Source organism: Notolepis coatsorum (assembly GCF_963971535.1).
Source record: "Notolepis coatsorum genome assembly, chromosome: 7".
NCBI lineage: Eukaryota > Metazoa > Chordata > Actinopteri > Aulopiformes > Paralepididae > Notolepis > Notolepis coatsorum.
The window spans coordinates 133,994,431-134,110,696 of NC_140171.1; the positions used below are offsets into that span (position 1 = coordinate 133,994,431).

Here is a 116,266-nt window from a genome sequence, read left to right on the forward strand (position 1 = left end):
GCCTTCAGTAGATTTTCTGATCTGCACGGTTTCAGCCAGCTAATCACCCAATCCACAAGGGTATGTGATTCGACACAAACCACCATTGACCTCATTTTGTCCTCTGACAAGTCCATGATCTCCAATAAAGGGGTGATAGCATGCGGGTTAAGTGATCATTATATGATTTTCTGTACCCGCAAAAAGCTAAAACAGAAGGCCGGCTGTCACATCTAGAGACCTCAAAACTTACTCTAGAGAGGCCTTTAACCTAGAACTGGGGAGCTTGGACTGGTCAGATGAACTCAGTGGTACACAGGTTGAAGAAACATGGCTTGGATTCAAAACAAAATTCACAGCAATACTCAACAACATGGCACCCATAAGAACCACCAGGGTTAAAAATCGCGCTGAGCCATGGATGCACACTGAAATACTGGCCGCTATGAAAACCAGAGACAAAAAATGCTCTGAACTTCATAAAAGTCAGACAAAGCTTTCCAAAAGCTCAAACAGTGAACTCCAAGCCCACGTGGTTGAACTAAAAATTCAAAGAAACAGACTAAGAAATGACGTAAACACCATGATCAAAACCGCAAAAAGAAATTTCATCAACGACAAAACTGAGGAAAACAAAAACAAACCCTGCAAACTTTGGAAATTACTCAATAATCAACTAGGCTGCAGTAAAAAACTTAAAACCAGATTCTCAAACATAAACATAAAGACGGACAACACGCTCATCACAGACAAGCTGGATGTAGCCAATTACTTAAACATCTTCTTCACAAACATAGCCACAACACTGGTAAACAAACTACCCTCCCACTCAGGGCATTATGGGGTAGAACACATAGTAGCATACTACAAAAACCTAGGGGTCCACAAAGACGACTTCAAACTTGAAATGGTAACAACCGATGAGGTACTCAAAAAATTGAGCGCCCTCCAACCTAACAAGGCCACTGGCCATGACAACATCCCCTCCAAATTCCTCAGAGACGCAGCAGCCGCCATCACCCCAGTCATCACTCACATAATAAACCTCTCTATAAAACAGGGACACGTCCCCAAGGACTTCAAAATTGCGAGAGTGACCCCTCTGCACAAAAAGGGCAGCAAATTAGACCCAGGCAACTACCGCCCTGTTTCTATTCTTACCTCCATCTCGAAAGTCATGGAGAAAATAGTCTTCGAACAGGTCGAAAAGTACCTGGCGAAAAAAAATCTAATCTATGAATTCCAATCTGGCTTCAGAACGTCCCACTCCACTGACACATGCCTCCTCTATTTGAACGACCACATCAAACAAGAGGTGGACGCGGGCAAATACTGCGGCATGGTCATGCTGGACCTACAAAAGGCCTTCGACACTGTCAATCACTCCATTCTGATTGACAAGCTAAAAGCAATTGGTTTTGATAGCTTATCAGTGAGCTGGATGCAATCCTACCTGGAGGGGAGAGAACAGATGGTAGAGGTAAACGGTACTCTATCCCCCCCCTCACAGTGAGCTGTGGTGTTCCACAAGGAAGCATACTAGGACCGCTACTCTTCCTAATTTATGCAAATGACATGTCGTCAGCCTGTGACTGCAACTTGTTCTTGTTTGCGGACGACTCAGCCCTGCTGGTCTCTGACAAGAACAAGTTGCAGGTTGAAAAAACCCTCAGCTCGGAACTAGGCAAAATCTGCATATGGCTTGCTGATAACAAACTATCATTACACATGGGCAAAACAGAGTCCATTCTCTTCGGTTCAAATAACAAACTCAGCAAGACCGACGGCTTCTCAGTTGCAGTGGGTGACAATATTGTCACAAGGAAAGACGAAATTACCTACCTGGGTTCCATCCTAGAGGAAAATCTTTCCTGTGACAAAATGGCATCCAATGTAATAAAAAAAAGTCAACCAACGTACTAGATTCTTGTACCGGATCTCCTCTCTGGTAAACAAGAATACCCTGAAGACTCTGGCAGGAGCACTCATTCAAGGGTACTACGACTATGCGTGCACCTCATGGTACCAAAGCACCTCAAAGGCGCTTAAAACAAAATTACAAACATCACAAAACAAACTGGTCAGACTACTACTTGACCTTACCCCCAGAACCCACCTCACCCCTGCCCACTTTGACAACCTAGGATGGCTTAGAGTAGACGACAGAGTACAGCAACTTGCAATGGGCCTGGTCTACAAGATACACTATACGACTAAGGTACCCATGTACATGTCAAAATACTTCCCAAAGGTCAGTGAATACCACAACCACTACACCAGAGGAAGCTCAACAAATCATGTTAAACCCAGATTCGGCTCAAACAAGGGACTAAATACGTTTCGCAATTATGCCACATCAATGTGGAACGCCCTACCCAAAGCTGTAAAGCAGTGGTCACCAACCTTTATAAGCCCAAGATCACGTTTTTTTTTTTTGGTGAAGGCAAGATCTACCTATTGAAGCGTTGAGAGAAAAAGACAGCCAAGATTGTACTTTAAACTAAATGACTTTTATTTGCCTGTATTCTAATTACATGCAATGCTTTGGTCCAACATTAAAACGTCAAAGTAGAACTGTAATATGTACTTTCTCAGTCAGTACTAAGTGCAGTCCTCTTATGCAGCATCACTTTTCACATCAAAACAAAAGTAGAACTATAATGTGGACTCTCATATTATTAACATTAGAAAATGCTAATTGTAAATATGTTTGTCAAAGTAGAACTGGTACTTTCTCAGTCAGTGCTAAGTGCAGTAATCTTATGCAGCATCACTTTTCACATCAAAACAAAAGTAGAACTGTAATGTGGACTCTCAAGGAAAGATTAAAAAAAAAAAAAAAAAAAATCAGGGAAAGATCTACAGGGAAGGTCTCAAAGATCGACCAGTCGATCAAGATCGACGGGTTGGTGACCACTGCGAGTGTAAAGGAATGTGAATCCCTACCCACATTCAAAACCGTTTTTTTTTTTTTTAACTTTATTTTTTAGCGTTTATCGCTTTTCTGGTCAAGCATGACCGACAGAAACAGGTTGAAATGGGATGTAGAGCAGGGGAAGACATTCTGAGAAATGGCGGCGGGTCCGGGAATCGAACTCGTGTCCCCCAGATCCGTGACGAGCACGGTTTTCCCCGACGCAGAAATAGCGCAGAGATATGCGGTGAGCTACGGGAGCTCCCCTCAAAACCGCTCTTAAAGAGCACCTACGGGAGGCTGCAATTCGAAACTGGCCACCGTAAATGCCCAAAACCCCCACCACCTCCGACCTAATAGACAGTCTCCTCCCCACCGCATGTATATATTCCCTCCCGCCCGTATGTATATTTCTCTCCCACCCACCCACCCCCTTCTAATGTACAGTCCCCTCCCCATCATATATACTCAGGATCTAGGGGTAACAGTACTGTATATTTGAATACCGTTTATGTCACAAATGTATCAGTACTAAATACCTATATGTCCCTATGCCATAAATGTCATGTATGTTGTGTATGTCATAAATGTCTATATGAATCGAAAATGGGGGACCCTGATGGAAACAAGACAAACGTCTTTCTCAGGTCTGCATCCCCTTAACAATTGTGTGTATTGAGCCGTACTGTATTGTACCCATTCTGCAATCTGTTAAATAAAGTTTTCATTTATTCATTCATTCATTCATTCATTCATTCATTCATTCATTCATTCATTCATTCATTCATTCATTCATTCATTCATTCATTCATTCATTCATTCATTCATTCATTCATTCATTCATTCATTCATTCATTCATGTATGTCATATATGTCCTGATTAATTGAAAATGGGGGACCCTGATGTAAACAAGACGAAAGTCTTTCTCTGGTCTGCATCCCCTTTAACAATTGTGTGTATTGAGCTGTACTGTATTGTACCCATTCTGCAATCTGTTAATAAAGTTTTCAATCAATCAATCAATCAATCAATCATGCAGCTGCAGAGCCGCAGAGCCAGCAGCGCTCTCAGGGCCGCACTGTGAGGGCCGCTCAGCAGCGCCACCCACCCAATGGCTGAATTGGAGTATTGCACTGTGCGGGCATAGCTGTGAGATCCGCCGAGGCCAGATATCTTGAATGAATGCGTTTTTTGAAAATTGAAAATAAATAATAATAAAAAACTAGACAATTCCGCACAGGGAAATTGTGAAAGTGTGGGTGATACCTGTGCACCGCCGGCCAATGGGAGAGGGTCTGTATTGTCTCTGTATTGTCTCTTTCCACAGTAAAACGGTAGGCAAGGCACCTTGGTTGAGAAATGCAGGCTTCAATCTATGTTGTTTAGTCTATCTGTTAAGTACGGTTAAGTACTGTTTCAAGATGCACAATGAGATCTTCTGAGAGAATTGTTGAATAGATACACAAATGTTCTAGAATGTTTGATTATGACATCATACTGTGACATCACAAATGTTCTAGAATGTTCTATTATGACATCATACTGTGCCATCACAAATGTTCTAGAATGTTCTATTATGACATCATACTGTGACATCATAAATGTTCTAGAATGTTCTATTATGACATCATACTGTGACATCACAACGGAACATGTTTGAGGTCCATTTGAATAATATAAATAATATGTTTGGTAAGGCTGTCCCCGAAGCCTGTTTTTGGGATTCAAACTTCGTCAGGGTTCTTCGAACGGACGTTCGAACCTTCGCTTTTAATAAAAAAAATTAAATAAAAAAAATAGACAATTGGACAAATAGACAAAAAATAGACAATTCCGCACGGGGAAATTGTGAAAGTGTGGGTGATGCCTGTGCACCGCCAGCCAACGGGAGAGGGTCTGTATTGTCTCTATGACAAACGTTCAAAAGATACAAAAAGGGGGCGCAGCCTAAGGACGTGGTCAATATAGACCAATGAAAGAGGATATCCCTACTGAGTACAATGGTTCCAAACGCAAGTCTCTACGACAAATGGTTCAATTTAGAGGAGAGTCTAACTTCAAGAAACAGGCTACCACAGATACCACAAATTCTTCTACGCAAGAGAGACATCGAGAGGTTTTGTTTCAGAATTTTATCATCAATTACTAACGTCCTCGTATGAAACCCTCCAACTTGACTCTGTCTGGAGGAGGGATATACCAGACCTGGAAAATTACTTTGATTGGCAAGGAGCCTGGGCAAATGTCCGACTTACATCAAGGAACCCGGATCATCAACAAATCAATCTTAACTATATTCACAGGACATACTTGACTCCTATAAGACTGTGCCGAATGGGGCTTAAACAAGATTCCAAATGCACCCAATGTGCAAATGGGGACGAAGGGACATTTATGCACATGTATTGGGACTGCTCACCAGTTAAGGCATTCTGGAAAGATGTGACCCAACAAATATCAAAACTCGTATCTTGGAATATACCTGTACACCCCTCGGTATTACTATTGAATGATGTTTTTGAGTTTGCAGTGAATCCACAGCTAAAGAGATTGGTTTTATCGGGTATCACAGTAGCCAAAAAGCTGATCGCATCACGCTGGTTTCAACCGGAAAAAATGTGCCGTAAAGTTTGGTTTCTTACATATCTCGATGTAATTTACCATGAAATATCTACAGCAAGAATTCTGGGTCTCAATGAATCCAAAATGTCAATGTGGTTAGAAGTGGTGGAGAGAATAAAAGCTAGCTTATAATGGTAGTGTCTGGTTAGGTGCGAGGGATAGTGGAGGTACTTCTCAAGGTGGGGTCCGGGAGGGGGGGGTTCGAGCTGAGCATATGTGTAGGGTTTTTTAGATAACAGGTATTAGGGGTATATCTTATATAAGACAACTAACTAAAATGTGATCTCATTGGATGTGCCCTGACAATTAATGCTTGTATATCTTATTGTGTGTTGTCATGTTTGTTTATATGTTTGTTTAAAAAATAATAAAAAAATAAAATACAAAGAAACAGGCTATGTTCATTCATGTATGAATGAATGAATGAATGAATGAATGAATGAAAACTTTATTTAACAGATTGCAGAATGGAATGGGTACAATACAGTACGGCTCAATACACACAATTGTTAACACATTGCCCGCCGGGGGTATTACCCATCTCATGCCCCTCTCTGCCAGGGCTGTAAGCCTATGGAGATGTTTACCTTCTTTGCAGGGCTATAACTTTTAAAATTGTATTGCTATATTGACATTACTATGGCCCATTCAACATCGATTATCTATCGTTCAGGATGTGGGAACGTTATACTTTTTCATTCATACATTGTTGTGTTAATACCTTCTAGAATATAAGTATGTTTTTAATCTTTTCTGCTGTAATTCCAAAAACGCTAGTTATAGGCCCAAACGCATTATATAGATTATCGATTCAAAAGATACCATACACGCTACATACACCCCCCATACACGCTACACCAAAAAACTCAAATGTGGGCGGCTACGTGGCGTAGTGGGCAAGGCGCTCGCCACGAAATGCTGGAGACGCTGGGCTCGTCAGTTCGAGCCCAGCTGTTGTGAAGGATCAGATTAAACCGAATATATATATTTATTTATGGATATATATTTAATAGTATTTGTATATCGTTTGATATCCCTTGTATATTCCTTGTACATATACACTGAATATCCCTTTAGTCTACTAACAGCCCATAATAGTTTCATTCTCTCATTGGACAAGAACTTGGCGCCAGCAGCCAAGCCCCTTGGTTCAAGTTCAATCGTGCCGACGAACATGTCGTTACTAGCCCGGTTCCGCGTAGGAATACGTCTGGCGAAATACGAATGGTACTATTTGTTCACAGCGCATATATATATGGCGCAAGTAAAGTAGAACTTTCTTTTAGTCCCTTAGCCCTTAGTTCTTTACCCTCCAACCTAGTGGCAAGACGTTAAGCCTCACCCACGATACACGTGTGGTGCAGTATGGTCAACTTGGCCTCAGAATGGCATTGAGACATCGTGTGGATTAATAGCTGAATTGTCATAGTTTGGCACTATACCGTCGAGTGGGACGTATTTCTATTAAGTTAATAATAGTCTATTATGTATGGTGCATCGTTCGGTTAGAGTTATACAGTGAGTAGTACCCCCATCGTTTCCTCGCGTTATCTAGAGTCTTAACCAGGCTGGGCAGACCACGTGTGGTGCTTTCATCCGAGGAGTTCTGGGCTAGGACGAGTGGACCTGCACATTGGATTACCTTACCCGGACGACGGCGAGCCCTACACGGCTTGGATTATCTACTTGCTTTGGGTGCTTTGATTTATGCCATGGATAACAGCCAACACTGGTGAGTGTTGGAACTACCCCCCGAGAGGAGTCCAGGTGAGAAGGCGCTCTACCCCGAGTGAGGTCGCCTCACGTCTCTTCGTTGTGGACCGGCAGCTACCGTCTACAAGAGGGCCCAACTGTATTCATCTGTGGACCAAGGTTCTGTGGGCACCGTGTTCAGCACTCTGAATTCTCCCAAGAAATCGTTGGCCAGATGGGATATCGCCAGCGGCTCTCCTAACCCCCCCCCCCTACTGACTTACAACCAGCAGGACCCCCCTTTAGTATATCCAGCTATAATCATTAAGTACCATCGCTATAGTTCCCTAAAGAACCAGGTTGTATACTTGCTTCCTGCATAACCAGAGATTGGACATTCAATGTTGATTTGCCTACGAATACTCATTTGCCTTACAAGTGCATTCAAATCATAAATGTCATTAAGTGAACGTTGTATATACCCTTTGCTATATATTAAATATTCGACTTATACATTTGTGTGGACTTGGTTTCATGGTGGGAAAGTGTTCATCATATCTATATCATGTACTGTGTGGCCAGTAGTTAAAGTACATAAAGCGGTAGTGGTTTAATGATACCATACTTATCAATACAGTCAGGGAATTGTACCCCTCAGTTACAATTGGTCCTTCGAGCCGGAGGGTAACTAGTGTAATATTAATATAGTGTTATTAATATTGAAATGGCCTATGATGAACACTCCACGAAACGGTCCTCCTAACGTAGAACGCCCGCGGCGCAGACGACAGACACCTCAGTACTTAGAGGATTACGCTGTCAGTCAACTACCTAGCCTTCGACAAGCGGTAAACGCGGTAAAAGTAGAAAGTAAAATTATGTCTGACCTTAACGACCAGGTTACCCCGACCACAGAGGCCCTAGTGGGTTCTAATGTAACTGACCAAGCTCACGGTGGGGACCAGGAGGGAGCTGACATGCCTTTACCCCCCGCCAATACCGAAGAAGTAGTCCCCGACCAGCCCCGGGAGGAAGACAATCCTACAGAGAGAGAACTCTGCACGGAACAAGATGAGGAGAGCGCCGAGGAGATAGAGCTCCAGGACTCCCCAACGAGTACAGCCAGGAGCGGCTCACCTCTACAACCGTCTTCCCCCAGCGAAGCGGAGAGGATGCTATCACAGGCGTTCCTCGTCAGCCTGACAACCTCTACCGAACGCGATCGACTCCAGGGTGAACGCGATCGACTTCAGGGTGAACGCGATCGACTCCAGACGCAGCAACGGAGCGAAGAAGAGCGCATACGCCTGGAGATGAGACGCCTTCAGACGGAAGAGAATATGGCAAGAGACCGAGCAGACACCCAGCGCGCCGCTGACGGTGCCCAAAGAGAGGCAGAGCGCGACCTCGCTCTCATCCAGCGCGAAACCAAGCGCGACAGACTACAGGGCGAGCGCGACAGACTACAAGCGCAGCTAATGGAGCAGCTGATCACCAAGGCAACACCCTCTCCCTCAGCCAGGGGTTCAAGGAACTCGTCGAGACAACAGTCAAGGGCAGCATCCCCTAACCGAGCAAGCGACCCTGAACTTGACCAACAGACCAAGCCTATACCCCCCGCAGACCCCCTTCCCCGACCGGTCCAAGCGAGACCCAGCTACAAGGAAGGAGCGGCATACACTGCGGAGAAGCTAAATAAACGACTACAGGATCTAGAGGACCTGATAGAAGAAGAAGAGGGAGAGGAGGAGAACCAAGCCCGACGACAGCACAGTACTCCACCGGACCAGGAGGTCCAGTACAGCCCAGGCTATACCCCCGCGGCACTGCGCTACAGACCCCCGACTCTATTCACGGGTGAGCATGACGCACGACCAGCCCCGAGGAATAGCACCTGGACCAGCGGGCCATGGTACCCTGCCGGTACCAGCCCACAGAGAGGCGCAAGAGGAGACTCGCCTAGGAGGCCTCTCCCCCAACGCTTGCCGATGTATCAGCCATCCACGGCGTCATACATTGGCACACCGACGTTTCCAGACTTCACCTATGAGAATCGAGCACAGTACACGGAGCTCCGGATGTGCTTAGAGACAATGATGGTGGATGTCGCTGATGAACGCCACAAGTATGCAATATTACTGAAGCACCTGAAAGTACCCCGAGCGCACAATATAGCGCTAGCCTATGCCACCTCTACGACCCCATACACCGCGGCTCTAGCAGCGCTGGACCAGAGATATGGACGTATATGGGATTACGTAATCCAAGAGATAAGGCATATTGACCGCCTACCCCCAGCAACAGACAATCGCTCATTAGACGACCTGTCTATAAAAGTGCAGTCCCTGGTAGGGATGCTGGGAGCGCAACGAGAAAAGGGTATGCACGAGCTATACGCCAACTCTAACGTCGAGAGGATTTTAGAGAAGCTGCCACCCGCCAGACAAGAGCGCTTCAGGCGGCAGAGAGACCACCGTGATCCTAACGGTCCCGAACCATCCCTCCTCGATCTAGCCGACTTCCTGGCGAGAGAAGTCAGCAGCCTACGACTGGATACGTTCGTGCGGAGCACACCAAGCTCCAGAGAGGGACCCAGGAGAATAAACGATGGAAGAAGATCGGTGACTGTCATGCACCAATCAGAATCAGTACCGAGCAGTAAGAACCACAGTACCCCCTCGAGAAAAGAGAAGTGGAAGATGGTGTGCCCGTACTGCGAGAAGGAACACTGGCTGTCACAATGTGACCTGTTCACAAAGATGAATGCAGAAGAAGTGAGTCAATGGATAAAGTCCAACAGGCGCTGTTACCGATGTGCGCGCAGTCACATGGCAGCCGAGTGCCGCCTAAAGAAGAGGTGCAGTCGGTGTGACGGAGCCCACCTAGATGTCCTACATGACAGTAACAGAAGAAAGCCTGCACCTGCACCATCGAGCAGCACAAAGGCAAGTGTCATGTACATTGACCCCGCCAGCAGCAGCGGCGCCCAAGTGCTCTTAAAGGTAGTCCGTGTAACATTGAGCTACCAAGATAAAGTCATGGACACTTACGCCGTCCTTGATGACGGGTCAGAGAAGACCCTTCTGCTCGCGTCCGCTGCGGCCCAGCTGGGACTGCGGGGGAGCGAGAACCAAATGACGATTCGGACAATAAGAAGAGATTTAAAGACGATAAAAGGCGAGAATGTCTCCTTCACTATCGCAGCAAGCGGGCAGCCAGAGCGACGGTATAGGATTACAAATGCTTTCACCAGCCAAGAAATAGGACTATCACAGTACACCTACCCCATCGCCAAACTGATGGATAAATATGTGCACCTGCGTCAACTACCTATCCCGCTCATAGACGGCGCCACCCCGACCCTGCTGATAGGCTCCGACCATGCAGACCTCATAGTCCCGATAGACCGGGTCCATACAGGACCCAGAGGCTGTCCTGCAGCAGTCGAGACCCGCCTAGGATGGACATTACAAGGCCCCCTCGCTAAATCTCTTAACCGAACAGCAGCCACTAGCTGCCTCCACTCCAGAGTGACAGAAGAAGACACCACTCTCCTGCAGCATGTCGAGAGGCTATGGACACTAGAGACAATGCCCTTTAAGAACGAAAAGAAAGACATTCGTTCTAAAGAAGACATTTACGCCATAAACCTCCTCGAGCAGGGGACAAAGAGAGTCACAGCCAGCGGAGTGATGAGATACGCAACTCCACTCCTGAGGCGAGAGGGAATGCCCACCTTTCACGCAAAGAAAGACGCTACGGAGCGGTATCTATTGAACACAGAGCGGCGCCTAGCCAAAGACCCCGCTCAAGAGAGTGTGTACCGCGCTGAGATTGAGAAGCTAATCACAGCGGGACACGTGACAAAGATTGACATTAAAGAGGCCGATCAGACGACCGAATCATGGTACGTGCCGCACCACAAGGTCCACCACAACGGCAAGGATCGCATTGTGTTTAACTGCAGCTACCAGATCGGATCCCAAAATCTGAATAAAGAGCTCTTGCCCGGCCCCACACTCGGCCCCTCTCTACTAGGCGTGCTACTACGCTTCCGCCAGGACAAGGTGGCTATCAGCGGGGATATCAAAGGGATGTTCCTGCAGGTGAGACTAGTGGAGGAGGACAAGCCCCTGCTGCGGTTCCTATGGAGAGAGAGGATCGGAGATGAGCACCCCGCCATCTATCAATGGGAAGTCCTCCCTTTCGGAACTACATGCAGCCCGTGCTGTGCTACATTTGCACTACAGAAACACGTCGCAGAGGACCCAGCAGCAGATGAAGAGGTCCGACACAGTGTGAAGAACAGTTTCTACGTGGACAACTGTTTACAAAGCGTTTCGACTCAAGAAGAAGCCGAGGCTCTCCTACTCAAGCTACGCGCCTCTCTGATCAAAGGCGGCTTTGATCTCAGGCAGTGGGCCAGCAGCGACCCGCACGTATTGCGCAGCCTCTCCCCCGCGGACAAGGCTGCCAGCAGCGAGACCTGGATGGCGACAATCCCAGGAGAAGCCCAAGAAATGACACTAGGACTAGTCTGGCGCTTCAAAACAGACTCGCTCCACTATAGACACAAACCCCTGACCACGGAGCAGGGAAGGTCGACGGCAATACCGACCACCAGACGGAGTGTGTACAGAACACTCGCCAGACAATATGACCCGTTGGGATGTATTCTACCTTACACCACCAGGGCAAAGATGATTGTACGAGCACTATGGGACAAGGACCAGGGCTGGGACGACCCAATACCCGCACCCCTTGCCTCCACATGGAGAGAGTGGGAGACGGAACTCCGCTCACTCCCAGGCGTCAATATACGCAGCAGCTACTTCCCACCCACAGTGAGGCCAGAGACATGCAAGATGGATCTACACGTCTTCAGCGACGCCTCCGAAGTAGCCTATGGATCAGTGGCCTACTTGCGTGCCCAAGAGAAGGGAGGAGAGATACACACCGCCTTCATCCTGGCTCGCTCAAGAATAGCCCCACGAAAGCAACAATCTATCCCGCGTCTAGAGCTCTGCGCAGCCCTAGCAGGAGCGCATCTAGCCACGTTAATCCAACGTGAACTCACCATTCCGGTGCACAGAACAATCTTGTGGTCAGATTCCACGACAGTACTCACATGGATCAAGTCTGATTCATGCAGATACAAGGTCTTCGTGGGAGTCAGAGTCACAGAGATTCAAGAGTTAACAGAAGCAGCGAGCTGGCGGTATGTGGACACCAAACACAACCCAGCTGACGTCATCACCCGGGGAATGTCCCTAGATGACCTCACCCGTCACAACATCTACAGTGACGGACCAGAGTTCCTCAAGCTCCCGGAAGGAGAGTGGCCTACGCCCACCCCACGGGAGGCGAGTAAAGAGGAGGCTGAGAACAAGAAACCTATGTTCTGTGGACTGAGCACAGTCGCCTCCACAGACCCCAACATAGATGATTGCCTCACCCTACAGAGTGCGCAACTAAAGACATTTCTGTGGCACCACCCAGAGATTCAGCCCACTGCCGACATTTCAGCAGCTGACTACGAAGAAGCAGAACTTCTTCTACTACAACGAGCCCAGAGAGACTCGTTCCCCGACGAGCTAGACTGTCTACAGGGAGGAAAGCCCGTCCCATCAGACAGCAGATTGCTCCACCTGGCACCCGAGAGCGACGCCCATAATCTCATCAGAGTGGGTGGTCGTCTGCGGAGGGCCCCCAATCTACCGGATGACGTTAAGTACCCGATAGTCTTGAACAGCCGACACAAGGTCACAGAGCTGATCATAAAGAAATACGACGAGGATGTACACCACGCAGGAGCAGAGAGAGTCTTCGCGGAGATCAGACGTCACTATTGGATACGTCAAGGAAGAGAAGCAGTGCGACGCTTCCAGCGAACCTGTCTAGACTGCCGAAAGTGGCGCGCGCAGCCCAGCATACCCCGGATGGCTGACCTACCTCCCTGTCGCCTCCGACTCGGCGACAAGCCATTCCACTCCACAGGCATGGACTGTTTTGGCCCGTTGTATATAAAGAAAGGAAGAGGAACCGAGAAGCGGTGGGGTATTGTATTCAAATGCATGACCACCAGAGCGATACATATCGAACTCCTTCCAACCATGAGCACAGACTCATTCCTTATGGCCTTCCGAAGATTCACATCACGGAAAGGAAAACCGTCTACATTGTTGTCTGATCACGGGACAAACTTCAAAGGCGGAGAAAGAGAGCTGAGAGAGAGCTTCCAAGCTATGGGCCCAGAACTTAAGACCCACCTCGCTCCATCCCAGATTGACTTCCAGTTTAATCCCCCGAACGCACCCCACTTCGGTGGAACCTGGGAACGAGAAGTACGTTCTATAAAGACAGCCCTGTACGCCGTGCTTGGGGCCCAGACTGTAGCGGAAGAAGTCCTAATGACAGTCCTCACGGAGATCGAGGGAGTATTGATCTCCAAGCCCCTCGGCTACGTCTCCAGTGATATAGCAGATGTCGACCCAGTCACCCCCAACACACTCTTGATGGGGCGGCTGGACCCCGCGCTACCCCAGACAATGTACAGGCCTGAAGAAGCGAACGGCCGAAGAATGTGGAGGTACAGTCAAGTACTAGCTGACAAGTTTTGGAACAGCTTTCTACTCCACTACCTACCGTCTCTACAGACCCGCCAGAAGTGGGTAAAAGAGAGAGACAATTTGACAGAAGGAACAGTCGTCATGATTATCGACCAGTCACTACCCAGAGCTAGGTGGCCGGCTGGCCGCGTAAGCAAAGTGATCACCGGTGCCGATGGCAAGGTCCGAGCAGCTGAGGTGCTCGTCCAAGGGCGAACTTACACACGACCCGTGGCGAGGCTAATAGAACTGCCCAGACTCCCAGACACTATCGATGACGACCATGACCCCACGACTTTGTGAGTTGACTGACCCTTACAGCGGACCTTGAGTGGTAGACAGTGCGGTTAATCTGTCTCTGCTTAGCTAATTAGGTGGGACTAATTAGGGGGCGGCTGTTGTGAAGGATCAGATTAAACCGAATATATATATTTATTTATGGATATATATTTAATAGTATTTGTATATCGTTTGATATCCCTTGTATATTCCTTGTACATATACACTGAATATCCCTTTAGTCTACTAACAGCCCATAATAGTTTCATTCTCTCATTAGACAAGAACTTGGCGCCAGCAGCCAAGCCCCTTGGTTCAAGTTCAATCGTGCCGACGAACATGTCGTTACTAGCCCGGTTCCGCGTAGGAATACGTCTGGCGAAATACGAATGGTACTATTTGTTCACAGCGCATATATATATGGCGCAAGTAAAGTAGAACTTTCTTTTAGTCCCTTAGCCCTTAGTTCTTTACCCTCCAACCTAGTGGCAAGACGTTAAGCCTCACCCACGATACACGTGTGGTGCAGTATGGTCAACTTGGCCTCAGAATGGCATTGAGACATTGTGTGGATTAATAGCTGAATTGTCATAGTTTGGCACTATACCGTCGAGTGGGACGTATTTCTATTAAGTTAATAATAGTCTATTATGTATGGTGCATCGTTCGGTTAGAGTTATACAGTGAGTAGTACCCCCATCGTTTCCTCGCGTTATCTAGAGTCTTAACCAGGCTGGGCAGACCACGTGTGGTGCTTTCATCCGAGGAGTTCTGGGCTAGGACGAGTGGACCTGCACATTGGATTACCTTACCCGGACGACGGCGAGCCCTACACGGCTTGGATTATCTACTTGCTTTGGGTGCTTTGATTTATGCCATGGATAACAGCCAACACTGGTGAGTGTTGGAACTACCCCCCGAGAGGAGTCCAGGTGAGACGGCGCTCTACCCCGAGTGAGGTCGCCTCACGTCTCTTCGTTGTGGACCGGCAGCTACCGTCTACAAGAGGGCCCAACTGTATTCATCTGTGGACCAAGGTTCTGTGGGCACCGTGTTCAGCACTCTGAATTCTCCCAAGAAATCGTTGGCCAGATGGGATATCGCCGGCGGCTCTCCTAACCCCCCCCCCTACTGACTTACAACCAGCAGGACCCCCCTTTAGTATATCCAGCTATAATCATTAAGTACCATCGCTATAGTTCCCTAAAGAACCAGGTTGTATACTTGCTTCCTGCGTAACCAGAGATTGGACATTCAATGTTGATTTGCCTACGAATACTCATTTGCCTTACAAGTGCATTCAAATCATAAATGTCATTAAGTGAACGTTGTATATACCCTTTGCTATATATTAAATATTCGACTTATACATTTGTGTGGACTTGGTTTCATGGTGGGAAAGTGTTCATCATATCTATATCATGTACTGTGTGGCCAGTAGTTAAAGTACATAAAGCGGTAGTGGTTTAATGATACCATACTTATCAATACAGTCAGGGAATTGTACCCCTCAGTTACACCAGCGCTCCACATTTGCTTTCAGTTTAGCTGGTCGTCCGTACTAATACACATTGGCCATATTAGGGGGTGGGAAACTGATGGGTGGGGATCGGGCGTTGTGGACAGCGACTCCTACAGGTCGGTTGGTGCGCCTGCGCAGTAGAATCAGGAAGTGTCGGGGGCAGCGTGAGCCTCCCACGCGTTACTCCTCGCCACTGAGAGATCGAGCTGGTATGGAAACAGCACGGCACAGGACAAGAAGGCCCTACAGAGAGTGGTGCGCTCAGCCGAGCGTACCACAGGTATTGCACTACCTCCCCTGCAGGTTCTATACAACAAGAGGTGCAAATCCAGAGCCTGCAGGATAATGAAAGACCCTCACCACCCCAATAACAGCCTGTTCCAGCTGCTGAGGTCAGGCAGACGCCTGCGAACCCCAGCTACTAGGACAGAGCGGCTTAGGCTCAGCTTCCCCCAGGCCATCAGAGCCCTGAACAATGAACATTGAGTGCCACAGAACACTGAACTATCCACACACAAGCACACATGAACACACACACGACACTAGCAGCCACTTAACACTTTAACATGAGCGGGCACACACTCATGCCGCACACACGCACACTTATGGCCAAAAGGAAAGGCCACTTTAAATTAGAATAACAGGAACAGTGTATTGCACTACCAAAGCTACCTAGCATGTCCTATATGCTCTGTAAATAACTATGTACAGATACCGAGATGTCACACCATGTTACCTGTTTATTGCACAATGTTGTTTTTTATTGGATTCTATTATATGTTGTACCACTGTATTGCACATCGTTGCGGGCAAGACCACCCGCATTTCATTGTATACTTGTATGCCGTGACAATTAAAACTCTTGACTTGACTTGACTTGAGCTGCGCAGGTGAAAAGATGCGACTGCTGTTACCTCAAGTACCGGAGGGGACTTGTGCTATGTATGACTTAGTCCACATTGCAGCCGGCTTGTGGGAGGCAAGAAACAGCGTCCGTGACAGGGGAGAGTTGAATTGGATGATACGAAATTGGGATGGGAGAAAATATAGAAAATGGGAGAAAAAGTGGATAAAAAAAAAAAAAACTCAAATGTATATGATCGGTATACATTATGCCTCATCATGCGCGGAGGAAAGGGGGGGGGGTCGTTTATAATTCCCCGATCATCAGTAAATGCTTTATGTAGGTTGGGTGGATATATTGATCAGATGGTTTGCAAACAAGGAAATGCAATCGGGTTGAAAATAACGTTATATTCCTCTTACCGTGGGCCTATGAGACTGGCGGTGAAAGATCCCAATTATACGACGCCGATCGCTTAGGTCTATTTCCGGTTTGTATGTCGCAATAAACGCCGAAATCATATCGATTATTAAGTTTAGAAAGCGATCCATTATGTACATAGTGTCTGTCGGGAGTCCCGTAACGAGAGTAACTCGCCCGACCATCCACCAGGCGGCGGTATTGAGCCGTCGTTGCAGTCACATCTAAGGTCCAGCTGCAGCACCGGGGGTGGGTATATGAATTATGAATGCCATGTCGAAAAAATGAAATATTGATCTCAAAAACGCTGTACAGCGATCCTGGCGGTCAACGCCTGGCGGCCAATAACGCTGGACAGCGTTTTTGGCGCTGGATGTGTTAAGGGGATGCAGACCAGAGAAAGACGTTTGTCTTGTTTACATCAGGGTCCCCCATTTTCAATTCATATTGACATTTATGACATACTCAACATACATGACATTTATGGCATAGGGACATACAGGTATTTAGTACTGATACATTTGTGACATATACGGTATTCAAATATACAGTACTGTTACCCATAGATCCTGACAGAGTATATACATATGATGGGGAGGGGACTGTACATTAGGAGGGGGTGGGTGGGTGGGAGAGAAATATACATACGGTGGTGAGGAGACTGTACATTTGGAGGGGGTGGGTGGGTGGGCGGGAGAGAAATATACATACGGCGGGGAGAGAATATATACATCCGGTGGGGAGGAGACTGTCTATTTGGAGGGGGTGGGGGGTTTGGACATTTACGGTGGCCAGTTTCGAATTGCAGCCTCCCGTAGGTGCTCTTTAAGAGCGGTTTTGAATGTGGGTAGGGATTCACATTCCTTTACAGCTTTGGGTAGGGCATTCCACATTGATGTGGCATAATTGCTAAACGTGTTTAGTCCCTTGTTTGAGCCGAATCTGGGTTTAACATGATTTGTTGAGCTTCCTCTGGTGTTGTGGTCGTGGTATTCACTGACCTTTGGGAAGTATTTTGACATGTACATGGGTACCTTAGTCGTATAGTGTATCTTGTAGACCAGGCCCATTGCAAGTTACTGTACTCTGTCGTCTACTCTAAGCCATCCTAGATTGTCAAAGTGGGCAGGAGTGAGGTGGGTTCTAGGGGTAAGGTCAAGTAGTAGTCTGACCAGTTTGTTTTGTGATGTTTGTAATCTTGTTTTTAGCACCTTTGAGGTGCTTTGGTACCATGAGGTGCAAGCATAGTCGTAGTACCCTTGAATGAGTGCTCCTGCCAGTCTTCAGGGTATTCTTGTTTACCAGAGAGGAGATCCGGTACAAGAATCGAGTTCGTTGGTTGACTTTTTTTTATTACATTGGATGCCATTTTGTCACAGGAAAGATTTGCCTCTAGGATGGAACCCAGGTAGGTAATTTCATCTTTCCTTGTGACAATATGTGTATATTTCAGTTTGTGGAGTGAATATGAGTTGCATAAGATAATAGAGTGTGAAGGTATACTGAATACTGTCTATCTGTATGTCATGTATGTCATTATATGTTATGATGAATTGAAAATAGGGGACCCTGATGGAAACAAGACGAAAGTCTTTCTCTGTGACAAAATGGCATCCAATGTAATAAAAAAAAGTCAACCAACGAACTCGATTCTTGTACCGGATCTCCTCTCTGGTAAACAAGAATACCCTGAAGACTCTGGCAGGAGCACTCATTCAAGGGTACTACTGTCGTGGATTTTGACTAGTCATCATTGGTTAATGAATGCAGAATAACACAGGACAGGCCTTATGAGCGCATCTAAATGTACAGACCACGATGGTTCTCGGCCGGCATTACAGCAAACAGTAACAAGGTCAGACAAGAATCAAGTAATCAAATGAAGCAAGGAGATAAGGCTCTGAATACTCACGATGGTTGGTTTATTTGAAAAAGAAGGTTTACAACTTACATCCATGGAGGGACGCTCAGTTTGGCAGAGCGTATGTTTTAGTTTTTAGTTTTAGTTTCTTTAATAGTTGTCATACAGAAGTACAGAATACTTTTATACAAAATGCTTCTTTCTGTTACGCTCCAGAGACTGTGCTAGACAAAAGATAAGTATAAAATAAAATAGTATAGCATGTAAAAATAGAAGTAAAAATAGAAGTCACGTACGTAGACACAGTGTTCAGTATATACATATGTACAATGTTCGATGCAGAATAGAGTAACTGAGTTACCGTACAATATACAATATACTATGCAATATACTAATATACAATACTATATAGTGCAAAGCAGAAATGGGATGAGATACAATTTACAGTAAGGTGTACTGAGGTATGGGTTGTAGTGCAATCCTTTACCAATAAATATAAAGTGTGTCTAGGTGTTCTAAAGTGTGGAGAGTGGGTGCTGCAGTGTGTTGTTTGTTTAAAGTGAGTGTGTGCGTATGGATGTGTGTGTTGTGTTGTGAGTGCATTTGATGGTTGTTGCATAGTGTTATTGTTCGTTGAGCAACCTGATGGCCTGGGGATAGAAGCTTCTTCTGAGTCTTTCTGTGCTTGCCATGAGACTCCGGTATCGCTTGCCTGACCGCAGCAGTTCAAAGAGGCAGTTGTTTGGGTGGCTGGAGTCCTTAATAATTCTCTTAGTGTAACTGAGGGGTACAATTCCCTGACTGTATTGAGAGTATGGTATTATTAAACCACTACTTAGTTATGTACTTTAATTACTGGCCATACAGTACATGAATATATCTGGTGAACACCCACACAAGAATACGGCAATGACACATAAAGTTCTAGTTAGAGGGATTTATTATTATTAGAGCAAGCAACGGTAGGTTACAGATTGAGAATTATACTTGCGCTTGTAAGGCGAAGAACACTTAAAGTAGGTCAAGAGCGTAAGTCCATGAGAATAGTAAGATGGGTATAACTAACGCCACCTATAGCATAGCAACTACATAAGGCACACTAGTAGTCAGCTGGAGACACTGGGGGGTTCCCTCCGGGTGTAAGCCGGCAGGGTAGAGGAATGTTCGGGTGCAAAGTCTGGGTCAACGAGGAATAAAGAAGCTCCAGCTACGGGAGTCGGTACATATACTCCCTTGATCGGCAGACAAAGCAACAGCTATAATCCAAGTATGCTCGACAGCATGGATGAAAGCTAGCCAGCCTCTGGTCCTAGAGGCGGGCTCGAGGGTGCTCCTCACAGGGGTAGATCCCACACGATAGTGGGGTAGACGGTTCTCTGCTCCAGCAGTCACGGTACCAAAGCAATATAATCCAGCCAGAAAAGGCTCTGCATTCGCCGGTGTAGGTTCTCTGGTGTACATATCCAACGGTTCTCGTCTAGGACTCCTCGGGTGGTGGCACGAGTTTAGGCCGCCCAGCCTGGATAAGTGCACTAGCTATAGGTACGACGAACCGGTGGTAATGCTGGTCACTGAAGAACGGTAGCCGCACGATACACTATAAATGATAGACTATTACTTCACATTAGAATAAGTCGAACTCAACGGTACTGCGTTAAACTCTGACACTTTAGCTATATATTCGCACGCGGTTCTCAAGGCTCTATTCAGGGGCAAAGCTGCCCACTTCACGGCACGTTGTCTCGTGGTGAAGGCTTCAACGTTTTAGGATAAGACTACTGCTGTATCCACCTGCGACGTATTTATACGTAAGGTGAATTATCTAGTGCCAACCTCAGTTCTGTCTCGTATTACTGCGCAAACCTGGACATGTTGAGACATGCCTTGGCGTTGCCTTTGAACTTGTCATTGGGGGTATGGTCGTTGGCGCCTAGGGGTCGCTGTCCAATAGGAGAACGAATATTATGGTCTGGTTTGTACCCAGGTAAAGGGATATTCCGTGTATATATACAAAGAATATACAAGGGATATCAAACGATATACAAATATTATACAAGGGATATCAAGCAATAAATATATATATTCGGTTTAATCTGACCCTTTGTAACAGCCGCCTCCTAATTAGTCCGCACCTAATTAGATAAAGCAAAGACAGATTAATAGTCCTGTCAACTACTCAATGTCTGTTGTGGGGAGTAGGGCAATTCACAAAGTCAGTGGGTCATGATCGTCATCAAGGGAGTCAGGGAGCCTTGGCAGTTCTATCAGCCTCGCCACGGGTCGGGTGTATGTCCGTCCCTGGACAATAACTTCTGCCGCTCTGACCTTTCCGTCGGCACCAGTGATCACTTTGCTTACGCGGCCGGCCGGCCACGCAGCTCGGGGTAGTGACTGGTCTATGATCATAACGACTGTGTCCACTTTTAAGTTGTCCCTGTCCTTGACCCGCTTCTGACGGGCTGGAAGGGATGGTAGGGAGCTTCGGAGGAAGCGGGCCTGAGACTGGTTGATCTGTGCTTGGCTGTGTCTCCACATCCTCCGTCTGTTCCTCTTGTTCGGTCTGTACCCCATCTGAGGAGGGGCCGGTTCCGGCCGCCCCATCAAGGAGTCGCTTGGGGTGCTGGGTTCGAGGTCAGCTACGTCGCTTGGAGCGCAGCTGAGGGGGGTGGAGTTCGGAACTCCCTCTTCTTGGGCCCACGGTTCTCTCACAGGCCTCTCGTCTAATGTCAATAGCCTCTCAACGGGCTGTACGGGAGAGTGGCCGGTGTCGCTCACCTTTGTGTGCAGGCAGCGTGTAGACGTGGGTTGACTGTCGAGTCCGTAGAGGGGGCCCTGGAGCGTCCACCCCAGTCGGGTCTGAACCACGACTGGGCATCCTTTGGGTCCGATGTGGGCCGCCTCAATTGGGAGAATGAGGTCCGCGTGGTCGGAGCCTATAAGCAGGGTCGGTGTGGCGCCGTCGATGAGCGGTATAGGTAATCTGCGTAGGTGCTCGTACTTCGCCATCAGCTGTGGGATGGGGTAGGTGTACTGTGACAGGCCTATGTCGTGGCTGGTGAAGACGTTGGTGATGCTATACTGCTTCTCGGGCTGGTCCACCGCTGCTATCTTGAAGGAGACATTTTCACCCTTTATGGTCTTCTGGTCTCTTCTAATGGTACGGATTGTCATTGTTCCTTTGGCACCCCGCAGACCCAGCCGGGCTGCGGCGGATGCGAGGAGGAGAGTCTTTTCAGACCCATCGTCTAGGACGGCGTAAGTGTCCAGGACCTTGTCCTCGTAACTCAGGAGCACTCTGACCACTTTGATGAGCACTCGGGGGGTCCCGCTATGCTGGTCTATGTGGAGCACTCCTGTTGGTGGGTTGCCTTGGATCTTCTGTAGTGGTGCCGACTCGCGGTAGTCCGAGTAGCACCGTGACTCCCAGTGTCTGCCGTAGCAGTCAGGACACCAGGGGGCGGTCTTCTGGATCTTCGGTAGTGGTGCCACCGCCTCGGCCTGATACATCACCGTGACGGGCCCACTTTGGTTTCCTGGCGGACGCTTGTTGATGTCGTGCAGGACCTCCAAGTGGGCGCCGTCGCACTTGCTGCATTTCGTCTTTAAACGGCACTCAGCTGCCATATGGCTGCGCGCGCAGCGGAAGCAGCGGCGGTTGGCTTTGATCCACTGACTCACCTCGTCCGTGGTCAGCTTCTTGAAAGTGTCACATTGATACAGCCGATGTTCCCCTTCACAGTACTGGCATTCAATCTTCCACTCCCCCTTGGTCGGGGGGTTGCTGTGATTCTCGTGCTGCGGCACTGACTCGGCCTGGTGCATAACAGTTACTGACCGGCGGTTATCATCAGATCTCCGAGGTCCATCCCTTGGGCTTGGTCCACTCCACACGAACGTGTCCAGTCGTAGGCTGCTGACCTCCCTGGCGAGGAAATCAGCTAGGTCTAGGAGGGATGCTTCTGGGCCGTTGGGGTCGCGGTGGTCTCTCTGCCGCCGAAAGCGCTCTTGGCGGGCTGGAGGGAGCTTCTCTAGTATTCGTTCTACATTAGAGTTAGCATATAGTTCATGTCTCCCTTTCTTCTTTTGGGATCCCAGCATCCCTACCAGGGATTGTACCTTGATAGAGAGGTCATCCAATGCTCTATTGTCTTTGGCTGGGGGGAGGCGGTCGATATCTCTTATTTCTTGTATCACGTAGTCCCATATGCGTCCATAACGCTGGTCGAGGGCCACTAGAGCCGTGGAGTATGGGGTGCTTGAGTTGGAATATGCCAGCGCTATATTATGCGCTCTGGGCACCTTGAGGTGCTTGAGGAGGATGGCATATTTGTACGACTCATCGGGGACGTCGGACATCATAGTCTCTTGTGCTTGTGCGGTGCTATTCCCAAACCAGGAGGTGATATTGCCAGTCAGGATGCTCTCTATTGTACATGAGTAGAAGTTCTTAAGGATCTTCTGACTGACTTGGAACTTCCTTAGGCGCCTGAGGAAGTAGAGGCGTTGTCGTGCCTTCTTCACAACACTGTCAATGTGTGTGGTCCATGTCAAGTCCTCGGATATGTGGGCTCCAAGGTACTTAAAACTGTTCACTCTCTCAACCAGTGCCCCGTCGATGCTGAGGGGGCTGTAGTCCCTGACCCCGACCTCCTGAAGTCCACAATCATCTCTTTTGTTTTGCTGACGTTCAGGGAGAGGCAGTTCTCCTGACACCACTGTGACAGATTCTCTACCTCTTCCAGGTAGGCCCTCTCGTCGTTGGCAGAGATCAGGCCCACCACTACTGTGTCATCAGCTAATTTGATGATTGTGTTGTTGTTCCGCTGTGCCACACAGTCATGTGTGTACAGGGAGTAGAGGAGGGGGCTCAGAACACAGCCCTGGGGGGCCCGTATGTTGAGCGTGATGGATGAGGAGGTGCAGTTGCCTGCTCTTACCACCTGGGGTCTGCCCGTCAGGAAGTCCAAGACCCACTGGCAGAGGTCATAGTTCAAGCCCAGGTCCCTGAGCTTGGCTATGAGTTTGGAGGGGCCTATGGTATTGAATGCTGAGCTGTAGTCGATGAACAGCATTCTCACATAGTTCCCCTGCCTCTTGTCCAGGTGTGATGCTGCTGTGTGCAGCACATGGGCTATGGCGTCCTCCGTGGACCTGTTAGGGCGGTATGCAAAATATCACGGTACATGAACACAGGTTTGCCAGAGCGAAAGCAAAGAAAAGCTAAGTGTATTAGCTTATAAACACGGAATAGAGATGTATCATTGGTTCGTTTAGTTTTTGGGAGGATCGTTCTGATTGGGTCAAGTTTTATATGGGCATCCGGAAGACAGAAGAGATATGCTTTTGAACAGGTGCAAACGGGGCCCCTCGCAGGAACATGCTGACCATCGACTGTATCAATCCTTATCAAGCCTGATGAATGGGTGCAGTGTTTTGCAGAAAGCCATAAGCCTGATTCACAACTGAGGAGAATGTGAAATTACACTCACACTACGACTATGCTTGCACCTCATGGTACCAAAGCACCTCAAAGGCGCTAAAAACAAAATTACAAACATCTCAAAACAAACTGGTCAGGCTACTACTTGACCTTACCCCTAGAACCCACCTCACCCCTGCCCACTTTGATAACCTAGGATGGCTTAGAGTAGACGACAGAGTACAGCAACTTGCAATGGGCCTGGTCTACAAGATACACTACACGACCAAGGTACCCATGTACATGTCAAAATACTTCCCAAAGGTCAGTGAATACCACGATCACAACACCAGAGGGAGCTCCACAAATCATGTTAAACCCAGATTCGGCTCAAACAAGGGACTAAACACATTTAGCAAAAAAATCTATCCAAAGCCGTTGTAGTGGCCGCTTGTCGCTCCCCAGTGAATCGACAAGCGTCCACAGTGCACCCGCTATTACTTATCCTACTCAGTCCCAAAGTTGTGATGTTGAATGAATTGAATGTCCAAAGTTGCTCCTCTTACGGTTTACAGGGTTTATTGTTGTCCAAAGGTAAATGATAGTGAGTGAAGGGTTTAAACAGAACAGTTGTCAATTGCTCAGATCCAACAGTGAAACAGCAGTGAAACAGGTAGAAAATTGTATCCTAACACAGGTGCACAAAGACTGCAGTGATCACCTTGGCTATTTATAGGAGTTGGCTGTAATGGGTGGTGAGCCCTCTAGTGTCCAAACATAATTAAGACAGTCTAAACAGTGCAATTCTAATATATAATATAATATATAGATAATAATAATACTAAATAATACTAATAATAATAATAATCTATAACAAGAAAACTCATTGGCCTTTACACCGGCCCCTAATTGTGCCTACACAATTACAAAACAAATGGTCGGGTGAGTGTTCATTATAGCTGGCAATCCTCAATAATAATCAATTTCAAATCATAGTTCTAAACACGAAGAAGCTTGACTGGGGCTCTGGTTTTCGCTTGTTGTCCCTGTGCATGGGAAGAACAAATTAATTGGTAATTCAAATAACAGTCAAGGTAACTCAATGATATTATTCAAAGTGTTTTTTTGTTTTAACAAACAGAGCCATATAGCTCTGATAGGCTTATAGCCAATGTATATTCAAAGTTCAACAGAGCCCTATGGCTCTGATAGGCATACAGCCAATGTCCACTGGTTGTGACTCTCCATCGGGGTCGTCAGGACTTTCTGCGGTAAGTCGGTCGGGAGGTTTCAGCCATTCTTCCCCAGGTTTCATTTACGCCGTCGTCTTTTGTAGTTTCTCCTCTTGGAAACTGGCATATACAAAAGTGTTTGGCCATTACCGGCCCCGGTAACACCATGGGCTTCCATGGGCTTCACTTGATAAGCTTGTTTAGGCAGTTGCTCCTCCACCGGCTCGTCATCTCCTCCAACACTCCCGTTCTCAGCAGGTCCTTGCAGAGCAGAGCCACGTCTCGGGAGATGCACCTCCATGCTGCCGTCCCTCTCCTCCTCAGGACGGTGCCGCCCGGTCAGCCCTCCTGGACTGGCTGCAACCACTGCTGTCCTGCTTCTGAGAGCTCTCGTTTTAAACACTGGAGGTTCAGTAATGGCCCTGTTGTGTGCATCTTCCTTATGTGCATCGTCCTCCTCCTCTGCCTCACTCTCTGAGGAGCTGCAGCCGCACACATCATCTGGTTTCCCAGTACATTCCTCATCTGTGGAGTCATCTGATTCCTCTCTCTCATCATCCTCCTCATCCTCGTCTTCATCAGGTGCACATGTAGCAGAGTCAATAGTTGGTTTTGCTGGTGCTGTTTCAGGTTCTTCCTGCATTTCCTCTGCAGCACTCTCCCCCACAGCTGCCACACTGTACCTCTCCCTCTCAGCGTCTGACAGTGATTTTCTCTGTCACTGCTTCTTCCTCTCTGCCTTCGTCATCGGCGTCCTCCTCCTCACCGTCCCCATCATAATCATCGCTGTCCTCTTCCTCACTGTCCTCCTCCTCATCATGTTGCCTATGCAGTTTTTTTCCGTCTGCTGCGTCCTCCTCATCATTGACGCCGTCCTCTTCTTCCTCATCGACGTCGCCCTCCTCACCACCATCATCATCGTCTAGTTCATTCTGAGGAACTGTCTGAGGAACAATCCACTCCTTGGAGGGAACGTGAGGCGCGCCCGCTTTGTCGTCATCTTCTTCTTCATCATCGACGTCATCATCGACGCCGTCCTCTTCATCACCATTGTCATCTGGTTCATTCGGAGGAAGTCTCTGAGTAGGACCCATCAGGTCGCCCTCCACCATCCACTCCTTGGAGGGAACATGAGGCGCGCTCGCTTCGTCGTCCTCTTCTTCCTCATCATCGACGTCATCATCGACGCCGTCTTCTTCCTCACCACCCACATCACCATTGTCATCTGGTTCATTCTGAGGAACCCTCTGGGAAGGATCCAGCAGGTGGTTCTTCATCATCCACTCGCTGGAGGGGACATAAATGGGGGTCGACTCTTCCTCCTCATCATCATCTTCCTCCTCAATCAGGCCATGTTTCATCAACCACTCCCTGGAGGGAACATGAAAGGGAATCGAATCGTCATCCTCTTCCTCATTGCCCTCCTCTTGATCGCTGTCCTTTCCTCTGGACTCCGACCATGGCTTGCGAAATTCAAGGGAGGGTTTATGTATTTTGTGCTCGCACACCTTTGAGCTGAAATCAACACAGTGATTAGTAAAAACATCAGCACCATTGTTGTGATATTCATTGGCCGGTTTGGCTTGTCTGTTTTCCAATGTTTCATATTTCAAATACATTAGTTGTTTCTCAAGCTCTTGTCTTTTCTTTAAATTGGCAAGGGCAGTCTCATATTCCAAATCTCTTTGTTGTTTCTCAAGCTCTTGCTTTTTATTTAAATTGGCAAGGCGTACCATTAAGCCTGCCTTTTCAGCTTTAGCCTTTCTAATCATAGAGGCTATTTTACTACCTCCATGACTGGTTGGCCTCATCTTGGCTTCAGACATGTTATTTATTCTTTTTATTTATCCTTTGTAGTTTGAATGTTGCAGCTTTAGTTTTGCAGCACATCTACATGTCCAAGAGAACCACTGCTGTATCGGAATTAAAATCAGTCCATTGCGCCATTTAGTTTCCACACGTCCAGACATTAATTGCAATGGTATACTTAATTCTAATACGGCACCTAGTCCGTTCCATAAGCCATTCCACAGTATCGCAATTCAATTAGTCTGCCGCTGTCTAGTTTTTCCACACGTCGAGTGTGACTGACAACATTAATTGCAATGGTTCTCCAAATATTACGGCGTCCAATACGTCCATAATCCACAGCATCACCATTAATCAATTTGTCAGTCTACGTTATAATACTCAACAGCGTTCGCACGGAAGCGTAACAAGTAGCAATGTCCCGAGTCACGTTTCATTCATAAATACAGCAGAGTCCAAACAATTCCACTTCACGGTAGGCCGTTACAGCTCCTTCAAATCCTTTATCCAGAACTTCATTAGGTAATCCACAGAGGTTTCCAATCTTCTTACCTCTCTTCCGTTCGTGAGGAAAGTTGTCCTATACTTTACTCACGTCCTTTTTTCGTGAGGAGTTTTCCAGCTTTGTACTCACTCAGCACACGTCCTTCTTCCATTAGGTAATTTTCTACTTTGCAGTGGCCGCTTGTCGCTCCCCAGTGAATCGACAAGCGTCCACGGTGCACCCGCTATTACTTATCCTACTCAGTCCCAAAGTTGTGATGTTGAATGAATTGAATGTCCAACGTTGCTCCTCTTACGGTTTATAGGGTTTATTGTTGTCCAAAGGTAAATGATAGTGAGTGAAGGATTTAAACAGAACAGTTGTCAATTGCTCAGATCCAACAGTGAAACAGCAGTGAAACAGGTAGAAAATTGTATCCTAACACAGGTGCACAAAGACTGCAGTGATCACCTTGGCTATTTATAGGAGTGGGCTGTAATGGGTGGTGAGCCCTCTAGTGTCCAAACATAATTAAGACAGTCTAAACAGTGCAATTCTAATATATAATATAATATATAGATAATAATAATACTAAATAATAATAATAATAATAATAATAATAATAATAATAATAATAATAATAATAATAATAATAATAATAATAATAATAATAATAATAATAATCTATAACAAGAACACTCATTGGCCTTTACAGCCATAAAGGAATGTGAATCACTACCCACTTTCAAAACCACTCTCAAAGAACACCTACGGGAGACTGCAATTCGAAACTGGACCCTGTAAATGTCCCAACCCAACCCCCTCAAATGTACAGTAAATGACGAAGTATGGTTTTGTCAATATCCAATGTACAGTTTTGCTTGTACAGTTGTACAGTGTCCCCCACCCACCCACCCCTCCTACCCAACCCCTCTCCCCCCCATCCACCCAACCACCTCCAATGTACAGTCCCCCCCCCCACCCACCCAACCCCACCCCACCTACCCAACCACCTCCAATGTACAGTTTCTACGTCAAATACTGTCTTTTCTGGACTCTTTTTGTATCACAAACGGTACTGTATTTGCAAATCTGGTATGTCATAAATGTATAGATGTAGCAGTACTGTTTATCTGTATGTCGTGTATGTCAATATATATATATATGTTATGATGAATTGAAAATGGGGGACCCTGATGCAGGGGTGTAAAGTACTTGAGTAATTGTACTTCGTTACAATACTTAAGTACTGTTTTGGGGGATTTGTACTTTACTCGAGTATTATTAGGTTTGTATACTTTGTACTTTTACTCCATTACATTTCAGAGAAAAAATACATACTTTTTACTCCTTACATTTAAAATGCAGACCTACAAAGTACAAAGTACAAATCTCACAGGTCCAACCCTTTATATTAGTATATTTTAATTGTTTATCTGGCCGAACTAACGTTAACGTTATTAATCCTGCGACCGCAGGTAAACAGCCAATCAAATCCCCATCAATGGAAAATGAACCCGCCCATACCCATGCTGATTGGTCCTTGTGCAACACTAGAAAGCAGGGATCTTTGATTAAACACCTGCTATCAGAAGAATAGACAGTCAGATCCGCATTATGCTGTGGTTAATATTGTGATATTATTCAGGGTACTCCAGTATTCTGTCTTCTGTCTGTCTTCAGCATTGTCTATCGCAGAACACATTCCATTGTGGGCAGAGTGTATGCTTGGTTTCATTCCAGCCTTGCCTAAACACCAGCTGATGATTTCACTATTTGGCTCACCTCTTCAACTAACTCACCTGGTGCAATGTATAGTTAAAATGAAAACTTGGCCCACGATGGAATGAATTTGAGACCCCTGGTCTATCCCTTTCAAAAGATTTTTTACTTTTACTTTTTAGTACTTAAGTACATTTAAAAGTAGGACTTTTTTACTTTTACTCAAGTGTGTTTTTAGCCAGATACTTTGACTTTTACTTGAGTCAGATTTTGAGACGGTACCCATACTTTCACTTAAGTATAATTTCTGGGTACTTTTTACACCCCTGAATTGTAAACAAGATGAAAGTCTTTCTCTGGTCTGCATCCCCTTAACAATTGTATGTATTGAGCTGTACTGTTACTGTACCCATTCTGCAATCTGTTAATAAAGTTTTCAATCAATCAATCAATCAATCAATCAATCAATCAATCAATCTGGTCTGCATTCCCTTAAAGGTGCAGGCCAACATTTTGGGAGTCCGAGTCAGTTTGTGCTCAGCCTAGCTTAGCACAATTGAATTGAAGCGGATACGGACCAGTTAGCCTAGCCGTTGGCCAAAAAACACCTCTCCCAGAGTGTTTAAGTTAGACTAGCGGTCCGTATCCGCTTCCATTAATTTGTCCTAAGCTAGGCTAGCTTGCAGCCGGTTAGCTTTCTACTGAACACACAGAGAGGAAATTAGTATCTATCTGCACACAAAATCCGCACGTTAGCCTAGCTTAGCACAATGAATGGAAGCGGATACGGACCAGTTAGCCTAGGCATTGTCCAACTAACACCTCTCCCGAAGGCTAACCGGTCATGTCCGCTTCCATTCATTGTGCTAAGCTAGGCTAACGTGCAGCCAGATAGCTTTCTACTGAACTTTTCTACTACTTTCTTCTTGTCTCTCTCTGGAGAAGACGGTAAGCTCATTTCCCAAAATGTTGGCGTGTTCCTTTAACAATTGTGTGTATTGAGCTGTACTGTACCCATTCTGCAATCTGTTAATAAAGTTTTCAATCAATCAAATCAATCAATCAATCAAGGGGGTAGGAATACATACGTTTACACTTCATCCTCCTACTCCTGCTTGTTTGTTTTTTAATCTGTTTATTACTTGTTTTTTATTATTATAAAATATAGCTCTGCGGCTCTGCAGCTGCATGCTTCTCACCCTTGTCGCTTTTTGGTGACGTAATCAATGCGACAGTCTAAGGTCGGTACTCGGTAGTCAAACCTCTGCACATGCAGCTAACTGGAATTCTTGGTGTAGTCAATATTTTGATCGAAATACGTGCATAACAGGTGGCAATGCTCCCGTTGAGAAGAACTATTCTTACAGCAGCGAGAGCAAAGCACTATAGATTATTTTCTGTCTCTCAAAACAACTGGAATGCCAGAAAAGTAAGTTGCATGGTTGACTACTAGCTGTAACTAGAGGGGTCATATATGTGCCACATATTTCTACATTCATAATTGAGACACGTTCGTGTGTGCGTGCGTTTCTGACTTATCGCATTTCAGACTATAATGCCAATTAATTGGAGACGGGGTGTCCTAATTGGGGACAAAAGCACCGTCCCACTTTCACTACCCACTTTCAAAAACTCTCTCAAAAAACACCTAAGGGAGACTGCAACTCGAAACTGGCCCCTGTAAATGTCCGAGCACAACCCCCGCCAATGTACAGTAAATTACCAAGTATGGTCTTGTCAATAATCCAATGTACAGTGTTGTTTGTACAGTTGTACAGTTTGTCTTGTTTACATCAGTGTCCCCCATTTTCATTTCATATTGAAATGGGACCCTGATGTAAACAAGACGAAAGTCTTTCTCTGGTCTGCATCCCCTTAACAATTGTGTGTATTGAGCCGTACTGTATTGTACCCATTCTGCAATCTGTTAAATAAAGTTTTCATTCATTCATTCCCCAAATTGGAAAATTGGGTCAGTGGTTAGGGTTAGGCATATAGTTATTATGGCTAAGGTTATGGTTTGAGCGGCTAGGGAATTATTCAATGCAATGTCCTCAAACGTGGCCTAAGTAAACATAATGTATGTGAGTGAGTGAGAGAGAACAGTTTGAGTGAAAGAGAGGATAACGACTGTTGAGTTGGCTTTGTATGTCCTTCAGCCATGTCCTCTCTGTATGAGCCCACCTCTGTCCTTGTCTCTCCCAGGGTCTTGTATTGGGAGTGTACATGTCCTCTCTGTATGAGCCCACCTCTGTCCTTGTCTCTCCCAGGGTCTTGTATTGGGAGTGTACATGTCCTCTCTGTATGAGCTCACCTCTGTCCTTGTCTCTCCCAGGGTCTTGTATTGGGAGTGTACATGTCCTCTCTGTATGAGCCCACCTCTGTCCTTGTCTCTCCCAGGGTCTTGTATTGGGAGTGTATGAGCCCACCTCTGTCCTTGTCTCTCCCAGGGTCTTGTATTGGGAGTGTATATGAGCTCACCTCTGTCCTTGTCTCTCCCAGGGTCTTGTATTGGGAGTGTATGAGAAGGATGGAGAGGATCTTCATCTGACGGAGGCAGCAGCAGGGTTTGACTCTGCTCTGTCGGGCAAACTCTCAGAGCTGCTGAAAATGTAGGCCTAATTCTGTCTGTTCACAGTCACACGAACCAATGCAATATGCTATCTTCCTGATATCCGTGTGTCTTGTGTATTCTTTTCCACCTGTTCTATGTCGGTATTTAAATGGTCTGTTTTTTGTTTTGCCTCTTGCAGCTCTGGCCCAGCTCTGAAGAAAGGCAACAGCAGACTATTTTATGGAATCCATGAGGTAACAGTCCATGATGGCATAACTGATGGAAACCTGATGGAGAGGGTCGGATGAAAAATGTTCTTGTCAGCAGCAAAATAATAATAATAATCATACATGTGTTCTGCAGGACTTCCCATGTGTAGCAATGGTAGGAGTGGGGAAGAACAATGCAGGTGTGTGTGGGGCAGAGTACTGGGACATCTGCAAAGAGAACGTCAGAACAGCTGTGTCAGGTACGAAACACACCGCTCCCTGTGTGTGTGTTCATTCAATCTCCACTGTAATGGGTAGCCAAGCAGTGATCGGGGACATTGTTTTCTGTACCCATGATACGTCCTATCTATCTTATTTAAGATTGATAATTTTTGCATCATTTTCATTTAATTGAAAAACATATTTAAATGAATATGGACAGAATTTTGATTTAATTATTTGGGCCCTACTCAAAAGCATGTGGAACCTCGGTTACTTTTTTAATCCCATGTGTATTCAAGTTTCTTTAATAGTTGTCATACAGAAGTACAGAATACTTTTGTATGTATGTGATATATATATAATATGTGTATTCAAAGACGATTATTTTTTTTGATCTACTTTTTCTCCAATTTTTTCTATTTTTCTCCCATCCCAATTTCGTATCGTCCAATTCTACCCTCCCCTGTCTCGAACGTTGTTAGGCCATGCCTCCCACAAGCCGGCTGCAATGTGGACGAAGCCTTACATCAAGTGTCCCCTCCGGTACTCGAGGAAGCAGCCGTCGCATCTTTTCACCTGCACAGCACGATCTCTCAGCGTCGGGGGTCAGCGTTTGGAGGGCACGCCGCCCCCGTCGCTTCCTGATTCTGCTGCGCAGGCGCACCAACCGACCTGTAGGAGTCGCTGTCCACAACGTCCGATCCCCACCCATCAGCTTCCCACCCCCTAATACTGCCAATTGTATTAGTATGAACGACCAGCCAAGCTGATGGCAATGCGGAGAGCTGGGCTCGAACCCAGCGTCTCCTGCATTGGTGGCGAGCGCCTTGCCCACTACACCACCTAGCCGCCTCAAAGACGATTTTCAATGTGTGTGTCTTTGTTTTGCGCAGCGGGCTGCAGGCGACTTCAGGACCTGGAGGTGAGCCATGTTGAGGTGGACGGTTGTGGTGATTCCCAATCTGCAGCAGAGGGTGCTGTGTTGGGTTTGTTCCAGTATGACCAACTCAAATCCAAGAAGAAGACCAAAGTAACAACACAACTATACGGAAGGTAGACTTGACACACAGGCCAGGGCTAAAAGCTATAGTATGCTTACAAAATGAGCACACCCAAAGTCATAATACTGATTGTTAGGCCCTGCGTTTAGCTTACTACTCGTGTGCAGAACATGACAATGGTTTATAACTTATTATTGAGGCATAAATGCTGACATGTACTGTATATACATTGTTGTTGTTCATTTCTTTGTCCATCAGTTCACTCACGTTGCATTATAAATGATCCATTATCATATCACTTCCTGACCTGAAAAGTATTTTCCCCAATAACTTGTTATTCAAACACAGAAATAGATATAACATCCATAACATAAGTTACATTACAGGCTGATCTGTGAGTACTAATGATGTAGGAAGAATCTGAACAACCCACCACATCACAGTTGAAAGGGAGTTAGACATGCATACACATACTTCACTGTAGGCAGGAGAGAGCCAATATTCCCCTATGAATATCTTAGACTATAGCTACTGTACATACTCGGGTCGAGATATTTTCCAAATAGCTGATATTGTTTGTAACTCTCCACCACTAGTAGTGTTGTAATGAATATCAACAAACATAAGTTTGTTATTTTGCCCACTTAACAAGCTCACCACTAAAACAGGGATGCAAAACACAAAGAAATGGCTTGCTTCTGTGACGGTGTACTATTCAACTTGCATATCCACGTAAACCCTGCCTATATTACTCCCTAGTGCTGACTTGGCGGGGTGGGAGAAAGGGATTCTGTATGGAGAAGGACAGAACCTGGCCCGCATGCTCATGGAAGCTCCAGCCAATTACATCACTCCTACCACGTTTGCAGACACTATTGAACAGAAGCTTGCACCATACGCTGACCGGGTCACTGTTCATAAGAGGTGAGTGTCTTTAGGATGATTTGAATTAAAATGACATCCATCCTTGTGTGTATTCCAAGATGCAAATGAATTGACCATAGTCGCATGGTGGCCATTTTGCACTTGTCATGCTCGGGTTGGGATTCCTTTCCACCCTGAAATGGCCGCTGTGTGAATATGGTCAATAGAAAGACAGTGTTGGAATACTCCTAGCCAACCTGAATTTTCCCAACGGGATCAATAAAGGGATATCTTATTTATTTGTGTAGGCCTCAGGCTTGGATAGAGGAGCAGGAAATGGGGGCATTCCTTAGTGTGTCTAAAGGCTCAGAGGAGCCCCCTGTCTTTCTGGAGCTACATTACAATGGCAGCCCGGACCACACACAAGCCCCACTGCTACTGGTCGGCAAGGGCATCACCTTTGACAGGTAAGCCATTAGACATACTCTTGAACATGCACAAACACACACTTTTGCCCTACTACACACACACACACACTCCAACCCTACGGGTGGTCAATAGAGAGGTGTAGTCTGACGTCACTTTGGACCGCCCGTGAGGTCTACCCGTATAGGGATTTATCATTGGGAAAATGGATTATCGGCTATTGTAACAATTCTGCCTCATGAACATTGGAAATATTGCATTTGCATAACTCATTGCGCTCATTGCGCTCTCCAGACTCCACGACGAGGTAAATAGAATACAAGTGGCGAATGTTAACGCCGCCATTTTAGTGCTGGGAGATTTCAATAGCGCCAATCTGAGAAAGGTATTGCCTGACTTCTATCAGCATGTGACTTGCAACACCAGAGGCGGTAACATCCTAGATCACTGTTACACGCAATTTAAAGGTGGCTACAAGGCTCATTCTGATAGTGGCTTTGGTAAATCAGATCACGCGTCCATCTTTCTTTCACCAAAGTACAAACAGAGAATTAAAAGTACTCCTGTAGTCTCGCGAGAGGTGCAGAAATGGGATTTGACGTCAGAGGAGACGCTCCGGTCAGTGTTTCACTACACAGACTGGAATGTGTTCCGCGACACAGATAACATTAATGTCTACACGGAAACAGTGCTGGACTATGTTTGTACTAGGGTGAAAGAAACAATCCCCACTACCAAAATGAAAGTTTACCCAAATCAAAAACCCTGGGTAGACAAATCCGTCCGTGAAGCTCTGAGAGAGCGCACCAAAGCATACAACGACGGCCTAGTGGCAGGCAACATGAATGACCACAAGGTGGCGCGATACAACGTAAGGAGGACAGTGACAGAGGCCAAACGGCGCTACAGGGATAAAATTGAACTCCAGTTTGAACAAGCTGACTCTAGAGCTATGTGGCAGGGGCTCAAAACGATGACAGACTACAAAGGCGCCTCCCTCAAACTGAACAGTGACATCTCCTTAGCAAATGACCTCAATACCTTCTATGCGAGGTGAGGTTTGATGCTGGTAATAACAACACCAGCTCACAAGCCTCGGCAATGGGGGGGGGGGGGGGTCGGCTGCTGATGGAGGCGCAGTGTTCAGGGTAACAGAGCATGAGGTGAGGCGGACCTTTAAAAAAGTGAATATCAGGAAGGCAGCAGGTCCGGACGGCATCCCCGGCCGCGTCCTAAAAGTCTGTGCCGACCAACTGGCCCCAGTATTCACTGACAATTTAACCTGTCCTTAGAACAGGCTGTCATCCCCACCTGCCTGAAGAAGTCCACTATTATCCCTGTACCCAAAAAATCCAAGCCTGCTTGCCTCAACGACTATCGCCCTGTAGCTCTCACCTCCATAGCCATGAAGTGCTTTGAGAAGCTAGTAAAGGGCTACATCTGCTCCTCCCTCCCCATCAACATGGACCCCCTGCAATTTGCATACCGCCCCAACAGGTCCACGGAGGACGCCATAGCCCATGTGCTGCACACAGCAGCATCACACCTGGACAAGAGGCAGGGGAACTATGTGAGAATGCTATTCATCGACTACAGCTCGGCATTCAATACCATAGTCCCCTCCATACTCATAGCCAAGCTCAGGGACCTGGGCTTGGGCTATGACCTCTGCCAGTGGGTCTTGGACTTCCTGACTGGCAGACCCCAGGTGGTGAGAGCAGGCAACTGCACCTCCTCATCCATCACCCTCAACATAGGGGCCCCCCAGGGCTGTGTTCTGAGTCCCCTCCTCTACTCCCTGTACACACACGACTGTGTGGCTCAGCGGAGTAGCAATACAATCATCAAATTTGCTGACGACACAGTGGTGGTGGGCCTGATCTCTGCCAACGACGAGAGGGCCTACCTGGAAGAGGTCAAGGTCCTGGCGGGATGGTGCCAGGAAAACAGCCTCTCCCTGAACGTCAGCAAAACAAAGGAGATGATTGTGGACTTCAGGAGGTCGGGGGTCAAGGACTACAGCCCCCTCAGCATCGACGGGGCACCGGTTGAGAGAGTCAACAGCTTTAAGTACCTCGGAGCCTACATATCCGAGGACTTGACATGGACCACACACATTGACAGTGTTGTGAAGAAGGCACGACAACGCCTCTACTTCCTCAGGCGCCTAAGGAAGTTCCAAGTCAGCCAGAAGATCCTTAAGAACTTCTACTCATGTACACTAGAGAGCATCTTGACCGGCAACATCACCTCCTGGTTTGGGAATAGCACTGCACAAGACCGAAGCAGACTACAAAGAGTGACACGTTCAGCCGAACGCACAATTGGAGGGGGGCTCCCCACCCTCCAGAACATTTACTACAAGCGTTGCAAGGGCAAGGCTAAGAGAATCATTAAAGACTCCAGTCACCCGAACAACTGCCTCTTTGAACTGCTGCGGTCAGGCAAGCGATAGCGGAGTCTCAAGGCGAGCACAGAAAGACTCAGAAGAAGCTTCTATCCCCAGGCCATCAGGCTGCTAAACGAACAATGAATGAACACTACACAACAACAACCACCAAACGCACATAGCACACACATCCACACGCACACACTCACTTTAAACAAACACACTGTAGCACCCACTCCACACACTTTATAGCACACACCCACTTTAAACAAACACACTGTAGCACCCACTCCCCACACTTTATATTTATGGATGAAGGATTGCACTACAACTCGTACACCTTACTGTAAATTGTACCTAAAATTGTACCTCATCCCATTTCTGCTTTGCACTAGATAGTACTGTACATTAGTACACTGCATAGTATTGTGTATTGTATATTATATGGTAACTCAGAACATTGTACATATGTCTATACCGAACACTGTGACCTCATTTTTCTTCTTCTAAATTCATGCTATATTATGTTATTATGTTATTTGATACTATCTTGTCTAGCACAGTCTCTGGAGCGTAACAGTAAGAAGCATTTTGTATGAAAGTATTCTGTACTTCTGTATGACAACTATTAAAGAACTTGAACTTGAACTCATTGCACAAATGAGTTACCTTCTATCACTAACATTATTGTTTAAGCAATTTTTGGTTGAAATAAAATTCAGCGATTTTCTTTTTAACGATTAATTGCGAATATTTTCATGTTGAGCTATAGATTGTGGATGAATACGTACAGAAAGGTACACCATGCAAATGTTCATGCTTTATTTGTTTTAAATGAGACTATTTAGAAATGGGCAATGGGGAAATACGTTGCAATTTTGCGAGGTGGAGCGGCCAGAAACAGCAATGACGTAGCCACTACACCTCTCTATAAGGCATCACCATACTTTCACATGATGCCATTCTCTTTTGAATTTTTTTATTAATAGTTTGAAACACAAAACGGCTCAACATAATACAGTACAATACAGACAAAACTAAACTCACAAACGGTACAATACAAATAAAACTAAATTCAAACGATACAATACAGTACAATACAGACAAAACAAAACTCACAAACGGTACAATACAGACCGAACACACTAACAAAATGGGGGGGGGGGGGTGCAGATCATACACTTCTACTTTCAGTCATAACTATTCTCCAAATATGTCCTTATATAGATCCAAGGACCGTCCTCTCCATGGTCATGTTCAGCGAGCGTTGAAGCTGCTCGTTCCATTGACAATAGTCCATGAAATCCCTCATCCAGGTGTCCATGCAGAAACAATTTGGCTTTTGGATCTTCCAGTTCATCATGATTGTACGCTTAACTGACATATGTGCTAGTGTAATGATGCATGGCGTAAGTGCTGATTGTATACCAACTACCCCTATGCCCATGATGCCATTCTCATTGCTTGCCCATCTCTGTCTTCTGTCTATATCCGACATTTATCCGTCCACAGTGGTGGTATTTCTCTGAAGCCGCCCTCTGGGATGGATGCAATGCGAGCCGATATGGGCGGCGCTGCCACCGTGTGTGCAGCCATCGTCACAGCAGCCGCACTCAAACTGCCAATCAACATTGTGGGTGAGTTAACCCTTTCACTACCACACCACCAAATGGTTAACCCTTTCACTGCGACAATACAGAAGGTTAACCCTTTCACTGCCACGCGACAAATGGGTTAACCCTTTCACACCCACGCTACAGAATGTTAACCCTTTCACTACCAAACTACAGACCTTCTTAGTATGGTAGTGAAAGGGTTAATTGAACACCCCACTGAAGAAGAATAAAGATTAATCTTAGCAGTGTACAATGTAGTGTTAGTCTGCAGCTTTCTTGAGAACTGCATTATCCAATCACACGCGACACTGCACTTTCTTGGGTCCTCAGCAATACGCCCACCAAGTGTGAAGTCACTCAGATGAATGGTTCTCGAGAAAATCAGACGGATATAATTTTTTCCTTATTTGAGTTCAATTTTAGTGGGTTTTTTCAGACTAGACCTGTCTGGAGTGAGAGTGGAGGGCAGAGAGAAAGAGCAGTCCAATACAGGACCATTTGCTTACCGTTTTACAAATACACAGCCCAAACTTCATATGGCAAACCATGAATATCCATTAGTCTGAAAATAAAGTCTAGTTTTTGTTTTTTAAATGTTTTGGCGTTAGTCTTGGTCTCTATCTAGTTTTAGATCGAATTTCTTTAAATAAAATTATTAGTTTAAAAAAAGTATTAATATTTTTCATAGTAATTTTCATTGAGGAAATGTATGTGGCGTATCTGTTTTAGGTCTGGCTCCCCTGTGTGAAAACATGCCCAGTGGGAAGGCCAATAAACCAGGTGATGTCGTCAGGGCCAAGAACGGCAAGACCATTCAGGTGCAGAGCTACTACTTTTTTTGTGTGTGTGTGTGTGTGTGTGTGTGTGTGAACGTGAACAGTGAGTGAGTGAGTGAGTGAGTGAGTGAGTGAGTGAGTGAGTGAGTGATTTGGGTCAATGTGTTATTGTTCTCCCATGTCCAGGTTGATAATACTGACGCAGAGGGCAGGTTGATCCTAGCGGATGCTCTCTGTTATGCTCACAGCTTCAAGCCCAGAGCCATCGTCAATGCAGCTACACTAACCGGTAGGGGATTACATGCATTTGAATAGTAAAGACTAATATATTGCTAGCTTTTGTTCTGAAATATTGAAAATATGATTGGTGGTATGAATGTAATAAAGACTAGACAATAAAGGTCACTTCCCTCTGTCTCCAAGGGGCAATGGATGTAGCACTTGGCTCAGCAGCAACTGGAGTGTTCACAAATTCTGATTGGCTTTGGGAGCAACTGCACAAGGTATACACACACGCACACACACACACACACACACACGATTTCTCAGTCTCTCAGCTCCTGTGCTAATGGGTGTTGTGGGTGTTGTGTGTCTCCAGGCCAGTGTAGTGACGGGGGACAGGGTATGGAGGATGCCTCTGTTTCACCACTATACCAAGCAGGTGACCGACTGCCAGTTGGCAGACCTCAACAACATTGGCAAGTACCGGTAAGTACTGTATTTATATGGCAGATAAGAGAGTCTGTAGTAGGGCTGGGCGATATGGCCAAAAATGATATCACGATAACGATATGATAATGTTATCATATCACTCGATATCGATAATTATCGATATTGTTATAAGTATAAAAAAAACTTTTTTTATTTTATTTTAAACAACAGATGTATGTTTATTTTTCAGCAATTCTTTGTCGTTGCCGCCATCTTTAGTGTTACAGCCCCTCACACTCCAGTTCTCAGGCTGCAGCTGGTTTGAAAGCAAAAGTAAACCGGCTTCTCTGCTGGCTGTGGCACCAGGGGAGTTGAACAGTTCTGGCTCTGCTAGTTTCTTTTCTATCTTTTGGTGCTTTTTTGGTGGACAAACCACCCATGCACTGTGACTCGTGACTGGAAACTAGCTCTGCTAGCACACATAGCCTACTGTGTACAAACTGTTTCAAACTGTATTTTAAATTAGAAAGCAAACAAAATAAATAGACAAGAGAGAAATACATTTAAAATCTCAATTTGGTGAGTATTGTCATTTGGACAAGCAAAGCCATTACTTTTAAGTTGCAGGCAAGAAAGACAAGTCTGTCCACTGTCTGGTTTTAAAACTGCCCTGTTGCAGGTCAAAAAAATAATCTTTTATCGCCCAGCCCTAGTCTGTAGTTGCTTTCTTGCGTCTTATATGACGTGTGTGTGTATGTCTTTTCCTAGATCTGGTGGTGCGTGCACAGCAGCTGCCTTCCTGAGGGAGTTTGTCACAGCTACACACTGGGCCCACCTGGACATTGCTGGGGTGATGACCAATAAAGATGAAATTCCCTACATGAGGAAAGGCATGTCTGGGAGACCCACACGCACTCTGGTAGAATTTGCTGCTGGACTGGCCAGCCAAGCCTGAAAGACGAGTACTTGGATTACTTAGAGAAGCCCGCACTTGACTCAACAAAAGCTCCCTCCCTCTCCGACATGTCGGGACAGAGGGGAAGGATAAAACGGTAGTCTCTCCACAAAGAGAGAGACCCTCCGTGATCTCCAAGGTCCATGGACGGCTCCAGATTAAAACATATTGCCAGATTGAACAGTACCATATTTTTATAAAAGTGCTTTGTTTAATTAATGGCACAAATTAATTTTCCTTTTCTGTAGACCGTTGCATGGATATTCACTCATAAAGTGCATATTTTATATACAAGGGGCCGTGGATGTAAACGTATAGCCATCATGTATTTTGCATTCATATAAAAGGAATCATCAGTATTTAGGGCTTTGTCAATGTCTACAGCTACATAATGTGACTTAATTATTTCCCAAAGGATCTGACCTGTTGGCTGTTTGGTTTTTTTCTTCACAAATGTCTATTTTGCCCATTCCATTATGGATTAATCTGGCAAATCAATTAATATTGAGCAGTTTTTATAATTGTAATATAATCGATAATGTATATTTCTTAAATAAATGATGTATGAATTAAGACATTGTGGTGTGCATAAACAAAGAACGTTGTGTTGTCATAGTAAGCTCAAAATGCGCATGTGCGAACGGGCAGCGGTAGACCAAGATGGCTTCATCCATGGGAGGCATGTTTCCTGGACAACAGCCGCCGGGTGGGCATCCAGTCGGGGGACCTGGTGGACCGGGACAGCCGGGTTTACTCCCCGGTGCCACCGGTAACAGGGGCCAGGGGAACAATACACTGGTGGACGACTTGGAAGCTTCCTTTGAGGTAGGAATCGGATGTTGCGATAAACGGCCAGCGAGCTAGCGCACGCTAGTTGGCAGTAACGCATTTGCTCACATCGAGTTGGCTAATAACATTGTGTATTGTTTACAACACCGTTAGCTAGCAGTAGAAATATTGAGCTCACGTTGACTGTTCATATAGATAGCTAATGATGTAATAGAAATCACGCCACGCATACCCTCCCCGCATACCCTCCCCAGTCCCGGTTGAACCATAGATATTATGGGTTGAACTGCCTGCACTACTTCAAAACCTGGATTGATTGATTGATTGAAAACTTTATTAGATTGCAGAATGGGTACAGTACAGCTCAATACATACAATTGTTAAGGGGATGCAGACCAGAGAAAGACTTTCGTCTTGTTTACATCAGGGTCCCCCATTTTCAATTCATCATTCATGTCATCAAACTCAACAGCAACTAAACAGATCATGGTTGTGGCTTCCATGGCACTGCTCAGGAAGGTTGGGGATCTAGTCCTCACCATCGATGATTGCTCCATTCTCCCCTCCTCAGAATTCCGCAACCTATACTAGGTGTCATCCTGGACTATCCACCATATCAAATCCCTCACTAAATCAGCCTTTTTTCCCACATCAAGAACACTTCCAGCCAGACTCTGTGGCTGAAACCCTCATCCACGCCTTCATCACCTCCAGTTTGGACTACTGTAATGGAGTCCTATCCGGGGTGACTCACAAAGCCCTGGATTATAGGCTCCAGTACGTTCAGAACTCTGCCGCCAGGGTTCTTCTCACCCACACCAAACCCTGGCAGCACATCACCCCCACCCTCATACACCTTCACTGGCTTCCCGTAAAATCTCGTGTCACCTTCAAGATCCTCCTGCTCACATATAAATCCCTACATAACACACCACTGCCCCTCAATACCTATCCAACCTTCTCCACACCTACACCCCCTCCTGGAATCTCCGCTCCTCTGACACAGGCTTACTCACCATACCACAAGCCAGGTTGCAGACCATCGGGGACAGGGCTTTTTAGTGTTGCTGCCCCCACCCTTTGGAACTCCCCCCATGGACATCCGAAATGCTAACTCTCTTGCCAAAACCTGCGGAAAACCCACCTCTTCACCCAGGCATATGGTCTCTGATGCTCCTTAGCATCCTATTCATTCTGTTTGTTCTATTTTTTTTTCTGTTCTGTTTGCTCTGTTCTGTTTTTTTTTTATCTACTTTTTCTCCCCAATTTCGTATTGTCCAATTCTACCCTCCCCTGTCTCGAACGCTGTTAGGCCATGCCTCCCACAGGCCGGCTGCAATGTGGACGAAGCCTTGCATCACGTGTCCCCTCCGGTACTCGAGGAAGCAGCCGTCGCATCTTTTCACCTGCACAGCGCGATCTCTCAGCGGCAAGGGTCTGCGTGGGAGGGATTCTACTGCGCAGGCGCACCAACCGACCTGTAGGAGTCGCTGTCCACAGCGTCCGATCCCCACCCACACCTTGCCCACTGCGCTACCTAGCCGCCCTTGCTCTGTTCTGTTTTTGTAATTTGTTTCTTAGTTTAGATCAGTTATCCTCTCCCCTCCCCCTTTTATTGTAAAGCGCCTTGGGTATGTGAAAGGCGCTATATAAACTTGAGCCATTATACGGTAAATAAATAAATACGAGCTAGAAAGCTTTTTTTTTCACAAGCTAGAGACGGCCCTACTGCCAGTGAGCGCACAGAGGTTCAGTGACAGGCGTGTGTGTTTTAAATGTATGCATAATGTTAGCAGTTTTACCAATCATGTTTTTATTGATCATTTAGGCTTGTTTTGCGTCCTTGGTGAGCCAAGACTATGTGAATGGAACAGACCAGGAAGAGATTCGAACTGGTGAGTGACTTGCCTCCTCTGTACAATTGGAACAAGTATCGTGCCATTGTGTTGTACAGCTGTTATATTGACAAACTGACTGTTTCTCTAAGGTGTGGACCAGTGCATCCAAAAATTCCTTGATGTTGCTCGACAGACGGAATGTTTCTTCTTACAGAAAAGGCTTCAGTTATCCGTACAGAAGCCAGAACAGGTTGTGAAAGAGGTAATGATATTGCATGTCATCTGTATTAACAGTCTCTCCAGCTGTCATCTATCTAGCCATTTGATTTGATCTCCCACCCTGCTGTTGTTAATGTAGTTGTAAGGTACAGCCTACCCCAGTCAAAGGAGTTATATATAAAATAATAAAGTGTATTCCCTATAATCAATTATTTTGCTTGGTTTGGGCTTAGTTGACCAAGACTTGTAGTGGATTTCTATGCTTTTTTCCATGCTGTTATTTTCCTGAGATTGATAAGCACATCTCTGGCAATCGCTAGATTTAAAGAGGCCCCTCTGCATTGTCTCATGCAGGAAACTAAAATTGTACAGATTTGTCTAAATCGATTTTATTAGTCAACAAATCCTATAGGCAGAAACATAGATATTGCATATCCTCGTTATTTCACAGCAAAGTAAGCATTTAAAGACATTTATTATTGCAACTTAAATCTATACATTTAGCTTTATTTCGTTTTTATATTCCTGAAATAATCTTGCAAACATTGTAGCCATCGTTCCCAAACCCCAGGTTGAGAACCAGCTGCTAACCCCACAGTATCCTCGGCTCATTGACATAGCCTTTTACCCTTAGCATGTACCATTGTTTTTGTTCATATTACCCTTTTTTTTTTAAATAATTATTTTTACTTCTTCTCTGCATTATGCCTTCCCCATCTCCCTCTTTCTCTCGGTTTCTCTTGCTCAAGGATGTATCGGAGTTACGCAATGAGCTACAAAGGAAAGAGATGCTGGTCCAGAAGCACTTATCCAAGCTGCACAATTGGCAACAGGTGCTGGAGGATGTGAGCGTTCAACATCGCAAACCAACAGACCTCCCTCCTCCTGGACCACTAGCCTTTCTGGAGCAGGCCTCCGCTAGCCTACCCCCTGCCCCCTTAAAGCCAATCTAAATCGGATGCAAACACACCCATATATTCACAGCACAGACTGTCACCATCAGGTTACGAAGAAACTGGAGGACAGTGCAGCTGCCATGCTCCAGCCAAGCTATTGGATCTTTTGGAATGTTGTTAGTTATTCACAACTGTTTTTCAGGATTCCTTTTACTCAAGTAAATGTTTCCATGTTACCTACTTTTTCTTTATTCTTTCTTATTTTTTTACTTAGAATAAATCAATCTTTAAGTCTATTGGATCTGAACTTGAGATGTGTTTCTACAAATGGTATTGGCTAATACAAATGGAACCCAAACAATACATGCATACATACAGTCGGGTCCATAAATATTTGTACATCAACACAATTCTCATAATTTTGGCTCTGTACACCACCACAATGGATTTGAAGTGAAACAAATTGTACATGTGCTTCCTCCTTTTATAAGGGACCAAAATAATTGGACAATTGGCTACAAGGAGCAGAGGCTACAAGGAGCAGATACAAGGTCTAGAGTTAATTTCAAGCGTGGTATTTGGAATCTGTTGCTGTCAAAGGTCCAAAGAGCTGTCACTATCAGTGAAGCAAGCCAGCGTTGAACTGAAAAACCAAAACAAACCCATTAGTTTGGTACGTTCTTAAAATGAAAGAACGTACTGCTGAGCTCTGCAACACCGGAAGAACAACTGTGGTGGATGACGGAAGAATTCTTTCCTTGGTAAAAAAATAAATAAAATAAAATGTCACAACAGTTGGCCAGATCAAAAACACGCTCTAGGAGGTAGGCATAATAATAATGTGTCAAAGTCAACAATCGAGACTTCACCAGAATTAATACAGAGGGATCACCACAAGATGTAAACCATTGCTGAGCCTCAAAAACAAGAAGACCAGATTTGAGTTTGCAAAAAAAACATCTATATATAAAATAAGAACTACAGTTCTGGAACAACATCCTATGGACCGGTGAGACAAAGATCAACTTGGAATTATGGTAAGAGAAGAGTATGGAGAAGGAAAGGAATTGCTCATGATCCAAAGCATACCACCTCATCAGTGAAGAGTGGTGGTGGTAGTGTTATGGTGTGGCCATGTATGGCTGCCAATGGAACTGATTCCCTTGTATTTATTGATGATGTGACCGCTGAGGAACGCAACAGGATGAATTCTCAAGTGTTTAGGGCAATATTATCTGCTCATTCAGCCAAATGCTTCAGAACTCATTGATTAATGCTTCACAGTGCAATGACGAGCAACCAAAGAGTTTTTTAAGGCAAAGAATGTTATGCAATGGCCAAGGTAATCACCTGCCCTGTATCCAATTGAGCATGCATTTCACTTGCTGAAGGAAAAATGTCCCCAAGAACAAGCAGGAACCGAAGACAATTGCAGGAGACGCCTGCCAGAGCATCACCAGGGACGAAACCCAGCTTCTGGTGATGTCTATGGGTTCCATATGTAACAGAGTTTATTGTGATTCCACTTGTCAAGGTAACTAAGACCCAATAGAATGGCGTTTAATTGTTCTATGGATTCTTATTGGTTGGTGGGCGTTTCCTTGTGAGCTACAATGCAAGTGTCTACGTTAGAGTGGCACCATTACATGAGGAATGAGCCCGTGGTAGGTTCACATACACCCAGAATGGAGAACATATTATTCCTAAATGTTTAACTCTCACTACTAGTTTGAATGATTAATGTAGGCATGTTGAAATTAAACTATAGAATGTAGTATGTATGGTAAAGGTTTTAAAATAATAATTTAGTGAGATTGTGTCGAAAATGTATATAACTAGCAGTAAGCGGGCTGCGAGTTAAACTCACTTCCCCATAACAGGGTTAATAGATATGGTACCCAGGAGTGAATTCACCTCTTAGTGCAGCGTGGGAGACCCGTGTTCGGAACTCCCTCGGGGCATCGACATTTAACACAACGCAGAAGGAGTAACATACGATCGGTCACACAGACATCAGTCATTGACTGCAAACTATTTGCAACCAAGTATTAAAAGTGACCATTTTATTTATGGATTGTTAGTTTAGCAATTATGCCACATCAATGTGGAACGCACTACCCAAAGCTGTAAAGGAATGTGAATCACTACCCACTTTCAAAAACACTCTCAAAAAACACCTACGGGAGACTGCTATTCGAAACTGGCCCCTGTAAATGTCCTAACACAACCCCCTCCAATGTACAGTAAAAATGACCAAGTATGGTCTTGTCAATATTCCAATGTACAGTGTTGCTTGTACAGTTGTACAGTGTCCCCCCCCCCCTCCTACCCCCCCACTCCTACCCAACCTCCCCCCCACCCACCCAACCACCTCCAATGTACAGTACCCCCCCACCTACCCAACCTCCTCCAATGTACAGTTTCTACGTCAAATGTATATACTTCTTTTCTGGACTCTTTTCGTATCACAAACAGTACTGTATTTGCAAATCTGGTATGTCATACATGTATAGATGTAGCAGTACTGTCTATCTGTATGTCATATATGTTACGATGAATTGAAAATGGGGGACCCTGATGTAAACAAGACAAACGTCTTTCTCTGGTCTGCATCCCCTTAACAATTGTATGTATTGAGCTGTACTGTACTGTACCCATTCTGGCTTTTTATTTTGTTTTATTTTAAAACTTTGAAGACATTAAACCAAACTGCATAAATCATGGCACCATAACAATCACATTATCTCTAATAACCTTCTCAATTATTGCATTTTACATTTTAGGCCTTTAGCAGGTGCAGAATAACCAAGCTGCACTTATAAGCAGGGTCAGTACTTACAAGTAGGGATGTCTGATATTATCGGCCTACCGATATTGGCATAAAAATGTGATATCGGAAAATATCGGTATCGGTTTTCAAAAAAAGATTTTTATATATCTTTTTACATTTATTTACCCAGGCAAGCAAGTAAGAACACATTATTATTTTATTTATTGTCAAAGTATGCATAATGTTGTGTTAATTACACGACAAGAGATATGTAATGTTAATTACCTGAAATTATTCCGTTTTTTTGGGGGGGAAACCCTGCATATATCGGTATCGGTATATCGGTATCGGTAAAAAAGCCAATATCGAGCATCCCTACAAGTAATGATTCAGATTTTTTGTATTTGTCTTGGATATGTACTTGGTTTAGCAGCAGACATAAAAGTGCAACAGTAGAAAACTATTTTAATTATAGTATCACCAACATAGCAACTGATCAAAACGAGTATTGAGGGAAAATCACAGAGCCAGGTCAATAACCATTGAATGACCAGCACAAATTAAAAGAGTCCAGTACAACATTACATTTATCTCTTGGGTAAAAAGCATTTCATGACAACTTTGAATGAATGAATGAAAACTTTATTTAACAGATTGCAGAATGGGTACAATACAGTACGGCTCAATACAGGGGATGCAGACCAGAGAAAGACGTTTGTCTTGTTTACATCAGGGTCCCCCATTTTCAATTCATAGTGACATTTATGACATACTCAACATACATGACATCATGACATTTATGGCATAGGGACATACATGACACAGCTATATAGTACTGTTACATTTGTGACATATACGATATGCAAATATACAGTACTGTTACCCATAGATCCTAACAGAGAATATGATGGGGAGGAGACTGTACATTGGGAGGGGGTGGGAGAAAAAATATACATACGGTGGGGAGAGATGATACAATAAACGAATGTTATTATTAATGTCCTGCTGCCCCCCATAACTTAACATTTACACGACCCCCCACGACGTCCCATTATCAGGTCAACCCAGCAGCGCTCTATCAGTCTTCCACAGCTAGAGGGAGACAGTGTTTTCTCGTCACACGCCTTGGTTACCCGGAGGAACGTCTTTGCAGACATGTCCTCCTTGTTTGTGCATTTTAATCAGCGAGAGGAGGAAAGAAGAAATAACAGGTCCAACAACGCCGCTCCCGTTTCGCCCCGTCTCTCTCTCGTAGCTAAACGGGAGTGAAGAATCCGTGACTCGACTGCGGCAGACAACAACACCCGGAGACAGAACCGCAACAACGTGTTTCTTATTGAAGTGTGTCACCGCAGTGAACCGAGCTTGTGTATAGAAACAAACACCGTAAAGGAGGCGGCTGTGTGTTACCATCATGGGCTGGATGATCCCGGTGTCCGTCGCTTGGAAATGTGTGATCTGGGTTTGGTGTATATAATAACTGAATAAAAAGAAGACATCCTTGTGGGATATGGAATGGTGCATTCAACGGCCCCAAGCTTTCAGCCTCTGAAGAGCCCAGACATCATGGACATGCATCCCCTGTGAGTGAGGAGGGAGTGTTGACGTTTCACATGGTAGCTGCTGCTGCTTGTTGAGTGATGATGCCGCATTGACAGCGCGGCTGCTGGGCTGCCCTGCATGGTGTTGCTGTTGCCACTGGATACTGATAATAACATTGTGGTTTGGGGGGGTTATACTGAAAATGTCGTGTTTATTATAATGGTACATGTCAGTGGTGTCACTGGTGTGTGAGGGCACACAGAAGGCGATGAGCCCCAAGAGCCTGTCATTGATTGATTGATTGAAAACTTTATTAACAGATTGCAGAATGGGTACAATACAGTATACGGCTCAACAATACACACAATTGTTAAGGGGATGCAGACCAGAGAAAGACTTTCGTCTTGTTTACATCAGGGTCCCCCGTTTTCAATTCATCATAACATGACATGACATACAGATAGACACAGTACCGTTACATCTAGACATTTATGACATACCAGATTTACAAATACAGCTGTCATTAACTATCAGCCATGTCATTAACTATCTGGCGCTGGCATTATTATGATCTACAAATCAGGATTGGAAATTAACACAAGCCACATGCTGGACAATTGTGACTTGACTCGACTGTAAGTTTGCCCTCTATCCTCCTAGACACTTGTTGATGGGTAAACAATCAGACAATTCTCTATTCCAAAATAAAATCTGGCAGCAGATAAAAAAAAAAAAAAAGCCCCCACCCACCCCTACATGTTCAATGTTAGTTATTCTGTCTTTCTCTGTGTGTGTGTGTGTGTGTTTTTTGCTGTCCCTAGTTGTACTAGACTGTGTCCACATCCTCTGGATAAGGAGGAGGCAGTGGAGAGACCGGGCCCGGTGACTCTCAACCCTCGGCACATGAGGAAGGCCTTCAAAGTGATGAACGAGCTGCGCAGGTGACTCACACACATCCTCCTCTCTTCTTGTGTCCTCCTGACCTCTCTGTGACCCTGGCTCCTCAGCTGTGCTTTTCCACCAACACTTTGATAATACATGGTACATTAGTACTAATCCATAGTAATAATAATAATATATTTATTTTATATAGTGTGCCTTACATTAGGCATCTCAAAGCGCTAGTCTCATACTCATTTCCCTGGGATGTTGGGAGTCTGACTCTTCAAGAATGTATTTTCTCTCTCCACTCTCTCTCTCTCTCTCTCTCTCTCTCTCTCTCTCTCTCTCTCTCTCTCTCTCTCTCTCTCTCTCTCTCTCTTCCCCCCCCCCCCCCTCCACACACCAGTCAGAACCTGTTGTGTGATGTGACTATAGTAGCAGAGGATGTGGAGATCGCAGCACACAGGGTGGTTCTGGCTGCTGGGAGCCCGTACTTCCATGCCATGTTTACAGGTAAGACCCCTGTTCTCACTGGAGCTACTAGGGTTTTACACAATAATTGGTGGGAAATGAACACCTGCCCGCCAGACAAATTCTGGTGAATGTTGTTCTGTGGCTGGGAAGTTTTTCTATTCCACGAGAGACCCGTTGACCACTTTGACCCTTTCACTACCACAACCGTCTGTCATACGACAGTGAACGGGTTAACCTTCTGTAGTGTCACAGTGAAAGGGTTAACCCTTTGGTAGAGTGGTAGTGAAAGAGTCAAAGGGTTAACCCTTTTACTGTGACACTACAGAAGGTTAACCCGTTCACTGTCGTATGACAGACGGTTGTGGTAGTGAAAGGTTAACCTTATGTAGTGTACTGTACTGTGGTGGTGAGAGGGTTAATCTTTAAAATTGGGCAGCTAGGTAGAATGATACACTTTGGGTCTGGTCAGTGGTTGAGACAGTTGGGCTCCTGCCCACAGAAGGTACAGCAACACCCACCAGATGTCCAGGATGACTAGAATCAGAATTACAAAAAACAGGGCGGTCAGGTGGCGTAACGGAGATTGCGTTCGTCACCAACCCCGGAGCGGCTGGATTCGCCTGTTCGAATCCAGCTCACAGCTCCGGGGTTGTCACCAGCTTGGCTGGCCGTTCACACTAATACAATTGGCAGTATTAGAGGGTGGGAGAAGCTGGCGGGGTGGGTCCGGGTCGTTGTAAACAGCGACTCCTACAGTTCGGTCGGGGCGCCTGCTAAGCGCGGATAGGATCTAAGTAGGATAGTATGATCCTTCCACACGCTACGCCCTCTCAGTGAGAGTCCGCGCTGCCAGGTGAAAAGAAGCGGTTGATTGGCTGGACGTGTGTCGGAGGAAGCACGTGGTAGCCTCCACTCTCCCAGACCGACTGTGGGGGGTAAGTGCGCAGCGACCAGGAAGGGGATTGGGAATTGGCATAACGACTAACATTGGGATGGGAGAAAATCGGAGGAAAAAGGAGGGGGAAAAAAATAAAAAAAAATAAGAATTACAAAAAACAAAGTGAAGAGGTTACCCTTTCACTGCCACACGACAAAGGGTTATCCCTTTCACAACCACACTACAGACAGTTACCTTCTGTAGTGTGGTAGTGAAAGGGTTAATAGTGTGACGGACACATGGTACAGCGACAACAGGACGACTACCACTCCTCATACAGTCAAGACTTTGTACATCCGTTTTTAGCAGTGGGTTGCAGCAGAGTAGTCATAGACCCAAGTACTGTGTGTGTGTGTGGGTGTTTTTACCGGTATGCATAGTTTGCGTACTGCACAGTAATTACAGCCTCCATGTTGCTCTCTTTTGCTGAAAGGCTAACGTGTGTGTATGTGTTCAGGGGAAATGGCAGAGAGCAGAGCAAAGCGCGTGAGGATAAAGGAAGTCGATGGCTGGACTCTTGGCCTCCTGATAGACTACATATACACAGCAGAGATACACGTCACAGAGGACAATGTACAGGTAAACACACACACACACACACACACACACACACACACACACACACAAGGACCACCTGCTCTTTTGAAGGAGGCCCCTGCTAGCTTACCCCCTATACCCCTAATACCAAATCAAACCAGACCCGACACAACCACACATACACAAACATAATACACAAAATAACGTCCTTTACGGTGCGTCTTCTTTACTATAGACCTGGCCCACACAACAATTTAACAATGTTACATATACGCACGTCAAACAAGTAATTTACCAGTCATTTTGTCCTTGATATTGCATGTGGGGTTAATGGGGAAAATTGTGTTCCACCGAACACAAATTGCTAACCCAAAATGACCGGATGTTGCAGAGAATGCACTGACACCGGTGACATCGGGGTGACCCCGATTTGCGATGCTAAGCTAGTTTTGGCTAGCAATTTCTTTCCTTTTTTTTTATTTTTTTTTAAACTGTCTCTTAAAATTCAAAATCCCCTGCCTTAGCAGAGAGAGAGAGAGAGAGAAATGTACATTAGAAAGCTTTGTTCACGGGGACCACAGCCTGCATGAACCACAGACGGAGCTAGGAGCCATCTATTAATAGTCCATTCATTATCCTATAGCTGCAGCAAAGACTGGAGGCTCGGGGGCAGCCGGAGAATACGTCACCTATGAGAGGTCTATGAAATTGTATTTCAGTGGGACCACTCTGGTTAAAGGGGACATGCATTGCTATTCCTTTCACTATTTGGGCAACTTTACACAATTCCTGTGAGTCTATGGAACACATCTGTAAAGAGGTAGAAAGATTGAGGGGGATACTAATTAATTTCGCCGCGGGGGGCATAATCCCACGGGACAATGCATTGGTAACTTGTTTCAAATGACAATATATACCGCTGTGAATATTATTGCACGGATCGGAATATGGGCGTGCGGGTGGGAGTCAAAGATATTTTGACAGTGATATCCCAGGGAGAAGCCCCACACCAGCCCAGCGTGCACACACATTTACACACTCCTGCCCGCGGTCCCTCTCCCTCTCTCTCTCTACCAGGGAGAAGACCCTCCACGCGCGCCGGTCAGGTTGTGTGTAAAATGCGTGTGTGTTTGTGTTTCCCCGCGCACCGGTCAGGTTGTGTGTGTGTGTGTAAATGCGTGTGTGTTTGTGTTTCCCCGCGGTCAGGTTGTGTGTGTGTAAATGTGTGTGTTTGTGTTACCCCGCGCGGCCGGTCAGGTTGTGTGTGTAAATGCGTGTGTGTTTGTTTCCCCGACAGAAGCTCCTGTCCCTCTCTATCTCTCTCTCGCTCTTTATCTCTCTCTTTCCCTCTCTCTCGCTCGCTCATTCTCTGCCGCACGCACTTGAGGAAGTGCAGGTATTTCCACTCGCATGGTTACGCTACAACCATAGAGGGGGCGTTAGTTATGCAGATCAGTGCCTTATTCATGTCAGCAAAACAGTCAAATCAGAATGACCTAATTCAATGGGGGAGGAGATTGTCTCAACTGAATTAGAGCAATCCGCCAAAATGGTAATTAGAGACACAGACCCAATTTGATACAAACCCCCATTGGTATAAAACAATGCTAAACACTGGAAAAGGCCATTTATAAGACACAGGACCTTTAAATAAAACCAGCTCCACATCAATGTGGTGCAGAAAGACGAGCAGGGTTCGCACAAGGTCCTTGAAGTGCTTAACTCTTCGTCTGCCACGCTGGCCATGCATCCGCGGTAATTCATGATCTTTGCGGCGCTATTTGTACATTCTATATTATAGCTATGGGGAAATGGTATGGCTCATTTGACAGACACTGTTTCCAGTACAACATGTAAAAAGGGGTAGTCTTACCCCGATAATCCGATCGTTAGAAAAAGCCTTGTCTATGACCGGTACAGTAAGCCACTGTGATCGTTACATAAACACGGTTCACGTTCGGTAAAATAGACATAGGGGGGGTCCTTACCTTAGCCAGAAGGTAATCCAAAAAGAATAATTCCAATGATTGGCGATCGCAATTACAAGTTTATATGTAATTACACGTGTCTACTGGACACTATATAGGTTCTGAGGCGAGCAGATCTGCTTTTGATTGCTTTGGAAGAGCTCCTCCCCGACAGAGCGAGCCTCGATGTCTCGTGCATTCATTGCCAATGAGACTTCCACCCCTCATAGCCTTCCTATCCGAGTTCAAATGGTAGATGATACTGCCATCCTGTGATATTTGATTGGCATTGCAGTTCCAGCGTATGTGGCTGTGCCAAAGTGATTCAGAGCGCTCCGGGCGAGTCTGTAGAGCGGGGATCAAAGGAAAAAGATCAAACGATCTAATAACGAGTATACTCGTTGTTGGCATTCAATGCATGGCGCCCAATAACGAGTATAATCGTTGTTGGCGCAGATTGAGTTAAAGTGTTCGATTTTTTTACAAAGAAAAGTTGAGGCCTGGAATTCCTTGAAAACGGCAAAAACATTTAACAAGGTGCTTAAAAAGTCCTTGAAATTCAAATCAACCATTCGCATTGAATGTTTGTTCATCCATGATCAAATTGTTCTGAATTAAGAAATCCTTTTTTTTTTTTCTGTTTTAATAAAATCTGACGAGTCGCTGTCTTGTGCGCTCCAACTGCTTTTCCTCATTTCTTCGCATGTGTTGCTCTAGCTGCCAAGCAGGCCAAGAAGATGCTTAAAAAAAAAAACAGCATTTAACACATTGAGTGCCAACAACGAGAAATCTCGTTATTTAATCGCTATTTCTTTTATTAGCGATATCCATTCATTTTTCATCAATCCAGCCTCACGTTATCATTGGGACTGTCTATGACAGGGCTATTCAACTAAATTGTTCAGGGGGCCACATTGTCAGAAACCCAAGGGGCCAGGGGCCGGACTGCCACGGCGCCTCCCCGTGCTATGAATATATGTACACTTGACACAACACGCAACCACATTTTCACAACTTTTATTTAACTACATTGCAAAAGTAGTATACTTTTAAAAAAAAGTGCTTCATTTATGTGCCACATCTGCAACATCTCCTGCAAAAACTGCTTCATTTATGACTGTGCAACAACTGCAATATCTCCTCTTCAACATTTCAATATAAAAATAAAATAAAAAACAAACAATTGCATGATGTGCATCTGAACATTCTAACATCAACACTTGAACAAAAAAACACATTTAAAGTGCAGCTGAGCTTATGAAAAAGTGCTTCATGTCTGTGCAACAACAGCAAATCACAGCATCTTATTAGCACTTATTGTCCACTCTTAACTCTCAAACATCAGGGGGGTGGGGGGCAGACAGGCCTAGCCTACATACACACATCTAATGAGAGCGATTGCACTTCTTTGACTGGGCAATGGCAGAGAAAGAGGGTTCATAGGAAGTGAGGGCTACCCGCAAACAGTGATGCAAATGCTCATTTGTCAAGGAGGCACGGTTGCTTGTTTTAATGGCATTCATGTGAGAGAAACTGGATTCACAGGTGTATGTTGAGCCAAACATTGTTAGCACAGATATTGCCAGCGTTTTTATTTTGGGGAATGTCTTGACATGAATACACTTTATCCAAAATGTTGTGGTGGATTCATTCTCAAGTGCCTGCTTCAGAGCAGATGATGCTTGCATGTCAATTATTTCAAGTTGCAGGAGACCTTCATCAATGTGAAGTGATGCAAGGAAGTTAAGGAACTCTTGTCCTTTTGTGGAAATAGCAGCTACATTGGCAAATGGGTTGCTCACAAAATGCATCAATTCTCTGGACATGTCAAATTCATCAAATCGACTTGCAAAGTTTTCCCTCAATTTATCAATTAAATCTGTCATTAATTGAGTGACTTTTGGCTCAATTGTGCGTGTTAACGTTGACATGAAAAGAAAAAAGTAAAAAAAAAAAATATTAAAATAAAATATTTTTTTGTATTTTTTTTATTATCATGTAATCTTTGGCGGGACGGTCAGAACCATCCCGCGGGCCGAGTCTGGCCCGCGGGCCGCCAGTTGAATAGCCCTGGTCTATGAGCTCGAAAAGGGCAAATACCGCCCCCTATCGTCACCCGGATGGTATTGCACCCATTGGAATGGACTCAATGAAAATACATGTGAAAAGAAACTCCGGATTCCACATTTTACTTCTCAGGCATGTAACCGGAGACTATTGCATTCATTGGGGCAACCGAAAGCAGCGTGGATGATCTGTTTCGAGGTCTAATGTTGGATCGATAAACGCGATCGATATTTGGAATGGCGATCAGGAATTGTTATAATCTTTTTGCAGAACATCTGATCTGAGGTAAGGAATCTATTTTACCAGTTTTGGGGCAATCGGATGTTTTTTTCACATATTTCACAACGTGTCTGTGTCTGTATGTGTGTGCGTGTATGACGTTAGCGCGGACCAGGTCATAGATAATCGATTTTTCGGCCCGCTTCTCTAGCGTGCATAAGTACACATTAGGGCTGTCCCAGACTAAGGATTTGGATGGTCGACTATGATTGGCCAAAATGTGCCGTTAGTCGACTATTGGTCGACAAAAAAAAAGAAAAAAGAAAGTATAATATTTTTTATATAGTTTTTAAATTTAATTTTTTTTAAAATTTGTATCATTCCATTTGGGCTGTGGGGGGTGCTTAATGTCTGAAGGCGTCGACTGAAGGCTTCTTGTCCTCTGCAAAAGCATGCAATTGGTCCACTGATGGATACATCTTGATATTTGTCTAGTCTAGTGTTCATTAGATGGGTGAAATCCTCTTTCAGTGCCTCTGTGCCTGTTTTCATAGGCAGTTAGCCTCTGGTATGCGTGCCATTAGCGTTAGCCACGCTTCTAGGCCTCTTTTCTTTTGGAAAGAATGATAAAAAATGAAATAATTTTTCTTTATAAATTAATTTATTTTTAATTTCTTTATATTCGACTAAGAGGTTGGCTAGTCGACTACGGCTCCTTTCGACCGATTAGTCGACTAATCGACTAATAGGGGTCAGCCCTAGTACACATATACTATCGATAATCTAGCGTTTATTTGAAAACGATTCATAAATCAGCCGGAAAATTACAACATGTTGTGTGTATTCCAGTAAAGGGCGATTCCTATGGAATCTTTTCTTTTTTCTAGAAATTTCCAAAACTATACTCGTATTCAAAACGGTATAAAACGGAAATGTACAGATGAAAAAACAATCAGTTTCGTACATGTTGACTGCAAGCAAGTCATTGATAAGCGACGGGCGTATTAGACACATAGCCATAATTTAAGATATAGTTTATGCGTTCGCAAATGTGCTCGCCCTCTCATTGACTAAAGCGCTGGCACTCAAGCGATAAATAGCCCACCCCATGCTGGCAATCAAAGTGTTAAAAGTGAATTGTATCCTCCGAGTGACATCCTTGAAAATGAAAAATAGTGATTGGAAAAGTACTTAAAGGTCCTTGAATTTCATTTTGCAATGTGGGACCACTCTGGTTATAAATATAAAAATAAAATCAGTTTCATATCAATGTGGTGCAGAAATGCACACGTTCTAGATACAGGATAGTTAAGTCAGTTAGTAGGATAGATAATATGAGCTTCACTGCAGTTACAACTCCAGTGAGTTCATTTTTATTATATTGCTGTGAGAGTTTGTCCATGGCATGATATATTTTGAACGTTTTTCTAATGAAGCAACTGGTAACATACACACAGTGTATTTAGCTTTTCCTATGCTGAAACGCATGCATGATATATAGAACTCCCACATACATAGTGCAAAGTGTGCATTTCTCCAAATAGGCAAGAGCCCAGGCACATAACCCCCCCCTGGAGAAAAACTGGTTCAGTGCCTTGCTCAAGGACACTTTGGCAGGGATGTACAGCGGCCATAACAGTGGGTCTAACCACAGAGCCACCTTGCTGCCCTTCAGATGGATTCAGCAGGAGTAAAATGGATAGCCACTAAACCAGGGGTTCTCAAACTTTTTTGTACCACGACCCCATTTTATTTAGGATTCTTTTTGGCGACCCCACACTTAATGTATCGCGTAATTTCAACGTGGAATTAAGGAATATCAAAATAAAAGCACACGTTGTTGAACTTGATCATGCATATTTATTAGAACATTTGATTACAGCACTATGTTATCAATACACATTTATAAAACAAGGCATATTTAGCCAAAATATGTTGCCAGAACATAAAAAAAATATATATATATTTTCTTTAATATATATATTTTTTTACTTGCCAATGCCCACTGCCACCTACCCGCGACCCCACTTTGGGCCGCAACCCGTAGTTTGAGAACCACTGCACTAAACGTAGGCTTCTTTCTGTGTGTGTGTCCCAGGCGTTGTTGCCCGCAGCAGGCCTGCTCCAGCTGACGGAGGTGAAGAAGACCTGCTGTGAGTTCCTGAGTTCTCAGCTTCATCCGTCCAACTGTCTGGGGATACGAGCCTTCGCTGACCTCCACGCCTGCACCCAGCTCCTCACACAGGCCAACACGTATGCAGGTGTGTGTGGGTGTGGCTGGGCGGGTGGGCGGCTTGACGAGCTTGAAAACAACAGACGGCAGTTAAAAACAGTGAAACCAAATAAAATAATAGAATAAAAGAATTTAAATAAAATCATCAGTCACTAATTAAAAAAACGATAGGAACAGTGAGGACAAAAAGGGTGCCTATATATGACCAAAGGCCTGTCTAAACATATGTGTTTTTAGCTGTTTTTTAAAAGAGTTTTCTGAGGGGGCAGGTCCAGGGGGAGAGCATTCCAGAGCCTTGGTGCCGGCGTCACCTCGAAGGCTCGATCACCCTTTGTTTTGAGCCTGGACCTGGGGACCACCAGGAGGTGCTGATCGGCAGATCTGAGTGAGCGGGTGTTGGTGTAGGGATGGATGAGTTCAGTGATGTAGATAGGGGCCTGACCGTGGAGTGCTCTGAAAGTGAAAGTGAGGACTTTGAAGTGAATTCTATAGTGTACCGGGAGCCAGTGCAGGGATGCCAGAATGGGAGTGATGTGACATGATTTTTTTGACCTTGTGAGTAGGTCTTCTGAAGGTGCTGATCTTATTGGCAACCAGTGGTGGCAGCACCGAGCGTTCGTCGCCTGCATTATCCACGTTATCCCGCTTTCACTTGATAAATATTAACACAAAAGCCTGGAAGGTTTCGTACTCGTTGATCATATCTTCCACAGAGAGGCTAACTTCACAAGCCCTTCCACATCTTTCAACCTCTCCTACACGGTAGTTGCTAGAGTGGTGTGTTTGTGTGCTTTTTTTTTAAATTGTGTGTAACTAAATTCAAATATATATCTTGAGAAAGAAATGGATGAGTACTGGAAGAGAGGGCTACGCCCAAAGATAATGGGAGTAAGAAAGAGAGGAAAACCTGTACCTCCCCTCCCCCTCCTCCATGCTGCTGTGACGCCAGAATTTCCCCCAAGGGGATCAATAAAGGAATATCTTATCTTATCTTAAAACAAACTAGAAGTCTTGGGTATTAGAAGAGGCTGTGGAACAAAGGAACAATAGAACACAGAACAGTCATCACTGGGTCAGCTCTTGAGTAGTGTTTGTTTGTGTTGGCAGAGCAACACTTTGCTGAGGTGGTGGGGAGTGAAGAGTTCCTCAACTTGGGCATGGAGCAGGTGGGCAGCCTCATCGCCAGTGACAAACTCACCATCCCCACGGAGGAGAAGGTACACACACACACACACACACACGCACGCACGCACGCACGCACGCACACACACACACACACACACACACATATTTGAAATGTTTATTTATGTCCACATAAACAGAAGTACAAGGAAGCCTCATACAAAGGACATAAACAATGCGAGTGCAATCAGAAAATCATGAAGAACAGTCAGGTACAAGGTGCATGGACGGCAGAATCATGGGAAAAGGAAACAGCGCCTCCTCCAAATTGAGCGGCTTCCTATAATAGCTGATACTGAGCAGTACCTGGCTAACTGCTTGGCCTTTCTTTTGGGGAGACCGGCTATTTGTAGGCCCCTCACAACCAACTTGTGCACATGCCCTAGGCTGCCAAAGATAAAAACTAGGAGTTTACATCTGTAGCCTAGCTGTGAGATGGTCTGCTGTAGCTGTTGGTATTTCAGCATTTTTGTGAGGAAGGCTTCTTCTAAGCTGTAATCAAAAGTGCAGCCAACCTCAAGAATGGACACCTCCCTAAGGTGTTCATTTACCACAAAAACATCAGGGGTGTTAGCTGTAATACTAGAGAACATGGAATCATCATTGCACAGGTTGAACATGCTTGGCTTCACAGTAGAATGCTTATACAGTGTGATGGAGGACCTAAAAATAAGAGAGATATCTTTCGCTATCAAATCTACTATTCTGTCATGCCTACTTATGTAGAGGCCCCTGTATACATGGCAACCATTTAAGATGTGGGACATGGTTTCAGCTATTTGGTTATTGTCATGATGAATACAGTGAGGAGTATGACTGCCTGGAAACCAGATGGAGAGATTCAGTTTAGATGGTAAGACCTGTAATCTCACTTTCAGAGTAAAGATAACAATGCACTCAATCTATGGCAACATTTTTGAACACTGAGTGAGAGACAGAATGGTCACACACACACACACACACACACACACACACACACACACACACACACACACACACACACACACACACACACACACACACACACACACACACACACACACACACACACACACACACACACACACACACACACACACACACACACACACACACACACACACACACACACACACACACACACACACACACACACACACACACACACACACACACACACACACACACACACACACACACACACACACACACACACACACACACACACACACACACACACACACACACACACACACACACACACACACACACACACACACACACACACACACACACACACACACACACACACACACACACACACACACACACACACACACATACTACATCTCCCGTGACCCTTAGCGGGGGATGACGTAGTTAACACTTTGAGTGCCACGCCGGGTTTTCCTTTTTACCCCCTTGATGCCACGGTCCACTTCAATGTTAACGTTAATATCGCCTAATCTATGTTTTAAATTATGGCTATGTGTCTAATCTGCCCGTCGCTTATCAAAGACTACTTTTCCAGTCAGTGCTGTCAAGGCAGATTGGTTTTTTATCGCTTCATTTCCATTTCAGAGCATTTAGAAAAGCACCCGTTTTGAGATAAAAAAACAGTTCATTCTGGACCATTCTATGATAATCGTCTTTTACTGGAATATTCCAGAACGTTGATATTCGTCGGCCTATTTATGAATCGTTTTCAAATAAACGCTAGATGATCAATATTATACGTGCACGCAAGCACATTCGGCCGCGCACGGATAATCGCTGTGTTCATTTCCTCTTGGACTTTTTCTGTAAAACCGAAAGAGCCCATTTCACATAACAGCCTATATCTTCATCAAAATTTGTCTGATTATCCTAACACTGATAACATAGATTCCTTACCTGACATCAGATGGTATCCAACTGGTATATTCCAATTCCTGATCACCATTTGAAAAAATCGATAAGTGTATGGATCCAACGTGATACAGTAGTACACATGATTCCGCGGGGCTGAGAGGCTCCAGAATGAACTGTGGTAACCCCGGCTGGATCAGTGGACTGGAAAATGTGGAGTACCGGATTTTTTCCCCCATCCATTTTCATTGAGTCCATTCCAAAATCCCTTATGTCATCTGGGAGACGATAGGGGGCGCTTTTTTCCACATATGATCGCCGGCGGCGCTCGGGTATACTCGGGTAGGCTCGCGTGATGCAATATGATTTCAGATCGCTAAAAAAAAAAAAATTCCGAGAAATCTCGTGAGTGGCTTTCAACATAACTATCGGAAACCCGAGATATCTCGTGTGTGGCAGTGAAAGTGTTAAAGAGAGACGAGTGAAAGATGAATGGAAGTGTTGTTGGTGCGACAGTAGAGTGTGTAATAAACTACGGTAGTGTTTTTGCATCGGAACACGACTCCGTCTACGCTATCATTACCAGTGATGGGAATAACGGCGCTATAAGTAACTTCGTTACTAACTGCGTTCGTTTTTTCAGTAACAAGTAATCTAACGGATTACTCTTCCAATCTTAATAACATTGTTACCGTTACTCCAAAAAAATGCGGCGCGTTACTATGAATGAACCTGTTTCTTTCATCAGACATATCTCTGCGCCGAGAGGCAATAATATGTTCTTCCTTGTTTAGTGGACAGTGCGTGAGCCAAGCATACATGCTGACGATTGGCTGAGGTTGAATACAATGTCATGGTAAGCCAATCAGAGGTGGAGGTGGGCGGGTGTCTAAAGCATCCAGAGTCTGACACACAGCGCGACAAGACAAGCGATCACAGTCAGCATGAGACCGCGGGTCCATGAGCGTTTTGTGTTCACTCTTTGCAGCGCAGGGCACTGAGTGGCCCTACTGCAGTGCTGACAGCCTTATCAACAGTGCTGCACTTCCTGGTTTAAAAGCACAGGCTTCAGGTGCTCTGTCATGCATGTCTTAAATGTCATGATTAGATTAGTTTAGATGATTCGATTAGATTCTTATATCTGTATGTTGTGTATGTCATTGATTGATTGATTGAAAAGTTTATTAACAGATTGCAGAATGGGTACAGTACAGCTCAATACATACAATTGTTAAGGGGATGCAGACCAGAGAAAGACTTTCGTCATAAATGTCATGAATTTAAAATGGGGGACCCTGATGTAAACAAGACGAAACTCTTTCTCTGGTCTGCATCCCCTTAACAATTGTGTGTATTGAGCCGTACTGTATTGTACCCATTCTGAAATCTGTTAATTAAAATGTTCAATCAATCAGTATATATTTGTTATTTATTTTTGGTATAGTGCTTAACAAGCATAATTTAATGTTGCCCAGTTGTGGCCTGTTGAGGGGCAATACATATCAAAAGTTCCAAAACATCTATTCTGTTTGTATTTGTATGATCCACTATATAAACATAGTAATTATAATATCTACATAGCCTACATGGCATTTGATTGGAGGCTAGTCTCACTTTGTCCCACAGCAACATTAAAATAGTTTAGATTTGTGTATGTTGTTTATGTAAAAAGAAATCTTGAAAGTAACGCAATAGTTACTTTCTGAAGTAACTAGTTACTTTTATAATTTGTAACTGAGTAAGTAATTTAGTTACTTTTTGGAAGAAGTAACTAGTAACTGTAACTAGTTACTTTTTTAAAGTAACTTGCCCAACACTGATCATTACTGCATCCTACAACAGATCCTTTAAATAAACAAACCACGCACGCACACATAATCAAGAATCAAGAGAATCAAGAGGTTTATTTGTCACATACATACCAGGGCATACAGTGAAATGCAGGTGGTCATGCCCGCATTTAAAAAAAATAGGCATAGAAAAATAAAATGGGTAAGACACAAGATATGCATGGTAAAAAAGACATGCTAAGTTCCTGAGAAACTGGTTCTTATACACTACTATACAATATACAATTTTCAATTTTAACTCTTAAAGTATCTAAACTATACTATACAGTACCTCTTTCCTTTTAAAGTGACTTTCTATTTTTTAAAGTGACATGACATCACAGCTTGATGTGTTCACCGGTTCTCCATGTGATCAGTGTGTGTGTGTGTGTGTGTGTGTGTGTGTGTGCGTGTGCGTGTGTGTGCGTGTGCGTGTGTGCGTGTGTCTCCCTCTGTGCGCCCCCTGCAGGTGTTTGAGGCGGTGGTGGCCTGGGTGAACCATGATAAGGACGTCCGGCAGCAGCACCTGGCTCACCTGATGGAGCACGTCCGCCTGCCCCTCCTCTCCAGAGAATACCTGGTGCAGGTAAACATGTCTCCTTTAAACTAGGGATGTTCCATATTGGCTTTTTTACCGATATCCCATATACCGATATGTTGCAACTTCACCACCAGAACCGCACCGAGTCCACCAAAACTATATGTGAAAGCACCCGTATCCAAGCTGTGGAACCTTCTAGTTTAACCTACAAGAATGAAAACGGTGACATTAACCCTTTCACTGCCACACGACAGCCGGTTAACCCTTTCACTGTGACAATACAGAAGGTTAGCCCTTTACTATCACACAACCGACGGCCATGCTCCATCATTAGCTCCGCGGATGGTGTTTAACCCTTTCACAGCCACACTACAGAAGGTTAACCCTTTCACATTTCTTTTTACATTTATTTAACCTTTATTTACCCAGGCAAGCAAGTAAGAACAAATTCTTATTTTATTTATTGTGAAAAGTATGCATAATGTTTTTTTTTTTTTTTTTTTATAAATGGAAATGTATGGTTGAAACATGCACACATTCAAACGCACACACACTAATAAGCATTGGAGGCTTTTAACCAGGGCCGGACTGGGGAAATCATTCAGGCCAGGAAATATAGTGCAAAATATAGCCCCAGTCAGGCCACTTTTTAAGCAGGGGGTCTGGGGGTCCCCCACCAGGACATTTCTTGTTACAAAGACTTCATTTCCTGCATTCTGGTGCAGGCATTTTTTTTATTTGTACCCTTTAAATGCCAGTGTTTGTGATGGCATCACAAATTATTGTTAAAAAACAGGCTAGCATATGTATGATTAGCAACAACACTGATTTTGATGGATTTTCAGTTTTTTTGTAATGTCAGATTGAAAATAAAACAATTTCTTATTCAACTTCAGCCCTGATCATAACACCACATATTAATTTTATAATTCTAACCCTTTAAATGCCAGTGTGTGTGATGGCATATATTTGCAATATATCAAATGCAAAGTAAATTTTTCTGGGGGGGGTTATTACAGGCTAGCATGTGTCAATGATTAGCAACAACAGTTTTTTGTAAGGGTCCCGCCTCCACACATCCTTTTGTGTGTGTGTGTGAGAGCAAGAGAGAGAGAGGGAGAGAGAGATAGTTCTCCAACTTGTGTGAGTTGCAGTGATCTCCTGGTTGTTCCCCACCTAGGTTATCTCTAACTATTGCGCTGCTGCCTGCAACTAGAAACACTGTCCTGGTCTGCTTCTAAGTTCAGTGGCCTGACTGCAAAAAATAAAAAATAAAAATCGTATTTTTTATTTTTTGGAAATCATCTGGCGACCCCCCCCCCGCGGCGGCTCGCGACCCTCCTATGGGTCGCGACCCCGACTTTGGGAACCCCTGTTTTAGAGGATACAAGTGACCCACAGTTATCTACATTTCAATTTATTTTAATTTGTATTTGAAGTCAAGGCAGCGAAGCTAGAAGTTTCACCCTTCTGGCATGTGACAGGAGTGAGTGATGGCAAGAATGCAGCATAATGTGCATCGCTAGGCTGTATGTTTACATTGCAAGGATAACAGGCATTTGTGAATTTAAATTATTTGGCTGCACTTTGGCCTGATTACAAAATGAAGTCTGCACGACACAGTGAGTCCTAATCAATCTTTGTCAACTAAATAGTTTCAGACAGATTAGGTTCAAGGTTGTGATTTGTAGCTTTAGCCAGGGTTTCCGTTATCCGGTAATTACTTTTTTTTTTTTTTACGAGAAAATCTGTTGAAGTCCGCCATAATGTCTGGTGAGAGTTTCAGTACACTGCCGAGCTGTGGTGCTGTCCGTGGTGCTGAACTGGGCAGCAGAGAGGTAACTGAAAAGTAAAATTTCTCTCTCTTATACAAATACTAGGGATGTTCGATATTGGCTTTTTTACCGATATCCGATATACCGATATTGTCCAACTCTTAATTTCTGATACCGATATCAACCGATACCGATATATGCAGGGTTTCCCCCCCAAAAAAACTGAATAATTTCAGGTAATTAACATTACATATCTCTTGTTGTGGAATTAACACAACATTATGCATACTTTTGACAATAAATAAAATAAGAATTTGTTCTTACTTGCTTGCCTGGGTAAATAAAGGTAAAATAAATGTAAAAAAAATATATATATATATATATATTTCTTTTGGATACCAATATTTTCCGATATTACATTTTAATGCCAATATCGGCCGATAATATCGGACATCCCTAACAAATACAAAGACTGAAACGAGGGATCTTTGGAGGGTCTCTCCAAACGACCACATCAAACTCTCCAACTCGACTCAACAACGCAGGCAACACAGTCTGAGTCCTCTGTCGGAAACATTATGGCTAAGCTAGACACTCTGACTTCGGGGACGTTCAACGGGACTTATTTCATTTGGAATAATAATGTACACGCAAAGGTAGCCTACTTTTCAATAAGAAAAAAGTTATGCATCTCCATGACTTGATGATTCTTTATATAGTCTTATCAATTGTGTCAATCAATGGTTAACCCTTTCACTGTGACAATACAGAAGGTTAACTCTTTCACTGCCACACGACAAAGGGTTAACCCTTTCACTACCACACTACAGAAGGTTAACCCTTTACTATCACACTATAGACGGGTTAACCGTCTGTAGTGTGATAGTAAAGGGTTAACCTTCTGTAGTGTGGTAGTGAAAGGGTTAAGCTCAATAAACACAGATAATATTTGACTGGAATGTCTCCCGTTAGTCCGGGACATTGACACCTTGTTGGTTTCTCAGAACATGTGCTAAGCTGGTTTAAAACATACATCAGAGGGAGGAAATTCTATGTTAAACTAGGAGGCCACATGTCTGAGATATATGACAACAACTATGGAGTTGCACAAGGGAGTTGCTTAGGACCTTTACTCTTCTCCCTTTACATGTTACCGCTGGGTGATATCATCAGAACATAATGTAGGTTTCCATAGCTATGCGGATGATACACAACTGTACATATCTGCTGAACCAAATGATACAGCGATTAACTCCATTACAGACTGCTTACTGGCAATAAATAAATGGATGAGTAAAAACTTCCTGAAACTAAACGAGAACTAAACTGAAATTCTAATTATTAAATTAAAACAAAAAAAGAAACGTTAATAAAGAACCTAGGAGGACTAAGCCCTTGGATCAAATCTGAGGTCACTAGTCTCAGGGTTATCATAGATTCAGAACTGAACTTCAATTCTCATATTAACAAAGTGACGAAAACATCGTTCTTCCATCTCAGAAATATAGCAAAAGTACGACCATTTATTAATCAAAACGATGCTGAGAAGCTAATTCATGCATTCATATATAGCCGGTTAGACTACTGTAATGCACTTTTCACGGTCTCCCTAAGAAAACCACAGAGAGGCTTCAGCTAATTCAAAACTCTGCAGCTCGACTGCTAACTAGAACCAAAAGGAGAGAGCACATTAGTCCAGTCTCAGCTGCTTTACACTGGCTTCCTGTAACATTTAGAATTTACTTTAAGGTCCTTCTCCTTACATACAAAGCTCTAAATGGACAGGGACCTAGCTACATCGCCAACACTCTAATAAATTACACGCCAGCAAGAACACTGCGATCATCAGCTGCTGGACTACTAGAGGCTCCCAGAAACAGTCAAAAGAGGATCGGTAATGCAGCCTTTATCAACTATGCCCCAAAACTATGGAACAAACTACCCCAAAACATCAGGGAAGCCAACTCACTAGACATCTTCAAAAGACAGCTTACAACCTATTTCTTTGCTCAGGCATTTAAATGAAACATCAGGGACATCCTGACACAAATTGTACTTACCTGCACTATTCTTACCCTGCCTACTTTTATACACTTCCTATCAAATTCATGTGTCGGTTCTATGCTAATTGTATACTGTATGCACTGTAATTTTAAGAACTATTTTATCACACTTTTTACTTCTTACTGATGCACTGCTCTGTTGTATGTTAAATACCCTGTTGTATGTCCGTTCTATTTTATAATTCTTAGACTATTTTTAAACTGAATCATTTTAAACTATTTATATTAATTGTATTACTGAATGAAACTGTAAGCAGAGAGCCTATTGGGATGCTAGATCCTAATGTGAAACACTGTGATTTACCTTACCTTGCTACCTCTCTATCTTTTTTATGCTCGCTTATGCCTGTATTACTGTTGTGAAGCACTTTGAACTGCAACTTCTGTATGAAAAGTGCTATACAAATAAAGTTATTATTATTATTATATTATTATCTCCCACGTGGACCGGCACCAATGTAAACCCTGCATCCAGCATAATGCCCACTTTTGAATCCTGTTTTTGGTTGGATTTTCCCACAATGTCATTTCAGATACGTCACAAGAAATAACTCTCACGCTACGCTATCTGCTATCCTTATCTAATTCCTATTGGCTGTCTCTCACTGATCGGTTGTTTTTAGCGGGTGGAGGAGGAGTCTCTGGTTAAGAACAGCAGTGCGTGTAAAGACTACCTGATCGAAGCCATGAAGTATCACCTGCTGCCAGCCGACCAGAGGTCCCTGATGAAGACCGCTCGCACTCGCATGAGGACCCCAGCTTGCTGTCCTAAGGTACACAGAGAAGCACCTGTACTAGGGAGGGGGGTACCGAATCCGGTACTTTTAAGGGTATCGACCGAATCACGTCGGTACTACCGAGTACCGGTTCACGTGAGATCCACCAGTGCCACATTTTGGTAATGCAAAAAATATATATAAAAACTAGGGGTGGTACGATACGCATTCGAACCGTGTACCGTACGGTACGACCCCCACGGTTCGGGGTGTCTGTGTATCGTACGGTTCAGATGACGCGCAAATAAAAAAATTCATTTGGCGGAGCCGGGAGAGGTGAGCACTGGCTGCAGGCAGCAGCAGCAGCACTGCAGCCAGGTGCTAGTCAGTTTGTGTAAAAATGGCAAGCACAATATAAATCAATCTTCATTACGACTTTAAAAACATAGCCATTAACATTACATAGGCCTACACACATCTTGCCATAGCGTTAGCAGTTTGTACAACACAACGCATGTTGAACTATGGTAGCCCGCCAGCTAATACAGTCAATGCAATGTTATCGTAGCTACTAGCTAGCAGAGGAGAAAATGGGAGATTGATTGATTGATTGATTGAAAACTTTATTAACAGATTGCAGAATGGGTACAGTACAGTACAGCTCAATACATACAATTGTTAAGGGGATGCAGACCAGAGAAAGACTTTCGTCTTGTTTACATCAGGGTCCCCCATTTTCAATTCATCGTAACATATGTGACATACATGACATACCGATAGACAGTACTGCTACATCTTACATTTATGACATACCAGATTTGCAATTACAGTACTGTTTGTGATACAAAAAGAGTCCAGAAAGAAAAGAGTATATACATTAGACGTAGAAACTGTACATTGGATTGGGTAGGTGGGGGTGGGGGGGGACTGTACATTGGAGGTGGATGGGTGGGTGGGGTGGGGGGGTTGGGTAGGAGTGGGGGGGGGGGGGGGGGTTGGGTAGGAGGGGTGGGTGGGGGACACTGTACACCTGTACAAACAAACACTGTACATTGGATTATTGACAAGACCATACTTGGTAATTTACTGTACATTGGAGGGGGTTGTGTTCGGACATTTACAGGGGCCAGTTTCGAGTTGCAGTCTCCCTTAGGTGTTTTTTGAGAGTGTTTTTGAAAGTGGGTAGTGATTCACATTCCTTTACAGCTTTGGGTAGGGCGTTCCACATTGATGTGGCATAATTGCGAAACGTGTTTAGTCCCTTGTTTGAGCCGAATCTGGGTTTAACATGATTTGTGGAGCTCCCTCTGGTGTTGTGATCGTGGTATTCACTGACCTTTGGGAAGTATTTTGTCATGTACATGGGTACCTTGGTCGTGTAGTGTATCTTGTAGACCAGGCCCATTGCAAGTTGCTGTACTCTGTCGTCTACTCTAAGCCATCCTAGGTTGTCAAAGTGGGCAGGGGTGAGGTGGGTTCTAGGAGTAAGGTCAAGCAGTAGTCTGACCAGTTTGTTTTGAGATGTTTGTAATTTTGTTTTTAGCGCCTTTGAGGTGCTTTGGTACCATGAGGTGCAAGCATAGTCGTAGTACCCTTGCATGAGTGCTCCTGCTAGAGTCTTCAGGGTATTCTTGTTTACCAGTGAGGAGATCCGGTACAAGAATCGAGTTTGTTGGTTGACTTTTTTTATTACATTGGATGCCATTTTGTCACAGGAAAGATTTTCCTCTAGGATGGAACCCAGGTAGGTAATATCTTCTTTCCTTGTGACAATATTGTCACCCACTGTAACTGAGAAGCCGTCGGTCTTGCTGAGTTTGTTATTTGAACCGAAGAGAATGGACTCTGTTTTGCCCATGTGTAATGATAGTTTGTTATCAGCGAGCCATATGCAGATTTTGCCTAGTTCTGAGCTGAGGGTTTTTTCAACCTGTAACTTGTTCTTGTCAGAGACCAGCAGGGCTGAGTCGTCCGCAAACAGGAACAAGTTGCAGTCACAAGCTGACAACATGTCATTTGCATAAATTAGGAACAGTAGCGGACCTAGTATACTTCCTTGTGGAACACCACAGCTTACTGTGAGGGGGGGGGATAGGGTACCGTTTACCTCCACCATCTGCTCTCTCCCCTCCAGGTAGGATTGCATCCAGCTCACTGATAGACTATCAAAACCAATTGCTTTTAGCTTGTCAATCAGAATGGTGTGATTGACAGTGTCGAAGGCCTTTTGTAGGTCCAGCATGACCATGCCGCAGTATTTGCCCGCGTCCACCTCTTGTTTGATGTGGTCGTTTAAATAGAGAAGGCATGTGTCAGTGGAGTGGGATGTTCTGAAGCCAGATTGGAATTCGTAGATTAGATTTTTTTCCGCAAGGTATTTTTCGACCTGTTCGTATACAATTTTTTCCATGACTTTCGAGATGGAGGTAAGGATAGAAACAGGGCGGTAGTTGCCTGGGTCTAATTTACTGCCTTTTTTGTGCAGAGGGGTCACTCTCGCAATTTTGAAGTCCTTGGGGAGTCTGAGAGGCGGGGTGTTTAAAGACAATGATAGGCGTTTATTCAACATCCAAGAAGGCTAACATACAACTGTGTTTTACTAACTCCAACCGGGACTATTGCCGCTTTTCCACTGCATGCCATCACCTCCTAACGTTACCGGAGCTGATATAACGTTTGCTGAGCTGAAGGTCCGTGACACTAAAATGTCCGTGGGGACCCGCCAACCCATAGATAGTTCCAACTCACCGAATTACGTAATCAACCACAGTTGCACTCAATATTTAAATAATGTTAGTCTCTAAATAAATGTAGACAGATAATGTACGTATTTTAAAAATAGAATGAACAGAGCAGTGTGTGTGTTAGTTTGATGTATGCTGCAATTTATATTGATGGCCTTCTAATTTGTTTATTTATTTATTTTAAACAACAGTGACACTTTTCCCTTTGATAAGAAATCCAGCCATATTCCTTTCATTGTATTTCAAATACTGCACTTTAATTTCAAGCAAAAAACTAATCTTTCCATTAAGAACTGACAATCAGGGAATTTAAACATGTTGACATTGTTTTTTTGTGTTTATATTAAAGAAAGGAAAGTCTAGTGCTGGCTGAGCATATTGTTTGTTTGCACTAAGTTAATACTTTGACAAATGTAGCCTATATTTTTCAGTCAGTTCGGTCTTTGTGTGCCAAACATTATTTAAGGCTGTAAACACTGTAACACTGTAAACCTTTATTTAAAAAACAACGTATATCGAACCGAACCGAAAACCGTGACCCCAAAACCGTGATACGAACCGAACCGTCCATTTTGTGAACCGTTCCACCCCTAATAAAAACTAAATATATATATATATATATATATTGTCCGATGACGTCAACCTTTCGTTTAGCACGAAACGAAAACTTATGAAGTGTGCCGCGCGTTCACGCCAACGTTCACGCGCACAATACACGCTTACCTAGGATTTTACTTGATTCAACAACAAAGCAGTCGTGGGAATGGCAAGCCGAAAACGGTCGCAGGTGTGGTTACACTTTACAAAGCTAGATGCAGACAACGCTCGCTGCAATATTATATATTATATATATTCTAGGGATGCTCGATATTGGCTTTTTTACCGATACTTATATACCGATATTGTCCAACTCTTAATTTCCGATACCGATATCAACCGATATCAACCGATATCAACCGATACTGATATATGCAGGGTCGCCCCCCCCCCCCCCCAAAAACGGAATAATTTCAGGTAATTAACATTACATATCTCTGTAATTAACACAACATTATGCATACTTTGACAATAAATAAAAAAAAAACTAATTTGTTCTTACTTGCTTGGGTAAATAAAGGTTAAATAAATGTAAAAAAAAATTAATTTCTTTTTCTTTTTCTTTTTTTGAAAACCGATACCGATATTTTCCGATATCACATTTTTATGTCAATATCGGCCGATAATATCGGTAGGCCGATAATATCGGACATCCCTAATATTAACAAATTGTTCTAAATAAATAATAATGATAATAAATTATATATATATATATATATATATATATATATATATATATATTACAGTAGTGCTGTCAATAGATACTTTTTTTTTTACTAATTAATCTCACAATTTTCTGTAATTAATCTAGATAAAAAAATAGCATTTTTCTACTTAAGACCGAAGTTTGTAACAGATATTTACTTGAGTAAAATCATGGAATTAATGTAAAATCAACACAAAGAAAGTATATTTAGATTCAAAGACTGCTAATAGCTTTCTTTGAATACAGTTTCTCTCCTGTGAAATACAAATGTTCAACAAAACCATCAACATTGACTCAGCTAGACCTCTTTCTTATATCCGAACAAGCAAATATACTGCTGAAAGTTCAGAACATTGAAGATTTTTCACTCCATAGATTAATCTAGATTAAATTCTTTTAACGCTTTAATTAATTTAAATTAATCTCCAGAGTTAAAGCATTAATTTGACAGCCCTAATATATATATATATATATATATATATATATATATATATATATATATATATATATATATATATATATATATATATATATATATATATACACACACACACAACTGAGGTAGGTAGATTACATTTTTAGAGACTAAAGTACAGAAAAAAAGGTACCGCTGGGTACCGGTATCGATTCACAGGTACCGGTATCGGTTCAAATGTGAACGGTACCCAACCCTAGTAGTCTGTACTAAACCATCATCATTAAAACAAAAGGACTAGATCTTTATTTACTGACCACGTACCAAATGGCCTCCATCACACTTGTACAGGTACATTTACACTATGGGAGCTATCCAGTACAAGCACCATATCCCAAACTTGAGCAACTCCACTGTAGCAGATAGGGGTTTGGTGCCTTGCTCAAGGGCACGTAGTCGTTGAGAGAGGGGTACACATTCACTCCCCCCCCCCCCCAGATCCCCCCTGCCATTCCGAGGGTTCTACTGGTCACAAGCCTGTTTGTCTACACTTTATGCTGCTATCACTGCCCCCTTAACACATTCAGAGCCGGCCGGATATGACCAAATTAGGGCTTAACGGCACGCACACACACACACACACACACACACACACATACACATACACATACACATACACATACACACACACACAGAGTCAATGTGGTAACACGATACTGCATGCCCGAGAAGGGAAACCCGGACCGGAGTTTTTTTTCTGATGCACATCTCCAGCCAATCCAATCCAATGATGTGCAATACCATCTGGGAGATGATAGGCGGCGGTATTTGCCCTTTTGCGAGCTCGGACCCATTACCAACGATAACATCAGGTTGGATGGATGAAAATGAATGGATATCGCTAATAAAAGAAATAACGATTAAAACCTGACTATACTCGTGATTGGCACGCAAGCGATGGCGAGTTAACCCGACTATCATCGTGATTGGCACGGAATGGGTTAACGTCTAGAATAGATGAAGTTCTAATCGAGGCAGGTATTTTTTTGATTGTGTAAAGAATTGACAGTAGCTACTGTATGAGCTGCTTGGGTTGTTGCATCGCAACGCCACCCAGTGTGCGTCTGTTAATTTGACAGTGTTCTGTAGATGTGGCCTGTTGGGATGTTAGATCCTAATGTGAAAAACTGTGATTTTATATGTCTGCTCATTTTACCCTTACTATTATTTTACTTATTTTTACTTTTATTTCTACGCCCCACTATCTGCTGGGTGCATACTAGGACCTTTATCATGTTTTAATTTGGGACTGGGACTTTATCGCATTAATTTAGATTAATTAACTACAGAAAGAAAGTAAAAAAAAAATGTATGCATTTAATCGCATGATGATTTTTCTTTATTGTGTAAGAATGTTACCTTTCAAAGGAGACCAGACTCATGCATGTACTATAAGTATAAAGTATAATACATTGCAAATAACTTTTTTTCTTAGTCTGGTTTGTTCATAAAAAAAAATTAATAATAGAAATTGAGATCAATCAAGAGTTTTATATTTCTTTAATGGTCAACTGTTCTGGAATGTACTTGAAAGTACTGCGTTTTACTTTTACCTCGAAAGTGCTTGAGTTTACAAAAGGTCCTTTACGCTATATATATTATTCCTAAAATTGCTGCACTTTGATAAAAAATTGCATTGATCTGTTGGTCTGTGTAGTAGCTAATACAGGATTGTGCTGCTTAAACATATGTATAATGTATATTCATTGATTCACTCGTATACCAAAATTCATTTGAATTGAAATTTTTAGCTTTTCGCATCAAATATTGATATGCGATTAAAATGTGATTAATTTCGATTAACTATAAAGTCTCGAATTAATTCGATAAAATGTTTTAATAGAGTCCCACCACTATTTGTAACAGATTACAGAATAGGCACGCATGGGAGTGGCGTGGTCTCGTGCAAGTGGGTGCATTTGTTTTGTTTCCCAGAGCACACTAGGTGCTGGAGATAATGATATATCTCAGTAGGCAGAGCGAGACGCGATTGCCAGTATGATAATATAACTCAGCATTTTGGGAATTACCCCAGACCGTTCTAAAACCATACTTATATTCACCACGGTATAACACGGGAACGTATGGATGGAAAAATTCATTCTTTTTCACATATTGAACGATAGATAGGTGATGTTAAATGGGCCATAGTATTGTATCCATAGCTATAATATAGAATATAGTTATAGCTCTACAAACAAGGTGACACACTCCGATCTTTTAAAGCATGGCAGTGCTATTGCTAGAGCGGGCCCGACTAATTCCTGGCGGTTAATACTAGTTAGTGATCTCTGGTTGTGTTGCAGGTGATGGTGGTGGTCGGAGGCCAGGCTCCCAAGGCCATCCGGAGTGTGGAGTGTTATGACTTTGAAGAGCAGCGATGGTACCAGGTGGCTGAACTTCCCTCCAGGAGATGCAGGGCAGGTAGGCAGACTTTTTACTCGCATACACACACACACTACCTCTCTATCAGCGGTTCTCAAGCGGTTTCATGTCAAGAACCCACAGATCGATACGTATCGGGCCAAGGACCTCCGTTTGACCAAAAGGTGGCAACCATTTCACCTCGCCTGCACTCTTTCTAATTCACACAGTAGCCTGTAATCACAACGTCTGAAAGTTGGCAAAAGCATTCGCCATCAACTCCAGTGTCTGCTTTCACACATCAGAGTGAATTTTGAGCAGTCTTCTTCTTCTTCACATGAGTGGGGGAGCAGTAAAGACTGGAGCGGCATGGAGATCAGTGGAGCAGAGGAACTGGAATCACTAATATCCTGTTTAAAATGCCACAACTATAGAAATGTGGATTTACCTAATGTAATTCTTCTCTTACCACTCCCCCCTACTAGGCGTGGTGTACGTCGGTGGTTCTGTGTACGCGGTAGGCGGATTTAACGGCTCCCTACGTGTGCGGACAGTTGACTGTTATGACTCGGCGATGGACCGATGGACCTGTGTGAGCAGCATGCAGGACCGGCGGTCAACTCTAGGTGCCGCTGTTCTCAACGGACTCCTTTATGCTATAGGAGGCTTCGATGGGAGCACAGGTACCCGAGTGTGTTTGTGAGAGCTCACAATACCATATTAACATGTGATTAATCAACAGACAGCCCCCAATACCATATTAACATGTGATTCAACAGACAGCCCCCAATACCATATTAACATGTGATTCAACAGACAGCTCCCAATACCATATTAGCATGTGATTAGTCACCAGACAGCTCCCAATACCATATTAACATGTGATTAGTCACCAGACAGCCCCCAATACCATATTAACATGTGATTAGTCACCAGACAGCTCCCAATACCATATTAACATGTGATTAGTCACCAGACAGCTCACAATACCATATTAACATGTGATTAGTCCCCAGACAGCCCCCAATACCATATTAACACAATACTTGGGCCAGGATACATTAATATTGCAATCTTTGATTGTCTGCAATGCCTTAAGTGTTGCTATTCGATGTTGTGATTGTCACTGTGTCTTGCTTTTATTAAACCACAGTAAGAAGCCGAAATAAAATGGGGAAATAAAATGTCAAAATAAACATTATTATCTTTTCCATTTTTATGAACCATGTACTGTAGCAGAACATTATTATAGGATTTTTTATTAAAAGCCCTGAAATAGTACCATGAAGAATTATCCTGACACTATGATGTATCATGTTTCTTCACCCCGCCCCGTTTATGACGAGGTAGTTGTTTTTGATGTGTGTGTGTTCTGCAGGTCTGTCCACAGTGGAGGCCTATAACGCCAAGACAAACGAATGGTACCACGTGTTGCCCATGAGCACCAGGCGTAGCAGCGTGGGCGTGGGAGTCGTCAACGGTGAGTGCATTTCCTGCTTTTTATTATGTAAATGTCCTTTAACCCTTTCACCACCACACTACAGAAGGTTAACCCTTTCACTACCACACTACGACAGTTAACCCTTTGTCGTGTGGCAATGAAAGGGTTTTCTGTATTGCCGCAGTGAAAGGGTTAACCATTTGGTAGTGGTAGTGAAAGGGTTAATCAATGACGTGTGTGTCTGTCTGTCTGTCTGTCTGTCTGTCTCTGTCTGTGTGTCTGTGTGTGTGTGTGTGTGTGTGTGTTACAGGGATCCTGTATGCAGTAGGGGGTTATGATGGAGCGACCAGGCAGTGTCTCAGTACAGTAGAGGCCTACAACCCAAACAGCAACACTTGGAGCTACATTGCTGAGATGGGGACACGGCGGAGTGGGGCAGGTATGTGTGTGTGTGTGTTAGGGATGGACAGTACGCCTATTCTTTAATCACAGCCGAAGAGTGCTGCCGAGTGCTTCCACGTTTTCCCTGATTGGCTGCGACACGCCCCGCGGCAGCGGCAGAGCTTGCGGCATTATGTAGCCGCAATCCCCGCTCTTTTTCCATCGACGCTTAGCTCAACTGGTACGCCGCCGTGCTGTGGATCCTGCGGTGCGTTGGTGACAAGTTCGATTCCCTTCAAATTATTATTATTATTATTTTTTTAACATGCATTCTTTCGCCGGTTAAGTTTAGGCATTGTTTCGGAGTTGGTTAAGGTTAGAGTTTGTCTTAGAGCATGGCAATATTATTTTGGAGTTGGTTAAGGTTAGGTTAAGGTTAGGCATTCTTTCGGAGTTGGTTAAGGTTAGGGTTAAGGTTAGGCATTATTTCGGAGTTGGTTAAGGTTAGGGTTTGTCGCAGAGAATGCCTGTCTGTCTTTCTTGACGTGGAGGATGCAGCCTATTTCCGCACTGCCGCTCTCTCACGCTGCCGCGGTCATATGGGCGTCATGGCCAATCAGAGAAACGCGACGCACTCTTCGGCTGTGATAAATATAGACGCCGAACAGTATGGTGATATTTATATTTAATTTATGCTGCAATAATTATTTTCTGACAGCAGAAAATAAAAAAAATAAAACTTTCAAGATGAGGCTTTCATAGGGCGGCTCGCCAGTCGCCACTAACGCAGGAGATGCTGGTATCGAGCCCAGCTCTCGGCGTTGCTACCGGCTGGCCGGTCGTTCATACTAACACAATAGACCTATCGCTAAGCCACGCCCCCTTTGAAAACTCGGACACAGAGCCGACCGTGAATGACTCTCGTTGACGATGGCTGCAGGCAGCCCCTTTCCTGACTGTGATGCAAGCCTTGCTTCACAGTCACGAAAGGGGCTAGGCCGCTGGAGATTTACCACAGCAGGTAATAGACCTGTTTTTTAAAGATAACACAAATATTTCATCTAGAAGCAGACAGAGAGGGTTACAATATGCAGTGGAAAAGTACGTTCATGAGATACACATTTACCTTAGACCTCCATGGTGATGCAAGCATTGGCTATAGATAACGTCGCATTACTTACAGTTGACTTGATTGAAGATTACAAGAACTATGACGATAATCCATGATTACTATTGCTGATACATTTAGTTTAGTGGTCCAACGCAGTATACGAGCTAGACCCGACAGTTGTGTCACTAGTCACTAGAATGAGGAAAAAAGTGAGAGCTGTCACTTGCCAACAATCCTCCTCCATAAAGGGGTGAGACGTCGGAGAATGGTATGCTGCACATTCTAGTGTACATCAGGTCAAATGATTGATTACACTAACTATAAATGTATAGTGATAGAGACCAAAGTAAAAATACCTAATAATAAAATAGACCTAATAGGGGGCGACAGTGGCTTGGGAGTAGAGCAGTCGTCTGGTAATCCGGAGGTTCCCGGTTTGATTCTCGCTCCTCCCGGGCAGCGTGTCGAAGTGTCCTTGAGCAAGACACTGATGAGCAGGTTGGCACCTTGCATGGTTGCCTCCACCGTCGGTGTGTGAATGTGTGAGTGAATGGGTAAGATGTGAGAAACAAATTGTAGAGCGCTTTGGATAAAAACGTTATATAAATACAGCCATTTACCATTTACCAAAATACCTGTAAATCACAGTAAATGGGTATACAGGTCAGGACATAGCTTTTCTTATAACACTAAGTATAAGTTATATTTAATATAAATATAAATAAATGCATATACAACACATTCTCAAGATAGATCACTCTGATTAGAAAAGAAAACCCACAACTAAAGTGTACATAAATAGCCACTATTTTTAATATATACAATAAATATACATGGATTTACAGTTACACAAATGGATGTACGATATAAACTGGAATAGCGAACAATATCATGTGTTGTTGTGATACATCTATGGTAATTTAACATTATATTCTTCTAGTACCTCCATTATGGATTAATAGCCTGGTCTGTTGACATTTGCAATATCAGCAACTGTTGATGAAGATTAAGTACTTTAACATTGTAAACCAGCAATCTGAGGGACACAGAGCAGCATAACTGGACCACTTTAACAACCTTCAGGTCAATCGAGGGTTGAATGCACTGAAATACAAGAACACCCTATAGAATATGTACTGTACTTTTACTTTTGAAACTTAATACAGTACTGTAGTTGTAATGGTACATAATTCACCCACAGACCTATTGTTAGGAACATTCTAGAAAATTAGTGCCGCCCGAACATTCTGGAACGTGTGTGATGATGTCATGGCAGTACATTCTAGAACCTTAGTCCTGCCCGATCATTCTGGAACGTTGGTGATGATGGCATAGTAGGGCCTCCTGATTCTGCTGTACAGGCGCACCAACCGACATGTAGGAGTCGCTGTCCACAACGTCCGATCCCCACCCACCGGCTTTCCCACCCCCTAATACTGCCAATTGTATTAGTATGAACGACCAGCCAAGCCGGAAGCAACGCCGAAAGCTGGGCTCGAACCCAGCATCTCCTGCGTTAGTGGCGAGCGCCTTGCCCACTGCGCCACTTAGCCGCCGCATGTGTGCTTTTCTGTAGTTTTCCTTGCGTTCAGTGTCGCTGTGTCCAACAGGTGTGGGCGTGTTAAAAGGCCTCCTCTACGCTGTGGGGGGACACGACGGCCCATTGGTCAGAAAGAGCTGTGAGGTGTATGATCCCACCTCCAACAGCTGGCGGCAGGTCGCTGACATGAACATGTGTCGACGCAACGCAGGTAAGACTTGGGTAGTCTGTCAGTCAACCACACAATGTTGGGTTGAAGGTAGGGATGTCCGATATTATCGGCCGACATTGGCATTAAAATGTAATATCGGAAAATATCAGTATCTGTTTTCAATTTTTTTTTTTAAGTTAAAAAAAAAAATTACATTTATTTAACCTTTATTTACCCAGGCAAGCAAGTAAGAACAAATTCTTATTTTATTTATTGTCAAAAGTATGGATAATGTTGTGTTAATTCCATGACAAGAGATATGTAATGTTAATTACCTGAAATTATTCTGTTTTTTTGGGGGGGGGGGGAAACCCTGCATATATCGGTATCGGTTGATATCGGTATCGGAAATTAAGAGTTGGACAATATCGGTAAAAAAGCCAACATCGAACATCCCTAGTTGCAGGTTATCATGACCACATGTTGTGCGTGTGTGTGTGTGTGTTCTCCAGGTGTGTGTGCTGTGAACAACATACTCTATGTGGTGGGAGGAGACGACGGCAGCTGCAACTTGGCCTCTGTGGAATTTTACAACCAGAACTCAGACAAATGGACCCTACTGCCTGCTTGCATGAGCACAGGGCGCAGCTATGCAGGTATGTTCACACACACACACACGCGCACACACACACACACACACACACATTGACGAGCACACTGAAGATATACGGTTCTACCTTACCTGAAACTATAGCACCATCTAGTGTAGGGCAGGGAGGTATACCGAATCAGAAGGTACAGTATACCGTCATGGATCTTTGCAAAGGTATGGATTTTTATAATACAGTCATCCATAATATACATATTGTAAAAAGAAAGAAAATACTGTATATATATATATATATATATTTTTTTTAACAAATGTTTATTTTAATACTCTATATATATATTTTTTTTTAACTTTATTTTTTAGCGTTTATCGCTTTCCTGGTCAAGCATGACCGACAGTTGTAGGGTGAAACGGGAGAGAGAGCAGGGGGAGACATTCGGCAAATGACGGCGAGTCCGGGAATCGAACTCGGAGTCAACCAGATCCGTGACGCAGCACGGAGTTCCGCGACGCAGCGCGGTAACATGGTGTGCTACTGGAGCACCCCAATACTCTATATTTTTAAGTTAATAAAAAAAAGATTCCTTGCCCGGGCTGAGATTTATTTCACGTCATAAATAGATCAATACTATTAAGTAATGTTGCATTTCTTTTTCAAATGTAGCCAAGAGTAAAGACCCTAACCCTATCAAAACATCAGTCAAAGTGTATATTTTCAGCACTACATTTGTTTACCAATGATTTGAGGGGAGACCCAGGGCATTCGATGGACGTCGAAATTTCATAAAACTACACTATCCAGCTCACACCAGCCGCTGTCAAAGCTGCAGCCAGCTGAAATATTGACGTTATTTTCATGATTATATCACGGGTCGAACAAACCTGAACATAATTGCCATAAAATACAACGTATATTGTTTCTTTACCTTTCTGTGAACGTCTACAAATAAACTGTGTCGCAATCCGGTAAAAAATGGACATTTACATTTTGTAAAACTGGTGCCTTAATGTCCAAAAATAACTGCATTAGATCTAATAGCGCCAACCTAACCTGCCTCTTTCCAACCAGGTGTGACTGTGATCGATAAGCCATTATGACTGTGCTGAGGCCTGCTGCTGATTTTTAAGCGGAACGTGTTCTTCTGCTGAAATACTGATCCGAGATCTGTCTACGAGGCCAACGCTTCGACGTGAGGCTGCCTCCACAGGCCCTGACGACGATGAAGGAGATTATGCGAGGATGATGAAGATTATTGCACTTAACTAATGGGGAGAGCTATAACAATGGGGGGGTCGACCCTGTTTTTTTTTTAACATCACATGGCAGGACCGTGGCACCAACTGGATAAACCAGGTTTAAATGCCACTGTATGGCTGTAATGCCATTGAAATACTACTGATGAAGGAACTACCGTTGCTGTGAAGTTATTTCAATGTTACCGCAACATTACTGGACCAGCGCTGTGACAGACCACTGATTCAGTTTTGTGAAAGAAAGGCAAAGAAGGACCATTTGGGACTGTTGTCATTGTTTTTCCTTAATTTTATCAGCCAGAGAGAGAGTGTGTGTGTGTGTGTGTGTGGGGATGGGTGTGGCCGTGTGCATGCGCACGTGTTTTTGTGCGTGTGAGCATGTGTATATCTGTGCTCTGTACTGTGCGTCAGTGAGTATCTTTGTGTAGCGACGCCTGGTTGTACACAGAGCATGACCTCCGCACTCCGATCTCTGACCTCTTCAGTGTTCCAAAATGACTGTCCCCAAGTGTGGCTGAATGTCAAATGATGCCCCATTTCCCATTTAGTGTTCTACCTTAACATATATGTTTATGTTTTAACGTGTATATATATATATATGTTTATGTACTCTTTTTAGACCGGAGTGCAGTCCCGACTTAAAAACTGTTTTACAATTCTGGGGGAAAAGTAGTAACCTTGAGAGCAAACTCTAGATGGGTGATGGGGTGTCAATGGAGCATTAGGCTCGCATGTATTCATAACAGCCTTGCAGAAAGTGATTGTAGTAGAACATTGTACATTTCTAAAGAAAGAAAAAAAAATAATACTTTTACTGCTCTAAAATACTAACTCTACTTGGTAAAGGAGATTTGTCTTTTTCTTCACGGTGCCAAAAGGGGGTAACGGACAAGCGGGAGAAGTTGTTTGACAGCAGTTTTATTTTTTTTGTGCGTGTGCTTTACTGTCGCCTTGTTGTGGTCCGACCCACCGGTGGCAGCCAGTGAAATGGGCTGAACTCTGCATGGTCCTGACTTCTAACTTGTAAATCACTGACCGCCCCCCCCCCCCCCCCCCCCCCCCCCGTGGAGCAACCCTATAACCTACTGCACCCCCCTGACTTAATATGAATGTGCCAATTTCAATGTTTCTTCATTTCTGTCTCTTTCTTTATTTCTCTCCTTTCTATATTCATCATCTGTTCTTTAATCTGGAAAGTGACCAAACCTATCATCAACTTTTCTATACCCGTTTCCTTTTTTTTCTCAAGTATTTTCTCTTGCCTCTGTTCTATATTGATTATTGCTATAGTATTGATACCGCTGTCTCTCGTCAGTGTATTGAGGAATGTCATGTAGGTTAATGATCTTTGAAATGTTTCATTACTTGTTTTATATTATCATTAATAAATATGCTTCTTGTATTTAAAGCTGCAAACGTTGACTGTTCTTTTTGTTTTAAAAACGTTCTGAAAAACAACTATCTAGGAATATATATATATATATATATATATATATATATATATATATATATATATAATAGAAATACTTTTATTATTCAGAGGGAAATTTGACACTGCAAATCGCTCAACATTAAACATTTAGACAGAACAGGTCACGAATAAGAATAACAAAACAAATCAAATTGCCTAAAATAAGAATAGAATAAAAATGGAATAAAATATACAGTAAATAAATACAGTAAAAATATACTGAAGTCTACAGTAATAATAATAATAATAATAATGGATTGGATTTATATAGCGTAGGTATAATAATGCACAGTGCTGTTTCAAAAGTAAGAGTCCAGGAAGATGGTAACTTCTATATATATATAGCACATTATTTTACCCTGTAACTCTAATCTCAATACAAATCTTAATTCATAAATAATAGATGACACTGACATCATGACACATGACAACCACCCCATCCTGTATCCTCATACAGCGCCTCTAAGGATATGAAAGCTTAGATCACTTCTGATTGGTCGTTGCTGTAGAAACGCTCTGTCTCACTATCATCACTCCACACCGTGGGCCAATCACCGAGCCCGCACCGCCCCCCGACGTCAGTCTCCTTTCTTTTTAGCCAATCAGATTTCCTGATATCGCTGCTGTACTTGTTTCGCTCCGGCCGTCAGGTAGAAGACGGGACAGCAGACGGGACAAACTGCACGGAAGCAGCTCCGAGTCCGCAAAGGTGAGAGATTATGCCTTGTATTATTATTACACACATAATAATAACAATTGAATATTGCACCGTGGTGGCAAATTCACTTTATATGTGTTTACGTTTGCAATCGAGTGAAGAACAAAGGTGGTTGTGCACTAATGCAATATATCAGGCATGCCTAAAACACAGCTAAACGTGAATTATTAAATACTAAAGCTTCCGAGTTATACAAATGATTCATTATTAAAGCTAAATTCAGACGAGGACTATGGCAGATTATAGTACGCATTTAGAGGCATACGTTTGAAGTACACCACACGATGATGTTTATTTTAGTAATGTATATATTTCTTTAAATGTTGCTGTCGGTTTGCAGTTTTGCCCGTATTATGTGTATTGATTGATTGATTGAAAACTTTATTAACAGATTGCAGAATGGGTACAGTACAGTACAGCTCAATACATACAATTGTTAAGGGGATGCAGACCATGAGACTTTCGTCTTGTTTACATCAGGGTCCCCCATTTTCAATTCATCATAACATTATGACACACATGACATACAGATAGACAGTACTGCTACATCTATACATTTATGACGTACCAGATTTGCAAATACAGTACTGTTTGTGATACAAAAAGTGTCCAGAAAAAAGTGTATATACATTTGACGTAGAAACTGTACATTGGAGGAGGTTGGGTAGGTGGGGTGGGGTTGGGTGGGTGGGTGGGGGGGCTGTACATTGGAGGTGGGTGGGTGGGGGACACTGTACACTGTACATTGGAATACTGACAAAGCCATACTTGGTCATTTACTGTATAACTGGGTTAGGACATTTGTGGGGGCCAGTTTCGAATTGCAGTCTCCCGTAGGTGTTCTTTGAGAGTGTTTTTGAAAGTGGGTAGTGATTCACATTCCTTTACAGCTTTGGGTAGGGCGTTCCACATTGATGTGGCATAATTGCGAAACGTGTTTAGTCCCTTGTTTAAGCCGAATCTCGGTTTAACATGATTTGTGGAGCTCCCTCTGGTGTTGTGATCGTGGTATTCACTGACCTTTGGGAAGTATTTTGACATGTGGTACCTTGGTCGTGTAGTGTATCTTGTAGACCAGGCCCATTGCAAGTAGCTGTACTGTCGTCTACTCTAAGCCATCCTAGGTTGTCAAAGTGGGCAGGGGTGAGGTGGGTTCTAGGAGTCAGGTCAAGCAGTAGTCTGACTAGTTTGTTTTGAGATGTTTGTAATTTGGTTTTTAGTGCCTTTGAGGTGCTTTGGTACCATGAGGTGCAAGCATAGTCATAGTACCCTTGAATGAGTGCTCCTGCCAGAGTCTTCAGGGTATTCTTGTTTACCAGAGAGGAGATCCGGTACAAGAATCGAGTTCGTTGGTTGACTTTTTTTATTACATTGGATGCCATTTTGTCACAGGAAAGATTAGCCTCTAGGATGGAACCCAGGTAGGTAATTTCATCTTTCCTTGTGACAATATTGTCACCCACTGTAACTGAGAAGCCGTCGGTCTTGCTGAGTTTGTTATTTGAACCGAAGAGAATGGACTCTGTTTTGCCCATGTGTAATGATAGTTTGTTATCGGCGAGCCATATGCAGATTTTGCCTAGTTCCGAGCTGAGGGTTTTTTCAACCTGTAACTTGTTCTTGTCAGAGACCAGCAGGGCTGAGTCGTCCGCAAACAGGAACAAGTTGCAGTAGACTAGAGTAGACTAGAGTCACATTATATTTAATGTTTTATCCCATCATAGAGGTTATGTCATCGCTGGAATAGCATAGCCTAACTAAACGTTTTTCAACCAAATACATGAGCTAACAGATAAAGACAAATATTATTGTAAACTATATGGATGAGTCGGTCGCAGTCAACCAGCACAGGTCTGCTAACGGGTCGGACCCTTTAGCTCAACTGGTTAGTGCGGCTGCCTGGGGATCACGGGTTCAACTTCAAATCTCTTGGTTACATTATTATTATTATTATTATTATTATTATTATTATTATTATTATTATTATTATTATTATTATTATTATTATTATTATTATTATTATTATTATTATTATTATTATTATTATTATTATTATTATATTATTATTATTATTATTATTATTATTATTATTATTATTATTATTATTATTATTATTATTATTATTATTATTATTATTATTATTATCATCATCATCATTATCATTGTTATTAGTATTTGGTTGAGTTATAGGCCTATAGTGCTAATTATACAGGCTGTAGGCTTACAGTGCAAACTCCTGGGCGAGTTGTATGGCTGAAATTGGACATCCATGAAATTCGGAGAAGTGCTCCTTCACAGAATTATGCTTTGCTCTTTGAACTGACTTTTCTTTTTTTACAAACTGGGTCAAATGTAAACCCAATGAACGTCTTGTGTAATTGCTATACCTTATGTATATTTTTTCTCCCACCCGCCCACCCCATATCGTATATGTCACAAATGTAACAGTATACCTGTATGTCATGTATGTCCCTATGCCATAAATGTCATGTATGTTGTGTATGTCATAAATGTCACTATGAATTGAAAATGGGGGACCCTGATGTAAACAAGACAAACGTCTTTCTCTGGTCTGCATCCCCTTAACAATATTGAGCCGTACTGTGTATTGTACCCATTCTGCAATCTGTTAAATAAAGTTTTCATTCATTCATTCATTCATTCATTCATTCATTCATTCATTCATTCATTCATTCATTCATTCATTCATTCATTCATTCATACTTTTCTCCAATACTCCTGAATTCCAGTCCTCTCCCCAGACCCCTACACGCCCACCTAGCGTCTTCCGTCATGGAGGTGAACGCCACAGGAGGAGACATCCTGGGCTCTGCCTATCTGGCGGTGGAGTATGTAGATGCCGTGTTACCGGACAACCCTTTCCAGCCCTCCATGAAACACGCCTGGGGCTACATGTTGGACAACTACACCAAGTTCCAGATCGCCACCTGGGGGTCCCTCATGGTCCACGAGTTCATCTACTTCCTGTTCTGTGTGCCTGGCTTCCTCTTCCAGTTCATGCCCTTCATGCAGAAGTACAAGATCCAGCAGGTGTGTGTGTGTGTGTGTGTGTGTGTGTGTGTGTCTGTGTCTGTGTGTGTGTGTGTGTGTGTGTGTAGGTGTGTGTGTAGGTGTGTGTCTGTCTGTCTGTCTGTCTGTCTGTCTGTCTGTCTGTCTGTCTGTCTGTCTGTCTGTCTTTCTGTCTGTGTGTTTTCTCTTAGATACAGTTTAGATTTCTAAATTTGTTATAAAGAATTGTTCTGAAGATACTCTCTTTCTTTGTGTGTGTGTGTGTGTGTGTGTGTATGTGTGTGTGTGTGTGTGTGTATGTGTGTGCATGCAGGACAAGCCAGAGACATGGGAGAAACAGTGGAAGTGTTTCAAAATGCTACTGTTCAACCACTTCTGTATCCAGCTGCCCCTGATCTGTGGAACCTACTACTTCACTGAGTTCTTTAACATCCCTTATGACTGGGACACTATGCCCCGCTGGTCAGTGGACGCACACACGCACACATACACACACACACACACACACACACACACACACACACACACACACACACACACACACACACACACACACACACACACACACACACACACACACACACACAGATGTGTACACATTTGATTGTACATTAGATCAAAAACCCACTAGCATACAAGATAATTATGCAGTAAATAATAATAATTCATTTATTTTGTATAGCGCTTTTCAATGACCCAAAGTCGCTGACAATAAGGCAAGAAACAAAGAAACATAGAACCACAGGGAAACGGGGAACAATATGAATACACAAGAAAGTTAGAGTGGAGGGGCGGCTGGGTGGCGCAGCGGAAATTGTGCTCGTCACCAATGCAAGAGACTCCGGTCTCGAATCCGGGTGTTAGCATTGCCTCCGGCTTGGGCCAGCCGTCATACTAACTCAATTGGCAGAGTTAGAGGGTGGAAGTCGATGGGTGGGGATTTGGACGTTGTGGACAGCGACTCCTACAGGTCGGTTGGGGATGCCTGCACAGCAGAGACAGGAAGTAGCGGGGGTAGTGTGAGCCTCCCATACGTTACACCTCGCCAATGAGAGTCTGCGCTGGCAGGTGAAAAGATGTGACAGGCTGCCTCCTCGTGTACCGGAGGGGACACATGATGCAAGGCTTCTATCCTCCCTACAACCGACCAGTGGGGGGCATAGTCGAGCAACGTTCAAGACAGGGGAGGGGAGAATTGGAAATACGAAATTGGGATGGGAGGAAAATAGAATATAAGGAGAAAAAGTGGATAAATAAAAAGAAAGTTAGGGTGGCGTCTATTTTGAGCAGAACACAAGGCACAGGAGAGTGAGGCGGTTTAGGGTATTTAACCGCCGACCGTCGGTTGTGTGATAGTAAAGGGTTAACCTTCTGCGGCGACCGTCAGTTGTGTGATAGTAAAGTGTTAACCTTCTGTCGTGTGGCAGTGAAAGGGTTAACCGGCTGTCGTGTGGCAGTGAAAGCGTTAACCTTCTGTGTATTGTCGCAGTGAAAGGGTTAACCGTTTGGTAGTGCGGCAGTGAAAGGGTTAATGAGACACCCGGCATATGACAAGGCAGGTAGTGAGGGAATACAGGTGAGGGAGATCACTCCATGTGATCCCAGGCATTGTCCAGGCTGGTGAAGTCCACGGGTGAGGTATAGGCCGGAGGTGTGCAATCCAAGACGGGTGAAACAACACTTTGACGAGGAGTGGCAGGAGTGCAGGCCTCTTATCCAGGCTCGGTGATGAAGTCATGAGTCTCAGGTGTGTAGACCGGCCCAGGTAGACAGTGGTGATGAGGTGGAAACAGGGAGCAGCCCATATAAGGGCGTGGAGACCTGCTGCCAGACAGGGGAGAGGAAGGCCCTGGCTGTGGCTGTAACAAAGAACATAAAACCATGAGTAACAGACGTAAGTAAGTAAGGGAAACCGAGGGGGGGGGGGCAGGAGAGGAGAGAAGGTAGGGCAGGGGAAAAGGGGGTGGTAGGTTGGAGGAGGGTGGTTATGGGTAGGGAAGTAACTATGCTATTGACCTTTTCACTAGAGTTCCGCTACTGGGAGAGCAGCTATTTTTGGTCCCAAGTGTGTTTCCTGCCAGCTATTGATTTGAGCAAACATTGCAATTTGCCTTATTGACTTCGCTGCCATGTTGGCCAAGTTTGATTCAATGTGAGGTACAGATGCAGACGTGCCTGTTCACTTCAGTGTTAAAACCTGGCTATAAAAATGGCACTTCAAGAACAGAAATAGTCAAAACAACAGTCACAATACACTATCGGAGTCAAAACAATAGTCACAATACACTATCAGAGTCAAAACAACAGTCACAATACACCATCAGAATTATAAACTCATTACCTCACTCCCATTGTTTTTCTACACTGTAGTTTTTGCGCTCATTGAAATGCGTTCCTAGCTATCTACGGAAATTAAGATGGAGGCACGGCGAATAGGAAAGAAACTTAGGTCTATAGATGTGTTTCCTGACTACACCAACAGGGCAGGGAGCTAGAATAGTCCTTTGCAGATCTTAGCGGCACACCTCTTCACATCTGTCAGTTATACTTGCCGCATGCTTGTTAATGTTCATGCTCAATGCTAACTATGCAAGTGACAACCATTTTTGCTAGAAACCACTGCCGCCATTTCCCCCATAGAGTCTCATTATATAGAGTATATTCTATAGCAGCAGTTGAGAATTGTTATACATTGGTCATGTTTCATGTTTATAAACAAGACACCAATCTAGTTCAAGTTTCAAGTTTTTTATTTTTGTTATATGGCTGTGTGGTTCTATATGGCTGTGTGGTTGTGTCTGTTCTATTTACCAGTGTAATAACCATACATGACTATCTCCAGGCCCTACCTGATGGCCCAGTGCTTTGGCTGTGCAGTGGTGGAGGATACATGGCACTACTTTCTGCACCGGGCGCTGCACCACCGCAGGATCTATAAATACATCCACAAAGTCCACCATGAGTTCACCGTGAGTCATTTAAAAGTTTTATTTAACCAGGAAGTACCATTGAGATACAAGATCTTTTTTGCAAGGGAGACCTGGCCAAGATAACAGCAATAACATTTGCGATACATCACACAGCAATAACATTTGCGATACATCACACAGCAATAAAATGTGCGATACATCACACAAGAACATAATAAAAATGCATGTATACAATATACAATACATCACATGAAAAACACAAAACAGAATAGTCTACATGATAGTAAAAGTGTATGACAGTATAGTACAGGGTAATACAGTCATTTTGCAGTGGGGACCCGACTACAGAAAGCAGCGACACACGTGTGTACGTAGACAGAAACACACACACACACACACTCTCCATATAATCCTAAAGACAATTCCTTCATCAGTCATCACAGACTCAATAAATCAATAATATACGCCAGATAGACACAACACATGACACACTTACAGTGCAGATGTACACACTCTCAGATACTCTCAGATAGATAGATGTGTGCATGTCTCGCAGACATAAAAATGCTCAGACTCGAGCACGCAGGCATGTCGTAAGAGTCTCTCTCTCCGGTCTCCCCCCCCCCCCCCCCCCCCCCCCCGCAGGCTCCCTTTGGCATGCAGGCAGAATACGCCCATCCTGCCGAAACCCTCATCCTGGGAGCCGGCTTCTTCATCGGCATCATGGTCTTCTGTAACCACGTCATCCTCCTGTGGGCCTGGGTGGCCTTCCGTCTGCTGGAGACCATCGATGTTCACAGGTACAATTATTATCCCTTTCACTACCACGCTACCAAAGTGTTAACCCTTTCACTGCCACACGACAAAGGGTTAACCCTTTCACTGCGACACTACATAAGGTTAACCCTTTCACTATGACACTACAGAAGGTTAACCCTTTCACTGCCACACGACAAAGGGTTAACCCTTTCGCTATCACTCTACCAAAGGATTAACCCTTTCACAGCGACAATACAGAAGGTTAACCCTTTGAAACATTTATATTTTTTTATCCATACATTCCCGTTTTATACCGTGGTGAATATAAGTATGGTTTTACAGCGGTCTAGGGTAATTCATGGGAGGCTGGTAATAGCCCCCAATGTGTATTATACTAAATGCATTGGCGTTCCGTCCCTACACACGCTACAATAAAAAAATCAAATGCATATGATAGGTATTATGTTCCATCATGAATAAATGCATGAAAGGGTGGGGGGGGGGGGGGGGGCGTTTTTCGATGCTTTGATCGTCACCAACGGAATACGTTATGGACTAGCGTTACACACATATGCTCGGATCGCAATGAAGGCATGCTTTGATCAACGCAAGATTGATACCATATAGCCCTTACCTTGACTAGAATGTGCCCCAAAAAGAATATTCCAATTATCTGATCGCGAGTCCCAGTATTGGTGTCGATCGTGTCGCCAACATAATTCGCCATACATCATCCATCTGGAGCATTTGACGCTACTCAAGCCGATCGGGACAACCGCTCCCCTTGCCCGACATGGAAAAGTCCGCCCGGACCAATATAATCGACGTACAGCCCAAGACACAGAGTTTCAAAGGGTGCTCGATACCGCCGCCTTGTAGGATGCGGCCGGTCTTGCACTTTTGGGATCTCAGACTCATTCCCTATGATAACACCAGGCTCCCTGGATGGATAATGAATGGAAATATCGAATAAAAGAAAAAACTGCCAAAACCCGACTATACTCGGGTCTGGCGCTGAATGAGTTAATAGTGCACTGTTGCATACTCTGACCACTAGTGGGGGTACAGGTGCATACTGCTGGGTGCTGGGTGATGTTTAACTTGTTTGTCTTAACACTTTCAGTGCCAGCAGGGGGCGCACGATTTAGTGCTTGAATGCCCACCATCCACTTCAATGTTAGCGTTAATAACGCCTAATCTATGTTTTAAATTATGGCTATGTGTCTAATCTGCCCGTCGCTTATCAATGACTCGTTTTCCAGTCAACATTGTCGAAGCGGATTGTTTTTTTATCGGTTCATTTCCGTTTTATAGCATTTTGAAAAGCCCTCGTTTTCAAGGAAAATATAAATATTCCATGATAATCGCCCTTTTCTGGAATATTCTAGAATACACAAAAACGTTGTAATTTTTCGGCCTATTTATGAATCGTTTTCAAATAAGCGCTAGATTATTGATAGTATATGTGTACGTATGCACGCTATATAGGCGATCTGAAAAATCGATTCGCTGATTTCCTCAAAGCGATCGTGCACACACAGACAGATCACACATAGGGCAAACGCTGAGATCTCAGCGAATACAACTCTGATTATCCCAAGACTTGTAAAATAGATTCCTTACCTCAGATCAGATGTTCTCCAAAAAGATCATTCCAATTCCTGATCGCCATTCCAAAAATCTACCGCTTTTATTGATCCAACGCTACATACTGTACACATGTATTCCACACTGTTCTGAGGCTCCACAATGAATCCGATCGGCTCGGGTTACATGCCTGAGAAGTAAAATGTGGATTCCGGATTTTTCTTTTCTCATCCATTTTCATTGAGTCCATTCCAAAAGGGTGCATTACCATCTGGGAGACGATATGGGGCGGTTTTTTCACATCTGAGCTCCTACAGGGGCAGCATACCAACGGGAGACTCGGTTGATGAAATATGAATTCAGATCGCTAATAAAAAAATAACATGCTAATTGTCGTGGTGGGCATTCAGGCATTGGGCTGATAAAACGTCTTATCACGTGGTGGGCACTGAAAGTGTTAATATAGGCTTATCATTGTATTTGAACTGTTTATATATTAATTATATTTCCCCTTTTTTGTGCATATTCCAATTGGTTTTCTCTTCATGAAAGGGCAATTACACCTAAACACAATTATTCTGGCATCATCTGGCATTTTTCCAATTAATTCCGACCAAATGTCATCAATTAGACCACGAGTGAGAACGTTTTTTTTGGCTGCAGTTCTCCTAGCTGCGATTAAAACATTTGAGGAAAATGTCTACTTTTGCAGAATCAGAGGTCCCCTCCACTCAAGAACCTTTACATTAACCCTTTATGTTTATAATGAATTGAAAATGGGGGACCCTGATGTAAACAAGATGAAAGTCTTTCTCTGGTCTGCATCCTCTTAACAATTGTTTGTATTGAGCTGTACTGTATTGTACCCATTCTGCAATCTGTTAATAAAGTTTTCAATCAATCAATACATTCCCTGACTCATGGAACATCTTACTCACTTTAAACCCTTTCACTACCACACTACAGAAGGTTAACCTTTCACTACCACACTACAGAAGGTTAACCTTTCACTACCACACTACAGACGGTTAACCTTTCACTACCACACTACAGAAGGTTAACCTTTCACTACCACACTACAGAAGGTTAACCTTTCACTACCACACTACAGAAGGTTAACCTTTCACTACCACACTACAGAAGGTTAACCTTTCACTACCACACTACAGAAGGTTAACCTTTCACTACCACACTACAGACGGTTAACCTTTCACTACCACACTACAGAAGGTTAACCTTTCACTACCACACTAGAGAAGGTTAACCTTTCACTACCACACTACAGAAGGTTAACCTGTCACTACCACACTACAGAAGGTTTAACTTTTAAGGCCCGTCTAAAAACCCACTTCTATTCCCTGGCCTTCAATAAACCCTGATTCTCACACCCTAACTCACACACTCCCATGTAATTTTATCCTGCCCCCTCCCTCTTGTATCTCTTCTTATGCTCCTCTGTCCCCTCTGTGCTACTGTACTTTGTGTTCCCCTATTCGTGTGTTGTCCTACTGTCCTACTCTCTGAATGTACTGTCTTGTCCTGCTGTGCCTTTTTGTATTTTTGTATTTGTGTATTTTATATTAGGACATTGATTTTAAGCTTTGACTGTACAGCACTTTGGTTGGCTCTTGTGCTTTTAAACGTGCTATATAAATAAATTACCTTACCTTACCTTACCTTTCACTACCACGCTACAGACGGTTAACCTTTCACTACCACACTACAGAAGGTTAACCTGTCACTACCACACTACAGAAGGTTCTGTTTCATTAGGGGATCCGCTTGGCATCACTCATGCACTCCCTCGCGTACGTGCACGCGCACTGAATACATTCCACAAATGTACCTTTAATACCCGTATTAGTCTGACCACACCCCTCATCAGCTTACCTTCATAAGCAGGTGTGTGGTCACCTGCTCTCCTCCTTCTCACTTTCACCACAAGGAAGTGCTTCGGTAGTACCCCACTTGACGTGTTGTTAGTTGACGAGTTGTGACAAGTCTACATTGTGCTTAATTTTTTCTTCTCTCATATCTGTTGTAAAGAAAAAGTTTGGGTCATAATGTATTCTTCGGAGAGTAGACCCGCTAGACCTACTCTTCACCAGCGGTTCTCCATTCCCGCCTCCGTCGTGCGTTCTGGTGCTGGGCTGTTGCCACTTTCGTGGTTGCCGACCCAGCCCAGGAGACAGCCGATGGATAGTTTGCCTCTCCGAAGAGCCGAGGAGTCGGTGCCGTCGATCCGGCGGTGGCCTGATCTCGACTCTGGTTCCTCTGGTTCCAGGGAATCGTCCGTTGGTGAACGGGGGGGTTGTCTTGGAGCCGGAGGATTTGCGACGCAAACTTTTCGCGTCTGCCCGTTCACGTCGCAAGATGGTAGCATGCAGGCGCGAACGGCCTGGTTTTGGGGAACTGCTGGAGACCAGCGAGGATGTGTCCGGCTCTGGATTTCCGATGGAAACTGAGGACTTCATGGAAGAGGCGGATGGATTCTTGTATGATGGTCCCGTGGAGGAGAGTATCCCTCCTATCCAGGAAACACCGGAGGGGGGAGAAATGGCTCCGTGGGACTCCTTGTTCGAAGATGTCGAGGAACCACCTTGGCCTCATCAGCAGGATGCCCTACTATCGGCCACATCAGACTGTGGCTCCTTGACCAGTTGCAGCCTGCTGCATGTGAGGGATGTGGGTTCGGTGGAGGAAGGTCCGCAGGGGGAACTGCAGGCTTTGTTTCCCGAGCTCATGGCGGTAGCCGCCGCCGCAAACGGCGTGCCGCTGCCGCTGCCATTGCCTGCTCCTGTCCCTGATGATCTCATAGGTCATCTCTGGCAGCGTCGCCCAGTGAGAGGGGCTGATGTTGTCTACCCATTTTTCCCCTCAATGGGGACCTATGTTCGTCAGGGTCAGGCGGTTTCCAACATCATGGGACTAACCCCCACCTATGTACCAGTTACGCGGGTGTCGGGGTTAGTCAAAGGTATGAGGGAGGGCGTGCCTCGGCTTGATAGTCCGATGGCCGCTCTCCTCTGTCCGGATATGGTGTGGGAACCCTTATGCAAGCCGGTCCTCCAGGGTAGATCGGCTAGGCGATTGGCATATTGGGGTGACCAGTCATTCATCGCTGGTACACAATCGCTGGCTGCGGCGTCTAACATCGCCCACCTGGCTAGATTTGTATCGGGGATTATGACGGGCGGCACGGATCTGACCGAGGTAAAATGCGATCAGATCACCCAGGCGTCAGGAGCTGTCCTGCACCTTACCCAGGTGCTGGCCATAGCCATGGGGAAAGTGCGCGCCCGGCGCGAGGTGGCAGACGCCGCTGAGAGTGACTTTTCCCCTCTGTGTCCCCTCTCCTTTACACCCTCCCCGGCCCCTCTATGATTGTGTTTTTTGTGCCTTAAAAAACTTGTGATAATAAAAAGTTCCCCGACATAAGGGGGACTATGTTTTTTGGCCAAACAAACTGTGTGTTTCTTCAACAAATCATATGGTGGGGTTGTGTAAATATGAATCTGCACTTTTACGTTGTGAGATGAGTCGTGTTGTATTACGAGATTAAGCAAGGTCTGCAACATACACTCAGTCATAGGGGGTTCTATTAGCCTGACGCTCCACATGCAGGTAGAAACTGGTGTTATTCCGTTGCTTAAACTAAGTATATGTGTCTCACAATGCTGTTGTGTTAGTTGCAGTAATACTCGTTCAGCGTTTTTGCTATGTACGACATAGTCAACGGGTGTAGGATTCACACACATACGACTTGTTTTTGTTGTAAATCCTGTTCACATTTTGTGGGTAGCGGGCATTGTATTAGCTTACGCTATACATTAGCATTCTACCGGAGGTTTTCAAAATGGCTACAGTTGTTTTTTGTGTGTAGGGAACGAAGGTTTTTTTGTGAGGGGGTGTCGAATAAACCCCTCCTTCCCACTTGATTGGTTTAGGAGATTTTATCTCTTCTGCTGAGCCAGTCAGGGCCGAGCCGTTAGGACGTCTTGGCAGGGGGGGGGGGGGTTATCCTGCCAACTCCTATTACAAACAGGAGCCGTGTGCAGGGTTTCCCCCCGTCGTAGCGGTGTTGCTATGGCGACGCCTTCCATGAGTTAAGGTGTCGAGTTAGAGCGTAGGGCTCACGCTGCTGCGCTCGATTTATGTGTAACTTGAGTCAGTTGGTCACGTGACTCACAGTTGGCATGTCTTTCTCATGACTACAACTCGTGTGGGAAGGTTTCTGGGAGGGTCTAGTCTTTACTCTCTGATTAAAGAGAGTGACTGGATGCAAAATCATGTGAAAACGGGTGATGCTTCTTCTTTATTATTATAAAGAGTTGGATGTGTCTATATGAATTGGAAATGGGGGCCCCTGATGGAAACAAGACTAACGTCTTTCTCAGGTCTGCCTCCCCTTACCGATTGTGTGTATTGAGCCGTACTGTGTTGTACCCTTTCTGCAATCTGTTGGTTAAAGTTTTCATTAATTCATTCATGGAGTTGGTTGCATCCCGCCCTCTTGTCGTTCCCCTGGGCGTCTTGGGGATTCAATAAGATGGTCTAAATAGCCTATTATTGATGTGGATATGCCCAACGCACACATAGTGCTAGCTCAGGATGTTCTGTTGGACATTAGGTAACTGACTGGCGCGCCTTGATTGCTTGGGGTTAAAACAGCGTTTTTATAAAGCAATTGGGATGGGGGTTTTTCCTCTTCCGACGCCCTGTGTGGTTGTCGATGGGTTCTCGTTCATATCAGGGGATGATAACGGAATGGATCTGAACATATGTGGAAGGGTCTCACGCCCTGGGGGTTGGCCGCCGGGCGCGGTTCGCACCGAAACGTCTGAGTGGCGCCTTCTTTTTATGTTTAAGATCAACACGCATATCTGCCCCTTCTCCTGGAGTTGGCATGTCGGCGTGGTTAGGGCACGGGATTGGTTCTGGTCGCGCTGGTCCGGATCAGTTAAACCCGTTGTCCGCCGGGGATGCAGATCTGCTGTTCTGGTACCCTGAGGGACTTGGGCTTTTTTCAGCCTTCTCTGCCTCGACCCCTCTGGGTGTTTTTTTTTTAAAATGGAGGCTTGGTCATGCAACAACGCCAGCATACGCCCCTTCCGCCGGGGCGGCTGTGTTCAGCTGTCCTTTCTGGCGCCTGTCTCGTCCGCAGTCTCCAGGCTAGGGTTAACAGCCTGTTGCCTGGTTTTCCCCGGTGCGCTGCCTGCTTCCGTTGGTTAACCTTTTTTGTGTGCTTACGGCCATGCTGACTGCCTGTTGCAGGGTCAGTGTGCCAGGCGGTGTACTGTTGGGGGGGACAGGGCCCGCTCGGCTGAGGGGCCTTTGTCCGAATACGCTGGCGATGTGGGGGGCGGGGTCACTAAGTGCCCACCTGGTGGGGTCTTGATGCTGGCATCATGGACTTCTCCGGGCCCCCGTTCCAGGGGGTCCAGTCCCTTGGTGGGTCTGGGTCTTCCTTCGCGCTCCGCTGCTACGGCCTTGCCACGGGGTTGGGTTTGCCCTTGACCCCGTGATTCTGGGGGCAGTAACGAGGTTGTTCCCTCCGTTCGTTCCCGGGTGGCATGCGGGTTGTGCGTGTGTGTAGTCGTGGGGTCAAGCCGGTGACCACACACCTGCTTATGAAGGTAAGCTGATGAGGGGTGTGGTCAGACTAATACGGGTATTAAAGGTACATTTGTGGAATTTATTCAGTGCGCGTGCACGTACGCGAGGGAGTGCATGAGTGATGCCAAGCGTCACCCCTAATTAACTCTTTCAGTGCCACGCCTGGTTTTCCGTTTTACCGCTTGAATGCCACCATCGGCGCCAATGTTAACGTTAATATCGCCTAATCTATGTTTTAAATTATGGCTATGTGTCTAATCTGCCCATCGCATTATCAAAGACTATTTTCCAGTCAGTGCTGTGAAGGCAGATTGTTTTTTATAGCGTCGTTTCCGTTTCAGAGCAGTTAGAAAAGCCCCCGTTTTGATATAAAAAACAGCTCATTCTGGAGCATTCTATGAAAATCGTCTTTTAGTGGAATATTCCACAACGTTGATATTCGTCTGCCTTTTTATGAATCGTTTTCAAATAAACGCTAGATGATCAATATTATACGTGCACGCAAGCACATTACGGCCGCGCACTGATAATCGCTCCGTTGATTTCCTCACAGACTTTTACAGTGAAACCGAAAGAAGACATTTCACAAAACAGCTTATAACTTCATCAAACTTACTCCGATTATCCTACCACTGATAACATAGAGTCCTTACCTGACATAAGATGGTATCCAACTGATTGATTGATTGATTTTTATTGTGGAGTAAAAGACAGCATCCAAGGGATAAAAACATGAGAAAGTGCAAGCACTTATTTCCATCATGGTCCCTGATTTTGGACATGGACAGACATCATAAAACATAGAGCATCATAATAAAACATACTAAAACAGAGCATCATAATAAAAACATAGAGCATCATAATAAAACATAGAGCATCATAATAAAACATAGAGCATCATAATAAAACAAAGATCATCATAATAAAAAACAGAATAAAACATAATAGCAACCCCATACAAAAAAAAGCACTTCCTACCCTCTCCTTCCTATGGCTATTCTATACTTCACTGGCTAGCCATTTCTTTGTGGCACGTCTAAAACTTCCCCCCTCTTCGATGTTTTTCAGGGCCACTGGAAGCTTGTTCCACTCCAGTGCTGCAGAATATAAAAATGTATTTGTGCCCATTAGGGAGTTAAATCTTGGCAGAATAAAATCCGTACTGCTCCTTCTAGTGGAGTATGAATGATTGTCACGGAATCGATTAAAATAATTAGATAGATATTTCGGACCTGTATTTTGAACTATCTTGTGTGTGAGACCTAATTTGATGTGAATTACCCTTTTATTGACCGGAAGCCAGTTTAGTTGCCTAAAGAAAGTTGGCCCTAGGTGAGTGCTGGTATATTCCAATTCCTGATCACCATTCGAAAAAATCGATACGTGTATGGATCCAACGCGACACTGTAGATCTCCATGATCCGCGGGGATCTGAGGCTCCAGAATGAACTGTGGTAACCCCGGCTGGATCAGTGAACTGGAAAATGTGGAGTACCGGATTTTTTTCCCCATTCATTTTCATTGAGTCCATTCCAAAATCACTTATGTCATGTGGGAGACGACAGGGGGCGCTTTTTTCCACAGTGATCACCGGCGCAGCTCGGCTATACTCGGGTAGGCTCGGGTGATGCAATAATTTTTCAGATCGCAAAAAAATAATAATAATAATAATTCCGAGAAATCTCGTGAGTGGCACGCAACCACCTATAAAAAAACCTGAGAAATCTCGTGAGTGGCACTGAAAGAGTTAACAGAACTTGGTTATAGTCATAACCTATCGTTAACCTTTCACTACCACACTACAGAAGGTTAACCTGTCACTACCACACTACAGAAGGTTAACCTTTCACTACCACACTACAGAAGGTTAACCTGTCACTACCACACTACAGAAGGTTAACCTTTCACTACCACACTACAGAAGGTTAACCTTTCACTACCACACTAGTGACACTACAGAAGGTTAACCTTTCACTACCACACTACAGAAGGTTAACCTGTCACTACCACACTACAGAAGGTTAACCTTTCACTACCACACTACAGAAGGTTAACCTTTCACTACCACACTACAGAAGGTTAACCCTTTTTCCTCTTGTGTTACTTTTGCATTTCGAGGGCTTGGCGCAAAAGGGGCTTAAGTGACACCTCAGGCAAAAATGTGTTTTTATGTATAAGCTCCTGATGAGCTCTATCAAAATGGTAAAAGGATAAGTTCAGGTGTAAGTGGGAACCTTCAACTGAGTTTGGTGTTTTTGTCTTTGCTCTCCTGTAAAATTCTGAAAATGTCACTTATGATGTCACACACATAGTGGCCCACAAGATAGTGGTCTTAATCCATCACATCATCTGTGGGTATATAGAGTAGGCTGGTCGATTTAAATCATTAAAGGGGCAATTACTTTGCACATAATCTCACACACATCCATCATCCATTACAGCTCAATGATATGATGATATGGTCGCAGTCCCTATAAGACAAGGTAATGCTATTTTTCCACCTACATCATTTCATGGAGCCATAATTAACACAACACAAGGATTCAATGTCTCAGATGACATCATCGGTGCTAATTTACTCATTAACTGTCAAACTAAATGAATGTGTTCAAATCCGTTTAGCGTTTTTTTTGGACGTTTGCATTGTTTTTCGGCGAAGTATACCCCTCTTAATCCCCTAAAAACCACTGAATCAGCCGTGTCTGTGTCTCCGTCTCCCTCTCAGCGGTTACGAGGTCCCCCTGAACCCGCTCCATCTGATCCCGTTCTACGCCGGGACCCGGTTCCACGACTTTCACCACATGAACTTTGTAGGGAACTACGCCTCCACCTTCACCTGGTGGGACAAGCTGCTGAAGACGGACAACCTGTACAACACACACCTGCTGAAACAGGGCGACAAGAAGGAGCAGTGAAGGCACTCGCACCACCCGCTCTCGCCAGCAGGGGGACGGGAGAGGCAGTGAGACGGCTATAGACACAGTGAGCATTATTATGCTGTACAGGTGAAAAGCCTGTATCTCTAATTTTGGTGATTTTCACGTTTTTACTTGGATTGGACGTTTACGTGTCTCTCTCTCTGTGTTGTAGTTACATTTCAGTCGACCGTTATGGAGATACAAGGTTTTCACCCGACAGCAGCTAAATCTACTGTACGCAACATACACACACACACACACACACACACACACACACACACACACACACACACACACACACACACGCACACACTATTCGTCTTATGGACTGAAACTTCTACGGACCAGTACTGTTGTGGTCTGGATCCAAAAGTGACTATAAAGTCCAATGCACACGGCAGGTTTTTTTTTGCCAGCTGACCGATTTTTTAAGCGAGGGGACCGACAGAATTGTATCGCTTCCATTGTTATGAATGAGACAACCCACACGGCAGGAGATTTTCGAGCGACGATCGTGCAGCAACTTCTGTCGCCTGGCTAAATATCGCCTTGATCCTATTTTTTGAGGCGCCGGCAGGCAACACAGCAAGGACAATGAGCAAATAACATGACTTCTACTGGTGTAGCATTTGTAATATAAATAAATGTATACATTCATTGATCAATAACCTACGTATTATTACCATAATACTTATGTTAATTATAATTAACGGGAACAATTTAAATAAATAACGTTAGTTGGAGAAGCTATAGTGGCCGTTTGTCATTAACTAATAAATTGACAATGCGCCACGATGCACCTACTAGATGTTTTTATACTCTGGTAACAAAGGAAGTTGTGGATGTTGACAGAGTTTAATGTCCAGGCTGCAGCTGATGTAGGTTGTAAGGTTTATTGTCCAAAGAAAATGATGGTTGAGAACAGAACAGCGTCTTCCGTGAAAAAACATTCTCTCTCAGCAGGTGCATAACAATACTTGTCCAATCGGTGGTAGTGAACGTATTGTAGCGATCAGTCATGCAGTAATGTCAGGAAGAATGAGGAGAGGTTGTATTCGTATATATGGTGGTTGAATTCCAGCTCAATATGGGTTTTACAGGTTAATACTTCCCTCGTAATGCACAACACAGCTACCTGCTAATATGCTCGCTTCACGACAACCTAACGTCCGCTCCGTCCTCTCATATCTCCCGGGGGGGGAACAACACCCCCAGCCAGACAGAGCGACACATAATAGCTTATTATACCTGTGAACGGTCGGGTCTGGTGTGGGGCGCTAAGCGATTGTCGTTGAGCGACAGACGATCGCATCGCCAGGCGACATCGGTCGCCCGCCGTGTGCGTTGGACTTAAGTGTCGTAAGTCTCAGATGGACCTCTGTGCCTTTTCCCCCCCAAGTCTATTGTCTGCCTCAGATGACAGCTATTGGCTAAATAAAAAATCTTGAACATCCCTGTTTTGATTTGTTGCTGTATATATAACCATGACCTTTCTTGTCAGACACTTTTTTTGTATACCTCTGAACCCCTTTCTCCTAGAGAAATGAGGTAATTCCTCAAAGCACTTTAGCTTTTCCACTTGGTTCGAAATACGTTAGGATAACTGTGTTTATTCTTGTTGTGGCAATAATTGAAGTATTCAGTTAAACTGTCTAAGCTCAATTGACCATATTTACACGGCGGACATTTTGCCTTTATGTCATCCTCAGGATGGGCTTCCTTTCTACCCTGGAAAGGAATCCCATCCTGATCATGTCATAAGAGCAAAATGGCCACCATTTGAATATGGTCAATGCAGGCATAAGAAATTATATGGCTGGCATGTGGAGTTACTGATGATGAAGATGGCTGGCATGTGGAGATATTGATGATGAAGATGGCTTGGGTTATAGAGCACTGGTTGGCTACACAAGACTGTAACCGTGAGTTAACCTTTGTTTTATTTTCCAGTAACTCATCCAAAATGTTTTGTCTTGTATTTGTCATATTGGAATAAAATAGAATACGGACAAAATGAAGCAGAATTTTGATTGTGTCTTTAATTTTACACACAAACACTACATTTACATGTCTTCATGCTTCTGCTTCATGTTACTTCATGTTGCTTCATGCTGCTTCATGTTGCTTCATGATGCTTCATGTTGCTTCATGCTGTTGCTTCATGCTGCTTCCTGTTGCTTCATGTTGCTTCATGATGTTGCTTCATGCTGCTTCATGCTGCTTCATGCTGCTTCATGTTGCTTCATGCTGCTTCCTGTTGCTTCATGTTGCTTCATGATGCTTCATGTTGCTTCATGATGTTGCTTCATGCTGCTTCATGTTGCTGCTTCATGCTGCTTCATGTTGCTGCTTCATGCTGCTTCTTGTTGCTTCATGTTGCTGCTTCATGCTGCTTCATGCGGAAATTACTATTTTAAACTGGCCTTCTAGCGGCGGAGATGGGGATTAAGCGTGGCGCTGAAAGTGTTAAAGGGTAAACATTTTAAAAGTCCTGCACCAGAATGCAGGGAATTAAGTCTTTGTAACTAAAACTTTCCTGGTGGGGGAGTCGGGGACCCCCAGACCCCCTGCTTAAAAAGTGGCCTGACTGGGGCTATATTTCTCACTATATTGCCTGGCCTGAATAATTCCCCCAGTCCGGCCCTGGCAGGAAGTGATTTAGAAACAGAGCCTTGACGCCATATATTCATATTTTATGCTCAATAAAATTCTTATTTCAATGAGGAAATGCATTATGTGTCCATACATAGAAGCAACATTACATGACCAGGAAGGGTCTGACCCTGGTGTTGTTGTTTAAAGCTGTGAGGGACAGCGGGACAAAGGAGCCTGAACTAGGGCACTCTGAAGTGCCTGCAGGCACCAGCTGCTTCTCAGGAAGGAGCTGCCTGACTCCTTTGTGTGAGGCAGGTACATCTGCCTTTATTTAACCAGGTTTGTCCCAATTGAGATCCAGGATCTCTTTTACAAGGGAGACCTGGCCAAGAATAACAGCAACACAAAGTTTCAAAATAAACACATAGACATTACAGATAAAAAGTAATGTTACAAAATGATCAGATAAAACATTTACACACAGAAAACCTGGTTACAATAGGCTTCACCATAGCCTTAAATATATTCAGGGTTACCAAGCTTTGAATCTTCAGATCGGACTGGAGATTGTTCCATGCAGTAGGTGCGGAAAACCTAAAAGCTTTCTTTCCCATTTCTGTTCGGACTTTGGGAACAGCAAAGTGCAGAAAATCCTTCGAACAGAGATTGTAATTGCTCTCAACTACAGCATGTAGAAGGTAGAAGAAGAGCTTTACTTGCTGGTTGACACACCAGAAATCTTCAGCCTAATGAAAGAGACACTTTACATGGACATTCCATGTCAGTTTACTGTCAATGTGTATGGCCAGGTATCTACAGGAGCTAACCAGGGCTATCTTCTGATCATGGACAACCGGGGGTTGGGTGGTATCGAGTTACATGTAACTGGATTACAGTAATTAGAGTACAGTAATATGGAAAAACCCAGTTATTAGATTACAAATACCTTTTGAAAAAGTGATTACTTATTGGATTACTTGGAAGCACGTCACGGTGTGATACAGGGAAAAGGCCTATGAGATTAAGGGCACAAACATCATCATACACACTTAAAATAAGGTTAATCATGATTGTCGATGATAATAACATTATTCAAAGGATAATCTGTAAATTGGTATAAATTGTCTGTTTTACCCTCAAATTCTGTGCATTTAAGAGGCAAAGTAATCCTAAAGTAATTAAATGTAATCAGGTTGAGGAGCTAGCCAGGATGAGGAGTCTGACTCTCTCTGACTCTAAACACTACACTGCACTGTGCTACCACAATATACCATGTATAGGCCTACTACTATTATTATTATTATTATTATTATTATTATTATTATTATTATTATTATTATTATTATTATTATTATTATTATTATTATTATTATTATTATTATTATTATTATTATTATTGATTGAATTCTGCCACTCTACTATTATTACTATGTTTCACTCTATTATTATTATTATTATTATTATTATTATTATTATTATTATTATTATTATTATTATTATTATTATTATTATTATTATTATTATTATTATTATTATTATTATTATTATTATTATTATTATTATTATTATTATTATTATTATTATTATTATTATTGTTATTATTATTATTATTATTTCTATTATTATTTTTCCTGCCTGTACCTCCCCTCCCCCCTCACCCATGCTGCTATGACACCTGCATTTCCGCAAATGAATTAATACAGGAACACTTGACTTGACTACATTACTATGTTGGAGTAATCCAACTGATTACATTACTAATTACAGTTTTAAAACGGGTAATCAGTCATCTGTAAAGGAATACATTTTTAAATAACCTTCCTGACCCTGTGGAGAAACACTTGAGAATTTGAGGTCAAACACCATCTCAGTTTTTTTTTTCATAAAATCCTTCGAACGGAGATTGTAATTTCCACCATTCAACTTTAAAAGAGATGATAAATAAATCGGAACCAAACCAAGAATGGCCTTGTAAATCAAAATATACCAATGACTGAGCCGACGTGCACATAAGGAAGTCCAGTTCACTTTTGAATATAATACACAATGGTGAGTACGAGATCCACAGTTTGTAATAAATCTCAGAGCCCCATGATACACGCTATCCAGCATGTGGAGACAGTGAGCAGAGGCGTTCATATATAACACATCACCATAATCAATCACAGGTAGAAAGGTAGACTCCATCAGTTTTCGTTTCACACCAAAAGAAAAGCAAGACTTATTTCTAAAATAAAATCCTAGTAAAAGCTTCAGCTTCTTTGCAACATAATGGATATATGCTTTAAAAGACAAGTGGTCATCAATTAAAAATCCTACGTATTTAAAAGTAGATACCAACTCAATTTGTTGACCGTCTCTGGTAACAATTTTATCATTTATTTTATCATTTATCATCTTTTTTTATTACATTGGATGCCATTTTGTCAAAGGAAAGATTTGCCTCTAGGATGGAACCTAGGTATGTAATTTCATCTTTCCTTGTGACAATATTGTCACCCACTGTAACAGAGAAGCTGAGTTTGTTATTTGAACCGAAGAGAATGGCCTCTGTTTTGCCCATGTGTAATGATAGTTTGTTATCAGTGAGCCAGGTGCAGATTCTGCCGAGTTCAGAGCTGAGGGTTTTTTCAACCTGTAACTTGTTCTTGTCAGAGACCAGCAGGGCTGAGTCGTCCGCGAACAGGAACAAGTTGCAGTCACACGCTGACGACATGTCATTTGCATAAATTAGGAACAGTAGCGGTCCTAGTATGCTTCCTTGTGGAACACCACAGCTCACTGGGAGGGGGGGGGGGAATAGGGTACCGTTTACCTCCACCATCTGTTCTCTCCCCTCCAGGTCGGATTGTATCCAGCTCACTGATAGACTATCCCTTAGAATCTAAGGGACGTGGGGGCTGAGTAGGGGGTAGTAGGCGTCAGAGTAGGATTACTGTGGCTATAAGGTCACTGGTGTGATCCCCTCTGACAGAAAGGTGGAATTGTCTACTTGGGAGCAGCAGAGATCATCCAACATGGCCCTCCTGACTGTCCCTCGCACTAAGTCTAAAACTTGAGGTGACCGTTTGCAGCAGTGGCCCCCAGGCTATGGAATGGTCTTCCCCCAGACATCTGCTCCCTCTGTGGATGCTTTTAAATCCCACCTCAAAACCCACCTCTACTCCATAGCATTTGGCTAGGATTAATCCCTGCTCCCTTACCATTCTCTCTACAACTCTCTCTGTCAGCCTGGTGCTTACTCGGTCCCCCTTGTGTTGCTGCTCTGTGTACTGTACAGTGTCCAGTTACTCTATTGTCATTCCCTGTGTCTTATGTCTTACCGTACTGTCTGTTGCATAGTCCTACTCCCATAACATATAGGCTAGTCTCCTATGTATTACCATATTGTCGGCTGTATAGTCTTTGTGTCATAACATGTCTACTGTCCTGTCATACTGTATCGTCTGTTGTATACTCCTATAGTGTCTTGTGGTCCCACTGTATTGACTGTCCATCCTGTCTTTTGTCATGTTGTATTGTCCTCTGTTACACTGTGTGGCTATGTCTATATAGTTTTTAATTCTGTAGTTACTGTACTGCACTTTGGTCAGCTCTCTGAGCTTTTAAATGCACTAAATAAATTACTTGACTTGACAGTCAGCTTTTAAATAAAAAGGCTGGTGGTTTGATACATGTGTCGCCCCATCTCGCATGTGTGTGTTGATCTGCATGACAAATAAAATACTTCTTCTTCTACACACTTGTTGCCTGTTCATTTGGTTATGTTTTTGTGTCTGTGTCCATTTATGTGTGTGGGACAGACGACTGAAAAAACACAATGGGTCTCATTCCCGAACGGATTTACGACCAAAGATTTCCTCTTAGGCAGATTTCTGCCCATTTAAGACATATTAGGGCTGGTAGCGCGATTCCCCAAATTTTCCTGAGATCAGATTTGAGCGTGGCTGAGAGCAGATTTAAGAGTGCTGAGGAGCACACTTATGATTGATTGACTAATTGAAAATTGTATTAACTTGACAGACTGTGTTCTCATAGTGATTCCTTCATGTCAACGCTACAGGCCTCCTTGGAATTAATTACTTAATCATAATTAAAATAAATATGACAATATTTGTACGATAATAAATTACGCATAAGATGTGGGAAAAATAAATAATATGGATTCATCTGATCACAGGGCAGCTGGATTAACCATATCTGAACCAGCTATTTTGGACAAATGTATAATTACTTTAATTACTCAGATATTCAAACACAATTATGCAATTATTGTGAAATGATTGAAAATAATAATTATTTAATGCCTTCTGTGGAATTTGTATTTCTTATTTGTTACATATCTGTTTTAATGGTATACAATGGGACAGACCTTTGTTTGATATAAACCTGCATTCCTTCGAATATATCATTAATCAATTAAACTTATATTGAAATACACTATATGGACTGGCAAATATTTTCTCAGACACTTTAAAATGTAAACTTCTGATTCTTGGCAAATATTCATCATTTGAATACCAGGCCACCATACTTGAGAGTAAATCCCCTGTGCTAATAATTACCATTTATCGTCCTCCAAAGCTCAGTAAAACCTTATTTTTAACAGAAATAGCTGAACTTCTATCTATCTGTTCCACTAACTACGACAGAACCCTGATAACAGGCGACGGAAACCTTCATGTGGAGAATGTATCAGATACTGAAGCTGTGGGCTTCCTACAGTTGTTGTACTCTTTTGATTTTATTCAGCATGTTGTCGGCCCAACACATAAACACGGCCACACCCTGGACTTGGTGATCTCTAGAGGTATGAGAATCACTGTCGACAAAATTATTGAAAGGCCGGAGCTATCTGACCACCATCTGCTATGTTTTAGTATGACTGTCCCTGATCTTGAGAAAAACAGTACAGACTATACTATTAAAAAACGTTTCTTTAGCCCGTCAGCAGCCAGTGAGTTCCCTAGTCATCTGGTAGGTGCGCCCGCCCTACCTGAATCTTCCTCAGTAAATGATATGGTTCAACATTTTAGTCTTAAAGTAAGGTCAGCTCTTGACAAAGTGGCTCCCTTGAAAACCAAGAGGAGACATAAAGCCAGAATAACACCCTGGATCACCGAACATATGCGTTCACTTAAGAGGGAATGTCGTAGAGTGGAGCGAGTTTGGAGAAAAACCAAGCTCACTGTCCACCTACAGTCTTTAAAGCAATCTACAGTTGCCTACAACAAAGCCATGCGTCTGGCAAGACAGACGTATTTCTCAGGCATTATTAATGAGAATAAGACAAATGCCAGAGTTTTATTTTCCACCATTGAACGTCTTTTAAATCCCCCCCAGTCCTACAAGCAGTCGCTCGCTGCCACTAAAGATAAGTGTAATGAGTTTGCATCCTTTTTTGATAATAAAATTCTTAACATTCGTGCTAGTATTGTGAGTGATGCTCTTAGCACAAACTCTCAAACTACAAATGCCGCTAGTAGTGCTATATGCAACAGGATAAATCGCTCCAGGGGAAGTCTAGCATCGTTCTGTGAAATTGATGAAAAGGAACTCCGCAAAACCATATCGCAAATGTCATCATCCTCCTGTTCTTTGGATGCCATTCCCACCCCCTTCCTCAAAGAGGTTTTAGACAGTGTGGTTGGAGATATCCTTAAAATTGTAAACAGCTCTCTCAAATCAGGCATCTTTCCAGACTCACTAAAAATGGCTGTAGTTAGGCCCTTACTAAAGAAACACAACCTTGATCCCTCTGTGTTGAGTAACTATAGACCTATCTCTAATCTCCCTTTTTTGGGCAAGGTCTTAGAAAAGACAATTTTTTATCAACTGGATGCGTTTTTACAGAAAAATGGGGTCCATAACAAATTCCAATCTGGTTTCCGGAGGGGCCATAGCACTGAGACAGCACTTGTAAAGGTAATTAACGACCTTAGGGTGTCTGCGGACAATAAAGAGGTATCCGTTCTCCTACTCCTAGATTTAACGGCTGCGTTTGACACAATTGACCACACAATTCTAATGCACCGCCTCGAGTATTGGATAGGTCTGTCAGGCACGGCCTTGTCCTGGTTTCATTCCTACTTAACAGGTAGAAGCTACTCTGTCAATCTAGCGAATTATGATTCCGACAAACACACCATCTGTTCTGGTATCCCGCAGGGATCCATTCTTGGCCCTTTATTGTTCTCCCTGTATATACTGCCGCTGGGTGGACTTATTACCAATCATAGAGTTAACTTCCATTTATATGCTGATGATACCCAGCTTTACCTCTCCGTAGCTCCAGACGAGCCCTGTGCTCTAGACCCGTTGTTGACCTGTTTGTCCAGCATAAAAGGCTGGATGAGTGAGAATTTTCTCAAGCTAAATGAGGATAAGACAGAAGTTCTCATAGTGGGGTCTAGTGACCAGAGAGAACTGATAAAAAGTAGACTGGGTAACCTGAACGTAGAAAATAACACTGCAGTAAAGAACCTGGGGGTTATTATTGATTCTGAATTGAATTTTAATACACACATTAATCATGTCACGAAGATTGCCTTCTTTCATCTTAGAAATATTGCACGAATTAGAGCCTATGTGTCCCTGGATGATGCAAAAACGCTAATCCACGCTTTTGTTTTCTCTCGGCTTGATTATTGTAATGCACTTTATTCTGGCCTTCCAAAGAAAACAACTGACAGATTACAACTTGTCCAAAATTCGGCAGCCAGAATTTTAACTAGAACTAAGATGAGGGAACATATTACTCCAGTTTTAGCTTCACTGCATTGGCTCCCGGTTGTCTTTAGGATTGATTTTAAAATTCTCCTGCTTGTTTTTAAAGCTCTTAATGGTCTGGCACCATCTTATCTCTGCGACTGCTTACATAGATATGTTCCAAACCGCCCCCTCAGGTCCTCTAGTGCGGACCTGCTCGAAGTGCCTACAATGAAATATAAAAAATATGGCGAAGCAGCCTTTTGTTTCTATGGGCCGACGGCGTGGAATAATCTCCCACTACATATAAAACAGGCAGCCTCTGTGGATAGCTTTAAAGCACAGCTCAAGACATATTTTTCTACTCTTGCTTTTAGCTGATTTTAAAATGCCTGTTGTCATTTATGCTTTTTAGCTATTTTCTTAATCATGTTTTGCTGGTCTTAAAATCCTGCTTTTCTTTTCCTTACTTTTTTTTGTGCTTTATTGTAAAATGTTGTGTTTTTATTTCTTTGCTCTGTTAAGCACTTTGAGCTGCACTCCGTGTATGAAAGGTGCTATATAAATAAAGATTATTATTATTATTATTATTATTATATAGCCTATACACCAACACTGAAATGACAGTGGATAAATAAATAAATAAGAACTAAAGCTAATCGGTGGAAATAGACTGAATTAATATTCCATAACAAGTCTTGTGTGCGCCAGTATGGCCTACGTGTCTAATGAATGAACAGTATAGGCTTAATATATTCTAGTTACTTGTTTCATTAGGATTTAGTAGATACTATATATATATTATGTAAACAAGACAAACGTCTTTCTCTGGTCTGCATCCCCTTAACAATTGTGTGTATTGAGCCGTACTGTATTGTACCCATTCTGCAATCTGTTAAATAAAGTTTTCATTCATTCATTCATTTACAGTACTGCGCGCGCGTGTGTGTGTGTGCACGTGCGCGCTGCGGCAGGTGTACCACGAGCTGTACTATATATGATGCCAATACATTAATCTAATCTAATTTTGATGCGTCGCAAGACTTGCAAGGCACTTCCGCCATTCCATTTTCACGCGGCTGCGTCATTAGTTGCCTTATAAGGAGCTCTGGAGACATTGTTTTGTATGCAAATTATCTAGACGGGAACGCACGTTCGTGTTTAAGACATGGTGTCATTCCCCAAGCAGATGTCACAGGTGCGACCGTTTGAGCCACTTGCAAGTCATTTGCATACAGAGACACGGGTAGGCGGGTGGGGGTAACTACATTGGATTATCGACTAAACCTACTTGGTCCAAGAAGAGGGTCTCGTGTATTACTGGGTTTAAGTCAGTTGTTTATTTATTTATGTTTTACTGTTTGCATACGAGGTGGTCCGCAAATGTTCTTGATAACAATCTAGTGGTCCGCATAAAACAGAAGTTTGGGAACCACTGATATAGACAATCTCTAAATATGCGTTCTATGCTACGTATACAGTACTGCATATCTGTATGTCATGTCATAAATGTCATGATATATATCTGTATATCTGTATGTTGTGTATGTCATAAATGTCATTATGAATTGAAAATGGGGGACCCTGATGTAAACGAGACAAAAGTCTTTCTCTGGTCTGCCTCCCCTTAACAATTGTGTGTATTGAGCTGTACTGTATTGTACCCATGCAATCTGTTAATAAAATCTTCAATCAATCAATGGCCTGGGCGGCCAGAGCATAACTGTTCTAACAGCAATATATAATCCATTTCAGACAGAACGCATGCAATAAGTTATAATAATAATAATTATTATTATAATTTTTTTTTCTTTTGGATAAGAATTTCTTAATTTGTTCTTGCCTGAGAAAAAAGCAACAATAAGAAAACTTTGCTGAATCCCAGGTAAGAACAAAGTAAGAGGAAATGCTACGAAATCTGTTCTTATATCGCTTCATGCATGAGGCCCAATGTTATTACTGTGCCAGCATGAGTCATAATGAGCGGGGACAGGTCAGAGAAAAACACAAATGTGGACAATTAGTTGAAAAGTGCATCAGATTAGCTTCACAAATCTATCCGTTCTTTTGATAGAGGCAAGGGACTGTGTGTGTCAATATACACAGTCTGCTACTGCTACTGTGTACCTATCAGTGAGCTGGATACAATCCTACCTGGAGGGGAGAGAACAGATGGTGGAGGTAAACGGTACCCTATCCCCCCCCCCTCACAGTGAGCTGTGGTGTTCCACAAGGAAGCATACTAGGACCGCTACTATTCCTAATTTATGCAAATGACATGTCGTCAGCTTGTGACTGCAACTTGTTCCCGTTTGCGGACGACTCAGCCCTGCTGGTCTCTGACAAGAACAAGTTACAGGTTGAAAAAACCCTCAGCTCGGAACTAGGCAAAATCTGCATATGGCTCGCCGATAACAAACTATCATTACACATGGGCAAAACAGAGTCCATTCTCTTCGGTTCAAATAACAAACTCAGCAAGGCCGACGGCTTCTCGGTTACAGTGGGTGACAATATTGTCACAAGGAAAGATGAAATTACCTACCTGGGTTCCATCCTAGAGGCTAATCTTTCCTGTGACAAAATGGCATCCAATGTAATAAAAAAAAGTCAACCAACGAACTCGATTCTTGTACCGGATCTCCTCTCTGGTAAACAAGAATACCCTGAAGACTCTAGCAGGAGCACTCATTCAAGGGTACTACGACTATGCTTGCACCTCATGGTACCAAAGCACCTCAAAGGCACTAAAAAACAAATTACAAACATCTCAAAACAAGCTAGTCAGACTACTGCTAGAACCCACCTCACCCCTGCCCACTTTGACAACCTAGGATGGCTTAGAGTAGACGACAGAGTACAGCAACTTGCAATGGGCCTGGTCTACAAGATACACTACGCAACCAAGGTACCCATGTACATGTCAAAATACTTCCCAAAGGTCAGTGAATACCACGATCACAACACCAGAGGGAGCTCCACAAATCATGTTAAACCCAGATTCGGCTCAAACAAGGGACTAAACACGTTTCGCAATTATGCCACATCAATGTGGAACGCCCTACACAAAGCTGTAAAGGAATGTGAGAGAGTACGGGAGACTGCAATTCGAAACTGGCCCCTACAAATGTCCTAACCCAGTTGCACAGTAAATGACCAAGTATGGCTTTGTCAGTATTCCAATGTACAGTGTGTCCCCCTCCCACCCAACCCCCCCCCCCCCCCCACCTCCAATGTACAGCCCCCACCCACCCACCCAACCCCACCCCACCCACCCAACCTCCTCCAATGTACAGTTTCTACGTCAAATGTATATACACTCTTTTTCTGGACACTTTTGTATCACAAACAGTACTGTATTTGCAAATCTGATATGTCATAAATGTATAGATGTAGCAGTACTATCTGTATGTCATGTATGTCATATATGTTATGATGAATTGAAAATGGGGGACCCTGATGTAAACAAGACAAAAGTCTTTCTCTGGTCTGCATCCCCTTAACAATTGTATGTATTGAGCTGTACTGTACCCATTCTATAAAAATAATCAGTGACCTCAGACTAAACTCTGACGAGAATAAGATCTCCATCCTTATCCTGTTAGATCTCAGTGCAGCATTTGATACAATCGATCACGATATTCTAATCGATCGTCTTGAAAACCATGTCGGTTTCTCAGACCATGTGCTAGGCTGGTTTAAAACATACATCAGAGGGAGGAAATTCTATGTTAAACTAGGAGATCACATGTCTGATATATACGACAACAACTATGGAGTTGCACAAGGGAGTTGCTTAGGTCCTTTACTCTTCTCCCTTTACATGTTACCGCTGGGTGATATCATCAGAGAACATAATGTAGATTTCCATAGCTATGCGGATGATACACAACTGTACATATCTGCTGAACCAAATGATACAGCGATTAGCTCCATTACAGACTGCTTACTGGCAATAAATAAATGGATGAGTAAGAACTTCCTGAAACTAAACGAGAACAAAACTGAAATTCTAATTATCGGCTCCAAAACTAAAAAAGAAACATTAATAAAGAACCTGGGGGGACTAACCCCTTGGATCAAATCTGAGGTCACTAGTCTTGGGGTTGTCATAGATTCAGAACTGAACTTCAATTCTCATATTAGCAAAGTGACGAAAACATCGTTCTTCCATCTCAGAAATATAGCAAAAGTACGACCATTTATTAATCAGAACGATGCTGAGAAGCTAATTCATGCATTCATATCTAGCCGGCTAGACTACTGTAATGCACTTTTCACAGGTCTCCCTAAGAAAACCACAGAGAGGCTTCAGCTAATCCAAAACTCTGCAGCCCGACTGCTAACTAGAACCAAAAGGAGAGAGCACATTAGTCCAGTCTTAGCCGCTTTACACTGGCTTCCTGTAACATTTAGAATTGACTTTAAGGTCCTTCTCCTTACATACAAAGCTCTAAATGGACAGGGACCTAGCTACATCGCCAACACTCTAATAAATTACACACCAGCAAGAACACTGCGATCATCAGCTGCTGGACTACTAGAGGCTCCCAGAAGCAGTCAAAAGAGGATCGGTAATGCAGCCTTTATCAACTATGCCCCAAAACTATGGAACAAACTACCCCAAAACATCAGGGAAGCCAACTCGCTAGACATCTTTAAAAGACAGCTTAAAACCTATCTCTTTGCTCAGGCATTTCACTGATAGATATCTGCTACCACCTAGTGGCAAGAGGAAACATCAGGGATATCCTGACACAACTTGTATTTATTCTTACCCTGCATACTCTTTTACACTGCCTATCAAATTCATGTGTCGGTTATTGCACTTTTTACTTCTTACTGATGACTATTTTTAAACTGAATCATTTTAAACTATTCTTATTATTTGCTATGCTCGCTCATGCCTGTATTTTTTTTTATGTCCGTCGGTTAGTGCACTTTTTAATTACTGAATAGAGAGCCTATTGGGATGCTAGATCCTAATGTGAAACACTATGCTGTTAGTAGAACCAGGTTAACTGTGTCCTGGCTGTAGTAGAAGCAGGTTAACTGTGTCCTGGCTGTTAGTAGAACCAGGTTAACTGTGTCCTGGCTGTAGCATTGTAGAACCAGGTTAACTGTGTCCTGGCTGTAGTAGAACCAGGTTAACTGTGTCCTGGCTGTTGTAGAACCAGGTTAACTGTGTCCTGGCTGTAGTAGAACCAGGTTAACTGTGTCCTGGCTGTTAGTAGAACCAGGTTAACTGTGTCCTGGCTGTAGCAGTTTGGTTTGTTAGAACAGACTGTAATCTTATGCTTATGGCAGATCAATCAGCATGGATTGTCTGTAAACTTTAATACATGGCAGTTTGGTTTGTTAGAACAGACTGTAACCTTCACTTGCTTATGGCAGATCAATCAGCATGGATTGTCTGTAAACTTTCACTTGCTTATGGCAGATCAATCAGCATGGATTGTCTGTAAACTTTATGCATTGTTGTCACTTGCCATATCTTGCTATGCTCGCTCATGCCTGTATTTTTTATGTCCGTTCTATTTTATAATTTTTATTTTATTTTATTTTATTTTTATTTTACTATTTTTAAACTGAATCATTTTAAACTATTTTTACTATTTGTGTTACTGAAAACTGTAAGCGGAGAGCCTATTGGGATGCTAGATCCTAATGTGAAACACTGTGATTCTACCTGTCTATCTTTTTATGCTCGCTTATGCCTGTATTTTTTACTGTTGTGAAGCACTTTGAACTGCAACCTCTGTATGAAAAGTGCTATACAAATAAAGTTATTATTATTATTATTATTATGCAATCTGTTAATAAACTTTTCAATCAATCAATCAATCAATCAAGGCTTCGATCCATATTCACATTTAATGATTTGCACATTCTGAATATTGATCTCAAGTCTAGATTTGCAAGACAAGGAAGGTTGTGTAGCCTAAACCAGGATGATGTCAGTGAAAAAAAACATTGAAACAGCATAATTGTTTGCTCCCATATATTGACCAGTGAGATGATGAACACCATTGTGTGACACAAATAACACAGTGATTCAGCACTGGCTGAAGGCAGCGATAAGCCTTTAATCGTTTGTTTTTCTCGCGCATCTTATGGTGAATGACTTTCAAAAAATAGGTGAAACAAGAACAATCGTGTTGTATTCAGCAGCACAAGTCATAATGG

The 116,266-nt window shown here is 43.6% G+C and overlaps 4 protein-coding genes across 4 annotated transcripts; all 4 read left to right on the forward strand.

Moving 5' to 3' along the window:
- Positions 1-30,655: 30,655 nt before the first annotated feature.
- On the forward strand, positions 30,656-41,638 carry lap3 (leucine aminopeptidase 3). The gene is made up of 13 exons (XM_084317847.1): positions 30,656-30,837; positions 31,911-32,020; positions 32,162-32,216; positions 32,326-32,431; positions 33,287-33,446; positions 34,154-34,318; positions 34,567-34,725; positions 38,586-38,710; positions 39,419-39,507; positions 39,652-39,754; positions 39,889-39,968; positions 40,064-40,173; positions 40,885-41,638. Exons 1-13 carry the CDS (start codon positions 30,745-30,747, stop codon positions 41,069-41,071), a joined length of 1,542 nt encoding a protein of 513 aa, XP_084173973.1. The 5' UTR covers positions 30,656-30,744; the 3' UTR covers positions 41,072-41,638.
- Positions 41,639-41,722: 84 nt separating this feature from the next.
- med28 (mediator complex subunit 28) lies at positions 41,723-45,103 on the forward strand. The gene is made up of 4 exons (XM_084317850.1): positions 41,723-41,896; positions 43,689-43,755; positions 43,848-43,960; positions 44,667-45,103. Exons 1-4 carry the CDS (start codon positions 41,732-41,734, stop codon positions 44,868-44,870), a joined length of 549 nt encoding a protein of 182 aa, XP_084173976.1. The 5' UTR covers positions 41,723-41,731; the 3' UTR covers positions 44,871-45,103.
- A 3,688-nt stretch (positions 45,104-48,791) lies between these two features.
- On the forward strand, positions 48,792-82,784 carry klhl2 (kelch-like family member 2). Its single transcript, XM_084317845.1, has 15 exons — positions 48,792-49,166; positions 49,947-50,066; positions 50,414-50,520; positions 51,876-51,997; positions 58,307-58,469; positions 59,549-59,658; positions 63,749-63,865; positions 68,282-68,431; positions 75,203-75,320; positions 75,746-75,943; positions 76,639-76,740; positions 77,012-77,140; positions 79,804-79,944; positions 80,397-80,540; positions 81,564-82,784. Exons 1-15 carry the CDS (start codon positions 49,099-49,101, stop codon positions 81,590-81,592), a joined length of 1,818 nt encoding a protein of 605 aa, XP_084173971.1. The 5' UTR covers positions 48,792-49,098; the 3' UTR covers positions 81,593-82,784.
- Positions 82,785-83,862: 1,078 nt separating this feature from the next.
- On the forward strand, positions 83,863-102,794 carry msmo1 (methylsterol monooxygenase 1). Its single transcript, XM_084317849.1, has 6 exons — positions 83,863-83,928; positions 86,688-86,988; positions 87,281-87,429; positions 89,810-89,936; positions 90,543-90,697; positions 100,585-102,794. The coding sequence occupies exons 2-6, from the start codon at positions 86,731-86,733 to the stop codon at positions 100,772-100,774; spliced, it is 879 nt and encodes a 292-aa protein (XP_084173975.1). The 5' UTR covers positions 83,863-83,928; positions 86,688-86,730; the 3' UTR covers positions 100,775-102,794.
- The last annotated feature ends 13,472 nt before the right edge of the window (positions 102,795-116,266 follow it).

Coding starts and splice junctions, on each gene's coding strand:
- lap3 (XM_084317847.1), top strand. CDS start 30,745: ATGCTCCCGTTGAGAAGAACTATTCTTACAGCAGCGAGAGCAAAGCAC. Junction 34,726..38,585: donor AAGGGCATCACCTTTGACAG/GTAAGCCATTAG, acceptor ATCCGTCCACAG/TGGTGGTATTTCTCTGAAGC. Junction 39,755..39,888: donor CAATGCAGCTACACTAACCG/GTAGGGGATTAC, acceptor TCTGTCTCCAAG/GGGCAATGGATGTAGCACTT.
- med28 (XM_084317850.1), top strand. CDS start 41,732: ATGGCTTCATCCATGGGAGGCATGTTTCCTGGACAACAGCCGCCGGGT. Junction 41,897..43,688: donor ACTTGGAAGCTTCCTTTGAG/GTAGGAATCGGA, acceptor TTGATCATTTAG/GCTTGTTTTGCGTCCTTGGT. Junction 43,756..43,847: donor CCAGGAAGAGATTCGAACTG/GTGAGTGACTTG, acceptor TGTTTCTCTAAG/GTGTGGACCAGTGCATCCAA.
- klhl2 (XM_084317845.1), top strand. CDS start 49,099: ATGGTGCATTCAACGGCCCCAAGCTTTCAGCCTCTGAAGAGCCCAGAC. Junction 59,659..63,748: donor CCATCCCCACGGAGGAGAAG/GTACACACACAC, acceptor CGCCCCCTGCAG/GTGTTTGAGGCGGTGGTGGC. Junction 76,741..77,011: donor GGGCGTGGGAGTCGTCAACG/GTGAGTGCATTT, acceptor TGTGTGTTACAG/GGATCCTGTATGCAGTAGGG.
- msmo1 (XM_084317849.1), top strand. CDS start 86,731: ATGGAGGTGAACGCCACAGGAGGAGACATCCTGGGCTCTGCCTATCTG. Junction 87,430..89,809: donor TGGGACACTATGCCCCGCTG/GTCAGTGGACGC, acceptor GACTATCTCCAG/GCCCTACCTGATGGCCCAGT. Junction 90,698..100,584: donor GAGACCATCGATGTTCACAG/GTACAATTATTA, acceptor TCTCCCTCTCAG/CGGTTACGAGGTCCCCCTGA.